Here is a 144179-nt window from a genome sequence, read left to right on the forward strand (position 1 = left end):
TGAAAAACGATGACTCCGGAGCTGTCGAACTTTCTCCAGATGGTCAGAAATGGTCATCTTTTAATGTTTTCTCTTTTGACTATAAATGACTATTACATATGAATTATCACTTTTGAAACTAAAATAAGAGTGTTTAGAGTCATTTTTCTGCCAGAAATTGGTCGAAATAGCAGCTTCTGAGTAGGAGGAAAAGTCTGTAAAAATGGCAATTTTGATCACTGTGGGGCTTTAAAAAGTGGTTATTCAATATCAGGCACAATCCTTTTGACATTTTGCATCATTTTTTCAACATTTGAAAAAATAAATTTTTTGATGAAAAACGATGACCCCGGACCTGTCGCACTTTCTCCAGATGGTCACAAATGGTCATCTTTTAATGTTTTCTCTTTTGACTGTAAATGACTATTAAATATGAATTATCACTTTTGGAACTAAAATAAGAGTGTTTAGAGTCATTTTTCTGCCAGAAATTGGTCGAAATAGGATCTTCTGAGTAGGAGGAAAAGTCTGTAAAAATGGCAATTTTGGTCACTGTGGGGCTTTAAAAAGTGGTTATTCAATATCAGGCACAATCCTTTTGACATTTTGCATCATTTTTTCAACATTTGAAAAAATAAATTTTTTGATGAAAAACGATGACCCCGGACCTGTCGCACTTTCTCCAGATGGTCACAAATGGTCATCTTTTAATGTTTTCTCTTTTGACTGTAAATGACTATTAAATATGTATTACCACTTTTGAAACTAAAATAAGAGTGTTTAGAGTCATTTTTCTGCCAGAAATTGGTCGAAATAGCAGCTTCTGAGTAGGAGGAAAAGTCTGTAAAAATGGCAATTTTGATCACTGTGGGGCTTTAAAAAGTGGTTATTCAATATCAGGCACAATCCTTTTGACATTTTGCATCATTTTTTCAACATTTGAAAAAATAAATTTTTTGATGAAAAACGATGACCCCGGACCTGTCGCACTTTCTCCAGATGGTCACAAATGGTCATCTTTTAATGTTTTCTCTTTTGACTGTAAATGACTATTAAATATGAATTATCACTTTTGGAACTAAAATAAGAGTGTTTAGAGTCATTTTTCTGCCAGAAATTGGTCGAAATAGGATCTTCTGAGTAGGAGGAAAAGTCTGTAAAAATGGCAATTTTGGTCACTGTGGGGCTTTAAAAAGTGGTTATTCAATATCAGGCACAATCCTTTTGACATTTTGCATCATTTTTTCAACATTTGAAAAAATAAATTTTTTGATGAAAAACGATGACCCCGGACCTGTCGCACTTTCTCCAGATGGTCACAAATGGTCATCTTTTAATGTTTTCTCTTTTGACTGTAAATGACTATTAAATATGTATTACCACTTTTGAAACTAAAATAAGAGTGTTTAGAGTCATTTTTCTGCCAGAAATTGGTCGAAATAGAAGCTTCTGAGTAGGAGGAAAAGTCTGTAAAAATGGCAATTTTGATCACTGTGGGGCTTTAAAAAACTTGGTTGTTCAACATCAGGCACAATCCTTTTGGCATTTTGCATCATTTTTTCAACATTTGAAAAAATACATTTTCTGTTGAAAAACGATGAACCCGGACCTGTCGAACTTTCTCCAGATGGTCAGAAATGGTCATCTTTTAATGTTTTCTCTTTTGACTATAAATGACTATTAAATATGAATTATCACTTTTGGAACTGAAATAAGAGTGTTTAGAGTCATTTTTCTGCCAGAAATTGGTCGAAATAGCAGCTTCTGAGTAGGAGGAAAAGTCTGTAAAAATGGCAATTTTGATCACTGTGGGGCTTTAAAAAGTGGTTATTCAATATCAGGCACAATCCTTTTGACATTTTGCATCATTTTTTCAACATTTGAAAAAATAAATTTTTTGATGAAAAACGATGACCCCGGACCTGTCGCACTTTCTCCAGATGGTCACAAATGGTCATCTTTTAATGTTTTCTCTTTTGACTGTAAATGACTATTAAATATGAATTATCACTTTTGGAACTAAAATAAGAGTGTTTAGAGTCATTTTTTTGCCAGAAATTGGTCGAAATAGGATCTTCTGAGTAGGAGGAAAAGTCTATAAAAATGGCAATTTTGGTCACTGTGGGGCTTTAAAAAGTGGTTATTCAATATCAGGCACAATCCTTTTGACATTTTGCATAATTTTTTCAACATTTGAAAAAATAAATTTTTTGATGAAAAACGATGACCCCGGACCTGTCGCACTTTCTCCAGATGGTCACAAATGGTCATCTTTTAATGTTTTCTCTTTTGACTGTAAATGACTATTAAATATGTATTACCACTTTTGAAACTAAAATAAGAGTGTTTAGAGTCATTTTTCTGCCAGAAATTGGTCGAAATAGAAGCTTCTGAGTAGGAGGAAAAGTCTGTAAAAATAGCAATTTTGATCACTGTGGGGCTTTAAAAAACTTGGTTGTTCAACATCAGGCACAATCCTTTTGGCATTTTGCATCATTTTTTCAACATTTGAAAAAATACATTTTCTGTTGAAAAACGATGAACCCGGACCTGTCGAACTTTCTCCAGATGGTCAGAAATGGTCATCTTTTAATGTTTTCTCTTTTGACTATAAATGACTATTAAATATGAATTATCACTTTTGGAACTGAAATAAGAGTGTTTAGAGTCATTTTTCTGCCAGAAATTGGTAGAAATAGAAGCTTCTGAGTAGGTGGAAAAGTCTGTAAAAATAGCAGTTTTGGTCACTGTGGGGCTTTAAAAAGTGGTTATTCAACATCAGGCACAATCCTTTTGACATTTTGCATCATTTTTTCAACATTTGAAAAAATACATTTTTTTATGAAAAACGATGACCCCGGACCTGTCGAACTTTCTCCAGATGGTCAGAAATTGTCATATTTTATTGTTTTCTCTTTTGACTTTAAATGACAATTAAATGTGAATTATCATGTTTGGAACTAAAATTAGTGTGATTAGAGTCATTTTTCTGCCAGAAATTGGTCGAAATAGAAGCTTCTGAGTAGAAAGAAAAGTCTGTAAAAATGGCAATTTTGGTCACTGTGGGGCTCTAAAAAGTGGTTATTCAACATGAGGCACAATCCAATTGACAGTTTGAATAATTTTTTCTACAGTTGAAAACATTTATTTTTTGATGAAAAAAGATGACCCCGGACCTGTCGAACTTTCTCCACATAGTCAGAAATGGTCATTTTTTATTGTTTTCTCTTTTGCCTGTAAATGACTATTACATGTGAATTATCATTTTTGGAACTAAAATGAGTATGATTAGAGTCATTTTTATGCCAGAAATTGGTCGAAATAGAAGCTTCTGAGTAGGAAGAAAAGTCTTTAAAAATGGCAATTTTGGTCACTGTGGGGCTCTAAAAAGTGGTTATTCACCATCAGGCACAATACTTTTGACATTTTGCATCATTTTTTCAACATTTGAAAAAATACATTTTTTGATGAAAAACAGTAACCCCGGACCTGTCGAACTTTCTCCAGATGGTCAGAAATGGTCATCTTTTAATGTTTTCTCTTTTGACTGTAAATGACTATTAAATATGAATTATCACTTTTGGAACTAAAATAAGAGTGTTTAGAGTCATTTTTCTGCCAGAAATTGGTCGAAATAGGATCTTCTGAGTAGGAGGAAAAGTCTGTAAAAATTGCAATTTTGGTCACTGTGGGGCTTTAAAAAGTGGTTATTCAATATCAGGCACAATCCTTTTGACATTTTGCATCATTTTTTCAACATTTGAAAAAATTAATTTTTTGATGAAAAACGATGACCCCGGACCTGTCGCACTTTCTCCAGATGGTCACAAATGGTCATCTTTTATTGTTTTCTCTTTTGACTGTAAATGACTATTAAATATATTAAATATGTATTACGACTTTTGAAACTAAAATAAGAGTGTTTAGTGTCATTTTTCTGCCAGAAATTGGTCGAAATAGAAGCTTCTGAGTAGGAGGAAAAGTCTGTAAAAATGGCAATTTTGATCACTGTGGGGCTTTAAAAAACTTGGTTGTTCAACATCAGGCACAATCCTTTTGACATTTTGCATCCATTTTTTCAACATTTGAAAAAATAAATTTTCTGTTGAAAAACGATGAACCCGGACCTGTCGAACTTTCTCCAGATGGTCAGAAATGGTCATCTTTTAATGTTTTCTCTTTTGACTATAAATGACTATTACATATGAATTATCACTTTTGAAACTAAAATAAGAGTGTTTAGAGTCATTTTTCTGCCAGAAATTGGTCGAAATAGCAGCTTCTGAATAGGAGGAAAAGTCTGTAAAAATGGCAAATTTGATCACTGTGGGGCTTTAAAAAACTTGGTTGTTCAACATCAGGCACAATCCTTTTGACATTTTGCATCATTTTTTCAACATTTGAAAAAATAAATTTTTTGGTGAAAAACGATGATCTGTCGAACTTTCTCCAGATGGTCAGAAATGGTCATCTTTTAATGTTTTCTCTCTTGACTATAAATGACTAATAAATATGAATTATCACTTTTGGAACTAAAATAAGAGTGTTTAGAGTCATTTTTCTGCCAGAAATTGGTCGAAATAGAAGCTTCTGAGTAGGAGGAAAAGTCTGTAAAAATGACAATTTTTGTCTCTGTGGGGCTTTAAAAAGTGGTTATTCAACATGAGGCACAATCCATTTGACATTTTGAATCATTTTTTCAACATTTAAAAAAATAACTTTTTTGATGAAAAACGATGACCCCGGACTTGTCAAACTTTCTCCAGATGGTCAGAAATGGTCATGTTTTAATGTTTTCTCTTTTGACTGTAAATGACTTTTAAATGTGAATTATCACTTTTGGAACTAAAATAAGTGTGTTTAGAGTCATTTTTCTGCCAGAAATTGGTCGAACTAGAAGCTTCTGAGTAGGAGGAAAAGTCTGGAAAAATGGAAATTTTGGTCACTGTGCTGCTTTAAAAAGTGGTTATTCAACATCAGGCACAATCCTTTTGACATTTTAAATCATTTTTTCAACATTTGAAAAAATTAATTTTTTGTTGAAAAACGATGACCCCGGACCTGTCGAACTTTCTCCAGATGGTCACAAATGGTCATCTTTTAATGTTTTCTCTTTTGACTGTAAATGACTATTGAATATGAATTATCACTTTTGGAACTAAAATAAGAGTGTTTAGAGTCATTTTTCTGCCAGAAATTGGTCGAAATAGAATCTTCTGAGTAGGAGGGAACGTCTGTAAAAATGGCAATTTTGGTCACTGTGGGGCTTTAAAAAGTGGTTATTCAACATGAGGCACAATCCTTTTGACATTTTGCATCATTATTTCAAAATTTGAAAAAATTAATTTTTTGTTGAAAAACGATGACCCCGGACCTGTCGAACTTTTTCCAGATGGTCAGAATTGTTCATTTTTTAATGTTTTCTCTTTTGACTGTAAATGACTATTAAATATGAATTACCACTTTTGGAACTAAAATAAGTGTTTTTAGAGTCATTTTTCTGTCAGAAATTGTCGAAATAGAAGCTTCTGAGTAGGAGGAAAAGTCTGTAAAAATGGCAATTTTGGTCACTGTGGGGCTTTAAAAAGTGGTTATTCAACATCAGGCACAATCCTTTTGACATTTTGCATCATTTTTTCAACATTTAAAAAAATAAGTTTTTTGATGAAAAACGATGACCCCGGACCTGTCGCACTTTCTCCAGATGGTCACAAATGGTCATCTTTTAATGTTTTCTCTTTTGACTGTAAATGACTATTAAATATGAATTACGACTTTTGAAACTAAAATAAGAGTGTTTAGTGTCATTTTTCTGCCAGAAATTGGTCGAAATAGCAGCTTCTGAGTAGGAGGAAAAGTCTGTAAAAATGGCAATTTTGATCACTGTGGGGCTTTAAAAAACTTGGTTGTTCAACATCAGGCACAATCCTTTTGACATTTTGCATCATTTTTTCAACATTTGAAAAAATACATTTTTTGGTGAAAAACGATGACCCCGGACCTGTCGAACTTTCTCCAGATGGTCACAAATGGTCATCTTTTAATCTTTTATCTTTTGACTGTAAATGACTATTAAATATGAATTATCACTTTTGGAACTAAAATAAGAGTGTTTAGAGTCATTTTTCTGCCAGAAATTGGTCGAAATAGAAGCTTCTGAGTAGGAGGAAAAGTCGGTAAAAATGGCACTTTTGGTCACTGTGGGGCTTTAAAGAAAAGTGGTTATTCAACATGAGGCACAATCCAATTGACAGTTTGAATAATTTTTTTTACAGTTGAAAACATTTATTTTTTGATGAAAAACGATGACCCCGGACCTGTCGAACTTTCTCCACATTGTCAGAAATGGTCATTTTTTATTGTTTTCTCTTTTGCCTGTAAATGACTATTAATTGTAAATTAACTTGTTTTGAACTAAAATGAGTGTGTTTAGAGTCATTTTTCTGCCAGAAATTGGTCGAAATAGAAGCTTCTGAGTAGGAGGAAAAGACGGTAAAAATGGCAATTTTGGTCACTGTGGGGCTTTAAAAAGTGGTTATTCAACATCAGGCACAATCCTTTTGACATTTTGCATAATTTTTTCAACATTTGAAAAAAGTAATTTTTTGTTGAAAAACGATGACCCCGGACCTGTCGAACTTTCTCCAGATTGTCAGAAATTGTCATATTTTATTGTTTTCTCTTTTGACTTTAAATGACAATTAAATGTGAATTATCATGTTTGGAACTAAAATTAGTGTGATTAGAGTCATTTTTCTGCCAGAAATTAGTCGAAATAGAAGCTTCTGAGTAGAAAGAAAAATCTGTAAAAATGGCAATTTTGGTCACTGTGGAGCTCTAAAAAGTGGTTATTCAACATGAGGCACAATCCAATTGACAGTTTGAATACTTTTTTCTACAGTTGAAAACATTCATTTTTTGATGAAAAACGATGACTCCGGAGCTGTCGAACTTTCTCCAGATGGTCACAAATGGTCATCTTTTAATGTTTTCTCTTTTGACTATAAATGACTATTACATATGAATTATCACTTTTGGAACTAAAATAAGAGTGTTTAGAGTCATTTTTCTGCCAGAAATTGGTCGAAATAGGATCTTCTGAGTAGGAGGAAAAGTCTGTAAAAATGGCAATTTTGGTCACTGTGGGGCTTTAAAAAGTGGTTATTCAATATCAGGCACAATCCTTTTGACATTTTGCATCATTTTTTCAACATTTGAAAAAATAAATTTTTTGATGAAAAACGATGACCCCGGACCTGTCGCACTTTCTCCAGATGGTCACAAATGGTCATCTTTTAATGTTTTCTCTTTTGACTGTAAATGACTATTAAATATGTATTACCACTTTTGAAACTAAAATAAGAGTGTTTAGAGTCATTTTTCTGCCAGAAATTGGTCGAAATAGAAGCTTCTGAGTAGAAGGTAAAGTCTGTAAAAATGGCAATTTTGATCACTGTGGGGCTTTAAAAAACTTGGTTGTTCAACATCAGGCACAATCCTTTTGGCATTTTGCATCATTTTTTCAACATTTGAAAAAATAGATTTTCTGTTGAAAAACGATGAACCCGGACCTGTCGAACTTTCTCCAGATGGTCAGAAATGGTCATCTTTTAATGTTTTCTCTTTTGACTATAAATGACTATTAAATATGAATTATCACTTTTGGAACTGAAATAAGAGTGTTTAGAGTCATTTTTCTGCCAGAAATTGGTAGAAATAGAAGCTTCTGAGTAGGTGGAAAAGTCTGTAAAAATGGCAGTTTTGGTCACTGTGGGGCTTTAAAAAGTGGTTATTCAACATCAGGCACAATCCTTTTGACATTTTGCATCATTTTTTCAACATTTGAAAAAATACATTTTTTTATGAAAAACGATGACCCCGGACCTGTCGAACTTTCTCCAGATGGTCAGAAATTGTCATATTTTATTGTTTTCTCTTTTGACTTTAAATGACAATTAAATGTGAATTATCATGTTTGGAACTAAAATTAGTGTGATTAGAGTCATTTTTCTGCCAGAAATTGGTCGAAATAGAAGCTTCTGAGTAGAAAGAAAAGTCTGTAAAAATGGCAATTTTGGTCACTGTGGGGCTCTAAAAAGTGGTTATTCAACATGAGGCACAATCCAATTGACAGTTTGAATAATTTTTTCTACAGTTGAAAACATTTATTTTTTGATGAAAAAAGATGACCCCGGACTTGTCGAACTTTCTCCACATAGTCAGAAATGGTCATTTTTTATTGTTTTCTCTTTTGCCTGTAAATGACTATTACATGTGAATTATCTTGTTTGGACCTAAAATTAGTGTGTTTAGAGTCATTTTTATGCCAGAAATTGGTCGAAATAGAAGCTTCTGAGTAGGTGGAAAAGACTGTAAAAATGGCAATTTTGGTCACTGTGGCACTTTAAAAAGGGGTTATTCAACATCAGGCACAATCCTATTGACAGTTTGAATAATTTTTTCTACAGTTGAAAACATTTATTTTTTGATGAAAAAAGATGACCCCGGACCTGTCGCACTTTCTCCAGATGGTCACAAATGGTCATCTTTTAATGTTTTCTCTTTTGACTGTAAATGACTATTAAATATGAATTATCACTTTTGGAACTAAAATAAGAGTGTTTAGAGTCATTTTTCTGCCAGAAATTGGTCAAAATAGGATCTTCTGAGTAGGAGGAAAAGTCTGTAAAAATGGCAATTTTGGTCACTGTGGGGCTTTAAAAAGTGGTTATTCAATATCAGGCACAATCCTTTTGACATTTTGCATCATTTTTTCAACATTTGAAAAAATAAATTTTTTGATGAAAAACGATGACCCCGGACCTGTCGCACTTTCTCCAGATGGTCACAAATGGTCATCTTTTAATGTTTTCTCTTTTGACTGTAAATGACTATTAAATATGTATTACCACTTTTGAAACTAAAATAAGAGTGTTTAGAGTCATTTTTCTGCCAGAAATTGGTCGAAATAGAAGCTTCTGAGTAGGAGGAAAAGTCTGTAAAAATGGCAATTTTGATCACTGTGGGGCTTTAAAAAACTTGGTTGTTCAACATCAGGCACAATCCTTTTGGCATTTTGCATCATTTTTTCAACATTTGAAAAAATACATTTTCTGTTGAAAAACGATGAACCCGGACCTGTCGAACTTTCTCCAGATGGTCAGAAATGGTCATCTTTTAATGTTTTCTCTTTTGACTATAAATGACTATTAAATATGAATTATCACTTTTGGAACTGAAATAAGAGTGTTTAGAGTCATTTTTCTGCCAGAAATTGGTCGAAATAGCAGCTTCTGAGTAGGAGGAAAAGTCTGTAAAAATGGCAATTTTGATCACTGTGGGGCTTTAAAAAGTGGTTATTCAATATCAGGCACAATCCTTTTGACATTTTGCATCATTTTTTCAACATTTGAAAAAATAAATTTTTTGATGAAAAACGATGACCCCGGACCTGTCGCACTTTCTCCAGATGGTCACAAATGGTCATCTTTTAATGTTTTCTCTTTTGACTGTAAATGACTATTAAATATGAATTATCACTTTTGGAACTAAAATAAGAGTGTTTAGAGTCATTTTTTTGCCAGAAATTGGTCGAAATAGGATCTTCTGAGTAGGAGGAAAAGTCTATAAAAATGGCAATTTTGGTCACTGTGGGGCTTTAAAAAGTGGTTATTCAATATCAGGCACAATCCTTTTGACATTTTGCATAATTTTTTCAACATTTGAAAAAATAAATTTTTTGATGAAAAACGATGACCCCGGACCTGTCGCACTTTCTCCAGATGGTCACAAATGGTCATCTTTTAATGTTTTCTCTTTTGACTGTAAATGACTATTAAATATGTATTACCACTTTTGAAACTAAAATAAGAGTGTTTAGAGTCATTTTTCTGCCAGAAATTGGTCGAAATAGAAGCTTCTGAGTAGGAGGAAAAGTCTGTAAAAATAGCAATTTTGATCACTGTGGGGCTTTAAAAAACTTGGTTGTTCAACATCAGGCACAATCCTTTTGGCATTTTGCATCATTTTTTCAACATTTGAAAAAATACATTTTCTGTTGAAAAACGATGAACCTGGACCTGTCGAACTTTCTCCAGATGGTCAGAAATGGTCATCTTTTAATGTTTTCTCTTTTGACTATAAATGACTATTAAATATGAATTATCACTTTTGGAACTGAAATAAGAGTGTTTAGAGTCATTTTTCTGCCAGAAATTGGTAGAAATAGAAGCTTCTGAGTAGGTGGAAAAGTCTGTAAAAATAGCAGTTTTGGTCACTGTGGGGCTTTAAAAAGTGGTTATTCAACATCAGGCACAATCCTTTTGACATTTTGCATCATTTTTTCAACATTTGAAAAAATACATTTTTTTATGAAAAACGATGACCCCGGACCTGTCGAACTTTCTCCAGATGGTCAGAAATTGTCATATTTTATTGTTTTCTCTTTTGACTTTAAATGACAATTAAATGTGAATTATCATGTTTGGAACTAAAATTAGTGTGATTAGAGTCATTTTTCTGCCAGAAATTGGTCGAAATAGAAGCTTCTGAGTAAAAAGAAAAGTCTGTAAAAATGGCAATTTTGGTCACTGTGGGGCTCTAAAAAGTGGTTATTCAACATGAGGCACAATCCAATTGACAGTTTGAATAATTTTTTCTACAGTTGAAAACATTTATTTTTTGATGAAAAAAGATGACCCCGGACCTGTCGAACTTTCTCCACATAGTCAGAAATGGTCATTTTTTATTGTTTTCTCTTTTGCCTGTAAATGACTATTACATGTGAATTATCATTTTTGGAACTAAAATGAGTATGATTAGAGTCATTTTTATGCCAGAAATTGGTCGAAATAGAAGCTTCTGAGTAGGAAGAAAAGTCTTTAAAAATGGCAATTTTGGTCACTGTGGGGCTCTAAAAAGTGGTTATTCACCATCAGGCACAATACTTTTGACATTTTGCATCATTTTTTCAACATTTGAAAAAATACATTTTTTGATGAAAAACAGTAACCCCGGACCTGTTGAACTTTCTCCAGATGGTCAGAAATGGTCATCTTTTAATGTTTTCTCTTTTGACTGTAAATGACTATTAAATATGAATTATCACTTTTGGAACTAAAATAAGAGTGTTTAGAGTCATTTTTCTGCCAGAAATTGGTCGAAATAGGATCTTCTGAGTAGGAGGAAAAGTCTGTAAAAATTGCAATTTTGGTCACTGTGGGGCTTTAAAAAGTGGTTATTCAATATCAGGCACAATCCTTTTGACATTTTGCATCATTTTTTCAACATTTGAAAAAATTAATTTTTTGATGAAAAACGATGACCCCGGACCTGTCGCACTTTCTCCAGATGGTCACAAATGGTCATCTTTTATTGTTTTCTCTTTTGACTGTAAATGACTATTAAATATATTAAATATGTATTACGACTTTTGAAACTAAAATAAGAGTGTTTAGTGTCATTTTTCTGCCAGAAATTGGTCGAAATAGAAGCTTCTGAGTAGGAGGAAAAGTCTGTAAAAATGGCAATTTTGATCACTGTGGGGCTTTAAAAAACTTGGTTGTTCAACATCAGGCACAATCCTTTTGACATTTTGCATCAATTTTTTCAACATTTGAAAAAATAAATTTTCTGTTGAAAAACGATGAACCCGGACCTGTCGAACTTTCTCCAGATGGTCAGAAATGGTCATCTTTTAATGTTTTCTCTTTTGACTATAAATGACTATTACATATGAATTATCACTTTTGAAACTAAAATAAGAGTGTTTAGAGTCATTTTTCTGCCAGAAATTGGTCGAAATAGCAGCTTCTGAGTAGGAGGAAAAGTCTGTAAAAATGGCAAATTTGATCACTGTGGGGCTTTAAAAAACTTGGTTGTTCAACATCAGGCACAATCCTTTTGACATTTTGCATCATTTTTTCAACATTTGAAAAAATAAATTTTTTGGTGAAAAACGATGATCTGTCGAACTTTCTCCAGATGGTCAGAAATGGTCATCTTTTAATGTTTTCTCTTTTGACTATAAATGACTAATAAATATGAATTATCACTTTTGGAACTAAAATAAGAGTGTTTAGAGTCATTTTTCTGCCAGAAATTGGTCGAAATAGAAGCTTCTGAGTAGGAGGAAAAGTCTGTAAAAATGACAATTTTTGTCTCTGTGGGGCTTTAAAAAGTGGTTATTCAACATGAGGCACAATCCATTTGACATTTTGAATCATTTTTTCAACATTTAAAAAAATAACTTTTTTGATGAAAAACGATGACCCCGGACTTGTCAAACTTTCTCCAGATGGTCAGAAATGGTCATGTTTTAATGTTTTCTCTTTTGACTGTAAATGACTTTTAAATGTGAATTATCACTTTTGGAACTAAAATAAGTGTGTTTAGAGTCATTTTTCTGCCAGAAATTGGTCGAACTAGAAGCTTCTGAGTAGGAGGAAAAGTCTGGAAAAATGGAAATTTTGGTCACTGTGCTGCTTTAAAAAGTGGTTATTCAACATCAGGCACAATCCTTTTGACATTTTAAATCATTTTTTCAACATTTGAAAAAATTAATTTTTTGTTGAAAAACGATGACCCCGGACCTGTCGAACTTTCTCCAGATGGTCACAAATGGTCATCTTTTAATGTTTTCTCTTTTGACTGTAAATGACTATTGAATATGAATTATCACTTTTGGAACTAAAATAAGAGTGTTTAGAGTCATTTTTCTGCCAGAAATTGGTCGAAATAGAATCTTCTGAGTAGGAGGGAACGTCTGTAAAAATGGCAATTTTGGTCACTGTGGGGCTTTAAAAAGTGGTTATTCAACATGAGGCACAATCCTTTTGACATTTTGCATCATTATTTCAAAATTTGAAAAAATTAATTTTTTGTTGAAAAACGATGACCCCGGACCTGTCGAACTTTTTCCAGATGGTCAGAATTGTTCATTTTTTAATGTTTTCTCTTTTGACTGTAAATGACTATTAAATATGAATTACCACTTTTGGAACTAAAATAAGTGTTTTTAGAGTCATTTTTCTGTCAGAAATTGTCGAAATAGAAGCTTCTGAGTAGGAGGAAAAGTCTGTAAAAATGGCAATTTTGGTCACTGTGGGGCTTTAAAAAGTGGTTATTCAACATCAGGCACAATCCTTTTGACATTTTGCATCATTTTTTCAACATTTAAAAAAATAAGTTTTTTGATGAAAAACGATGACCCCGGACCTGTCGCACTTTCTCCAGATGGTCACAAATGGTCATCTTTTAATGTTTTCTCTTTTGACTGTAAATGACTATTAAATATGAATTACGACTTTTGAAACTAAAATAAGAGTGTTTAGTGTCATTTTTCTGCCAGAAATTGGTCGAAATAGCAGCTTCTGAGTAGGAGGAAAAGTCTGTAAAAATGGCAATTTTGATCACTGTGGGGCTTTAAAAAACTTGGTTGTTCAACATCAGGCACAATCCTTTTGACATTTTGCATCATTTTTTCAACATTTGAAAAAATACATTTTTTGGTGAAAAACGATGACCCCGGACCTGTCGAACTTTCTCCAGATGGTCACAAATGGTCATCTTTTAATCTTTTATCTTTTGACTGTAAATGACTATTAAATATGAATTATCACTTTTGGAACTAAAATAAGAGTGTTTAGAGTCATTTTTCTGCCAGAAATTGGTCGAAATAGAAGCTTCTGAGTAGGAGGAAAAGTCGGTAAAAATGGCACTTTTGGTCACTGTGGGGCTTTAAAGAAAAGTGGTTATTCAACATGAGGCACAATCCAATTGACAGTTTGAATAATTTTTTTTACAGTTGAAAACATTTATTTTTTGATGAAAAACGATGACCCCGGACCTGTCGAACTTTCTCCACATTGTCAGAAATGGTCATTTTTTATTGTTTTCTCTTTTGCCTGTAAATGACTATTAATTGTAAATTAACTTGTTTTGAACTAAAATGAGTGTGTTTAGAGTCATTTTTCTGCCAGAAATTGGTCGAAATAGAAGCTTCTGAGTAGGAGGAAAAGACGGTAAAAATGGCAATTTTGGTCACTGTGGGGCTTTAAAAAGTGGTTATTCAACATCAGGCACAATCCTTTTGACATTTTGCATAATTTTTTCAACATTTGAAAAAAGTAATTTTTTGTTGAAAAACGATGACCCCGGACCTGTCGAACTTTCTCCAGATTGTCAGAAATTGTCATATTTTATTGTTTTCTCTTTTGACTTTAAATGACAATTAAATGTGAATTATCATGTTTGGAACTAAAATTAGTGTGATTAGAGTCATTTTTCTGCCAGAAATTAGTCGAAATAGAAGCTTCTGAGTAGAAAGAAAAATCTGTAAAAATGGCAATTTTGGTCACTGTGGAGCTCTAAAAAGTGGTTATTCAACATGAGGCACAATCCAATTGACAGTTTGAATACTTTTTTCTACAGTTGAAAACATTCATTTTTTGATGAAAAACGATGACTCCGGAGCTGTCGAACTTTCTCCAGATGGTCACAAATGGTCATCTTTTAATGTTTTCTCTTTTGACTATAAATGACTATTAAATATGAATTATCACTTTTGGAACTGAAATAAGAGTGTTTAGAGTCATTTTTCTGCCAGAAATTGGTAGAAATAGAAGCTTCTGAGTAGGTGGAAAAGTCTGTAAAAATGGCAGTTTTGGTCACTGTGGGGCTTTAAAAAGTGGTTATTCAACATCAGGCACAATCCTTTTGACATTTTGCATCATTTTTTCAACATTTGAAAAAATACATTTTTTTATGAAAAACGATGACCCCGGACCTGTCGAACTTTCTCCAGATGGTCAGAAATTGTCATATTTTATTGTTTTCTCTTTTGACTTTAAATGACAATTAAATGTGAATTATCATGTTTGGAACTAAAGTTAGTGTGATTAGAGTCATTTTTCTGCCAGAAATTGGTCGAAATAGAAGCTTCTGAGTAGAAAGAAAAGTCTGTAAAAATGGCAATTTTGGTCACTGTGGGGCTCTAAAAAGTGGTTATTCAACATGAGGCACAATCCAATTGACAGTTTGAATAATTTTTTCTACAGTTGAAAACATTTATTTTTTGATGAAAAAAGATGACCCCGGACTTGTCGAACTTTCTCCACATAGTCAGAAATGGTAATTTTTTATTGTTTTCTCTTTTGCCTGTAAATGACTATTACATGTGAATTATCTTGTTTGGACCTAAAATTAGTGTGTTTAGAGTCATTTTTATGCCAGAAATTGGTCGAAATAGAAGCTTCTGAGTAGGTGGAAAAGACTGTAAAAATGGCAATTTTGGTCACTGTGGCACTTTAAAAAGGGGTTATTCAACATCAGGCACAATCCTATTGACAGTTTGAATAATTTTTTCTACAGTTGAAAACATTTATTTTTTGATGAAAAAAGATGACCCCGGACCTGTCGAACTTTCTCCAGATGGTCAGAAATTGTAATTGTTTATTGTTTTCTCTTTTGACTGTAAATGACAATTAAATGTGAATTATCATTTTTGGAACTAAAATGAGTATGATTAGAGTCATTTTTATGCCAGAAATTGGTCGAAATAGAAGCTTCTGAGTAGGAAGAAAAGTCTTTAAAAATTGCAATTTTGGTCACTGTGGGGCTCTAAAAAGTGGTTATTCACCATCAGGCACAATACTTTTGACATTTTGCATCATTTTTTCAACATTTGAAAAAATACATTTTTTGATGAAAAACAGTAACCCCGGACCTGTCGAACTTTCTCCAGATGGTCAGAAATGGTCATCTTTTAATGTTTTCTCTTTTGACTGTAAATGACTATTAAATATGAATTATCACTTTTGGAACTAAAATAAGAGTGTTTAGAGTCATTTTTCTGCCAGAAATTGGTCGAAATAGGATCTTCTGAGTAGGAGGAAAAGTCTGTAAAAATTGCAATTTTGGTCACTGTGGGGCTTTAAAAAGTGGTTATTCAATATCAGGCACAATCCTTTTGACATTTTGCATCATTTTTTCAACATTTGAAAAAATAAATTTTTTGATGAAAAACGATGACCCCGGACCTGTCGCACTTTCTCCAGATGGTCACAAATGGTCATCTTTTATTGTTTTATCTTTTGACTGTAAATGACTATTAAATATATTAAATATGTATTACGACTTTTGAAACTAAAATAAGAGTGTTTAGTGTCATTTTTCTGCCAGAAATTGGTCGAAATAGAAGCTTCTGAGTAGGAGGAAAAGTCTGTAAAAATGGCAATTTTGATCACTGTGGGGCTTTAAAAAACTTGGTTGTTCAACATCAGGCACAATCCTTTTGACATTTTGCATCAATTTTTTCAACATTTGAAAAAATAAATTTTCTGTTGAAAAACGATGAACCCGGACCTGTCGAACTTTCTCCAGATGGTCAGAAATGGTCATCTTTTAATGTTTTCTCTTTTGACTATAAATGACTATTACATATGAATTATCACTTTTGAAACTAAAATAAGAGTGTTTAGAGTCATTTTTCTGCCAGAAATTGGTCGAAATAGCAGCTTCTGAGTAGGAGGAAAAGTCTGTAAAAATGGCAAATTTGATCACTGTGGAGCTTTAAAAAACTTGGTTGTTCAACATCAGGCACAATCCTTTTGACATTTTGCATCATTTTTTCAACATTTGAAAAAATAATTTTTTGGGTGAAAAACGATGATCTGTCGAACTTTCTCCAGATGGTCAGAAATGGTCATCTTTTAATGTTTTCTCTTTTGACTATAAATGACTATTAAATATGAATTATCACTTTTGGAACTAAAATAAGAGTGTTAGAGTCATTTTTCTGCCAGAAATTGGTCGAAATAGAAGCTTCTGAGTAGGAGGAAAAGTCTGGAAAAATGGAAATTTTGGTCACTGTGCTGCTTTAAAAAGTGGTTATTCAACATCAGGCACAATCCTTTTGACATTTTAAATCATTTTTTCAACATTTGAAAAAATTAATTTTTTGTTGAAAAACGATGACCCCGGACCTGTCGAACTTTCTCCAGATGGTCACAAATGGTCATCTTTTAATGTTTTCTCTTTTGACTGTAAATGACTATTGAATATGAATTATCACTTTTGGAACTAAAATAAGAGTGTTTAGAGTCATTTTTCTGCCAGAAATTGGTCGAAATAGAATCTTCTGAGTCGGAGGGAACGTCTGTAAAAATGGCAATTTTGGTCACTGTGGGGCTTTAAAAAGTGGTTATTCAACATGAGGCACAATTGTTCCTTTTGACATTTTGCATCATTATTTCAAAATTTGAAAAAATTAATTTTTTGTTGAAAAACGATGACCCCGGACCTGTCGAACTTTTTCCAGATGGTCAGAATTGTTCATTTTTTAATGTTTTCTCTTTTGACTGTAAATGACTATTAAATATGAATTACCACTTTTGGAACTAAAATAAGTGTTTTTAGAGTCATTTTTCTGTCAGAAATTGTCGAAATAGAAGCTTCTGAGTAGGAGGAAAAGTCTGTAAAAATGGCAATTTTGGTCACTGTGGGGCTTTAAAAAGTGGTTATTCAACATCAGGCACAATCCTTTTGACATTTTGCATCATTTTTTCAACATTTAAAAAAATAAGTTTTTTGATGAAAAACGATGACCCCGGACCTGTCGCACTTTCTCCAGATGGTCACAAATGGTCATCTTTTAATGTTTTCTCTTTTGACTGTAAATGACTATTAAATATGAATTACGACTTTTGAAACTAAAATAAGAGTGTTTAGTGTCATTTTTCTGCCAGAAATTGGTCGAAATAGCAGCTTCTGAGTAGGAGGAAAAGTCTGTTAAAATGGCAATTTTGATCACTGTGGGGCTTTAAAAAACTTGGTTGTTCAACATCAGGCACAATCCTTTTGACATTTTGCATAATTTTTTCAACATTTGAAAAAATACATTTTTTGGTGAAAAACGATGACCCCGGACCTGTCGAACTTTCTCCAGATGGTCACAAATGGTCATCTTTTAATCTTTTATCTTTTGACTGTAAATGACTATTAAATATGAATTATCACTTTTGGAACTAAAATAAGAGTGTTTAGAGTCATTTTTCTGCCAGAAATTGGTCGAAATAGAAGCTTCTGAGTAGGAGGAAAAGTCGGTAAAAATGGCACTGTTGGTCACTGTGGAGCTTTAAAAAGTGGTTATTCAACATGAGGCACAATCCAATTGACAGTTTGAATAATTTTTTCTACAGTTGAAAACATTTATTTTTTGATGAAAAACGATGACCCCGGACCTGTCGAACTTTCTCCACATTGTCAGAAATGGTCATTTTTTATTGTTTTCTCTTTTGCCTGTAAATGACTATTAAATGTAAATTATCTTGTTTTGAACTAAAATGAGTGTGTTTAGAGTCATTTTTCTGCCAGAAATTGGTCGAAATAGAAGCTTCTGAGTAGGAGGAAAAGACGGTAAAAATTGCAATTTTGGTCACTGTGAGGCTTTAAAAAGTGGTTATTCAATATCAGGCACAATCCTTTTGACATTTTGCATCATTTTTTCAACATTTGAAAAAATAATTTTTTTGATGAAAAACGATGACCCCGGACCTGTCGCACTTTCTCCAGATGGTCACAAATGGTCATCTTTTAATGTTTTCTCTTTTGACTGTAAATGACTATTAAATATGAATTATCACTTTTGGAACTAAAATAAGAGTGTTTAGAGTCATTTTTCTGCCAGAAATTGGTAGAAATAGAAGCTTCTGAGTAGGTGGAAAAGTCTGTAAAAATGGCAGTTTTGGTCACTGTGGGGCTTTAAAAAGTGGTTATTCAACATCAGGCACAATCCTTTTGACATTTTGCATCATTTTTTCAACATTTGAAAAAATACTTTTTTTTAATGAAAAACGATGACCCCGGACCTGTCGAACTTTCTCCAGATGGTCAGAAATTGTCATATTTTATTGTTTTCTCTTTTGACTTTAAATGACAATTAAATGTGAATTATCATGTTTGGAACTAAAATTAGTGTGATTAGAATCATTTTTCTGCCAGAAATTAGTCGAAATAGAAGCTTCTGAGTAGAAAGAAAAATCTGTAAAAATGGCAATTTTGGTCACTGTGGAGCTCTAAAAAGTGGTTATTCGACATGAGGCACAATCCAATTGACAGTTTGAATACTTTTTTCTACAGTTGAAAACATTCATTTTTTGATGAAAAACGATGACTCCGGAGCTGTCGAACTTTCTCCAGATGGTCAGAAATGGTCATCTTTTAATGTTTCTCTTTTGACTATAAATGACTATTACATATGAATTATCACTTTTGAAACTAAAATAAGAGTGTTTAGAGTCATTTTTCTGCCAGAAATTGGTCGAAATAGCAGCTTCTGAGTAGGAGGAAAAGTCTGTAAAAATGGCAATTTTGATCACTGTGGGGCTTTAAAAAGTGGTTATTCAATATCAGGCACAATCCTTTTGACATTTTGCATAATTTTTTCAACATTTGAAAAAATAAATTTTTTGATGAAAAACGATGACCCCGGACCTGTCGCACTTTCTCCAGATGGTCACAAATGGTCATCTTTTAATGTTTTCTCTTTTGACTGTAAATGACTATTAAATATGAATTATCACTTTTGGAACTAAAATAAGAGTGTTTAGAGTCATTTTTCTGCCAGAAATTGGTCGAAATAGGATCTTCTGAGTAGGAGGAAAAGTCTGTAAAAATGGCAATTTTGGTCACTGTGGGGCTTTAAAAAGTGGTTATTCAATATCAGGCACAATCCTTTTGACATTTTGCATCATTTTTTCAACATTTGAAAAAATAAATTTTTTGATGAAAAACGATGACCCCGGACCTGTCGCACTTTCTCCAGATGGTCACAAATGGTCATCTTTTAATGTTTTCTCTTTTGACTGTAAATGACTATTAAATATGTATTACCACTTTTGAAACTAAAATAAGAGTGTTTAGAGTCATTTTTCTGCCAGAAATTGGTCGAAATAGAAGCTTCTGAGTAGGAGGAAAAGTCTGTAAAAATGACAATTTTTGTCTCTGTGGGGCTTTAAAAAGTGGTTATTCAACATGAGGCACAATCCATTTGACATTTTGAATCATTTTTTCAACATTTAAAAAAATAACTTTTTTGATGAAAAACGATGACCCCGGACTTGTCAAACTTTCTCCAGATGGTCAGAAATGGTCATGTTTTAATGTTTTCTCTTTTGACTGTAAATGACTTTTAAATGTGAATTATCACTTTTGGAACTAAAATAAGTGTGTTTAGAGTCATTTTTCTGCCAGAAATTGGTCGAACTAGAAGCTTCTGAGTAGGAGGAAAAGTCTGGAAAAATGGAAATTTTGGTCACTGTGCTGCTTTAAAAAGTGGTTATTCAACATCAGGCACAATCCTTTTGACATTTTAAATCATTTTTTCAACATTTGAAAAAATTAATTTTTTGTTGAAAAACGATGACCCCGGACCTGTCGAACTTTCTCCAGATGGTCACAAATGGTCATCTTTTAATGTTTTCTCTTTTGACTGTAAATGACTATTGAATATGAATTATCACTTTTGGAACTAAAATAAGAGTGTTTAGAGTCATTTTTCTGCCAGAAATTGGTCGAAATAGAATCTTCTGAGTAGGAGGGAACGTCTGTAAAAATGGCAATTTTGGTCACTGTGGGGCTTTAAAAAGTGGTTATTCAACATGAGGCACAATCCTTTTGACATTTTGCATCATTATTTCAAAATTTGAAAAAATTAATTTTTTGTTGAAAAACGATGACCCCGGACCTGTCGAACTTTTTCCAGATGGTCAGAATTGTTCATTTTTTAATGTTTTCTCTTTTGACTGTAAATGACTATTAAATATGAATTACCACTTTTGGAACTAAAATAAGTGTTTTTAGAGTCATTTTTCTGTCAGAAATTGTCGAAATAGAAGCTTCTGAGTAGGAGGAAAAGTCTGTAAAAATGGCAATTTTGGTCACTGTGGGGCTTTAAAAAGTGGTTATTCAACATCAGGCACAATCCTTTTGACATTTTGCATCATTTTTTCAACATTTAAAAAAATAAGTTTTTTGATGAAAAACGATGACCCCGGACCTGTCGCACTTTCTCCAGATGGTCACAAATGGTCATCTTTTAATGTTTTCTCTTTGACTGTAAATGACTATTAAATATGAATTACGACTTTTGAAACTAAAATAAGAGTGTTTAGTGTCATTTTTCTGCCAGAAATTGGTCGAAATAGCAGCTTCTGAGTAGGAGGAAAAGTCTGTAAAAATGGCAATTTTGATCACTGTGGGGCTTTAAAAAACTTGGTTGTTCAACATCAGGCACAATCCTTTTGACATTTTGCATCATTTTTTCAACATTTGAAAAAATACATTTTTTGGTGAAAAACGATGACCCCGGACCTGTCGAACTTTCTCCAGATGGTCACAAATGGTCATCTTTTAATCTTTTATCTTTTGACTGTAAATGACTATTAAATATGAATTATCACTTTTGGAACTAAAATAAGAGTGTTTAGAGTCATTTTTCTGCCAGAAATTGGTCGAAATAGAAGCTTCTGAGTAGGAGGAAAAGTCGGTAAAAATGGCACTTTTGGTCACTGTGGGGCTTTAAAAAGTGGTTATTCAACATGAGGCACAATCCAATTGACAGTTTGAATAATTTTTTCTACAGTTGAAAACATTTATTTTTTGATGAAAAACGATGACCCCGGACCTGTCGAACTTTCTCCACATTGTCAGAAATGGTCATTTTTTATTGTTTTCTCTTTTGCCTGTAAATGACTATTAAATGTAAATTATCTTGTTTTGAACTAAAATGAGTGTGTTTAGAGTCATTTTTCTGCCAGAAATTGGTCGAAATAGAAGCTTCTGAGTAGGAGGAAAAGACGGTAAAAATGGCAATTTTGGTCACTGTGGGGCTTTAAAAAGTGGTTATTCAATATCAGGCACAATCCTTTTGACATTTTGCATCATTTTTTCAACATTTGAAAAAATAATTTTTTTGATGAAAAACGATGACCCCGGACCTGTCGCACTTTCTCCAGATGGTCACAAATGGTCATCTTTTAATGTTTTCTCTTTTGACTGTAAATGACTATTAAATATGAATTATCACTTTTGGAACTAAAATAAGAGTGTTTAGAGTCATTTTTCTGCCAGAAATTGGTAGAAATAGAAGCTTCTGAGTAGGTGGAAAAGTCTGTAAAAATGGCAGTTTTGGTCACTGTGGGGCTTTAAAAAGTGGTTATTCAACATCAGGCACAATCCTTTTGACATTTTGCATCATTTTTTCAACATTTGAAAAAATACTTTTTTTTAATGAAAAACGATGACCCCGGACCTGTCGAACTTTCTCCAGATGGTCAGAAATTGTCATATTTTATTGTTTTCTCTTTTGACTTTAAATGACAATTAAATGTGAATTATCATGTTTGGAACTAAAATTAGTGTGATTAGAGTCATTTTTCTGCCAGAAATTAGTCGAAATAGAAGCTTCTGAGTAGAAAGAAAAATCTGTAAAAATGGCAATTTTGGTCACTGTGGAGCTCTAAAAAGTGGTTATTCGACATGAGGCACAATCCAATTGACAGTTTGAATACTTTTTTCTACAGTTGAAAACATTCATTTTTTGATGAAAAACGATGACTCCGGAGCTGTCGAACTTTCTCCAGATGGTCAGAAATGGTCATCTTTTAATGTTTCTCTTTTGACTATAAATGACTATTACATATGAATTATCACTTTTGAAACTAAAATAAGAGTGTTTAGAGTCATTTTTCTGCCAGAAATTGGTCGAAATAGCAGCTTCTGAGTAGGAGGAAAAGTCTGTAAAAATGGCAATTTTGATCACTGTGGGGCTTTAAAAAGTGGTTATTCAATATCAGGCACAATCCTTTTGACATTTTGCATCATTTTTTCAACATTTGAAAAAATAAATTTTTTGATGAAAAACGATGACCCCGGACCTGTCGCACTTTCTCCAGATGGTCACAAATGGTCATCTTTTAATGTTTTCTCTTTTGACTGTAAATGACTATTAAATATGAATTACCACTTTTGGAACTAAAATAAGTGTTTTTAGAGTCATTTTTCTGTCAGAAATTGTCGAAATAGAAGCTTCTGAGTAGGAGGAAAAGTCTGTAAAAATGGCAATTTTGGTCACTGTGCTGCTTTAAAAAGTGGTTATTCAACATCAGGCACAATCCTTTTGACATTTTAAATCATTTTTTCAACATTTGAAAAAATTAATTTTTTGTTGAAAAACGATGACCCCGGACCTGTCGAACTTTCTCCAGATGGTCACAAATGGTCATCTTTTAATGTTTTCTCTTTTGACTGTAAATGACTATTGAATATGAATTATCACTTTTGGAACTAAAATAAGAGTGTTTAGAGTCATTTTTCTGCCAGAAATTGGTCGAAATAGAATCTTCTGAGTCGGAGGGAACGTCTGTAAAAATGGCAATTTTGGTCACTGTGGGGCTTTAAAAAGTGGTTATTCAACATGAGGCACAATTGTTCCTTTTGACATTTTGCATCATTATTTCAAAATTTGAAAAAATTAATTTTTTGTTGAAAAACGATGACCCCGGACCTGTCGAACTTTTTCCAGATGGTCAGAATTGTTCATTTTTTAATGTTTTCTCTTTTGACTGTAAATGACTATTAAATATGAATTACCACTTTTGGAACTAAAATAAGTGTTTTTAGAGTCATTTTTCTGTCAGAAATTGTCGAAATAGAAGCTTCTGAGTAGGAGGAAAAGTCTGTAAAAATGGCAATTTTGGTCACTGTGGGGCTTTAAAAAGTGGTTATTCAACATCAGGCACAATCCTTTTGACATTTTGCATCATTTTTTCAACATTTAAAAAAATAAGTTTTTTGATGAAAAACGATGACCCCGGACCTGTCGCACTTTCTCCAGATGGTCACAAATGGTCATCTTTTAATGTTTTCTCTTTTGACTGTAAATGACTATTAAATATGAATTACGACTTTTGAAACTAAAATAAGAGTGTTTAGTGTCATTTTTCTGCCAGAAATTGGTCGAAATAGCAGCTTCTGAGTAGGAGGAAAAGTCTGTAAAAATGGCAATTTTGATCACTGTGGGGCTTTAAAAAACTTGGTTGTTCAACATCAGGCACAATCCTTTTGACATTTTGCATAATTTTTTCAACATTTGAAAAAATACATTTTTTGGTGAAAAACGATGACCCCGGACCTGTCGAACTTTCTCCAGATGGTCACAAATGGTCATCTTTTAATCTTTTATCTTTTGACTGTAAATGACTATTAAATATGAATTATCACTTTTGGAACTAAAATAAGAGTGTTTAGAGTCATTTTTCTGCCAGAAATTGGTCGAAATAGAAGCTTCTGAGTAGGTGGAAAAGTCTGTAAAAATGGCACTTTTGGTCACTGTGGGGCTTTAAAAAGTGGTTATTCAACATCAGGCACAATCCTTTTGACATTTTGCATCATTTTTTCAACATTTGAAAAAATACTTTTTTTTAATGAAAAACGATGACCCCGGACCTGTCGAACTTTCTCCAGATGGTCAGAAATTGTCATATTTTATTGTTTTCTCTTTTGACTTTAAATGACAATTAAATGTGAATTATCATGTTTGGAACTAAAATTAGTGTGATTAGAATCATTTTTCTGCCAGAAATTAGTCGAAATAGAAGCTTCTGAGTAGAAAGAAAAATCTGTAAAAATGGCAATTTTGGTCACTGTGGAGCTCTAAAAAGTGGTTATTCGACATGAGGCACAATCCAATTGACAGTTTGAATACTTTTTTCTACAGTTGAAAACATTCATTTTTTGATGAAAAACGATGACTCCGGAGCTGTCGAACTTTCTCCAGATGGTCAGAAATGGTCATCTTTTAATGTTTCTCTTTTGACTATAAATGACTATTACATATGAATTATCACTTTTGAAACTAAAATAAGAGTGTTTAGAGTCATTTTTCTGCCAGAAATTGGTCGAAATAGCAGCTTCTGAGTAGGAGGAAAAGTCTGTAAAAATGGCAATTTTGATCACTGTGGGGCTTTAAAAAGTGGTTATTCAATATCAGGCACAATCCTTTTGACATTTTGCATAATTTTTTCAACATTTGAAAAAATAAATTTTTTGATGAAAAACGATGACCCCGGACCTGTCGCACTTTCTCCAGATGGTCACAAATGGTCATCTTTTAATGTTTTCTCTTTTGACTGTAAATGACTATTAAATATGAATTATCACTTTTGGAACTAAAATAAGAGTGTTTAGAGTCATTTTTCTGCCAGAAATTGGTCGAAATAGGATCTTCTGAGTAGGAGGAAAAGTCTGTAAAAATGGCAATTTTGGTCACTGTGGGGCTTTAAAAAGTGGTTATTCAATATCAGGCACAATCCTTTTGACATTTTGCATCATTTTTTCAACATTTGAAAAAATAAATTTTTTGATGAAAAACGATGACCCCGGACCTGTCGCACTTTCTCCAGATGGTCACAAATGGTCATCTTTTAATGTTTTCTCTTTTGACTGTAAATGACTATTAAATATGTATTACCACTTTTGAAACTAAAATAAGAGTGTTTAGAGTCATTTTTCTGCCAGAAATTGGTCGAAATAGAAGCTTCTGAGTAGGAGGAAAAGTCTGTAAAAATGACAATTTTTGTCTCTGTGGGGCTTTAAAAAGTGGTTATTCAACATGAGGCACAATCCATTTGACATTTTGAATCATTTTTTCAACATTTAAAAAAATAACTTTTTTGATGAAAAACGATGACCCCGGACTTGTCAAACTTTCTCCAGATGGTCAGAAATGGTCATGTTTTAATGTTTTCTCTTTTGACTGTAAATGACTTTTAAATGTGAATTATCACTTTTGGAACTAAAATAAGTGTGTTTAGAGTCATTTTTCTGCCAGAAATTGGTCGAACTAGAAGCTTCTGAGTAGGAGGAAAAGTCTGGAAAAATGGAAATTTTGGTCACTGTGCTGCTTTAAAAAGTGGTTATTCAACATCAGGCACAATCCTTTTGACATTTTAAATCATTTTTTCAACATTTGAAAAAATTAATTTTTTGTTGAAAAACGATGACCCCGGACCTGTCGAACTTTCTCCAGATGGTCACAAATGGTCATCTTTTAATGTTTTCTCTTTTGACTGTAAATGACTATTGAATATGAATTATCACTTTTGGAACTAAAATAAGAGTGTTTAGAGTCATTTTTCTGCCAGAAATTGGTCGAAATAGAATCTTCTGAGTAGGAGGGAACGTCTGTAAAAATGGCAATTTTGGTCACTGTGGGGCTTTAAAAAGTGGTTATTCAACATGAGGCACAATCCTTTTGACATTTTGCATCATTATTTCAAAATTTGAAAAAATTAATTTTTTGTTGAAAAACGATGACCCCGGACCTGTCGAACTTTTTCCAGATGGTCAGAATTGTTCATTTTTTAATGTTTTCTCTTTTGACTGTAAATGACTATTAAATATGAATTACCACTTTTGGAACTAAAATAAGTGTTTTTAGAGTCATTTTTCTGTCAGAAATTGTCGAAATAGAAGCTTCTGAGTAGGAGGAAAAGTCTGTAAAAATGGCAATTTTGGTCACTGTGGGGCTTTAAAAACTGGTTATTCAACATCAGGCACAATCCTTTTGACATTTTGCATCATTTTTTCAACATTTAAAAAAATAAGTTTTTTGATGAAAAACGATGACCCCGGACCTGTCGCACTTTCTCCAGATGGTCACAAATGGTCATCTTTTAATGTTTTCTCTTTTGACTGTAAATGACTATTAAATATGAATTACGACTTTTGAAACTAAAATAAGAGTGTTTAGTGTCATTTTTCTGCCAGAAATTGGTCGAAATAGCAGCTTCTGAGTAGGAGGAAAAGTCTGTAAAAATGGCAATTTTGATCACTGTGGGGCTTTAAAAAACTTGGTTGTTCAACATCAGGCACAATCCTTTTGACATTTTGCATCATTTTTTCAACATTTGAAAAAATACATTTTTTGGTGAAAAACGATGACCCCGGACCTGTCGAACTTTCTCCAGATGGTCACAAATGGTCATCTTTTAATCTTTTATCTTTTGACTGTAAATGACTATTAAATATGAATTATCACTTTTGGAACTAAAATAAGAGTGTTTAGAGTCATTTTTCTGCCAGAAATTGGTCGAAATAGAAGCTTCTGAGTAGGAGGAAAAGTCGGTAAAAATGGCACTTTTGGTCACTGTGGGGCTTTAAAAAGTGGTTATTCAACATGAGGCACAATCCAATTGACAGTTTGAATAATTTTTTCTACAGTTGAAAACATTTATTTTTTGATGAAAAACGATGACCCCGGACCTGTCGAACTTTCTCCACATTGTCAGAAATGGTCATTTTTTATTGTTTTCTCTTTTGCCTGTAAATGACTATTAAATGTAAATTATCTTGTTTTGAACTAAAATGAGTGTGTTTAGAGTCATTTTTCTGCCAGAAATTGGTCGAAATAGAAGCTTCTGAGTAGGAGGAAAAGACGGTAAAAATGGCAATTTTGGTCACTGTGGGGCTTTAAAAAGTGGTTATTCAATATCAGGCACAATCCTTTTGACATTTTGCATCATTTTTTCAACATTTGAAAAAATAATTTTTTTGATGAAAAACGATGACCCCGGACCTGTCGCACTTTCTCCAGATGGTCACAAATGGTCATCTTTTAATGTTTTCTCTTTTGACTGTAAATGACTATTAAATATGAATTATCACTTTTGGAACTAAAATAAGAGTGTTTAGAGTCATTTTTCTGCCAGAAATTGGTAGAAATAGAAGCTTCTGAGTAGGTGGAAAAGTCTGTAAAAATGGCAGTTTTGGTCACTGTGGGGCTTTAAAAAGTGGTTATTCAACATCAGGCACAATCCTTTTGACATTTTGCATCATTTTTTCAACATTTGAAAAAATTACTTTTTTTTAATGAAAAACGATGACCCCGGACCTGTCGAACTTTCTCCAGATGGTCAGAAATTGTCATATTTTATTGTTTTCTCTTTTGACTTTAAATGACAATTAAATGTGAATTATCATGTTTGGAACTAAAATTAGTGTGATTAGAGTCATTTTTCTGCCAGAAATTAGTCGAAATAGAAGCTTCTGAGTAGAAAGAAAAATCTGTAAAAATGGCAATTTTGGTCACTGTGGAGCTCTAAAAAGTGGTTATTCGACATGAGGCACAATCCAATTGACAGTTTGAATACTTTTTTCTACAGTTGAAAACATTCATTTTTTGATGAAAAACGATGACTCCGGAGCTGTCGAACTTTCTCCAGATGGTCAGAAATGGTCATCTTTTAATGTTTCTCTTTTGACTATAAATGACTATTACATATGAATTATCACTTTTGAAACTAAAATAAGAGTGTTTAGAGTCATTTTTCTGCCAGAAATTGGTCGAAATAGCAGCTTCTGAGTAGGAGGAAAAGTCTGTAAAAATGGCAATTTTGATCACTGTGGGGCTTTAAAAAGTGGTTATTCAATATCAGGCACAATTCTTTTGACATTTTGCATCATTTTTTCAACATTTGAAAAAATAAATTTTTTGATGAAAAACGATGACCCCGGACCTGTCGCACTTTCTCCAGATGGTCACAAATGGTCATCTTTTAATGTTTTCTCTTTTGACTGTAAATGACTATTAAATATGAATTACCACTTTTGGAACTAAAATAAGTGTTTTTAGAGTCATTTTTCTGTCAGAAATTGTCGAAATAGAAGCTTCTGAGTAGGAGGAAAAGTCTGTAAAAATGGCAATTTTGGTCACTGTGGGGCTTTAAAAAGTGGTTATTCAACATCAGGCACAATCCTTTTGACATTTTGCATCATTTTTTCAACATTTAAAAAAATAAGTTTTTTGATGAAAAACGATGACCCCGGACCTGTCGCACTTTCTCCAGATGGTCACAAATGGTCATCTTTTAATGTTTTCTCTTTTGACTGTAAATGACTATTAAATATGAATTACGACTTTTGAAACTAAAATAAGAGTGTTTAGTGTCATTTTTCTGCCAGAAATTGGTCGAAATAGCAGCTTCTGAGTAGGAGGAAAAGTCTGTAAAAATGGCAATTTTGATCACTGTGGGGCTTTAAAAAACTTGGTTGTTCAACATCAGGCACAATCCTTTTGACATTTTGCATCATTTTTTCAACATTTGAAAAAATACATTTTTTGGTGAAAAACGATGACCCCGGACCTGTCGAACTTTCTCCAGATGGTCACAAATGGTCATCTTTTAATCTTTTATCTTTTGACTGTAAATGACTATTAAATATGAATTATCACTTTTGGAACTAAAATAAGAGTGTTTAGAGTCATTTTTCTGCCAGAAATTGGTCGAAAAAGAAGCTTCTGAGTAGGAGGAAAAGTCGGTAAAAATGGCACTTTTGGTCACTGTGGGGCTTTAAAGAAAAGTGGTTATTCAACATGAGGCACAATCCAATTGACAGTTTGAATAATTTTTTTTACAGTTGAAAACATTTATTTTTTGATGAAAAACGATGACCCCGGACCTGTCGAACTTTCTCCACATTGTCAGAAATGGTCATTTTTTATTGTTTTCTCTTTTGCCTGTAAATGACTATTAATTGTAAATTAACTTGTTTTGAACTAAAATGAGTGTGTTTAGAGTCATTTTTCTGCCAGAAATTGGTCGAAATAGAAGCTTCTGAGTAGGAGGAAAAGACGGTAAAAATGGCAATTTTGGTCACTGTGGGGCTTTAAAAAGTGGTTATTCAACATCAGGCACAATCCTTTTGACATTTTGCATAATTTTTTCAACATTTGAAAAAAGTAATTTTTTGTTGAAAAACGATGACCCCGGACCTGTCGAACTTTCTCCAGATGATCAGAAATTGTCAGTTTTTATTGTTTTCTCTTTTGACAGTAAATGACAATTAAATGTGAATTATCATGTTTGGAACTAAAATGAGTGTGTTTAGAGTCATTTTTCTGTCAGAAATTGGTCGAAATAGAAGCTTCTGAGTAGGAGGAAAAGTCTGTAAAAATGGCAGTTTTGGTCACTGTGGGGCTTTAAAAAGTGGTTATTCAACATCAGGCACAATCCTTTTGACATTTTGCATCATTTTTTCAACATTTGAAAAAATACTTTTTTTTAATGAAAAACGATGACCCCGGACCTGTCGAACTTTCTCCAGATTGTCAGAAATTGTCATATTTTATTGTTTTCTCTTTTGACTTTAAATGACAATTAAATGTGAATTATCATGTTTGGAACTAAAATTAGTGTGATTAGAGTCATTTTTCTGCCAGAAATTAGTCGAAATAGAAGCTTCTGAGTAGAAAGAAAAATCTGTAAAAATGGCAATTTTGGTCACTGTGGCACTTTAAAAAGGGGTTATTCAACATCAGGCACAATCCTATTGACAGTTTGAATAATTTTTTCTACAGTTGAAAACATTTATTTTTTGATGAAAAAAGATGACCCCGGACCTGTCGAACTTTCTCCAGATGGTCAGAAATTGTAATTGTTTATTGTTTTCTCTTTTGACTGTAAATGACAATTAAATGTGAATTATCATTTTTGGAACTAAAATGAGTATGATTAGAGTCATTTTTATGCCAGAAATTGGTCGAAATAGAAGCTTCTGAGTAGGAAGAAAAGTCTTTAAAAATGGCAATTTTGGTCACTGTGGGGCTCTAAAAAGTGGTTATTCACCATCAGGCACAATACTTTTGACATTTTGCATCATTTTTTCAACATTTGAAAAAATACATTTTTTGATGAAAAACAGTAACCCCGGACCTGTCGAACTTTCTCCAGATGGTCAGAAATGGTCATCTTTTAATGTTTTCTCTTTTGACTGTAAATGACTATTAAATATGAATTATCACTTTTGGAACTAAAATAAGAGTGTTTAGAGTCATTTTTCTGCCAGAAATTGGTCGAAATAGGATCTTCTGAGTAGGAGGAAAAGTCTGTAAAAATTGCAATTTTGGTCACTGTGGGGCTTTAAAAAGTGGTTATTCAATATCAGGCACAATCCTTTTGACATTTTGCATCATTTTTTCAACATTTGAAAAAATAAATTTTTTGATGAAAAACGATGACCCCGGACCTGTCGCACTTTCTCCAGATGGTCACAAATGGTCATCTTTTATTGTTTTATCTTTTGACTGTAAATGACTATTAAATATGTATTACGACTTTTGAAACTAAAATAAGAGTGTTTAGTGTCATTTTTCTGCCAGAAATTGGTCGAAATAGAAGCTTCTGAGTAGGAGGAAAAGTCTGTAAAAATGGCAATTTTGATCACTGTGGGGCTTTAAAAAACTTGGTTGTTCAACATCAGGCACAATCCTTTTGACATTTTGCATCAATTTTTTCAACATTTGAAAAAATAAATTTTCTGTTGAAAAACGATGAACCCGGACCTGTCGAACTTTCTCCAGATGGTCAGAAATGGTCATCTTTTAATGTTTTCTCTTTTGACTATAAATGACTATTACATATGAATTATCACTTTTGAAACTAAAATAAGAGTGTTTAGAGTCATTTTTCTGCCAGAAATTGGTCGAAATAGCAGCTTCTGAGTAGGAGGAAAAGTCTGTAAAAATGGCAAATTTGATCACTGTGGAGCTTTAAAAAACTTGGTTGTTCAACATCAGGCACAATCCTTTTGACATTTTGCATCATTTTTTCAACATTTGAAAAAATAATTTTTTTGGTGAAAAACGATGATCTGTCGAACTTTCTCCAGATGGTCAGAAATGGTCATCTTTTAATGTTTTCTCTTTTGACTATAAATGACTATTAAATATGAATTATCACTTTTGGAACTAAAATAAGAGTGTTTAGAGTCATTTTTCTGCCAGAAATTGGTCGAAATAGAAGCTTCTGAGTAGGAGGAAAAGTCTGGAAAAATGGAAATTTTGGTCACTGTGCTGCTTTAAAAAGTGGTTATTCAACATCAGGCACAATCCTTTTGACATTTTAAATCATTTTTTCAACATTTGAAAAAATTAATTTTTTGTTGAAAAACGATGACCCCGGACCTGTCGAACTTTCTCCAGATGGTCACAAATGGTCATCTTTTAATGTTTTCTCTTTTGACTGTAAATGACTATTGAATATGAATTATCACTTTTGGAACTAAAATAAGAGTGTTTAGAGTCATTTTTCTGCCAGAAATTGGTCGAAATAGAATCTTCTGAGTCGGAGGGAACGTCTGTAAAAATGGCAATTTTGGTCACTGTGGGGCTTTAAAAAGTGGTTATTCAACATGAGGCACAATCCTTTTGACATTTTGCATCATTATTTCAAAATTTGAAAAAATTAATTTTTTGTTGAAAAACGATGACCCCGGACCTGTCGAACTTTTTCCAGATGGTCAGAATTGTTCATTTTTTAATGTTTTCTCTTTTGACTGTAAATGACTATTAAATATGAATTACCACTTTTGGAACTAAAATAAGTGTTTTTAGAGTCATTTTTCTGTCAGAAATTGTCGAAATAGAAGCTTCTGAGTAGGAGGAAAAGTCTGTAAAAATGGCAATTTTGGTCACTGTGGGGCTTTTAAAAGTGGTTATTCAACATCAGGCACAATCCTTTTGACATTTTGCATCATTTTTTCAACATTTAAAAAAATAAGTTTTTTGATGAAAAACGATGACCCCGGACCTGTCGCACTTTCTCCAGATGGTCACAAATGGTCATCTTTTAATGTTTTCTCTTTTGACTGTAAATGACTATTAAATATGAATTACGACTTTTGAAACTAAAATAAGAGTGTTTAGTGTCATTTTTCTGCCAGAAATTGGTCGAAATAGCAGCTTCTGAGTAGGAGGAAAAGTCTGTAAAAATGGCAATTTTGATCACTGTGGGGCTTTAAACAACTTGGTTGTTCAACATCAGGCACAATCCTTTTGACATTTTGCATAATTTTTTCAACATTTGAAAAAATACATTTTTTGGTGAAAAACGATGACCCCGGACCTGTCGAACTTTCTCCAGATGGTCACAAATGGTCATCTTTTAATCTTTTATCTTTTGACTGTAAATGACTATTAAATATGAATTATCACTTTTGGAACTAAAATAAGAGTGTTTAGAGTCATTTTTCTGCCAGAAATTGGTCGAAATAGAAGCTTCTGAGTAGGAGGAAAAGTCGGTAAAAATGGCACTTTTGGTCACTGTGGGGCTTTAAAAAGTGGTTATTCAACATGAGGCACAATCCAATTGACAGTTTGAATAATTTTTTCTACAGTTGAAAACATTTATTTTTTGATGAAAAACGATGACCCCGGACCTGTCGAACTTTCTCCACATTGTCAGAAATGGTCATTTTTTATTGTTTTCTCTTTTGCCTGTAAATGACTATTAAATGTAAATTATCTTGTTTTGAACTAAAATGAGTGTGTTTAGAGTTATTTTTCTGCCAGAAATTGGTCGAAATAGAAGCTTCTGAGTAGGAGGAAAAGACGGTAAAAATTGCAATTTTGGTCACTGTGGGGCTTTAAAAAGTGGTTATTCAATATCAGGCACAATCCTTTTGACATTTTGCATCATTTTTTCAACATTTGAAAAAATAATTTTTTTGATGAAAAACGATGACCCCGGACCTGTCGCACTTTCTCCAGATGGTCACAAATGGTCATCTTTTAATGTTTTCTCTTTTGACTGTAAATGACTATTAAATATGAATTATCACTTTTGGAACTAAAATAAGAGTGTTTAGAGTCATTTTTCTGCCAGAAATTGGTAGAAATAGAAGCTTCTGAGTAGGTGGAAAAGTCTGTAAAAATGGCAGTTTTGGTCACTGTGGGGCTTTAAAAAGTGGTTATTCAACATCAGGCACAATCCTTTTGACATTTTGCATCATTTTTTCAACATTTGAAAAAATACATTTTTTTATGAAAAACGATGACCCCGGACCTGTCGAACTTTCTCCAGATGGTCAGAAATTGTCATATTTTATTGTTTTCTCTTTTGACTTTAAATGACAATTAAATGTGAATTATCATGTTTGGAACTAAAATTAGTGTGATTAGAGTCATTTTTCTGCCAGAAATTAGTCGAAATAGAAGCTTCTGAGTAGAAAGAAAAATCTGTAAAAATGGCAATTTTGGTCACTGTGGAGCTCTAAAAAGTGGTTATTCGACATGAGGCACAATCCAATTGACAGTTTGAATACTTTTTTCTACAGTTGAAAACATTCATTTTTTGATGAAAAACGATGACTCCGGAGCTGTCGAACTTTCTCCAGATGGTCAGAAATGGTCATCTTTTAATGTTTCTCTTTTGACTATAAATGACTATTACATATGAATTATCACTTTTGAAACTAAAATAAGAGTGTTTAGAGTCATTTTTCTGCCAGAAATTGGTCGAAATAGCAGCTTCTGAGTAGGAGGAAAAGTCTGTAAAAATGGCAATTTTGATCACTGTGGGGCTTTAAAAAGTGGTTATTCAATATCAGGCACAATCCTTTTGACATTTTGCATCATTTTTTCAACATTTGAAAAAATAAATTTTTTGATGAAAAACGATGACCCCGGACCTGTCGCACTTTCTCCAGATGGTCACAAATGGTCATCTTTTAATGTTTTCTCTTTTGACTGTAAATGACTATTAAATATGAATTATCACTTTTGGAACTAAAATAAGAGTGTTTAGAGTCATTTTTCTGCCAGAAATTGGTCGAAATAGGATCTTCTGAGTAGGAGGAAAAGTCTGTAAAAATGGCAATTTTGGTCACTGTGGGGCTTTAAAAAGTGGTTATTCAATATCAGGCACAATCCTTTTGACATTTTGCATCATTTTTTCAACATTTGAAAAAATAAATTTTTTGATGAAAAACGATGACCCCGGACCTGTCGCACTTTCTCCAGATGGTCACAAATGGTCATCTTTTAATGTTTTCTCTTTTGACTGTAAATGACTATTAAATATGTATTACCACTTTTGAAACTAAAATAAGAGTGTTTAGAGTCATTTTTCTGCCAGAAATTGGTCGAAATAGAAGCTTCTGAGTAGGAGGAAAAGTCTGTAAAAATGACAATTTTTGTCTCTGTGGGGCTTTAAAAAGTGGTTATTCAACATGAGGCACAATCCATTTGACATTTTGAATCATTTTTTCAACATTTAAAAAAATAACTTTTTTGATGAAAAACGATGACCCCGGACTTGTCAAACTTTCTCCAGATGGTCAGAAATGGTCATGTTTTAATGTTTTCTCTTTTGACTGTAAATGACTTTTAAATGTGAATTATCACTTTTGGAACTAAAATAAGTGTGTTTAGAGTCATTTTTCTGCCAGAAATTGGTCGAACTAGAAGCTTCTGAGTAGGAGGAAAAGTCTGGAAAAATGGAAATTTTGGTCACTGTGCTGCTTTAAAAAGTGGTTATTCAACATCAGGCACAATCCTTTTGACATTTTAAATCATTTTTTCAACATTTGAAAAAATTAATTTTTTGTTGAAAAACGATGACCCCGGACCTGTCGAACTTTCTCCAGATGGTCACAAATGGTCATCTTTTAATGTTTTCTCTTTTGACTGTAAATGACTATTGAATATGAATTATCACTTTTGGAACTAAAATAAGAGTGTTTAGAGTCATTTTTCTGCCAGAAATTGGTCGAAATAGAATCTTCTGAGTAGGAGGGAACGTCTGTAAAAATGGCAATTTTGGTCACTGTGGGGCTTTAAAAAGTGGTTATTCAACATGAGGCACAATCCTTTTGACATTTTGCATCATTATTTCAAAATTTGAAAAAATTAATTTTTTGTTGAAAAACGATGACCCCGGACCTGTCGAACTTTTTCCAGATGGTCAGAATTGTTCATTTTTTAATGTTTTCTCTTTTGACTGTAAATGACTATTAAATATGAATTACCACTTTTGGAACTAAAATAAGTGTTTTTAGAGTCATTTTTCTGTCAGAAATTGTCGAAATAGAAGCTTCTGAGTAGGAGGAAAAGTCTGTAAAAATGGCAATTTTGGTCACTGTGGGGCTTTAAAAAGTGGTTATTCAACATCAGGCACAATCCTTTTGACATTTTGCATCATTTTTTCAACATTTAAAAAAATAAGTTTTTTGATGAAAAACGATGACCCCGGACCTGTCGCACTTTCTCCAGATGGTCACAAATGGTCATCTTTTAATGTTTTCTCTTTTGACTGTAAATGACTATTAAATATGAATTACGACTTTTGAAACTAAAATAAGAGTGTTTAGTGTCATTTTTCTGCCAGAAATTGGTCGAAATAGCAGCTTCTGAGTAGGAGGAAAAGTCTGTAAAAATGGCAATTTTGATCACTGTGGGGCTTTAAAAAACTTGGTTGTTCAACATCAGGCACAATCCTTTTGACATTTTGCATCATTTTTTCAACATTTGAAAAAATACATTTTTTGGTGAAAAACGATGACCCCGGACCTGTCGAACTTTCTCCAGATGGTCACAAATGGTCATCTTTTAATGTTTTCTCTTTTGACTGTAAATGACTATTAAATATGAATTATCACTTTTGGAACTAAAATAAGAGTGTTTAGAGTCATTTTTCTGCCAGAAATTGGTAGAAATAGAAGCTTCTGAGTAGGTGGAAAAGTCTGTAAAAATGGCAGTTTTGGTCACTGTGGGGCTTTAAAAAGTGGTTATTCAACATCAGGCACAATCCTTTTGACATTTTGCATCATTTTTTCAACATTTGAAAAAATACTTTTTTTTAATGAAAAACGATGACCCCGGACCTGTCGAACTTTCTCCAGATGGTCAGAAATTGTCATATTTTATTGTTTTCTCTTTTGACTTTAAATGACAATTAAATGTGAATTATCATGTTTGGAACTAAAATTAGTGTGATTAGAGTCATTTTTCTGCCAGAAATTAGTCGAAATAGAAGCTTCTGAGTAGAAAGAAAAATCTGTAAAAATGGCAATATTGGTCACTGTGGAGCTCTAAAAAGTGGTTATTCGACATGAGGCACAATCCAATTGACAGTTTGAATACTTTTTTCTACAGTTGAAAACATTCATTTTTTGATGAAAAACGATGACTCCGGAGCTGTCGAACTTTCTCCAGATGGTCAGAAATGGTCATCTTTTAATGTTTCTCTTTTGACTATAAATGACTATTACATATGAATTATCACTTTTGAAACTAAAATAAGAGTGTTTAGAGTCATTTTTCTGTCAGAAATTGTCGAAATTTCTGAGTAGGAGGAAAAGTCTGTAAAAATGGCAATTTTGGTCACTGTGGGGCTTTAAAAAGTGGTTATTCAACATCAGGCACAATCCTTTTGACATTTTGCATCATTTTTTCAACATTTAAAAAAATAAGTTTTTTGATGAAAAACGATGACCCCGGACCTGTCGCACTTTCTCCAGATGGTCACAAATGGTCATCTTTTAATGTTTTCTCTTTTGACTGTAAATGACTATTAAATATGAATTACGACTTTTGAAACTAAAATAAGAGTGTTTAGTGTCATTTTTCTGCCAGAAATTGGTCGAAATAGCAGCTTCTGAGTAGGAGGAAAAGTCTGTAAAAATGGCAATTTTGATCACTGTGGGGCTTTAAAAAACTTGGTTGTTCAACATCAGGCACAATCCTTTTGACATTTTGCATCATTTTTTCAACATTTGAAAAAATACATTTTTGGGTGAAAAACGATGACCCCGGACCTGTCGAACTTTCTCCAGATGGTCACAAATGGTCATCTTTTAATCTTTTATCTTTTGACTGTAAATGACTATTAAATATGAATTATCACTTTTGGAACTAAAATAAGAGTGTTTAGAGTCATTTTTCTGCCAGAAATTGGTCGAAATAGAAGCTTCTGAGTAGGAGGAAAAGTCGGTAAAAATGGCACTTTTGGTCACTGTGGGGCTTTCAAGAAAAGTGGTTATTCAACATGAGGCACAATCCAATTGACAGTTTGAATAATTTTTTTTACAGTTGAAAACATTTATTTTTTGATGAAAAACGATGACCCCGGACCTGTCGAACTTTCTCCACATTGTCAGAAATGGTCATTTTTTATTGTTTTCTCTTTTGCCTGTAAATGACTATTAATTGTAAATTAACTTGTTTTGAACTAAAATGAGTGTGTTTAGAGTCATTTTTCTGCCAGAAATTGGTCGAAATAGAAGCTTCTGAGTAGGAGGAAAAGACGGTAAAAATGGCAATTTTGGTCACTGTGGGGCTTTAAAAAGTGGTTATTCAACATCAGGCACAATCCTTTTGACATTTTGCATAATTTTTTCAACATTTGAAAAAAGTAATTTTTTGTTGAAAAACGATGACCCCGGACCTGTCGAACTTTCTCCAGATGATCAGAAATTGTCCGTTTTTATTGTTTTCTCTTTTGACAGTAAATGACAATTAAATGTGAATTATCATGTTTGGAACTAAAATGAGTGTGTTTAGAGTCATTTTTCTGTCAGAAATTGGTCGAAATAGAAGCTTCTGAGTAGGAGGAAAAGTCTGTAAAAATGGCAGTTTTGGTCACTGTGGGGCTTTAAAAAGTGGTTATTCAACATCAGGCACAATCCTTTTGACATTTTGCATCATTTTTTCAACATTTGAAAAAATACTTTTTTTTAATGAAAAACGATGACCCCGGACCTGTCGAACTTTCTCCAGATTGTCAGAAATTGTCATATTTTATTGTTTTCTCTTTTGACTTTAAATGACAATTAAATGTGAATTATCATGTTTGGAACTAAAATTAGTGTGATTAGAGTCATTTTTCTGCCAGAAATTAGTCGAAATAGAAGCTTCTGAGTAGAAAGAAAAATCTGTAAAAATGGCAATTTTGGTCACTGTGGAGCTCTAAAAAGTGGTTATTCAACATGAGGCACAATCCAATTGACAGTTTGAATACTTTTTTCTACAGTTGAAAACATTCATTTTTTGATGAAAAACGATGACTCCGGAGCTGTCGAACTTTCTCCAGATGGTCACAAATGGTCATCTTTTAATGTTTTCTCTTTTGACTATAAATGACTATTACATATGAATTATCACTTTTGGAACTAAAATAAGAGTGTTTAGAGTCATTTTTCTGCCAGAAATTGGTCGAAATAGGATCTTCTGAGTAGGAGGAAAAGTCTGTAAAAATGGCAATTTTGGTCACTGTGGGGCTTTAAAAAGTGGTTATTCAATATCAGGCACAATCCTTTTGACATTTTGCATCATTTTTTCAACATTTGAAAAAATAAATTTTTTGATGAAAAACGATGACCCCGGACCTGTCGCACTTTCTCCAGATGGTCACAAATGGTCATCTTTTAATGTTTTCTCTTTTGACTGTAAATGACTATTAAATATGTATTACCACTTTTGAAACTAAAATAAGAGTGTTTAGAGTCATTTTTCTGCCAGAAATTGGTCGAAATAGGATCTTCTGAGTAGGAGGAAAAGTCTGTAAAAATTGCAATTTTGGTCACTGTGGGGCTTTAAAAAGTGGTTATTCAATATCAGGCACAATCCTTTTGACATTTTGCATCATTTTTTCAACATTTGAAAAAATAAATTTTTTGATGAAAAACGATGACCCCGGACCTGTCGCACTTTCTCCAGATGGTCACAAATGGTCATCTTTTATTGTTTTATCTTTTGACTGTAAATGACTATTAAATATATTAAATATGTATTACGACTTTTGAAACTAAAATAAGAGTGTTTAGTGTCATTTTTCTGCCAGAAATTGGTCGAAATAGAAGCTTCTGAGTAGGAGGAAAAGTCTGTAAAAATGGCAATTTTGATCACTGTGGGGCTTTAAAAAACTTGGTTGTTCAACATCAGGCACAATCCTTTTGACATTTTGCATCAATTTTTTCAACATTTGAAAAAATAAATTTTCTGTTGAAAAACGATGAACCCGGACCTGTCGAACTTTCTCCAGATGGTCAGAAATGGTCATCTTTTAATGTTTTCTCTTTTGACTATAAATGACTATTACATATGAATTATCACTTTTGAAACTAAAATAAGAGTGTTTAGAGTCATTTTTCTGCCAGAAATTGGTCGAAATAGCAGCTTCTGAGTAGGAGGAAAAGTCTGTAAAAATGGCAAATTTGATCACTGTGGAGCTTTAAAAAACTTGGTTGTTCAACATCAGGCACAATCCTTTTGACATTTTGCATCATTTTTTCAACATTTGAAAAAATAATTTTTTTGGTGAAAAACGATGATCTGTCGAACTTTCTCCAGATGGTCAGAAATGGTCATCTTTTAATGTTTTCTCTTTTGACTATAAATGACTATTAAATATGAATTATCACTTTTGGAACTAAAATAAGAGTGTTTAGAGTCATTTTTCTGCCAGAAATTGGTCGAAATAGAAGCTTCTGAGTAGGAGGAAAAGTCTGGAAAAATGGAAATTTTGGTCACTGTGCTGCTTTAAAAAGTGGTTATTCAACATCAGGCACAATCCTTTTGACATTTTAAATCATTTTTTCAACATTTGAAAAAATTAATTTTTTGTTGAAAAACGATGACCCCGGACCTGTCGAACTTTCTCCAGATGGTCACAAATGGTCATCTTTTAATGTTTTCTCTTTTGACTGTAAATGACTATTGAATATGAATTATCACTTTTGGAACTAAAATAAGAGTGTTTAGAGTCATTTTTCTGCCAGAAATTGGTCGAAATAGAATCTTCTGAGTCGGAGGGAACGTCTGTAAAAATGGCAATTTTGATCACTGTGGGGCTTTAAAAAGTGGTTATTCAACATGAGGCACAATCCTTTTGACATTTTGCATCATTATTTCAAAATTTGAAAAAATTAATTTTTTGTTGAAAAACGATGACCCCGGACCTGTCGAACTTTTTCCAGATGGTCAGAATTGTTCATTTTTTAATGTTTTCTCTTTTGACTGTAAATGACTATTAAATATGAATTACCACTTTTGGAACTAAAATAAGTGTTTTTAGAGTCATTTTTCTGTCAGAAATTGTCGAAATAGAAGCTTCTGAGTAGGAGGAAAAGTCTGTAAAAATGGCAATTTTGGTCACTGTGGGGCTTTAAAAAGTGGTTATTCAACATCAGGCACAATCCTTTTGACATTTTGCATCATTTTTTCAACATTTAAAAAAATAAGTTTTTTGATGAAAAACGATGACCCCGGACCTGTCGCACTTTCTCCAGATGGTCACAAATGGTCATCTTTTAATGTTTTCTCTTTTGACTGTAAATGACTATTAAATATGAATTACGACTTTTGAAACTAAAATAAGAGTGTTTAGTGTCATTTTTCTGCCAGAAATTGGTCGAAATAGCAGCTTCTGAGTAGGAGGAAAAGTCTGTAAAAATGGCAATTTTGATCACTGTGGGGCTTTAAAAAACTTGGTTGTTCAACATCAGGCACAATCCTTTTGACATTTTGCATCATTTTTTCAACATTTGAAAAAATACATTTTTTGGTGAAAAACGATGACCCCGGACCTGTCGAACTTTCTCCAGATGGTCACAAATGGTCATCTTTTAATCTTTTATCTTTTGACTGTAAATGACTATTAAATATGAATTATCACTTTTGGAACTAAAATAAGAGTGTTTAGAGTCATTTTTCTGCCAGAAATTGGTCGAAATAGAAGCTTCTGAGTAGGAGGAAAAGTCGGTAAAAATGGCACTTTTGGTCACTGTGGGGCTTTAAAGAAAAGTGGTTATTCAACATGAGGCACAATCCAATTGACAGTTTGAATAATTTTTTTTACAGTTGAAAACATTTATTTTTTGATGAAAAACGATGACCCCGGACCTGTCGAACTTTCTCCACATTGTCAGAAATGGTCATTTTTTATTGTTTTCTCTTTTGCCTGTAAATGACTATTAATTGTAAATTAACTTGTTTTGAACTAAAATGAGTGTGTTTAGAGTCATTTTTCTGCCAGAAATTGGTCGAAATAGAAGCTTCTGAGTAGGAGGAAAAGACGGTAAAAATGGCAATTTTGGTCACTGTGGGGCTTTAAAAAGTGGTTATTCAACATCAGGCACAATCCTTTTGACATTTTGCATAATTTTTTCAACATTTGAAAAAAGTAATTTTTTGTTGAAAAACGATGACCCCGGACCTGTCGAACTTTCTCCAGATGATCAGAAATTGTCCGTTTTTATTGTTTTCTCTTTTGACAGTAAATGACAATTAAATGTGAATTATCATGTTTGGAACTAAAATGAGTGTGTTTAGAGTCATTTTTCTGTCAGAAATTGGTCGAAATAGAAGCTTCTGAGTAGGAGGAAAAGTCTGTAAAAATGGCAGTTTTGGTCACTGTGGGGCTTTAAAAAGTGGTTATTCAACATCAGGCACAATCCTTTTGACATTTTGCATCATTTTTTCAACATTTGAAAAAATACTTTTTTTTAATGAAAAACGATGAACCCGGACCTGTCGAACTTTCTCCAGATTGTCAGAAATTGTCATATTTTATTGTTTTCTCTTTTGACTTTAAATGACAATTAAATGTGAATTATCATGTTTGGAACTAAAATTAGTGTGATTAGAGTCATTTTTCTGCCAGAAATTAGTCGAAATAGAAGCTTCTGAGTAGAAAGAAAAATCTGTAAAAATGGCAATTTTGGTCACTGTGGAGCTCTAAAAAGTGGTTATTCAACATGAGGCACAATCCAATTGACAGTTTGAATACTTTTTTCTACAGTTGAAAACATTCATTTTTTGATGAAAAACGATGACTCCGGAGCTGTCGAACTTTCTCCAGATGGTCACAAATGGTCATCTTTTAATGTTTTCTCTTTTGACTATAAATGACTATTACATATGAATTATCACTTTTGGAACTAAAATAAGAGTGTTTAGAGTCATTTTTCTGCCAGAAATTGGTCGAAATAGGATCTTCTGAGTAGGAGGAAAAGTCTGTAAAAATGGCAATTTTGGTCACTGTGGGGCTTTAAAAAGTGGTTATTCAATATCAGGCACAATCCTTTTGACATTTTGCATCATTTTTTCAACATTTGAAAAAATAAATTTTTTGATGAAAAACGATGACCCCGGACCTGTCGCACTTTCTCCAGATGGTCACAAATGGTCATCTTTTAATGTTTTCTCTTTTGACTGTAAATGACTATTAAATATGTATTACCACTTTTGAAACTAAAATAAGAGTGTTTAGAGTCATTTTTCTGCCAGAAATTGGTCGAAATAGAAGCTTCTGAGTAGGAGGTAAAGTCTGTTAAAATGGCAATTTTGATCACTGTGGGGCTTTAAAAAACTTGGTTGTTCAACATCAGGCACAATCCTTTTGGCATTTTGCATCATTTTTTCAACATTTGAAAAAATAAATTTTCTGTTGAAAAACGATGAACCCGGACCTGTCGAACTTTCTCCAGATGGTCAGAAATGGTCATCTTTTAATGTTTTCTCTTTTGACTATAAATGACTATTAAATATGAATTATCACTTTTGGAACTGAAATAAGAGTGTTTAGAGTCATTTTTCTGCCAGAAATTGGTAGAAATAGAAGCTTCTGAGTAGGTGGAAAAGTCTGTAAAAATGGCAGTTTTGGTCACTGTGGGGCTTTAAAAAGTGGTTATTCAACATCAGGCACAATCCTTTTGACATTTTGCATCATTTTTTCAACATTTGAAAAAATACATTTTTTTATGAAAAACGATGACCCCGGACCTGTCGAACTTTCTCCAGATGGTCAGAAATTGTCATATTTTATTGTTTTCTCTTTTGACTTTAAATGACAATTAAATGTGAATTATCATGTTTGGAACTCAAATTAGTGTGATTAGAGTCATTTTTCTGCCAGAAATTGGTCGAAATAGAAGCTTCTGAGTAGAAAGAAAAGTCTGTAAAAATGGCAATTTTGGTCACTGTGGGGCTCTAAAAAGTGGTTATTCAACATGAGGCACAATCCAATTGACAGTTTGAATAATTTTTTCTACAGTTGAAAACATTTTTTTTTTGATGAAAAAAGATGACCCCGGACCTGTCGAACTTTCTCCAGATGGTCAGAAATTGTAATTGTTTATTGTTTTCTCTTTTGACTGTAAATGACAATTAAATGTGAATTATCATTTTTGGAACTAAAATGAGTATGATTAGAGTCATTTTTATGCCAGAAATTGGTCGAAATAGAAGCTTCTGAGTAGGAAGAAAAGTCTTTAAAAATGGCAATTTTGGTCACTGTGGGGCTCTAAAAAGTGGTTATTCACCATCAGGCACAATACTTTTGACATTTTGCATCATTTTTTCAACATTTGAAAAAATACATTTTTTGATGAAAAACAGTAACCCCGGACCTGTCGAACTTTCTCCAGATGGTCAGAAATGGTCATCTTTTAATGTTTTCTCTTTTGACTGTAAATGACTATTAAATATGAATTATCACTTTTGGAACTAAAATAAGAGTGTTTAGAGTCATTTTTCTGCCAGAAATTGGTCGAAATAGGATCTTCTGAGTAGGAGGAAAAGTCTGTAAAAATTGCAATTTTGGTCACTGTGGGGCTTTAAAAAGTGGTTATTCAATATCAGGCACAATCCTTTTGACATTTTGCATCATTTTTTCAACATTTGAAAAAATAAATTTTTTGATGAAAAACGATGACCCCGGACCTGTCGCACTTTCTCCAGATGGTCACAAATGGTCATCTTTTATTGTTTTATCTTTTGACTGTAAATGACTATTAAATATATTAAATATGTATTACGACTTTTGAAACTAAAATAAGAGTGTTTAGTGTCATTTTTCTGCCAGAAATTGGTCGAAATAGAAGCTTCTGAGTAGGAGGAAAAGTCTGTAAAAATGGCAATTTTGATCACTGTGGGGCTTTAAAAAACTTGGTTGTTCAACATCAGGCACAATCCTTTTGACATTTTGCATCAATTTTTTCAACATTTGAAAAAATAAATTTTCTGTTGAAAAACGATGAACCCGGACCTGTCGAACTTTCTCCAGATGGTCAGAAATGGTCATCTTTTAATGTTTTCTCTTTTGACTATAAATGACTATTACATATGAATTATCACTTTTGAAACTAAAATAAGAGTGTTTAGAGTCATTTTTCTGCCAGAAATTGGTCGAAATAGCAGCTTCTGAGTAGGAGGAAAAGTCTGTAAAAATGGCAAATTTGATCACTGTGGAGCTTTAAAAAACTTGGTTGTTCAACATCAGGCACAATCCTTTTGACATTTTGCATCATTTTTTCAACATTTGAAAAAATAATTTTTTTGGTGAAAAACGATGATCTGTCGAACTTTCTCCAGATGGTCAGAAATGGTCATCTTTTAATGTTTTCTCTTTTGACTATAAATGACTATTAAATATGAATTATCACTTTTGGAACTAAAATAAGAGTGTTTAGAGTCATTTTTCTGCCAGAAATTGGTCGAAATAGAAGCTTCTGAGTAGGAGGAAAAGTCTGGAAAAATGGAAATTTTGGTCACTGTGCTGCTTTAAAAAGTGGTTATTCAACATCAGGCACAATCCTTTTGACATTTTAAATCATTTTTTCAACATTTGAAAAAATTAATTTTTTGTTGAAAAACGATGACCCCGGACCTGTCGAACTTTCTCCAGATGGTCACAAATGGTCATCTTTTAATGTTTTCTCTTTTGACTGTAAATGACTATTGAATATGAATTATCACTTTTGGAACTAAAATAAGAGTGTTTAGAGTCATTTTTCTGCCAGAAATTGGTCGAAATAGAATCTTCTGAGTCGGAGGGAACGTCTGTAAAAATGGCAATTTTGATCACTGTGGGGCTTTAAAAAGTGGTTATTCAACATGAGGCACAATCCTTTTGACATTTTGCATCATTATTTCAAAATTTGAAAAAATTAATTTTTTGTTGAAAAACGATGACCCCGGACCTGTCGAACTTTTTCCAGATGGTCAGAATTGTTCATTTTTTAATGTTTTCTCTTTTGACTGTAAATGACTATTAAATATGAATTACCACTTTTGGAACTAAAATAAGTGTTTTTAGAGTCATTTTTCTGTCAGAAATTGTCGAAATAGAAGCTTCTGAGTAGGAGGAAAAGTCTGTAAAAATGGCAATTTTGGTCACTGTGGGGCTTTAAAAAGTGGTTATTCAACATCAGGCACAATCCTTTTGACATTTTGCATCATTTTTTCAACATTTAAAAAAATAAGTTTTTTGATGAAAAAGTGTCGCACTTTCTCCAGATGGTCACAAATGGTCATCTTTTAATGTTTTCTCTTTTGACTGTAAATGACTATTAAATATGAATTACGACTTTTGAAACTAAAATAAGAGTGTTTAGTGTCATTTTTCTGCCAGAAATTGGTCGAAATAGCAGCTTCTGAGTAGGAGGAAAAGTCTGTAAAAATGGCAATTTTGATCACTGTGGGGCTTTAAAAAACTTGGTTGTTCAACATCAGGCACAATCCTTTTGACATTTTGCATAATTTTTTCAACATTTGAAAAAATACATTTTTTGGTGAAAAACGATGACCCCGGACCTGTCGAACTTTCTCCAGATGGTCACAAATGGTCATCTTTTAATCTTTTATCTTTTGACTGTAAATGACTATTAAATATGAATTATCACTTTTGGAACTAAAATAAGAGTGTTTAGAGTCATTTTTCTGCCAGAAATTGGTCGAAATAGAAGCTTCTGAGTAGGAGGAAAAGTCGGTAAAAATGGCACTTTTGGTCACTGTGGGGCTTTAAAAAGTGGTTATTCAACATGAGGCACAATCCAATTGACAGTTTGAATAATTTTTTCTACAGTTGAAAACATTTATTTTTTGATGAAAAACGATGACCCCGGACCTGTCGAACTTTCTCCACATTGTCAGAAATGGTCATTTTTTATTGTTTTCTCTTTTGCCTGTAAATGACTATTAAATGTAAATTATCTTGTTTTGAACTAAAATGAGTGTGTTTAGAGTCATTTTTCTGCCAGAAATTGGTCGAAATAGAAGCTTCTGAGTAGGAGGAAAAGACGGTAAACATGGCAATTTTGGTCACTGTGGGGCTTTAAAAAGTGGTTATTCAATATCAGGCACAATCCTTTTGACATTTTGCATCATTTTTTCAACATTTGAAAAAATAATTTTTTTGATGAAAAACGATGACCCCGGACCTGTCGCACTTTCTCCAGATGGTCACAAATGGTCATCTTTTAATGTTTTCTCTTTTGACTGTAAATGACTATTAAATATGAATTATCACTTTTGGAACTAAAATAAGAGTGTTTAGAGTCATTTTTCTGCCAGAAATTGGTAGAAATAGAAGCTTCTGAGTAGGTGGAAAAGTCTGTAAAAATGGCAGTTTTGGTCACTGTGGGGCTTTAAAAAGTGGTTATTCAACATCAGGCACAATCCTTTTGACATTTTGCATCATTTTTTCAACATTTGAAAAAATACTTTTTTTTAATGAAAAACGATGACCCCGGACCTGTCGAACTTTCTCCAGATGGTCAGAAATTGTCATATTTTATTGTTTTCTCTTTTGACTTTAAATGACAATTAAATGTGAATTATCAAGTTTGGAACTAAAATTAGTGTGATTAGAGTCATTTTTCTGCCAGAAATTAGTCGAAATAGAAGCTTCTGAGTAGAAAGAAAAATCTGTAAAAATGGCAATTTTGGTCACTGTGGAGCTCTAAAAAGTGGTTATTCGACATGAGGCACAATCCAATTGACAGTTTGAATACTTTTTTCTACAGTTGAAAACATTCATTTTTTGATGAAAAACGATGACTCCGGAGCTGTCGAACTTTCTCCAGATGGTCAGAAATGGTCATCTTTTAATGTTTCTCTTTTGACTATAAATGACTATTACATATGAATTATCACTTTTGAAACTAAAATAAGAGTGTTTAGAGTCATTTTTCTGCCAGAAATTGGTCGAAATAGCAGCTTCTGAGTAGGAGGAAAAGTCTGTAAAAATGGCAATTTTGGTCACTGTGGGGCTTTAAAAAGTGGTTATTCAATATCAGGCACAATCCTTTTGACATTTTGCATCATTTTTTCAACATTTGAAAAAATAAATTTTTTGATGAAAAACGATGACCCCGGACCTGTCGCACTTTCTCCAGATGGTCACAAATGGTCATCTTTTAATGTTTTCTCTTTTGACTGTAAATGACTATTAAATATGTATTACCACTTTTGAAACTAAAATAAGAGTGTTTAGAGTCATTTTTCTGCCTCAAATTGGTCGAAATAGAAGCTTCTGAGTAGGAGGAAAAGTCTGTAAAAATGGCAATTTTGATCACTGTGGGGCTTTAAAAAACTTGGTTGTTCAACATCAGGCACAATCCTTTTGGCATTTTGCATCATTTTTTCAACATTTGAAAAAATACATTTTCTGTTGAAAAACGATGAACCCGGACCTGTCGAACTTTCTCCAGATGGTCAGAAATGGTCATCTTTTAATGTTTTCTCTTTTGACTATAAATGACTATTAAATATGAATTATCACTTTTGGAACTGAAATAAGAGTGTTTAGAGTCATTTTTCTGCCAGAAATTGGTCGAAATAGGATCTTCTGAGTAGGAGGAAAAGTCTGTAAAAATGGCAATTTTGGTCACTGTGGGGCTTTAAAAAGTGGTTATTCAATATCAGGCACAATCCTTTTGACATTTTGCATAATTTTTTCAACATTTGAAAAAATACATTTTTTTATGAAAAATGATGACCCCGGACCTGTCGCACTTTCTCCAGATGGTCACAAATGGTCATCTTTTAATGTTTTCTCTTTTGACTGTAAATGACTATTAAATATGAATTATCACTTTTGGAACTAAAATAAGAGTGTTTAGAGTCATTTTTCTGCCAGAAATTGGTCGAAATAGGATCTTCTGAGTAGGAGGAAAAGTCTATAAAAATGGCAATTTTGGTCACTGTGGGGCTTTAAAAAGTGGTTATTCAATATCAGGCACAATCCTTTTGACATTTTGCATCATTTTTTCAACATTTGAAAAAATAATTTTTTTGATGAAAAACGATGACCCCGGACCTGTCGCACTTTCTCCAGATGGTCACAAATGGTCATCTTTTAATGTTTTCTCTTTTGACTGTAAATGACTATTAAATATGTATTACCACTTTTGAAACTAAAATAAGAGTGTTTAGAGTCATTTTTCTGCCAGAAATTGGTCGAAATAGAAGCTTCTGAGTAGGAGGAAAAGTCTGTAAAAATGGCAATTTTGATCACTGTGGGGCTTTAAAAAACTTGGTTGTTCAACATCAGGCACAATCCTTTTGGCATTTTGCATCATTTTTTCAACATTTGAAAAAATACATTTTCTGTTGAAAAACGATGAACCCGGACCTGTCGAACTTTCTCCAGATGGTCAGAAATGGTCATCTTTTAATGTTTTCTCTTTTGACTATAAATGACTATTAAATATGAATTATCACTTTTGGAACTGAAATAAGAGTGTTTAGAGTCATTTTTCTGCCAGAAATTGGTCGAAATAGAAGCTTCTGAGTAGGAGGAAAAGTCGGTAAAAATGGCACTTTTGGTCACTGTGGGGCTTTAAAAAGTGGTTATTCAACATGAGGCACAGTCCAATTGACAGTTTGAATAATTTTTTCTACAGTTGAAAACATTTATTTTTTGATGAAAAACGATGACCCCGGACCTGTCGAACTTTCTCCACATTGTCAGAAATGGTCATTTTTTATTGTTTTCTCTTTTGCCTGTAAATGACTATTAAATGTAAATTAACTTGTTTTGAACTAAAATGAGTGTGTTTAGAGTGATTTTTCTGCCAGAAATTGGTCGAAATAGAAGCTTCTGAGTAGGAGGAAAAGACGGTAAAAATGGCAATTTTGGTCACTGTGGGGCTTTAAAAAGTGGTTATTCAACATCAGGCACAATCCTTTTGACATTTTGCATAATTTTTTCAACATTTGAAAAAAGTAATTTTTTGTTGAAAAACGATGACCCCGGACCTGTCGAACTTTCTCCACATTGTCAGAAATGGTCATTTTTTATTGTTTTCTCTTTTGCCTGTAAATGACTATTAATTGTAAATTAACTTGTTTTGAACTAAAATGAGTGTGTTTAGAGTCATTTTTCTGCCAGAAATTGGTCGAAATAGAAGCTTCTGAGTAGGAGGAAAAGACGGTAAAAATGGCAATTTTGGTCACTGTGGGGCTCTAAAAAGTGGTTATTCAACATGAGGCACAATCCAATTGACAGTTTGAATAATTTTTTCTACAGTTGAAAACATTTTTTTTTTGATGAAAAAAGATGACCCCGGACCTGTCGAACTTTCTCCAGATGGTCAGAAATTGTAATTGTTTATTGTTTTCTCTTTTGACTGTAAATGACAATTAAATGTGAATTATCATTTTTGGAACTAAAATGAGTATGATTAGAGTCATTTTTATGCCAGAAATTGGTCGAAATAGAAGCTTCTGAGTAGGAAGAAAAGTCTTTAAAAATGGCAATTTTGGTCACTGTGGGGCTCTAAAAAGTGGTTATTCACCATCAGGCACAATACTTTTGACATTTTGCATCATTTTTTCAACATTTGAAAAAATACATTTTTTGATGAAAAACAGTAACCCCGGACCTGTCGAACTTTCTCCAGATGGTCAGAAATGGTCATCTTTTAATGTTTTCTCTTTTGACTGTAAATGACTATTAAATATGAATTATCACTTTTGGAACTAAAATAAGAGTGTTTAGAGTCATTTTTCTGCCAGAAATTGGTCGAAATAGGATCTTCTGAGTAGGAGGAAAAGTCTGTAAAAATTGCAATTTTGGTCACTGTGGGGCTTTAAAAAGTGGTTATTCAATATCAGGCACAATCCTTTTGACATTTTGCATCATTTTTTCAACATTTGAAAAAATAAATTTTTTGATGAAAAACGATGACCCCGGACCTGTCGCACTTTCTCCAGATGGTCACAAATGGTCATCTTTTATTGTTTTATCTTTTGACTGTAAATGACTATTAAATATATTAAATATGTATTACGACTTTTGAAACTAAAATAAGAGTGTTTAGTGTCATTTTTCTGCCAGAAATTGGTCGAAATAGAAGCTTCTGAGTAGGAGGAAAAGTCTGTAAAAATGGCAATTTTGATCACTGTGGGGCTTTAAAAAACTTGGTTGTTCAACATCAGGCACAATCCTTTTGACATTTTGCATCAATTTTTTCAACATTTGAAAAAATAAATTTTCTGTTGAAAAACGATGAACCCGGACCTGTCGAACTTTCTCCAGATGGTCAGAAATGGTCATCTTTTAATGTTTTCTCTTTTGACTATAAATGACTATTACATATGAATTATCACTTTTGAAACTAAAATAAGAGTGTTTAGAGTCATTTTTCTGCCAGAAATTGGTCGAAATAGCAGCTTCTGAGTAGGAGGAAAAGTCTGTAAAAATGGCAAATTTGATCACTGTGGAGCTTTAAAAAACTTGGTTGTTCAACATCAGGCACAATCCTTTTGACATTTTGCATCATTTTTTCAACATTTGAAAAAATAATTTTTTTGGTGAAAAACGATGATCTGTCGAACTTTCTCCAGATGGTCAGAAATGGTCATCTTTTAATGTTTTCTCTTTTGACTATAAATGACTATTAAATATGAATTATCACTTTTGGAACTAAAATAAGAGTGTTTAGAGTCATTTTTCTGCCAGAAATTGGTCGAAATAGAAGCTTCTGAGTAGGAGGAAAAGTCTGGAAAAATGGAAATTTTGGTCACTGTGCTGCTTTAAAAAGTGGTTATTCAACATCAGGCACAATCCTTTTGACATTTTAAATCATTTTTTCAACATTTGAAAAAATTAATTTTTTGTTGAAAAACGATGACCCCGGACCTGTCGAACTTTCTCCAGATGGTCACAAATGGTCATCTTTTAATGTTTTCTCTTTTGACTGTAAATGACTATTGAATATGAATTATCACTTTTGGAACTAAAATAAGAGTGTTTAGAGTCATTTTTCTGCCAGAAATTGGTCGAAATAGAATCTTCTGAGTCGGAGGGAACGTCTGTAAAAATGGCAATTTTGATCACTGTGGGGCTTTAAAAAGTGGTTATTCAACATGAGGCACAATCCTTTTGACATTTTGCATCATTATTTCAAAATTTGAAAAAATTAATTTTTTGTTGAAAAACGATGACCCCGGACCTGTCGAACTTTTTCCAGATGGTCAGAATTGTTCATTTTTTAATGTTTTCTCTTTTGACTGTAAATGACTATTAAATATGAATTACCACTTTTGGAACTAAAATAAGTGTTTTTAGAGTCATTTTTCTGTCAGAAATTGTCGAAATAGAAGCTTCTGAGTAGGAGGAAAAGTCTGTAAAAATGGCAATTTTGGTCACTGTGGGGCTTTAAAAAGTGGTTATTCAACATCAGGCACAATCCTTTTGACATTTTGCATCATTTTTTCAACATTTAAAAAAATAAGTTTTTTGATGAAAAACGATGACCCCGGACCTGTCGCACTTTCTCCAGATGGTCACAAATGGTCATCTTTTAATGTTTTCTCTTTTGACTGTAAATGACTATTAAATATGAATTACGACTTTTGAAACTAAAATAAGAGTGTTTAGTGTCATTTTTCTGCCAGAAATTGGTCGAAATAGCAGCTTCTGAGTAGGAGGAAAAGTCTGTAAAAATGGCAATTTTGATCACTGTGGGGCTTTAAAAAACTTGGTTGTTCAACATCAGGCACAATCCTTTTGACATTTTGCATCATTTTTTCAACATTTGAAAAAATACATTTTTTGGTGAAAAACGATGACCCCGGACCTGTCGAACTTTCTCCAGATGGTCACAAATGGTCATCTTTTAATCTTTTATCTTTTGACTGTAAATGACTATTAAATATGAATTATCACTTTTGGAACTAAAATAAGAGTGTTTAGAGTCATTTTTCTGCCAGAAATTGGTCGAAATAGAAGCTTCTGAGTAGGAGGAAAAGTCGGTAAAAATGGCACTTTTGGTCACTGTGGGGCTTTAAAGAAAAGTGGTTATTCAACATGAGGCACAATCCAATTGACAGTTTGAATAATTTTTTTTACAGTTGAAAACATTTATTTTTTGATGAAAAACGATGACCCCGGACCTGTCGAACTTTCTCCACATTGTCAGAAATGGTCATTTTTTATTGTTTTCTCTTTTGCCTGTAAATGACTATTAATTGTAAATTAACTTGTTTTGAACTAAAATGAGTGTGTTTAGAGTCATTTTTCTGCCAGAAATTGGTCGAAATAGAAGCTTCTGAGTAGGAGGAAAAGACGGTAAAAATGGCAATTTTGGTCACTGTGGGGCTTTAAAAAGTGGTTATTCAACATCAGGCACAATCCTTTTGACATTTTGCATAATTTTTTCAACATTTGAAAAAAGTAATTTTTTGTTGAAAAACGATGACCCCGGACCTGTCGAACTTTCTCCAGATGATCAGAAATTGTCCGTTTTTATTGTTTTCTCTTTTGACAGTAAATGACAATTAAATGTGAATTATCATGTTTGGAACTAAAATGAGTGTGTTTAGAGTCATTTTTCTGTCAGAAATTGGTCGAAATAGAAGCTTCTGAGTAGGAGGAAAAGTCTGTAAAAATGGCAGTTTTGGTCACTGTGGGGCTTTAAAAAGTGGTTATTCAACATCAGGCACAATCCTTTTGACATTTTGCATCATTTTTTCAACATTTGAAAAAATACTTTTTTTTAATGAAAAACGATGACCCCGGACCTGTCGAACTTTCTCCAGATTGTCAGAAATTGTCATATTTTATTGTTTTCTCTTTTGACTTTAAATGACAATTAAATGTGAATTATCATGTTTGGAACTAAAATTAGTGTGATTAGAGTCATTTTTCTGCCAGAAATTAGTCGAAATAGAAGCTTCTGAGTAGAAAGAAAAATCTGTAAAAATGGCAATTTTGGTCACTGTGGAGCTCTAAAAAGTGGTTATTCAACATGAGGCACAATCCAATTGACAGTTTGAATACTTTTTTCTACAGTTGAAAACATTCATTTTTTGATGAAAAACGATGACTCCGGAGCTGTCGAACTTTCTCCAGATGGTCACAAATGGTCATCTTTTAATGTTTTCTCTTTTGACTATAAATGACTATTACATATGAATTATCACTTTTGGAACTAAAATAAGAGTGTTTAGAGTCATTTTTCTGCCAGAAATTGGTCGAAATAGGATCTTCTGAGTAGGAGGAAAAGTCTGTAAAAATGGCAATTTTGGTCACTGTGGGGCTTTAAAAAGTGGTTATTCAATATCAGGCACAATCCTTTTGACATTTTGCATCATTTTTTCAACATTTGAAAAAATAAATTTTTTGATGAAAAACGATGACCCCGGACCTGTCGCACTTTCTCCAGATGGTCACAAATGGTCATCTTTTAATGTTTTCTCTTTTGACTGTAAATGACTATTAAATATGTATTACCACTTTTGAAACTAAAATAAGAGTGTTTAGAGTCATTTTTCTGCCAGAAATTGGTCGAAATAGAAGCTTCTGAGTAGGAGGTAAAGTCTGTAAAAATGGCAATTTTGATCACTGTGGGGCTTTAAAAAACTTGGTTGTTCAACATCAGGCACAATCCTTTTGGCATTTTGCATCATTTTTTCAACATTTGAAAAAATAAATTTTCTGTTGAAAAACGATGAACCCGGACCTGTCGAACTTTCTCCAGATGGTCAGAAATGGTCATCTTTTAATGTTTTCTCTTTTGACTATAAATGACTATTAAATATGAATTATCACTTTTGGAACTGAAATAAGAGTGTTTAGAGTCATTTTTCTGCCAGAAATTGGTAGAAATAGAAGCTTCTGAGTAGGTGGAAAAGTCTGTAAAAATGGCAGTTTTGGTCACTGTGGGGCTTTAAAAAGTGGTTATTCAACATCAGGCACAATCCTTTTGACATTTTGCATCATTTTTTCAACATTTGAAAAAATACATTTTTTTATGAAAAACGATGACCCCGGACCTGTCGAACTTTCTCCAGATGGTCAGAAATTGTCATATTTTATTGTTTTCTCTTTTGACTTTAAATGACAATTAAATGTGAATTATCATGTTTGGAACTCAAATTAGTGTGATTAGAGTCATTTTTCTGCCAGAAATTGGTCGAAATAGAAGCTTCTGAGTAGAAAGAAAAGTCTGTAAAAATGGCAATTTTGGTCACTGTGGGGCTCTAAAAAGTGGTTATTCAACATGAGGCACAATCCAATTGACAGTTTGAATAATTTTTTCTACAGTTGAAAACATTTTTTTTTTGATGAAAAAAGATGACCCCGGACCTGTCGAACTTTCTCCAGATGGTCAGAAATTGTAATTGTTTATTGTTTTCTCTTTTGACTGTAAATGACAATTAAATGTGAATTATCATTTTTGGAACTAAAATGAGTATGATTAGAGTCATTTTTATGCCAGAAATTGGTCGAAATAGAAGCTTCTGAGTAGGAAGAAAAGTCTTTAAAAATGGCAATTTTGGTCACTGTGGGGCTCTAAAAAGTGGTTATTCACCATCAGGCACAATACTTTTGACATTTTGCATCATTTTTTCAACATTTGAAAAAATACATTTTTTGATGAAAAACAGTAACCCCGGACCTGTCGAACTTTCTCCAGATGGTCAGAAATGGTCATCTTTTAATGTTTTCTCTTTTGACTGTAAATGACTATTAAATATGAATTATCACTTTTGGAACTAAAATAAGAGTGTTTAGAGTCATTTTTCTGCCAGAAATTGGTCGAAATAGGATCTTCTGAGTAGGAGGAAAAGTCTGTAAAAATTGCAATTTTGGTCACTGTGGGGCTTTAAAAAGTGGTTATTCAATATCAGGCACAATCCTTTTGACATTTTGCATCATTTTTTCAACATTTGAAAAAATAAATTTTTTGATGAAAAACGATGACCCCGGACCTGTCGCACTTTCTCCAGATGGTCACAAATGGTCATCTTTTATTGTTTTATCTTTTGACTGTAAATGACTATTAAATATATTAAATATGTATTACGACTTTTGAAACTAAAATAAGAGTGTTTAGTGTCATTTTTCTGCCAGAAATTGGTCGAAATAGAAGCTTCTGAGTAGGAGGAAAAGTCTGTAAAAATGGCAATTTTGATCACTGTGGGGCTTTAAAAAACTTGGTTGTTCAACATCAGGCACAATCCTTTTGACATTTTGCATCAATTTTTTCAACATTTGAAAAAATAAATTTTCTGTTGAAAAACGATGAACCCGGACCTGTCGAACTTTCTCCAGATGGTCAGAAATGGTCATCTTTTAATGTTTTCTCTTTTGACTATAAATGACTATTACATATGAATTATCACTTTTGAAACTAAAATAAGAGTGTTTAGAGTCATTTTTCTGCCAGAAATTGGTCGAAATAGCAGCTTCTGAGTAGGAGGAAAAGTCTGTAAAAATGGCAAATTTGATCACTGTGGAGCTTTAAAAAACTTGGTTGTTCAACATCAGGCACAATCCTTTTGACATTTTGCATCATTTTTTCAACATTTGAAAAAATAATTTTTTTGGTGAAAAACGATGATCTGTCGAACTTTCTCCAGATGGTCAGAAATGGTCATCTTTTAATGTTTTCTCTTTTGACTATAAATGACTATTAAATATGAATTATCACTTTTGGAACTAAAATAAGAGTGTTTAGAGTCATTTTTCTGCCAGAAATTGGTCGAAATAGAAGCTTCTGAGTAGGAGGAAAAGTCTGGAAAAATGGAAATTTTGGTCACTGTGCTGCTTTAAAAAGTGGTTATTCAACATCAGGCACAATCCTTTTGACATTTTAAATCATTTTTTCAACATTTGAAAAAATTAATTTTTTGTTGAAAAACGATGACCCCGGACCTGTCGAACTTTCTCCAGATGGTCACAAATGGTCATCTTTTAATGTTTTCTCTTTTGACTGTAAATGACTATTGAATATGAATTATCACTTTTGGAACTAAAATAAGAGTGTTTAGAGTCATTTTTCTGCCAGAAATTGGTCGAAATAGAATCTTCTGAGTCGGAGGGAACGTCTGTAAAAATGGCAATTTTGATCACTGTGGGGCTTTAAAAAGTGGTTATTCAACATGAGGCACAATCCTTTTGACATTTTGCATCATTATTTCAAAATTTGAAAAAATTAATTTTTTGTTGAAAAACGATGACCCCGGACCTGTCGAACTTTTTCCAGATGGTCAGAATTGTTCATTTTTTAATGTTTTCTCTTTTGACTGTAAATGACTATTAAATATGAATTACCACTTTTGGAACTAAAATAAGTGTTTTTAGAGTCATTTTTCTGTCAGAAATTGTCGAAATAGAAGCTTCTGAGTAGGAGGAAAAGTCTGTAAAAATGGCAATTTTGGTCACTGTGGGGCTTTAAAAAGTGGTTATTCAACATCAGGCACAATCCTTTTGACATTTTGCATCATTTTTTCAACATTTAAAAAAATAAGTTTTTTGATGAAAAAGTGTCGCACTTTCTCCAGATGGTCACAAATGGTCATCTTTTAATGTTTTCTCTTTTGACTGTAAATGACTATTAAATATGAATTACGACTTTTGAAACTAAAATAAGAGTGTTTAGTGTCATTTTTCTGCCAGAAATTGGTCGAAATAGCAGCTTCTGAGTAGGAGGAAAAGTCTGTAAAAATGGCAATTTTGATCACTGTGGGGCTTTAAAAAACTTGGTTGTTCAACATCAGGCACAATCCTTTTGACATTTTGCATAATTTTTTCAACATTTGAAAAAATACATTTTTTGGTGAAAAACGATGACCCCGGACCTGTCGAACTTTCTCCAGATGGTCACAAATGGTCATCTTTTAATCTTTTATCTTTTGACTGTAAATGACTATTAAATATGAATTATCACTTTTGGAACTAAAATAAGAGTGTTTAGAGTCATTTTTCTGCCAGAAATTGGTCGAAATAGAAGCTTCTGAGTAGGAGGAAAAGTCGGTAAAAATGGCACTTTTGGTCACTGTGGGGCTTTAAAAAGTGGTTATTCAACATGAGGCACAATCCAATTGACAGTTTGAATAATTTTTTCTACAGTTGAAAACATTTATTTTTTGATGAAAAACGATGACCCCGGACCTGTCGAACTTTCTCCACATTGTCAGAAATGGTCATTTTTTATTGTTTTCTCTTTTGCCTGTAAATGACTATTAAATGTAAATTATCTTGTTTTGAACTAAAATGAGTGTGTTTAGAGTCATTTTTCTGCCAGAAATTGGTCGAAATAGAAGCTTCTGAGTAGGAGGAAAAGACGGTAAACATGGCAATTTTGGTCACTGTGGGGCTTTAAAAAGTGGTTATTCAATATCAGGCACAATCCTTTTGACATTTTGCATCATTTTTTCAACATTTGAAAAAATAATTTTTTTGATGAAAAACGATGACCCCGGACCTGTCGCACTTTCTCCAGATGGTCACAAATGGTCATCTTTTAATGTTTTCTCTTTTGACTGTAAATGACTATTAAATATGAATTATCACTTTTGGAACTAAAATAAGAGTGTTTAGAGTCATTTTTCTGCCAGAAATTGGTAGAAATAGAAGCTTCTGAGTAGGTGGAAAAGTCTGTAAAAATGGCAGTTTTGGTCACTGTGGGGCTTTAAAAAGTGGTTATTCAACATCAGGCACAATCCTTTTGACATTTTGCATCATTTTTTCAACATTTGAAAAAATACTTTTTTTTAATGAAAAACGATGACCCCGGACCTGTCGAACTTTCTCCAGATGGTCAGAAATTGTCATATTTTATTGTTTTCTCTTTTGACTTTAAATGACAATTAAATGTGAATTATCAAGTTTGGAACTAAAATTAGTGTGATTAGAGTCATTTTTCTGCCAGAAATTAGTCGAAATAGAAGCTTCTGAGTAGAAAGAAAAATCTGTAAAAATGGCAATTTTGGTCACTGTGGAGCTCTAAAAAGTGGTTATTCGACATGAGGCACAATCCAATTGACAGTTTGAATACTTTTTTCTACAGTTGAAAACATTCATTTTTTGATGAAAAACGATGACTCCGGAGCTGTCGAACTTTCTCCAGATGGTCAGAAATGGTCATCTTTTAATGTTTCTCTTTTGACTATAAATGACTATTACATATGAATTATCACTTTTGAAACTAAAATAAGAGTGTTTAGAGTCATTTTTCTGCCAGAAATTGGTCGAAATAGCAGCTTCTGAGTAGGAGGAAAAGTCTGTAAAAATGGCAATTTTGGTCACTGTGGGGCTTTAAAAAGTGGTTATTCAATATCAGGCACAATCCTTTTGACATTTTGCATCATTTTTTCAACATTTGAAAAAATAAATTTTTTGATGAAAAACGATGACCCCGGACCTGTCGCACTTTCTCCAGATGGTCACAAATGGTCATCTTTTAATGTTTTCTCTTTTGACTGTAAATGACTATTAAATATGTATTACCACTTTTGAAACTAAAATAAGAGTGTTTAGAGTCATTTTTCTGCCTCAAATTGGTCGAAATAGAAGCTTCTGAGTAGGAGGAAAAGTCTGTAAAAATGGCAATTTTGATCACTGTGGGGCTTTAAAAAACTTGGTTGTTCAACATCAGGCACAATCCTTTTGGCATTTTGCATCATTTTTTCAACATTTGAAAAAATACATTTTCTGTTGAAAAACGATGAACCCGGACCTGTCGAACTTTCTCCAGATGGTCAGAAATGGTCATCTTTTAATGTTTTCTCTTTTGACTATAAATGACTATTAAATATGAATTATCACTTTTGGAACTGAAATAAGAGTGTTTAGAGTCATTTTTCTGCCAGAAATTGGTCGAAATAGGATCTTCTGAGTAGGAGGAAAAGTCTGTAAAAATGGCAATTTTGGTCACTGTGGGGCTTTAAAAAGTGGTTATTCAATATCAGGCACAATCCTTTTGACATTTTGCATAATTTTTTCAACATTTGAAAAAATACATTTTTTTATGAAAAATGATGACCCCGGACCTGTCGCACTTTCTCCAGATGGTCACAAATGGTCATCTTTTAATGTTTTCTCTTTTGACTGTAAATGACTATTAAATATGAATTATCACTTTTGGAACTAAAATAAGAGTGTTTAGAGTCATTTTTCTGCCAGAAATTGGTCGAAATAGGATCTTCTGAGTAGGAGGAAAAGTCTATAAAAATGGCAATTTTGGTCACTGTGGGGCTTTAAAAAGTGGTTATTCAATATCAGGCACAATCCTTTTGACATTTTGCATCATTTTTTCAACATTTGAAAAAATAATTTTTTTGATGAAAAACGATGACCCCGGACCTGTCGCACTTTCTCCAGATGGTCACAAATGGTCATCTTTTAATGTTTTCTCTTTTGACTGTAAATGACTATTAAATATGTATTACCACTTTTGAAACTAAAATAAGAGTGTTTAGAGTCATTTTTCTGCCAGAAATTGGTCGAAATAGAAGCTTCTGAGTAGGAGGAAAAGTCTGTAAAAATGGCAATTTTGATCACTGTGGGGCTTTAAAAAACTTGGTTGTTCAACATCAGGCACAATCCTTTTGGCATTTTGCATCATTTTTTCAACATTTGAAAAAATACATTTTCTGTTGAAAAACGATGAACCCGGACCTGTCGAACTTTCTCCAGATGGTCAGAAATGGTCATCTTTTAATGTTTTCTCTTTTGACTATAAATGACTATTAAATATGAATTATCACTTTTGGAACTGAAATAAGAGTGTTTAGAGTCATTTTTCTGCCAGAAATTGGTCGAAATAGAAGCTTCTGAGTAGGAGGAAAAGTCGGTAAAAATGGCACTTTTGGTCACTGTGGGGCTTTAAAAAGTGGTTATTCAACATGAGGCACAGTCCAATTGACAGTTTGAATAATTTTTTCTACAGTTGAAAACATTTATTTTTTGATGAAAAACGATGACCCCGGACCTGTCGAACTTTCTCCACATTGTCAGAAATGGTCATTTTTTATTGTTTTCTCTTTTGCCTGTAAATGACTATTAAATGTAAATTAACTTGTTTTGAACTAAAATGAGTGTGTTTAGAGTGATTTTTCTGCCAGAAATTGGTCGAAATAGAAGCTTCTGAGTAGGAGGAAAAGACGGTAAAAATGGCAATTTTGGTCACTGTGGGGCTTTAAAAAGTGGTTATTCAACATCAGGCACAATCCTTTTGACATTTTGCATAATTTTTTCAACATTTGAAAAAAGTAATTTTTTGTTGAAAAACGATGACCCCGGACCTGTCGAACTTTCTCCAGATGATCAGAAATTGTCAGTTTTTATTGTTTTCTCTTTTGACTGTAAATGACAATTAAATGTGAATTATCATGTTTGGAACTAAAATGAGTGTGTTTAGAGTCATTTTTCTGTCAGAAATTGGTCGAAATAGAAGCTTCTGAGTAGGAGGAAAAGTCTGTAAAAATGGCAGTTTTGGTCACTGTGGGGCTTTAAAAAGTGGTTATTCAACATCAGGCACAATCCTTTTGACATTTTGCATCATTTTTTCAACATTTGAAAAAAATACTTTTTTTTAATGAAAAACGATGACCCGGACCTGTCGAACTTTCTCCAGATTGTCAGAAATTGTCATATTTTATTGTTTTCTCTTTTGACTTTAAATGACAATTAAATGTGAATTATCATGTTTGGAACTAAAATTAGTGTGATTAGAGTCATTTTTCTGCCAGAAATTAGTCGAAATAGAAGCTTCTGAGTAGAAAGAAAAATCTGTAAAAATGGCAATTTTGGTCACTGTGGAGCTCTAAAAAGTGGTTATTCAACATGAGGCACAATCCAATTGACAGTTTGAATACTTTTTTCTACAGTTGAAAACATTCATTCTTTGATGAAAAACGATGACTCCGGAGCTGTCGAACTTTCTCCAGATGGTCAGAAATGGTCATCTTTTAATGTTTTCTCTTTTGACTATAAATGACTATTACATATGAATTATCACTTTTGAAACTAAAATAAGAGTGTTTAGAGTCATTTTTCTGCCAGAAATTGGTCGAAATAGCAACTTCTTAGTAGGAGGAAAAGTCTGTGAAAATGGCAATTTTGATCACTGTGGGGCTTTAAAAAGTGGTTATTCAATATCAGGCACAATCCTTTTGACATTTTGCATCATTTTTTCAACATTTGAAAAAATAAATTTTTTGATGAAAAACGATGACCCCGGACCTGTCGCACTTTCTCCAGATGGTCACAAATGGTCATCTTTTAATGTTTTCTCTTTTGACTGTAAATGACTATTAAATATGAATTATCACTTTTGGAACTAAAATAAGAGTGTTTAGAGTCATTTTTCTGCCAGAAATTGGTCGAAATAGGATCTTCTGAGTAGGAGGAAAAGTCTGTAAAAATGGCAATTTTGGTCACTGTGGGGCTTTAAAAAGTGGTTATTCAATATCAGGCACAATCCTTTTGACATTTTGCATCATTTTTTCAACATTTGAAAAAATAATTTTTTTGATGAAAAACGATGACCCCGGACCTGTCGCACTTTCTCCAGATGGTCACAAATGGTCATCTTTTAATGTTTTCTCTTTTGACTGTAAATGACTATTAAATATGTATTACCACTTTTGAAACTAAAATAAGAGTGTTTAGAGTCATTTTTCTGCCAGAAATTGGTCGAAATAGAAGCTTCTGAGTAGGAGGAAAAGTCTGTAAAAATGGCAATTTTGATCACTGTGGGGCTTTAAAAAACTTGGTTGTTCAACATCAGGCACAATCCTTTTGGCATTTTGCATCATTTTTTCAACATTTGAAAAAATACATTTTCTGTTGAAAAACGATGAACCCGGACCTGTCAAACTTTCTCCAGATGGTCAGAAATGGTCATCTTTTAATGTTTTCTATTTTGACTATAAATGACTATTAAATATGAATTATCACTTTTGGAACTGAAATAAGAGTGTTTAGAGTCATTTTTCTGCCAGAAATTGGTAGAAATAGAAGCTTCTGAGTAGGTGTAAAAGTCTGTAAAAATGGCAGTTTTGGTCACTGTGGGGCTTTAAAAAGTGGTTATTCAACATCAGGCACAATCCTTTTGACATTTTGCATCATTTTTTCAACATTTGAAAAAATACATTTTTTTATGAAAAACGATGACCCCGGACCTGTCGAACTTTCTCCAGATGGTCAGAAATTGTCATATTTTATTGTTTTCTCTTTTGACTTTAAATGACAATTAAATGTGAATTATCATGTTTGGAACTAAAATTAGTGTGATTAGAGTCATTTTTCTGCCAGAAATTGGTCGAAATAGAAGCTTCTGAGTAGAAAGAAAAGTCTGTAAAAATGGCAATTTTGGTCACTGTGGGGCTCTAAAAAGTGGTTATTCAACATGAGGCACAATCCAATTGACAGTTTGAATAATTTTTTCTACAGTTGAAAACATTTATTTTTTGATGAAAAAAGATGACCCCGGACCTGTCGAACTTTCTCCACATAGTCAGAAATGGTCATTTTTTATTGTTTTCTCTTTTGCCTGTAAATGACTATTACATGTGAATTATCTTGTTTGGACCTAAAATGAGTGTGTTTAGAGTCATTTTTCTGCCAGAAATTGGTCGAAATAGAAGCTTCTGAGTAGGTGGAAAAGACTGTAAAAATGGCAATTTTGGTCACTGTGGCACTTTAAAAAGTGGTTATTCAACATCAGGCACAATCCTTTTGACATTTTGCATCATTTTTTCAACATTTGAAAAAATAAATTTTTTGATGAAAAACGATGACCCCGGACCTGTCGAACTTTCTCCAGATGGTCAGAAATTGTAATTGTTTATTGTTTTCTCTTTTGACTGTAAATGACAATTAAATGTGAATTATCATTTTTGGAACTAAAATGAGTATGATTAGAGTCATTTTTATGCCAGAAATTGGTTGAAATAGAAGCTTCTGAGTAGGAAGAAAAGTCTTTAAAAATGGCAATTTTGGTCACTGTGGGGCTCTAAAAAGTGGTTATTCACCATCAGGCACAATACTTTTGACATTTTGCATCATTTTTTCAACATTTGAAAAAATACATTTTTTGATGAAAAACAGTAACCCCGGACCTGTCGCACTTTCTCCAGATGGTCACAAATGGTCATCTTTTATTGTTTTCTCTTTTGACTGTAAATGACTTAAATATATTAAATATGTATTACGACTTTTGAAACTAAAATAAGAGTGTTTAGTGTTATTTTTCTGCCAGAAATTGGTCGAAATAGAAGCTTCTGAGTAGGAGGAAAAGTCTGTAAAAATGGCAATTTTGATCACTGTGGGGCTTTAAAAAACTTGGTTGTTCAACATCAGGCACAATCATTTTGACATTTTGCATCATTTTTTCAACATTTGAAAAATTAAATTTTTTGGTGAAAAACGATGATCTGTCGAACTTTCTCCAGATGATCAGAAATGGTCATCTTTTAATGTTTTCTCTTTTGACTATAAATGACTATTAAATATGAATTATCACTTTTGGAACTAAAATAAGAGTGTTTAGAGTCATTTTTCTGCCAGAAATTGGTCGAAATAGAAGCTTCTGAGTAGGAGGAAAAGTCTGTAAAAATGACAATTTTTGTCTCTGTGGGGCTTTAAAAAGTGGTTATTCAACATGAGGCACAATCCATTTGACATTTTGAATCATTTTTTCAACATTTAAAAAAATAACTTTTTTGTTGAAAAACGATGACCCCGGACCTGTCGAACTTTCTCCAGATGGTCACAAATGGTCATCTTTTAATGTTTTCTCTTTTGACTGTTAATGACTATTGAATATGAATTATCACTTTTGGAACTAAAATAAGAGTGTTTAGAGTCATTTTTCTGCCAGAAATTGGTCGAAATAGAATCTTCTGAGTAGGAGGGAACGTCTGTAAAAATGGCAATTTTGGTCACTGTGGGGCTTTAAAATGTGGTTATTCAACATGAGGCACAATCCTTTTGACATTTTGCATCATTATTTCAAAATTTGAAAAAATTAATTTTTTGTTGAAAAACGATGACCCCGGACCTGTCGAACTTTTTCCAGATGGTCAGAATTGTTCATTTTTTAATGTTTTCTCTTTTGACTGTAAATGACTATTAAATATGAATTACCACTTTTGGAACTAAAATAAGTGTTTTTAGAGTCATTTTTCTGTCAGAAATTGTCGAAATAGAAGCTTCTGAGTAGGAGGAAAAGTCTGTAAAAATGGCAATTTTGGTCACTGTGGGGCTTTAAAAAGTGGTTATTCAACATCAGGCACAATCCTTTTGACATTTTGCATCATTTTTTCAACATTTAAAAAAATAAGTTTTTTGATGAAAAACGATGACCCCGGACCTGTCGCACTTTCTCCAGATGGTCACAAATGGTCATCTTTTAATGTTTTCTCTTTTGACTGTAAATGACTATTAAATATGAATTATGACTTTTGAAACTAAAATAAGAGTGTTTAGTGTCATTTTTCTGCCAGAAATTGGTCGAAATAGCAGCTTCTGAGTAGGAGGAAAAGTCTGTAAAAATGGCAATTTTGATCACTGTGGGGCTTTAAAAAACTTGGTTGTTCAACATCAGGCACAATCCTTTTGACATTTTGCATCATTTTTTCAACATTTGAAAAAATAAATTTTTTGGTGAAAAACGATGACCCCGGACCTGTCGAACTTTCTCAAGATGGTCACAAATGGTCATCTTTTAATCTTTTATCTTTTGACTGTAAATGACTATTAAATATGAATTATCACTTTTGGAACTAAAATAAGAGTGTTTAGAGTCATTTTTCTGCCAGAAATTGGTCGAAATAGAAGCTTCTGAGTAGGAGGAAAAGACGGTAAAAATGGCACTTTTGGTCACTGTGGGGCTTTAAAAAGTGGTTATTCAACATGAGGCACAATCCAATTGACAGTTTGAATAATTTTTTCTACAGTTGAAAACATTTATTTTTTGATGAAAAACGATTACCCCGGACCTGTCGAACTTTCTCCACATTGTCAGAAATGGTCATTTTTTATTGTTTTCTCTTTTGCCTGTAAATGACTATTAAATGTAAATTATCTTGTTTTGAACTAAAATGAGTGTGTTTAGAGTCATTTTTCTGCCAGAAATTGGTCGAAATAGAAGCTTCTGAGTAGGAGGAAAAGACGGTAAAAATGGCAATTTTGGTCACTGTGGGGCTTTAAAAAGTGGTTATTCAACATCAGGCACAATCCTTTTGACATTTTGCATAATTTTTTCAACATTTGAAAAAAGTAATTTTTTGTTGAAAAACAATGACCCCGGACCTGTCGAACTTTCTCCAGATGATCAGAAATTGTCAGTTTTTATTGTTTTCTCTTTTGACAGTAAATGACAATTAAATGTGAATTATCATGTTTGGAACTAAAATGAGTGTGTTTAGAGTCATTTTTCTGTCAGAAATTGGTCGAAATAGATGCTTCTGAGTAGGAGGAAAAGTCTGTAAAAATGGCAGTTTTGGTCACTGTGGGGCTTTAAAAAGTGGTTATTCAACATCAGGCACAATCCTTTTGACATTTTGCATCATTTTTTCAACATTTGAAAAAATACTTTTTTTTAATGAAAAACGATGACCCCGGACCTGTCGAACTTTCTCCAGATGGTCAGAAATTGTCATATTTTATTGTTTTCTCTTTTGACTTTAAATGACAATTAAATGTGAATTATCATGTTTGGAACTAAAATTAGTGTGATTAGAGTCATTTTTCTGCCAGAAATTAGTCGAAATAGAAGCTTCTGAGTAGAAAGAAAAATCTGTAAAAATGGCAATTTTGGTCACTGTGGAGCTCTAAAAAGTGGTTATTCAACATGAGGCACAATCCAATTGACAGTTTGAATACTTTTTTCTACAGTTGAAAACATTCATTTTTTGATGAAAAACGATGACTCCGGAGCTGTCGAACTTTCTCCAGATGGTCAGAAATGGTCATCTTTTAATGTTTTCTCTTTTGACTGTAAATGACTATTAAATATGAATTATCACTTATGGAACTAAAATAGGAGTGTTTAGAGTCATTTTTCTGCCAGAAATTGGTCGAAATAGGATCTTCTGAGTAGGAGGAAAAGTCTGTAAAAATGGCAATTTTGGTCACTGTGGGGCTTTAAAAAGTGGTTATTCAATATCAGGCACAATCCTTTTGACATTTTGCATCATTTTTTCAACATTTGAAAAAATAAATTTTTTGATGAAAAACGATGACCCCGGACCTGTCGCACTTTCTCCAGATGGTCACAAATGGTCATCTTTTAATGTTTTCTCTTTTGACTGTAAATGACTATTAAATATGTATTACCACTTTTGAAACTAAAATAAGAGTGTTTAGAGTCATTTTTCTGCCAGAAATTGGTCGAAATAGAAGCTTCTGAGTAGGAGGAAAAGTCTGTAAAAATGGCAATTTTGATCACTGTGGGGCTTTAAAAAACTTGGTTGTTCAACATCAGGCACAATCCTTTTGACATTTTGCATCATTTTTTCAACATTTGAAAAAATACATTTTCTGTTGAAAAACGATGAACCCGGACCTGTCGAACTTTCTCCAGATGGTCAGAAATGGTCATCTTTTAATGTTTTCTCTTTTGACTATAAATGACTATTAAATATGAATTATCATTTTTGGAACTGAAATAAGAGTGTTTAGAGTCATTTTTCTGCCAGAAATTGGTAGAAATAGAAGCTTCTGAGTAGGAGGAAAAGACGGTAAAAATGGCAATTTTGGTCACTGTGGGGCTTTAAAAAGTGGTTATTCAACATCAGGCACAATCCTTTTGACATTTTGCATAATTTTTTCAACATTTGAAAAAATTAATTTTTTGTTGAAAAACGATGACCCCGGACCTGTCGAACTTTCTCCAGATGATCAGAAATTGTCAGTTTTTATTGTTTTCTCTTTTGACAGTAAATGACAATTAAATGTGAATTATCATGTTTGGAACTAAAATGAGTGTGTTTAGAGTCATTTTTCTGCCAGAAATTGGTCGAAATAGAAGCTTCTGAGTAGGTGGAAAAGTCTGTAAAAATGGCAGTTTTGGTCACTGTGGGGCTTTAAAAAGTGGTTATTCAACATCAGGCACAATCCTTTTGACATTTTGCATCATTTTTTCAACATTTGAAAAAATACTTTTTTTTAATGAAAAACGATGACCCCGGACCTGTCGAACTTTCTCCAGATGGTCAGAAATTGTCATATTTTATTGTTTTCTCTTTTGACTTTAAATGACAATTAAATGTGAATTATCATGTTTGGAACTAAAATTAGTGTGATTAGAGTCATTTTTCTGCCAGAAATTGGTCGAAATAGAAGCTTCTGAGTAGAAAGAAAAATCTGTAAAAATGGCAATTTTGGTCACTGTGGAGCTCTAAAAAGTGGTTATTTAACATGAGGCACAATCCAATTGACAGTTTGAATACTTTTTTCTACAGTTGAAAACATTCATTTTTTGATGAAAAACGATGACCCCGGAGCTGTCGAACTTTCTCCAGATGGTCAGAAATGGTCATCTTTTAATGTTTACTCTTTTGACTATAAATGACTATTAAATATGAATTATCACTTTTGGAACTAAAATAAGAGTGTTTAGAGTCATTTTTCTGCCAGAAATTGGTCGAAATAGGATCTTCTGAGTAGGAGGAAAAGTCTGTAAAAATTGCAATTTTGGTCACTGTGGGGCTTTAAAAAGTGGTTATTCAATATCAGGCACAATCCTTTTGACATTTTGCATCATTTTTTCAACATTTGAAAAAATAAATTTTTTGATGAAAAACGATGACCCCGGACCTGTCGCACTTTCTCCAGATGGTCACAAATGGTCATCTTTTAATGTTTTCTCTTTTGACAGTAAATGACTATTAAATATGTCTTACCACTTTTGAAACTAAAATAAGAGTGTTTAGAGTCATTTTTCTGCCAGAAATTGGTCGAAATAGAAGCTTCTGAATAGGAGGAAAAGTGTGTAAAAATGGCAATTTTGATCACTGTGGGGCTTTAAAAAACTTGGTTGTTCAACATCAGGCACAATCCTTTTGACATTTTGCATCATTTTTTCAACATTTGAAAAAATACATTTTCTGTTGAAAAACTATGAACCCGGACCTGTTGAACTTTCTCCAGATGGTCAGTAAATGGTCATTTTTTATTGTTTTCTCTTTTGACTGTAAATGACTATTAAATATGAATTATCACTTTTGGAACTAAAATAAGAGTGTTTAGAGTCATTTTTCTGCCTGAAATTGGTCGAAATAGAAGCTTCTGAGTAGGAGGAAAAGTCTGTAAAAATGGCAATTGTGGTCACTGTGGGGCTTTAAAAAGTGGTTATTCAACATCTGGCACAATACTTTTGACATTTTGCATCATTTTTTCAACATTTGAAAAAATAAATTTTTGGGTGAAAAACAATGACCCCGGACCTGTCGAACATTCTCCAGATGGTCAGAAATGGTAATCTTTTAATAATTTCTCTTTTGACTGTAAATGACTATTAAATATGAATTATCGCTTTTGGAACTAAAATAAGAGTGTTTAGAGTCATTTTTCTGCCTGAAATTGGTCGAAATAGAAGCTTCTGAGTAGGAGGAAAAGTCTGTAAAAATGGCAATTGTGGTCACTGTGGGGCTTTAAAAAGTGGTTATTCAACATCTGGCACAATCCTTTTGACATTTTGCATCATTTTTTCAACATTTGAAAAAATAAATTTTTTGATGAAAAACGATGACCCCGGACCTTTCGAACTTTCTCCAGATGGTCACAAATGGTCATCTTTTAATCTTTTCTCTTTTGACTGTAAATGACTATTAAATATGAATTATCACTTTTGGAACTAAAATAAGAGTGTTTAGAGTCATTTTTCTGCCAGAAATTGGTCGAAATAGAAGCTTCTGAGTAGGAGGAAAAGTCGGTAAAAATGGCAATTTTGGTCACTGTGGGGCTTTAAAAAGTGGTTATTCAACATGAGGCACAATCCAATTGACAGTTTGAATAATTTTTTCTACAGTTGAAAACATTTATTTTTTGATGAAAAACGATGACCGGTCGAACTTTCTTCACATAGTCAGAAATGGTCATTTTTTATTGTTTTCTCTTTTGACTGTAAATGACTATTAAATGTGAATTATCTTGTTTGGAACTAAAATGAGTGTGTTTAGAGTTATTTTTCTGCCAGAAATTGGTCGAAATAGAAGCTTCTGAGTATGTAAAAAAGTCTGTAAAAATTGCAATTTTGATCACTGTGGGGCTTTAAAAAGTGGTTATTCAACATCTGGCACAATCCTTTTGACATTTTGCATCATTTTTTCAACATTTGAAAAAATAATTTTTTTGATGAAAAACGATGACCCCGGCCTGTCGAACTTTCTCCAGATGGTCATCTTTTAATGTTTTCTCTTTTGACTGTAAATGACTATTACATATGAATTATCACTTTTGGAACTAAAATACGAGTGTTTAGAGTCATTTTTCTGCCAGAGATTGGTCGAAATAGAAGCTTCTGAGTAGGAGGAAAAGTCTGTTAAAATGGCAATTTTGGTCACTGTGGGGCTTTAAAAAGTGGTTATTCATCATCAGGCACAATCCTTTTGACATTTTGCATAATTTTTTCAACATTTAAAAAAATAAATTTTTTGTTGAAAAACGGTGACCCCGGACCTGTCGAACTTTCTCCAGATGGTCATAAATGGTCATCTTTTAATGTTTTCTCTTTTGACTATAAATGACTATTAAATATGAATTATCACTTTTGGAACTGAAATAAGAGTGTTTAGAGTCATTTTTCTGCCAGAAATTGGTAGAAATAGAAGCTTCTGAGTAGGAGGAAAGACGGTAAAAATGGCAATTTTGGTCACTGTGGGGCTTTAAAAAGTGGTTATTCAACATCAGGCACAATCCTTTTGACATTTTGCATAATTTTTTCAACATTTGAAAAAATTAATTTTTTGTTGAAAAACGATGACCCCGGACCTGTCGAACTTTCTCCAGATGATCAGAAATTGTCAGTTTTTATTGTTTTCTCTTTTGACAGTAAATGACAATTAAATGTGAATTATCATGTTTGGAACTAAAATGAGTGTGTTTAGAGTCATTTTTCTGCCAGAAATTGGTCGAAATAGAAGCTTCTGAGTAGGTGGAAAAGTCTGTAAAAATGGCAGTTTTGGTCACTGTGGGGCTTTAAAAAGTGGTTATTCAACATCAGGCACAATCCTTTTGACATTTTGCATCATTTTTTCAACATTTGAAAAAATACTTTTTTTTAATGAAAAACGATGACCCAGGACCTGTCGAACTTTCTCCAGATGGTCAGAAATTGTCATATTTTATTGTTTTCTCTTTTGACTTTAAATGACAATTAAATGTGAATTATCATGTTTGGAACTAAAATTAGTGTGATTAGAGTCATTTTTCTGCCAGAAATTAGTCGAAATAGAAGCTTCTGAGTAGAAATAAAAATCTGTAAAAATGGCAATTTTGGTCACTGTGGAGCTCTAAAAAGTGGTTATTCAACATGAGGCACAATCCAATTGACAGTTTGAATACTTTTTTCTACAGTTGAAAACATTCATTTTTTGATGAAAAACGATGACCCCGGAGCTGTCGAACTTTCTCCAGATGGTCAGAAATGGTCATCTTTTAATGTTTACTCTTTTGACTGTAAATGACTATTAAATATGAATTATCACTTTTGGAACTAAAATAAGAGTGTTTAGAGTCATTTTTCTGCCCGAAATTGGTCGAAATAGGATCTTCTGAGTAGGAGGAAAAGTCTGTAAAAATGGCAATTTTGGTCACTGTGGGGCTTTAAAAAGTGGTTATTCAATATCAGGCACAATCCTTTTGACATTTTGCATCATTTTTTCAACATTTGAAAAAATAAATTTTTTGATGAAAAACGATGACCCCGGACCTGTCGCACTTTCTCCAGATGGTCACAAATGGTCATCTTTTAATGTTTTCTCTTTTGACAGTAAATGACTATTAAATATGTATTACAACTTTTGAAACTAAAATAAGAGTGTTTAGAGTCATTTTTCTGCCAGAAATTGGTCGAAATAGAAGCTTCTGGGTAGGAGGAAAAGTCTGTAAAAATGGCAATTTTGATCACTGTGGGGCTTTAAAAAACTTGGTTGTTCAACATCAGGCACAATCCTTTTGACATTTTGCATCATTTTTTCAACATTTGAAAAAATTAATTTTTTGTTGAAAAACGATGACCCCGGACCTGTCGAACTTTCTCCAGATGATCAGAAATTGTCAGTTTTTATTGTTTTCTCTTTTGACAGTAAATGACAATTAAATGTGAATTATCATGTTTGGAACTAAAATGAGTGTGTTTAGAGTCATTTTTCTGCCAGAAATTGGTCGAAATAGAAGCTTCTGAGTAGGTGGAAAAGTCTGTAAAAATGGCAGTTTTGGTCACTGTGGGGCTTTAAAAAGTGGTTATTCAACATCAGGCACAATCCTTTTGACATTTTGCATCATTTTTTCAACATTTGAAAAAATACTTTTTTTTAATAAAAAACGATGACCCAGGACCTGTCGAACTTTCTCCAGATGGTCAGAAATTGTCATATTTTATTGTTTTCTCTTTTGACTTTAAATGACAATTAAATGTGAATTATCATGTTTGGAACTAAAATTAGTGTGATTAGAGTCATTTTTCTGCCAGAAATTAGTCGAAATAGAAGCTTCTGAGTAGAAATAAAAATCTGTAAAAATGGCAATTTTGGTCACTGTGGAGCTCTAAAAAGTGGTTATTCAACATGAGGCACAATCCAATTGACAGTTTGAATACTTTTTTCTACAGTTGAAAACATTCATTTTTTGATGAAAAACGATGACCCCGGAGCTGTCGAACTTTCTCCAGATGGTCAGAAATGGTCATCTTTTAATGTTTACTCTTTTGACTGTAAATGACTATTAAATATGAATTATCACTTTTGGAACTAAAATAAGAGTGTTTAGAGTCATTTTTCTGCCAGAAATTGGTCGAAATAGAAGCTTCTGAGTAGGAGGAAAAGTCGGTAAAAATGGCAATTTTGGTCACTGTGGGGCTTTAAAAAGTGGTTATTCAACATGAGGCACAATCCAATTGACAGTTTGAATAATTTTTTCTACAGTTGAAAACATTTATTTTTTGATGAAAAACGATGACCGGTCGAACTTTCTTCACATAGTCAGAAATGGTCATTTTTTATTGTTTTCTCTTTTGACTGTAAATGACTATTAAATGTGAATTATCTTGTTTGGAACTAAAATGAGTGTGTTTAGAGTTATTTTTCTGCCAGAAATTGGTCGAAATAGAAGCTTCTGAGTATGTAAAAAAGTCTGTAAAAATTGCAATTTTGATCACTGTGGGGCTTTAAAAAGTGGTTATTCAACATCTGGCACAATCCTTTTGACATTTTGCATCATTTTTTCAACATTTGAAAAAATAAATTTTTTGATGAAAAACGATGACCCCGGCCTGTCGAACTTTCTCCAGATGGTCAGAAATGGTCATCTTTTAATGTTTTCTCTTTTGACTGTAAATGACTATTACATATGAATTATCACTTTTGGAACTAAAATACGAGTGTTTAGAGTCATTTTTCTGCCAGAGATTGGTCGAAATAGAAGCTTCTGAGTAGGAGGAAAAGTCTGTTAAAATGGCAATTTTGGTCACTGTGGGGCTTTAAAAAGTGGTTATTCATCATCAGGCACAATCCTTTTGACATTTTGCATAATTTTTTCAACATTTAAAAAAATAAATTTTTTGTTGAAAAACGGTGACCCCGGACCTGTCGAACTTTCTCCAGATGGTCATAAATGGTCATCTTTTAATGTTTTCTCTTTTGACTATAAATGACTATTAAATATGAATTATCACTTTTGGAACTGAAATAAGAGTGTTTAGAGTCATTTTTCTGCCAGAAATTGGTAGAAATAGAAGCTTCTGAGTAGGAGGAAAGACGGTAAAAATGGCAATTTTGGTCACTGTGGGGCTTTAAAAAGTGGTTATTCAACATCAGGCACAATCCTTTTGACATTTTAACATAATTTTTTCAACATTTGAAAAAAATAATTTTTTGTTGAAAAACGATGACCCCGGACCTGTCGAACTTTCTCCAGATGATCAGAAATTGTCAGTTTTTATTGTTTTCTCTTTTGACAGTAAATGACAATTAAATGTGAATTATCATGTTTGGAACTAAAATGAGTGTGTTTAGAGTCATTTTTCTGCCAGAAATTGGTCGAAATAGAAGCTTCTGAGTAGGTGGAAAAGTCTGTAAAAATGGCAGTTTTGGTCACTGTGGGGCTTTAAAAAGTGGTTATTCAACATCAGGCACAATCCTTTTGACATTTTGCATCATTTTTTCAACATTTGAAAAAATACTTTTTTTTAATGAAAAACGATGACCCAGGACCTGTCGAACTTTCTCCAGATGGTCAGAAATTGTCATATTTTATTGTTTTCTCTTTTGACTTTAAATGACAATTAAATGTGAATTATCATGTTTGGAACTAAAATTAGTGTGATTAGAGTCATTTTTCTGCCAGAAATTAGTCGAAATAGAAGCTTCTGAGTAGAAATAAAAATCTGTAAAAATGGCAATTTTGGTCACTGTGGAGCTCTAAAAAGTGGTTATTCAACATGAGGCACAATCCAATTGACAGTTTGAATACTTTTTTCTACAGTTGAAAACATTCATTTTTTGATGAAAAACGATGACCCCGGAGCTGTCGAACTTTCTCCAGATGGTCAGAAATGGTCATCTTTTAATGTTTACTCTTTTGACTGTAAATGACTATTAAATATGAATTATCACTTTTGGAACTAAAATAAGAGTGTTTAGAGTCATTTTTCTGCCAGAAATTGGTCGAAATAGGATCTTCTGAGTAGGAGGAAAAGTCTGTAAAAATGGCAATTTTGGTCACTGTGGGGCTTTAAAAAGTGGTTATTCAATATCAGGCACAATCCTTTTGACATTTTGCATCATTTTTTCAACATTTGAAAAAATAAATTTTTTGATGAAAAACGATGACCCCGGACCTGTCGCACTTTCTCCAGATGGTCACAAATGGTCATCTTTTAATGTTTTCTCTTTTGACAGTAAATGACTATTAAATATGTATTACAACTTTTGAAACTAAAATAAGAGTGTTTAGAGTCATTTTTCTGCCAGAAATTGGTCGAAATAGAAGCTTCTGGGTAGGAGGAAAAGTCTGTAAAAATGGCAATTTTGATCACTGTGGGGCTTTAAAAAACTTGGTTGTTCAACATCAGGCACAATCCTTTTGACATTTTGCATCATTTTTTCAACATTTGAAAAAATTAATTTTTTGTTGAAAAACGATGACCCCGGACCTGTCGAACTTTCTCCAGATGATCAGAAATTGTCAGTTTTTATTGTTTTCTCTTTTGACAGTAAATGACAATTAAATGTGAATTATCATGTTTGGAACTAAAATGAGTGTGTTTAGAGTAATTTTTCTGCCAGAAATTGGTCGAAATAGAAGCTTCTGAGTAGGTGGAAAAGTCTGTAAAAATGGCAGTTTTGGTCACTGTGGGGCTTTAAAAAGTGGTTATTCAACATCAGGCACAATCCTTTTGACATTTTGCATCATTTTTTCAACATTTGAAAAAATACTTTTTTTTAATAAAAAACGATGACCCAGGACCTGTCGAACTTTCTCCAGATGGTCAGAAATTGTCATATTTTATTGTTTTCTCTTTTGACTTTAAATGACAATTAAATGTGAATTATCATGTTTGGAACTAAAATTAGTGTGATTAGAGTCATTTTTCTGCCAGAAATTAGTCGAAATAGAAGCTTCTGAGTAGAAATAAAAATCTGTAAAAATGGCAATTTTGGTCACTGTGGAGCTCTAAAAAGTGGTTATTCAACATGAGGCACAATCCAATTGACAGTTTGAATACTTTTTTCTACAGTTGAAAACATTCATTTTTTGATGAAAAACGATGACCCCGGAGCTGTCGAACTTTCTCCAGATGGTCAGAAATGGTCATCTTTTAATGTTTACTCTTTTGACTGTAAATGACTATTAAATATGAATTATCACTTTTGGAACTAAAATAAGAATGTTTAGAGTCATTTTTCTGCCAGAAATTGGTCGAAATAGGATCTTCTGAGTAGGAGGAAAAGTCTGTAAAAATGGCAATTTTGGTCACTGTGGGGCTTTAAAAAGTGGTTATTCAATATCAGGCACAATCCTTTTGACATTTTGCATCATTTTTTCAACATTTGAAAAAATAAATTTTTTGATGAAAAACGATGACCCCGGACCTGTCGCACTTTCTCCAGATGGTCACAAATGGTCATCTTTTAATGTTTTCTCTTTTGACAGTAAATGACTATTAAATATGTATTACAACTTTTGAAACTAAAATATGAGTGTTTAGAGTCATTTTTCTGCCAGAAATTGGTCGAAATAGGATCTTCTGAGTAGGAGGAAAAGTCTGTAAAAATGGCAATTTTGATCACTGTGGAGCTCTAAAAAGTGGTTATTCAACACGAGGCACAATCCAATTGACAGTTTGAATACTTGTTTCTACAGTGGAAAATATTCATTTTTTGATGAAAAACGATGACCCCGGACCTGTCGAACTTTCTCCACATAGTCAGAAATGGTCATTTTTTATTGTTTTCTCTTTTGCCTGTAAATGACTATTACATGTGAATTATCTTGTTTGGACCTAAAATGAGTGTGTTTAGAGTCATTTTTCTGCCAGAAATTGGTCGAAATAGAAGCTTCTGAGTAGGTGGAAAAGACTGTAAAAATGGCAATTTTGGTCACTGTGGGGCTTTAAAAAGTGGTTATTCAACATCAGGCACACTCCTTTTGACATTTTGCATCATTTTTTCAACATTTGAAAAAATAAATTTTTTGATGAAAAACGATGACCCCGGACCTGTCGAACTTTCTCCAGATGGTCACAAATGGTCATCTTTTAATCTTTTCTCTTTTGACTGTAAATCACTATTAAATATGAATTATCACTTTTGGAACTAAAATAAGAGTGTTTAGAGTAATTTTTCTGCCAGAAATTGGTCGAAATAGAAGCTTCTGAGTAGGAGGAAAAGTCGGTAAAAATGGCAATGTTGGTCACTGTGGGGCTTTAAAAAGTGGTTATTCAACATGAGGCACAATCCAATTGAGAGTTTGAATAATTTTTTCTACAGTTGAAAACATTTATTTTTTGATGAAAAACGATGACCTGTCAAACTTTCTTCACATAGTCAGAAATGGTCATTTTTTATTGTTTTCTCTTTTAGAAGCTTCTGAGTATGTAAAAAAGTCTGTAAAAATTGCAATTTTGATCACTGTGGGGCTTTAAAAAATTGGTTGTTCAACATCAGGCACAATCCTTTTGACATTTTGCATCATTTTTTCAACATTTGAAAAAATAAATTTTTGGGTGAAAAACAATGACCCCGGACCTGTCGAACTTTCTCCAGATGGTCAGAAATGGTAATCTTTTAATGTTTTCTCTTTTGACTGTAAATGACTATTAAATATGAATTATCACTTTTGGAAGTAAAATAAGAGGGGCAGATTTATGTTAACTGGCGCATCCCCAGGGATGCGCCAGTTAATGTGCGCCACAGTGCACCACAGCTCCGCCACCCATGGTGCGCCGCATTTATAATGCAGCGCACCATGGGGCAAAAACGGCACAGATGCGTGACGCATCTGTGCCGTAAAGGTGACGCATTGCTGGAATTGCGTCGCAAGCGCGACGCAGCTCCAGCAAGGCTCGGGGGTGCCCCATCTTAACAATGCTGCGTCAAGACCTACGCCTGCTTCAAGCAGGCGCAGGCTTTTGACGCAGCATTGGCCTGAAAGTGACTGAGTGAAATCTTATAGATTTCACTCAGCCACTTTTGCGAGGCGCACCTGCCCCGGAACGCCCACCCTGCGCCGGAACGCCCACAAGCGGCGCAGGGCTTTACAACGTGACGCATCTGCCTAGATGCGTCACGTTGTAAATCGTTCGTAGGGATGCGCCACGTTTACGCCGCCTTGCGTGACGCAACAGCGGCGTAAACGTGGCGCAAGTGCCTCATAAATCTGCCCCAGAGTGTTTAGAGTCATTTTTCTGCCTGAAATTGGTCGAAATAGAAGCTTCTGAGTAGGAGGAAAAGTCTGTAAAAATGGCAATTGTGGTCAATGTGGGGCTTTAAAAAGTGGTTATTCAACATCTGGCACAATCCTTTTCACATTTTGCATCATTTTTTCAACATTTGAAAAAATAAATTTTTTGATGAAAAACGATGACCCCGGACCTGTCGAACTTTCTCCAGATGGTCAGAAATGGTCATCTTTTAATGTTTTCTCTTTTGACTGTAAATGACTATTACATATGAATTATCACTTTTGGAACTAAAATACGAGTGTTTAGAGTCATTTTTCTGCCAGAGATTGGTCGAAATAGAAGCTTCTGAATAGGAGGAAAAGTCTATAAAAATGGCAATGTTGGTCACTGTGGGGCTTTAAAAAGTGGTTATTCAACATGAGGCACAATCCAATTGACAGTTTGAATAATTTTTTCTACAGTTGAAAAAATACATTTTTTGATGAAAAACGATGACCCCAGACCTGTCGAACTTTCTCCAGATGGTCAGAAATTGTCATTTTTTATTGTTTTCTCTTTTGCCTGTAAATGACTATTAAATGTGAATTATCTTGTTTGGAACTAAAATGAGTGTGTTTACAGTCATTTTTCTGCCAGAAATTGGTCGAAATAGAAGCTTCTGAGTAGGTGAAAAAGTCTGTAAAAATGGCAATTTTGGTCACTGTGGGGCTTTAAAAAGTGGTTATTCAACATCAGGCACAATCCCTTTGACATTTTGCATCATTTTTTCAACATTTGAAAAAATACATTTTTTGATGAAAAACGATGACCCCAGACCTGTCTTACTTTCTCCAGATGGTCAGAAATGGTCATCTTTTAATGTTTTCTCTTTTGACTGTAAATGACTATTAAATATGAATGATCACTTTTGGAACTAAAATAAGTGTTTAGAGTCATTTTTCTGCCAGAAATTGGTCGAAATAGGATCTTCTGAGTAGGAGGAAAAGTCTGTAAAAATGGCAATTTTGGTCACTGTGGGGCTTTAAAAAGTGGTTATTCAATATCAGGCACAATCCTTTTGACATTTTGCATAATTTTTTCAACATTTGAAAAAATAAATTTTTTGATGAAAAATGATGACCCCGGACCTGTCACACTTTCTCCAGATGGTCACAAATGGTCATCTTTTAATGTTTTCTCTTTTGACTGTAAATGACTATTAAATATGTATTACCACTTTTGAACCTAAAATAAGAGTGTTTAGAGTCATTTTTCTGCCAGAAATTGGTCGAAATAGAAGCTTCTGAGTAGGAGAAAAAGTCTGTATACATGGCAATTTTGATCACTGTGGGGCTTTAAAAAACTTGGTTGTTCAACATCAGGCACAATCCTTTTGACATTTTGCATCATTTTTTCAACATTTGAAAAAATAAATTTTCTGTTGAAAAACGATGAACCCAGACCTGTCGAACTTTCTCCAGATGGTCAGAAATGGTCATCTTTTAATGTTTTCTCTTTTGACTATAAATGACTATTAAATATGAGTTATCACTTTTAGAACTGAAATAAGAGTGTTTAGAGTCATTTTTCTGCCAGAAATTGGTAGAAATAGAAGCTTCTGAGTAGGAGGAAAAGACGGTAAAAATTGCAATTTTGGTCACTGTGGGGCTTTAAAAAGTGGTTATTCAACATGAGGCACAATCCAATTGACAGTTTGAATACTTGTTTCTACAGTTGAAAACATTCATTTTTTGATGAAAAACGATGACCCCGGACCTGTCGAACTTTCTCCACATAGTCAGAAATGGTCATTTTTTATTGTTTTCTCTTTTGACTGTAAATGACTATTAAATGTGAATTATCTTGTTTGGAACTAAAATGAGTGTGTTTAGAGTTATTTTTCTGCCAGAAATTGGTCGAAATAGAAGCTTCTGAGTATGTAAAAAAGTCTGTAAAAATTGCAATTTTGATCACTGTGGGGCTTTAAAAAGTGGTTATTCAACATCTGGCACAATCCTTTTGACATTTTGCATCATTTTTTCAACATTTGAAAAAATAAATTTTTTGATGAAAAACGATGACCCAGGACCTGTCGAACTTTCTCCAGATGGTCAGAAATGGTCATCTTTTAATGTTTTCTCTTATGACTGTAAATGACTATTACATATGAATTATCACATTTGGAACTAAAATACGAGTGTTTAGAGTCATTTTTCTGCCAGAGATTGGTCGAAATAGAAGCTTCTGAGTAGGAGGAAAAGTCTGTTAAAATGGAAATTTTGGTCACTGTGGGGCTTTAAAAAGTGGTTATTCAACATCAGGCACAATCCTTTTGACATTTTGCATAATTTTTTCAACATTTGAAAAAATACATTTTTTGTTGAAAAACGATGACCCCGGACCTGTCGAACTTTCTCCAGATGATCAGAAATTGTCAGTTTTTATTGTTTTCTCTTTTGACAGTAAATGACAATTAAATGTGAATTATCATGTTTGGAACTAAAATGAGTGTGTTTAGAGTCATTTTTCTGCTAGAAATTGGTCGAAATAGAAGCTTCTGAGTAGGTGGAAAAGTCTGTAAAAATGGCAGTTTTGGTCACAGTGGGGCTTTAAAAAGTGGTTATTCAACATCAGGCACAATCCTTTTGACATTTTGCATCATTTTTTCAACATTTGAAAAAATACTTTTTTTTAATGAAAAACGATGACCCCGGACCTGTCGAACTTTCTCTAGATGGTCAGAAATTGTCATATTTTATTGTTTTCTCTTTTGACTTTAAATGACAATTAAATGTGAATTATCATGTTTGGAACTAAAATTAGTGTGATTAGAGTCATTTTTCTGCCAGAAATTGGTCGAAATAGAAGCTTCTGAGTAGAAAGAAAAATCTGTAAAAATGGCAATTTTGGTCACTGTGGAGCTCTAAAAAGTGGTTATTCAACATGAGGCACAATCCAATTGACAGTTTGAATACTTGTTTCTACAGTTGAAAATATTCATTTTTTGATGAAAAACGATGACCCCGGACCTGTCGAACTTTCTCCACATAGTCAGAAATGGTCATTTTTTATTGTTTTCTCTTTTGCCTGTAAATGACTATTACATGTGAATTATCTTGTTTGGGCCTAAAATGAATGTGTTTAGAGTCATTTTTCTGCCAGAAATTGGTCGAAATAGAAGCTTCTGAGTAGGTGGAAAAGACTGTAAAAATGGCAATTTTGGTCACTGTGGGGCTTTAAAAAGTGGTTATTCAACATCAGGCACACTCCTTTTGACATTTTGCATCATTTTTTCAACATTTGAAAAAATAAATTTTTTGATGAAAAACAATGACCCCGGACCTGTCGAACTTTCTCCAGATGGTCACAAATGGTCATCTTTTAATGTTTTCTCTTTTGACTGTAAATGACTATTACATATGAATTATCACTTTTGGAACTAAAATACGAGTGTTTAGAGTCATTTTTCTGCCAGAGATTGGTCGAAATAGAAGCTTCTGAGTAGGAGGAAAAGTCTATAAAAATGGCAATGTTGGTCACTGTGGGGCTTTAAAAAGTGGTTATTCAACATGAGGCACAATCCAATTGACAGTTTGAATAATTTTTTCTACAGTTGAAAACATTTATTTTTTGATGAAAAACGATGACCCCGGACCTGTCGAACTTTCTCCAGATGGTCAGAAATTGTCATTTTTTATTGTTTTCTCTTTTGCCTGTAAATGACTATTAAATGTGAATTATCTTGTTTGGAACTAAAATGAGTGTGTTTACAGTCATTTTTCTGCCAGAAATTGGTCGAAATAGAAGCTTCTGAGTAGGTGAAAAAGTCTGTAAAAATGGCAATTTTGGTCACTGTGGGGCTTTAAAAAGTGGTTATTCAACATCAGGCACAATCCCTTTGACATTTTGCATCATTTTTTCAACATTTGAAAAAATACATTTTTTGATGAAAAACGATGACCCCAGACCTGTCTTACTTTCTCCAGATGGTCAGAAATGGTCATCTTTTAATGTTTTCTCTTTTGACTGTAAATGACTATTAAATATGAATGATCACTTTTGGAACTAAAATAAGTGTTTAGAGTCATTTTTCTGCCAGAAATTGGTCGAAATAGGATCTTCTGAGTAGGAGGAAAAGTCTGTAAAAATGGCAATTTTGGTCACTGTGGGGCTTTAAAAAACTTGGTTGTTCAACATCAGGCACAATCCTTTTGACATTTTGCATCATTTTTTCAACATTTGAAAAAATACATTTTCTGTTGAAAAACGATGAACCCAGACCTGTCGAACTTTCTCCAGATGGTCAGAAATGGTCATCTTTTAATGTTTTCTCTTTTGACTATAAATGACTATTAAATATGAGTTATCACTTTTAGAACTGAAATAAGAGTGTTTAGAGTCATTTTTCTGCCAGAAATTGGTAGAAATAGAAGCTTCTGAGTAGGAGGAAAAGACGGTAAAAATTGCAATTTTGGTCACTGTGGGGCTTTCAAAAGTGGTTATTCAACATCAGGCACAATCCTTTTGACATTTTGCATCATTTTTTCAACATCTGAAAAAAAAAATTTTTTGATGAAAAACGATGACCCCGGACCAGTTGAACTTTCTCCAGATGGTCAGAAATGGTCATCTTTTAATGTTTTCTCTTTTGACTGTAAATGACTATTAAATATGAATTATCACTTTTGGAACTAAAATAAGAGTGTTTAGAGTCATTTTTCTGCCAGAAATTGGTCGAAATAGAAGCTTCTGAGTAGGAGGAAAAGTCTGTAAAAATGTCAATTTTGGTCACTGTGGGGCTTTAAAAAGTGGTTATTCAACATGAGGCACAATCCAATTGACAGTTTGAGTAATTTTTTCTACAGTTGAAAACATATATTTTTTTATGGAAAATGATGACCCAGGACCTGTTGAACTTTCTCCAGATGGTCAGAAATGGTCATTTTTTAATGTTTTCTCTTTTGACTGTAAATGACTATTAAATGTGAATTATCTTGTTTGGAACTAAAATGAGTGTATTTAGCGTCATTTTTCTGTCAGAAATTGGTCGAAATAGAAGCTTCTGAGTAGGTGAAAAAGTCTGTAAAAATGGCAATTTTGGTCACTGTGGGGCTTTAAAAAGTGGTTATTCAACATCAGGCACAATTCATTTGACATTTTGAATCATTTTTTCAACATGTGAAAAAATATTTTCTTTGATGAAAAATGGTGACCCCGGACCAGTCGAACTTTCTCCAGATGGTCAGAAATGGTCATCTTTTAATGTTTTCTCTTTTGACTGTAAATGACTATTAAATATGAATTATCACTTTTGGAACTAAAATAAGAGTGTTTAGAGTCATTTTCCTGACAGAAATTGGTCGAAATAAAATCTTCTGAGTAGGAGGAAAAGTCTGTAAAAATCGCAATTTTGGTCACTGTGGGGCTTTAAAAAGTGGTTGTTCAACATCAGGCACAATCCTTTTGACATTTTGCATCATTTTTTCAACATTTGAAAAAATTATTTTTTTGATGAAAAACGATGACCCCGGACCTGTCGAACTTTCTCCAGATGGTCAGAAATGGTCATGTTTTAATGTTTTCTCTCTTGACTGTAAATGACTATTAAATGAGAGTTATCATATTTGGAACTAAAGTGAGTGTGTTTAGATTCATTTTTCTGCCAGAAATTGGTCGAAATAGAAGCTTCTGAGTAGCTGGAAAAGTCTGTAAAAATGGCAATTTTGGTCACTGTGGGGCTTTAAAAAGTGGTTATTCAACATGAGGCACAATCCAATTGACAGTTTGAACAATTTTTTCTACAGTTGAAAACATTTATTTTTTGATGAAAAACAAACTTTCTCCAGATGGTCAGAAATTGTCATTTTTTATTGTTTTCTCTCTTGACTGTAAATGACTATTAAATGTGAATTATCATATTTGGAACTAAAATGAGTGTGTTTAGATTCATTTTTCAGCCACAAATTGGTCGAAATAGAAGCTTTTGAGTAGGTGGAAAAGTCTGTAAAAATGGCAATCTTGGTCACTGTGGGGCTTTAAAAAGTGGTTATTCAACATCAGGCACAATCCTTTTGACATTTTGCATAATTTTTTCAACATTTGAAAAAATACATTTTTTGTTGAAAAACGATGACCCCCGTACCTGTCGAACTTTCTCCAGATGGTCAGAAATGGTCAAGTTTTAACACCTTGACTGCTACAGCAATTCCCGCTGGGTGCTGACTAGTCAGATTTATCATTGTTCACGACAAGGTAAGCTCGTCATAAGCACACGACCAGTGTACTGCATGACGAGCTGAGCTCGTCATGAGCAGCGAAGGGGTTAATGTTTTCTCTTTTGACTGTAAATGACAATTAAGTGTGAATTATGTTTGAACCTAAAATGAGTGTGTTTAGAGTCAGAGTAGGAGGAAAAGTCTGTAAAAATGGCAATTTTGGTCACTGTGGGGCTTTAAAAAGTGGTTATTCACCATCAGGCACAATCCTTTTGACATTTTGCATCATTTTTTCAACTTTGAAAAAATACATTTTTTGATGAAAACCGATGACCCCGGACCTGTCGAACTTTCTCCAGATGGTCAGAAATGGTCATCTTTTAATGTTTTCTCTTTTGACTGTAAATGACTATTAAATATGAATTATCACTTTTGGAACTAAAATAACAGAGTTTAGAGTCATTTTTCTGCCAGAAATTGGTCGAAATAGAAGCTTCTGAGTAGGAGGAAAAGTCTGTAAAAATGGCAATTTTGGTCACTGTGGGGCTTTAAAAAGTGGTTATTCAACATGAGGCACAATCCAATTGACAGTTTGAGTAATTTTTTCTACAGTTGAAAACATATATTTTTTGATGAAAAATGATGACCCCGGACCTGTCGAATTTTCTCCACATAGTCAGAAATGGTTATTTTTTATTGTTTTCTCTTTTGACTGTAAATGACTATTAAATGTGAATGATCTTGTTTGGAACTAAAATGAGTGTATTTAGAGTCATTTTTCTCCCAGAAATTGGTCGAAATAGAAGCTTCTGAGTAGGTAAAAAAGTCTAAAAATGGCAATTTTGGTCACTGTGGGGCTTTAAAAAGTGGTTATTCAACATCAGGCACAATCCATTTGACATTTTGAATCATTTTTTCAACATATGAAAAAATAATTTTTTTGATGAAAAACGATGACCCCGGACCTGTCGAACTTTCTCTAGATGGTCAGAAATAGTCATGTTTTAATGTTTTCTCTTTTGACTGTAAATGACAATTAAATGTGAATTATCGTGTTTGGAACTAAAATGAGTGTGTTTAGAGTCATTTTTCTGCCAGAAATTGGTCGAAATAGAAGATTCCGAGTAGGAGGAAAAGTCTGTAAAAATGGCAATTTTGGTCACTGTGGGGATTTAAAAAGTGATTATTCACCATCAGGCACAACCCTTTCGACATTTTGCATCATTTTTGCAACATTTGAAAAAATACATTTTTTGAAGAAAAACGATGACCCCGGACCTGTCGAACTTTCTCCAGTTGGTCAGAAATGGTCATCTTTTAATGTTTTCTCTTTTGACTGTAAATGACTATTAAATATGAATTATCACTTTGGGAACTAAAATAGGAGTGTTTAGAGTAATTTTTCTGCCAGAAATTGGTCGAAATAGAAGCATCTGAGTAGGTGGAAAAGTCTGTAAAAATGGCAATTTTGGTCACTGTGGGGCTTTAAAAAGTGGTTATTCAACATCAGGCACAATTCATTTGACATTTTGAATCATTTTTTCAACATTTGAAAAAATAATTTTTTTAATGAAAAACGATGACCCCGGACCTGTCGAACTTTCTCCAGATGGTCAGAAATGGTCATGTTTTAATGTTTTCTCTCTTGACTGTAAATTACTATTAAATGTGAATTATCATATTTGGAACTAAAATGAGTGCGTTTAGAGTAATTTTTCTGCCAGAAATTGGTCGAAATAAAGCTTTGAGTAGCTGGAAAAGTCTGTAAAAATGGCAATTTTGGTCACTGTGGGGCTTTAAAAAGTGGTTATTCAACATCAGTTACAATCCTTTTGACATTTTGCATAATTTTTTCAACATTTGAAAAAATAATTTTTTGTTGAAAAACGATGACCCCGGACCTGTCGTACTTTCTCCAGATGGTCAGAAATGTTCATTTTTTAATGTTTTCTCTTTTGACTGTAAATTACTATTAAATATGAATTACCACTTTTGGAACTAAAATAAGTGTTTAGAGTCATTTTTCTGCCAGAAATTGGTCGAAATAGAAGCTTCTGAGTATGCAAAAAAGTCTATAAAAATGGCAATTTTGGTCACTGTGGTGCTTTAAAAAGTGGTTATTCAACATCAGGCACAATCCATTTGACATTTTGAATCATTTTTTCAACATTTGAAAAATCATTTTTTTGATGAAAAACGATGAACCCGTACCTGTCGAACTTTCTCCAGATGGTCAGAAATGGTCAAGTTTTAACACCTTGACTGCCACAGCAATTCCCGCTGGGTGCTGACTAGTCAGATTTATCATTGTTCACGACAAGGTAAGCTCGTCATAAGCACACGACCAGTGTACTGCATGACGAGCTGAGCTCGTCATGAGCAGCGAAGGGGTTAATGTTTTCTCTTTTGACTGTAAATGACAATTAAGTGTGAATTATGTTTGGAACTAAAATGAGTGTGTTTAGAGTCAGAGTAGGAGGAAAAGTCTGTAAAAATGGCAATTTTGGTCACTGTGGGGCTTTAAAAAGTGGTTATTCACCATCAGGCACAATCCTTTTGACATTTTGCATCATTTTTTCAACATTTGAAAAAATACATTTTTTGATGAAAAACGATGACCCCGGACCTGTCGAACTTTCTCCAGATGGTCAGAAATGGTCATCTTTTAATGTTTTCTCTTTTGACTGTAAATGACTATTAAATATGAATTATCACTTTTGGAACTAAAATAACAGAGTTTAGAGTCATTTTTCTGCCAGAAATTGGTCGAAATAGAAGCTTCTGAGTAGGAGGAAAAGTCTGTAAAAATGGCAATTTTGGTCACTGTGGGGCTTTAAAAAGTGGTTATTCAACATGAGGCACAATCCAATTGACAGTTTGAGTAATTTTTTCTACAGTTGAAAAGATATATTTTTTGATGAAAAATGATGACCCCGGACCTGTCGAATTTTCTCCACATAGTCAGAAATGGTTATTTTTTATTGTTTTCTCTTTTGACTGTAAATGACTATTAAATGTGAATGATCTTGTTTGGAACTAAAATGAGTGTATTTAGAGTCATTTTTCTCCCAGAAATTAGTCGAAATAGAAGCTTCTGAGTAGGTAAAAAAGTCTAAAAATGGCAATTTTGGTCACTGTGGGGCTTTAAAAAGTGGTTATTCAACATCAGGCACAATTCATTTGACATTTTGAATCATTTTTTCAACATTTGAAAAAATAATTATTTGGTTGAAAAACAATCACCCCGGACCTGTCGTACTTTCTCCAGATGGTCAGAAATGTTCATTTTTTAAGGTTTTCTCTTTTGACTGTAAATGACTATTAAATATGAATTACCACTTTTGGAACTAAAATAAGTGTGTTTAGAGTCATTTTTCTGCCAGAAATAGAAGCTTCTGAGTAGGAGGAAAAGTCTGTAAAAATGGCAATTTTGGTCACTGTGGGGCTGTAAAAAGTGGTTATTCAACATCAGGCACAATCCTTTTGAAATTTTGCATAATTTTTTCAACATCTGAAAAAATAAATTTTTTGATGAAAAACAATCACACCGGACCTGTCGTACTTTCTCCAGATGGTCAGAAATGGTCATCTTTTAATGTTTTCTCTTTTGACTGTAAATGACTATTAAATATGAATTATCACTTTTGGAACTAAAATATGAGTGTTTAGAGTCATTTTTCTGCCAGAAATTGGTCGAAATAGAATCTTCTGAGTAGGAGGAAAAGTCTGTAAAAATGGCAATTTTGGTCACTGAGCGGCTTCAAAAAGTGGTTATTCAACATGAGGCACAATCCAATTGACAGTTTGAATAATTTTTTCTACAGTTGAAAAAATTTATATTTTGATGAACAACGATGACCCCGGACCTGTCGAACTTTCTCCACATAGTAAGTAATGGCCATTTTTTATTGTTTTCTCTTTTGACTGTAAATGACTATTAAATCTGAATTATCTTGTTTGGAACTAAAATGAGTGTGTTTAGAGTTATTTTTCTGCCAGAAATTGGCCGAAATAGAAGCTTCTGTATATGTAAAAAAGTCTGTAAAAATGGCAATTTTGGTCACTGTGGGGCTTTAAAAAGTGGTTATTCAACATCAGGCACAATCCTTTTGACATTTTGCATAATTTTTTCAACATTTGAAAAAATAATTTTTTTGATGAATAACGATGACCCAGTACCTGTTGAACTTTCTCCACATAGTCAGAAATGGTCATGTTTTATTGTTTTCTCTTTTGACTGTAAATTACTATTAAATGTGAATTATCTTGTTTGGAACTAAAATGAGTCTATTTAGAGTCATTTTTCTCCTAGAAATTGGTCGAAATAGAAGCTTCTGAGTAGGAGGAAAAGTCTGTAAAAATGGCAATTTTGGTCACTGTGGGGCTTTAAAAAGTGATTATTCAACATCAGTCACAATCCTTTTGACATTTTGCATCATTTTTTCAACATTTGAAAAAATAATTTTTTGGTTGAAAAACGATGACCCCGGACCTGTCGTACTTTCTCCAGATGGTCAGAAATGTTCATTTTTTAAGGTTTTCTCTTTTGACTTAAATGACTATTAAATATGAATTACCACTTTTGGAACTAAAATAAGTGTGTTTAGAGTCATTTTTCTGCCAGAAATTGGTCGAAATAGAAGCTTCTGAGTAGGCGGAAAAGTCTGTAAAAATGGCAATTTTGGTCACTATGGGGCTTTAAAAAGTGGTTATTCAACATCAGGCACAATCCTTTTGACATTTTGCATCATTTTTTCAACATCTGAAAAAATAAATTTTTGGAAGAAAAACGATGACCCCGGACCAGTCGAACTTTCTCCAGATGGTCAGAAATGGTCATCTTTTAATGTTTTCTCTTTTGACTGTAAATGACTATTAAATATGAATAATCACTTTTGGAACTAAAATAAGAGTGTTTAGAGTCATTTTTCTGTCAGAAATTGGTCGAAATAGAAGCTTCTGAGTAGGTGTAAAAGTCTGTAAAAATGGCAATTTTGGTCACTGTGGGGCTTTAAAAAGTGGTTATTCAACATCAGGCACAATTCATTTGACATTTTGAATCATTTTTTCAACATTTGAAAAATAATTTTTTTGATGAAAAACGATGACCCCGGACCTGTCGAACTTTCTCCAGATGGTCAGAAATGGTCATGTTTTAATGTTTTCTCTCTTGACTGTAAATGACTATTAAATGTGAATTATCATATTTGGAACTAAAATGAGTGCGTTTAGAGTAATTTTTCTGCCAGAAATTGGTCGAAATAGAAGCTTCTGAGTAGGTGGAAAAGTCTGTAAAAATGGCAATTTTGGTCACTGTGGGGCTTTAAAAAGTGGTTATTCAACATCAGTCACAATCCTTTTGACATTTTGCATGATTTTTTCAACATTTGAAAAAAAAAATTTTGGGTTGAAAAACGATCACCCCGGACCTGTCGTACTTTCTCCAGATGGTCAGAAATGTTCATTTTTTAAAGTTTTCTCTTTTGACTGTAAATGACTATTAAATATGAATTACCACTTTTGGAACTAAAATAAGAGTGTAATGACTGTAAATGACTATTAAATATGAATTACCACTTTTGGAACTAAAATAAGAGTGTTTAGAGTCATTTTTCTGCCAGAAATTGGTCGAAATAGAAGCTTCTGAGTAGGAGGAAAAGTCTGTAAAAATGACAATTTTGGTCACTGTGGGGCTTTAAAAAGTGGTTATTCAACATGAGGCAAAATCCAATTGACAGTTTGAGTAATTTTTTCTACAGTTGAAAACATATATTTTTTGATGAAAAATGATGACCCCGGACCTGTCGTACTTTCTCCAGATGGTCAGAAATGGTCATGTTTTAATGTTTTCTCTCTTGACTGTAAATGACTATTAAATGTGAATTATCATATTTGGAACTAAAATGAGTGTGTTTAGAGTAATTTTTCTGCCAGAAATTGGTCGAAATAGAAGCTTCTGAGTAGGTGGAAAAGTCTGTAAAAATGGCAATTTTGGTCACTGTGGGGCTTTAAAAAGTGGTTATTCAACATCAGTCACAATCCTTTTGACGTTTTGAATCATTTTTTCAACATTTGAAAAAATAATTTTTTTGATGAAGAACGATGACCCCGGACCTGTCGAACTTTCTCCAGATGGTCAGAAATGGTCATGTTTTAATGTTTTCTCTTTTGACAGTAAATGACTATTAAATATGAATTATCACTTTTGGAACTAAAATAAGTGTGTTTAGAGTCATTTTTCTGCCAGAAATTGGTCGAAATAGAAGCTTCTGAGTAGGAGGAAAAGTCTGTAAAAATGGCAATTTTGGTCACTGTGGGGCTTTAAAAAGTGGTTATTCAACTTCAGGCACAATTCATTTGACATTTTGAATCATTTTTTCAACATTTGAAAAAATAATTTTTTTGATGAAAAACAAAGACCCCGGACCTGTCGAACTTTCTCCAGATGGTCAGAAATGGTCATGTTTTAATGTTTTCTCTCTTGACTGTAAATGACTATTAAATGTGAATTATCATATTTGGAACTAAAATGAGTGCGTTTAGAGTATATTTTCTGCCAGAAATTGGTCGAAATAGAAGCTTCTGAGTAGGTGGAAAAGTCTGTAAAAATGGCAATTTTGGACACTGTGGGGCTTTAAAAAGTGGTTATTCAACATCAGTCACAATCCTTTTGACATTTTGCATAATTTTTTCAACATTTGAAAAAAAAAATTTTGGTTGAAAAACGATGACGCCGGACCTGTCGTACTTTCTCCAGATGGTCAGAAATGTTAATTTTTTAAGGTTTTCTCTTTTGACTGTAAATGACTATTAAATATGAATTATCACTTTTGGAACTAAAATAAGAGTGTTTAGAGTCATTTTTCTGCCAGAAATTGGTCGAAATAGAAGCTTCTGAGTAGGAGGAAAAGTCTGTAAAAATGACAATTTTGGTCACTGTGGGGCTTTAAAAAGTGGTTATTCAACATGAGGCACAATCCAATTGACAGTTTGAGTAATTTTTTCTACAGTTGAAAACATATATTTTTTGATGAAAAATGATGACCCCGGACCAGTCGAACTTTCTCCAGATGGTCAGAAATGGTCATCTTTTAATGTTTTCTCTTTTGACAGTAAATGACTATTAAATATGAATTATCACTTTTGGAACTAAAATAAGAGTGTTTAGAGTCATTTTTCTGTCAGAAATTGGTCGAAATAGAAGCTTCTGAGTAGGTGGAAAAGTCTGTAAAAATGGCAATTTTGGTCACTGTGGGGCTTTAAAAAGTGGTTATTCAACATCAGGCACAATTCATTTGACATTTTGCATCATTTTTTCAACAGTTGAAAAAATAATTTTTTTGATGAAAAACGATGACCCCGGACCTGTCGTACTTTCTCCAGATGGTCAGAAATTTTCATTTTTTAAGGTTTTCTCTTTTGACTTAAATGACTATTAAATATGAAGTACCACTTTTGGAACTAAAATAAGTGTGTTTAGAGTCATTTTTCTGCCAGAAATTGGTCGAAATAGAAGCTTCTGAGTAGGTGGAAAAGTCTGTAAAAATGGCAATTTTGGTCACTGTTGGGCTTTAAAAAGTGGTTATTCAACATCAGGCACAATCCTTTTGACATTTTGCATCATTTTTTCAACATCTGAAAAAATAAATTTTTTGATGAAAAACGATGACCCCGGACCAGTCGAACTTTCTCCAGATGGTCAGAAATGGTCATCTTTTAATGTTTTCTCTTTTGACTGTAAATGACTATTAAATATGAAGTATCACTTTTGGAACTAAAATAAGAGTGTTTAGAGTCATTTTTCTGTCAGAAATTGGTCGAAATAGAAGCTTCTGAGTAGGTGAAAAAGTCTGTAAAAATGGCAATTTTGGTCACTGTGGAGCTTTAAAAAGTGGTTATTCAACATCAGGCACAATTCATTTGACATTTTGAATCATGTTTTCAACATTTGAAAAAAAATGTTTTTTTGATGAAAAACGATGACCCCGGACCTGTCGAACTTTCTCCAGATGGTCAGAAATGGTCATGTTTTAATGTTTTCTCTCTTGACTCTAAATGACTATTAAATGTGAATTATCTTGTTTGGAACTAAAATGAGTGTATTTAGAGTCATTTTTCTCCCAGAAATTGGTCGAAATAGAAGCTTCTGAGTAGGAAAAGAAGTCTGTAAAAATGGCAATTTTGGTCACTGTGGGGCTTTATAAAGTGGTTATTCAACATCAGTCACAATCCTTTTGACATTTTGCATCATTTTTTTCAACATTTGAAAAAATAATTTTTTTGATGAAAAACGATGACCCTGGACCAGTCGAACTTTCTCCAGATGGTCAGAAATGGTCATCTTTTAATGTTTTCTCTTTTGACTGTAAATGATTATTAAATATGAATGATCACTTTTGGAACTAAAATATGAGTGTTTAGAGTCATTTTTCTGCCAGAAATTGGTCGAAATAGAATCTTCTGAGTAGGAGGAAAAGTCTGTAAAAATGGCAATTTTGGTCACTGAGCGGCTTCAAAAAGTGGTTATTCAACATGAGGCACAATCCAATTGACAGTTTGAATAATTTTTTCTACAGTTGAAAAAATTTATATTTTGATGAACAACGATGACCCCGGACCTGTCGAACTTTCTCCACATAGTAAGTAATGGCCATTTTTTATTGTTTTCTCTTTTGACTGTAAATGACTATTAAATCTGAATTATCTTGTTTGGAACTAAAATGAGTGTGTTTAGAGTTATTTTTCTGCCAGAAATTGGTCGAAATAGAAGCTTCTGTGTATGTAAAAAAGTCTGTAAAAATGGCAATTTTGGTCACTGTGGGGCTTTAAAAAGTGGTTATTCAACATCAGGCACAATCCTTTTGACATTTTGCATCATTTTTTCCACATTTGAAAAAATAATTTTTTTGATGAATAACGATGACCCAGGGCCTGTTGAACTTTCTCCACATAGTCAGAAATGGTCATGTTTTATTGTTTTCTCTTTTGACTGTAAATGACTATTAAATGTGAATTATCTTGTTTGGAACTAAAATGAGTGTATTTAGAGTCATTTTTCTCCCAGAAATTGGTCGAAATAGAAGCTTCTGAGTAGGTAAAAAAGTCTGGAAAATGGCAATTTTGGTCACTGTGGGGCTTTAAAAAGTGGTTATTCAACATCAGTCACAATCCTTTTGACATTTTGCATAATTTTTTCAACATTTGAAAAAAATAATTTTTTGGTTGAAAAACGATGACCCCGGACCTGTCGTACTTTCTCCAGATGGTCAGAAATTTTCATTTTTTAAGGTTTTCTCTTTTGACTTAAATGACTATTAAATATGAATTACCACTTTTGGAACTAAAATAAGTGTGTTTAGAGTCATTTTTCTGCCAGAAATTGGTCGAAATAGAAGCTTCTGAGTAGGCGGAAAAGTCTGTAAAAATGGCAATTTTGGTCACTGTGGGGCTTTAAAAAGTGGTTATTCAACATCAGGCACAATCCTTTTGACATTTTGCATCATTTTTTCAACATCTGAAAAAATAAATTTTTTGATGAAAAACGATGACCCCGGACCAGTCAAACTTTCTCCAGATGGTCAGAAATGGTCATCTTTTAATGTTTTCTCTTTTGACTGTAAATGACTATTAAATATGAATTATCACTTTTGGAACTAAAATAAGAGTGTTTAGAGTCATTTTTCTGTCAGAAATTGGTCGAAATAGAAGCTTCTGAGTAGGTGTAAAAGTCTGTAAAAATGGCAATTTTGGTCACTGTGGGGCTTTAAAAAGTGGTTATTCAACATCAGGCACAATTCATTTGACATTTTGAATCATTTTTTCAACATTTGAAAAATAATTTTTTTGATGAAAAACGATGACCCCGGACCTGTCGAACTTTCTCCAGATGGTCAGAAATGGTCATGTTTTAATGTTTTCTCTCTTGACTGTAAATGACTATTAAATGTGAATTATCATATTTGGAACTAAAATGAGTGCGTTTAGAGTAATTTTTCTGCCAGAAATTGGTCGAAATAGAAGCTTCTGAGTAGGTGGAAAAGTCTGTAAAAATGGCAATTTTGGTCACTGTGGGGCTTTAAAAAGTGGTTATTCAACATGAGGCACAATTCATTTGACATTTTGAATCATTTTTTCAACATTTGAAAAAATAATTTTTTGGTTGAAAAACGATCACCCCGGACCTGTCGTACTTTCTCCAGATGGTCAGAAATGTTCATTTTTTAAGGTTTTCTCTTTTGACTGTAAATGACTATTAAATATGAATTACCACTTTTGGAACTAAAATAAGTGTGTTTAGAGTCATTTTTCTGCCAGAAATAGAAGCTTCTGAGTAGGAGGAAAAGTCTGTAAAAATGGCAATTTTGGTCACTGTGGGGCTTTAAAAAGTGGTTATTCAACATCAGGCACAATCCTTTTGAAATTTTGCATAATTTTTTCAACATCTGAAAAAATAAATTTTTTGATGAAAAACGATCACCCCAGACCTGTTGTACTTTCTCCAGATGGTCAGAAATGGTCATCTTTTAATGTTTTCTCTTTTGACTGTAAATGACTATTAAATATGAATTATCATATTTGGAACTAAAATGAGTGCGTTTAGAGTAATTTTTCTGCCAGAAATTGGTCGAAATAGAAGCTTCTGAGTAGGTGGAAAAGTCTGTAAAAATGGCAATTTTGGTCACTGTGGGGCTTTAAAAAGTGGTTATTCAACATCAGTCACAATCCTTTTGACGTTTTGAATCATTTTTTCAACATTTGAAAAAATAATTTTTTTGATGAAGAACGATGACCCCGGACCTGTCGAACTTTCTCCAGATGGTCAGAAATGGTCATGTTTTAATGTTTTCTCTTTTGACAGTAAATGACTATTAAATATGAATTATCACTTTTGGAACTAAAATAAGTGTGTTTAGAGTCATTTTTCTGCCAGAAATTGGTCGAAATAGAAGCTTCTGAGTAGGAGGAAAAGTCTGTAAAAATGGCAATTTTGGTCACTGTGGGGCTTTAAAAAGTGGTTATTCAACTTCAGGCACAATTCATTTGACATTTTGAATCATTTTTTCAACATTTGAAAAAATAATTTTTTTGATGAAAAACAAAGACCCCGGACCTGTCGAACTTTCTCCAGATGGTCAGAAATGGTCATGTTTTAATGTTTTCTCTCTTGACTGTAAATGACTATTAAATGTGAATTATCATATTTGGAACTAAAATGAGTGCGTTTAGAGTATATTTTCTGCCAGAAATTGGTCGAAATAGAAGCTTCTGAGTAGGTGGAAAAGTCTGTAAAAATGGCAATTTTGGTCACTGTGGGGCTTTAAAAAGTGGTTATTCAACATGAGGCACAATCCAATTGACAGTTTGAGTAATTTTTTCTACAGTTGAAAACATATATTTTTTGATGAAAAATGATGACCCCGGACCAGTCGAACTTTCTCCAGATGGTCAGAAATGGTCATCTTTTAATGTTTTCTCTTTTGACAGTAAATGACTATTAAATATGAATTATCACTTTTGGAACTAAAATAAGAGTGTTTAAGTCATTTTTCTGTCAGAAATTGGTCGAAATAGAAGCTTCTGAGTAGGTGGAAAAGTCTGTAAAAATGGCAATTTTGGTCACTGTGGGGCTTTAAAAAGTGGTTATTCAACATCAGGCACAATTCATTTGACATTTTGCATCATTTTTTCAACAGTTGAAAAAATAATTTTTTTGATGAAAAACGATGACCCCGGACCTGTCGTACTTTCTCCAGATGGTCAGAAATTTTCATTTTTTAAGGTTTTCTCTTTTGACTTAAATGACTATTAAATATGAAGTACCACTTTTGGAACTAAAATAAGTGTGTTTAGAGTCATTTTTCTGCCAGAAATTGGTCGAAATAGAAGCTTCTGAGTAGGTGGAAAAGTCTGTAAAAATGGCAATTTTGGTCACTGTGGGGCTTTAAAAAGTGGTTATTCAACATCAGGCACAATCCTTTTGACATTTTGCATCATTTTTTCAACATCTGAAAAAATAAATTTTTTGATGAAAAACGATGACCCCGGACCAGTCGAACTTTCTCCAGATGGTCAGAAATGGTCATCTTTTAATGTTTTCTCTTTTGACTGTAAATGACTATTAAATATGAATGATCACTTTTGGAACTAAAATAAGAGTGTTTAGAGTCATTTTTCTGTCAGAAATTGGTCGAAATAGAAGCTTCTGAGTAGGTGAAAAAGTCTGTAAAAATGGCAATTTTGGTCACTGTGGAGCTTTAAAAAGTGGTTATTCAACATCAGGCACAATTCATTTGACATTTTGAATCATGTTTTCAACATTTGAAAAAAAATGTTTTTTTGATGAAAAACGATGACCCCGGACCTGTCGTACTTTCTCCAGATGGTCAGAAATGTTCATTTTTTAAAGTTTTCTCTTTTGACAGTAAATGACTATTAAATATGAATTATCACTTTTGGAACTAAAATAAGTGTGTTTAGAGTCATTTTTCTGCCAGAAATTGGTCGAAATAGAAGCTTCTGAGTAGGAGGAAAAGTCTGTAAAAATGGCAATTTTGGTCACTGTGGGGCTTTAAAAAGTGGTTATTCAACATCAGTCACAATCCTTTTGACATTTTGCATCATTTTTTCAACATTTGAAAAAATAATTTTTGGGTTGAAAAACGATGACCCCGGACCAGTCGAACTTTCTCCAGATGGTCAGAAATGGTCATCTTTTAATGTTTTCTCTTTTGACTGTAAATGACTATTAAATATGAATTATCACTTTTGGAACTAAAATAAGAGTGTTTAGAGTCATTTTTCTGTCAGAAATTGGTCGAAATAGAAGCTTCTGAGTAGGTGTAAAAGTCTGTAAAAATGGCAATTTTGGTCACTGTGGGGTTTAAAAAGTGGTTATTCAACATCAGGCACAATTCATTTGACATTTTGAATCATTTTTTCAACATTTGAAAAATAATTTTTTTGATGAAAAACGATGACCCCGGACCTGTCGAACTTTCTCCAGATGGTCAGAAATGGTCATGTTTTAATGTTTTCTCTCTTGACTGTAAATGACTATTAAATGTGAATTATCATATTTGGAACTAAAATGAGTGCGTTTAGAGTAATTTTTCTGCCAGAAATTGGTCGAAATAGAAGCTTCTGAGTAGGTGGAAAAGTCTGTAAAAATGGCAATTTTGGTCACTGTGGGGCTTTAAAAAGTGGTTATTCAACATGAGGCACAATTCATTTGACATTTTGAATCATTTTTTCAACATTTGAAAAAATAATTTTTTGGTTGAAAAACGATCACCCCGGACCTGTCGTACTTTCTCCAGATGGTCAGAAATGTTCATTTTTTAAGGTTTTCTCTTTTGACTGTAAATGACTATTAAATATGAATTACCACTTTTGGAACTAAAATAAGTGTGTTTAGAGTCATTTTTCTGCCAGAAATAGAAGCTTCTGAGTAGGAGGAAAAGTCTGTAAAAATGGCAATTTTGGTCACTGTGGGGCTTTAAAAAGTGGTTATTCAACATCAGGCACAATCCTTTTGAAATTTTGCATAATTTTTTCAACATCTGAAAAAATAAATTTTTTGATGAAAAACGATCACCCCAGACCTGTTGTACTTTCTCCAGATGGTCAGAAAAGGTCATCTTTTAATGTTTTCTCTTTTGACTGTAAATGACTATTAAATATGAATTATCACTTTTGGAACTAAAATAAGAGTGTTTAGAGTCATTTTTCTGCCAGAAATTGGTCGAAATAGAAGCTTCTGCGTAGGAGGAAAAGTCTGTAAAAATGACAATTTTGGTCACTGTGGGGCTTTAAAAAGTGGTTATTCAACATCAGGCACAATCCTTTAGAAATTTTGCATAATTTTTTCAACATCTGAAAAAATAAATTTTTTGATGAAAAACGATGACCCCGGACCAGTCGAACTTTCTCCAGATGGTCAGAAATGGTCATCTTTTAATGTTTTCTCTTTTGACTGTAAATGATTATTAAATATGAATGATCACTTTTGGAACTAAAATATGAGTGTTCAGAGTCATTTTTCTGCCAGAAATTGGTCGAAATAGAATCTTCTGAGTAGGAGGAAAAGTCTGTAAAAATGGCAATTTTGGTCACTGAGCGGCTTCAAAAAGTGGTTATTCAACATGAGGCACAATCCAATTGAAAGTTTGAATAATTTTTTCTACAGTTGAAAAAATTTATATTTTGATGAACAACGATGACCCCGGACCTGTCGAACTTTCTCCACATAGTAAGTAATGGCCATTTTTTATTGTGTTCTCTTTTGACTGTAAATGACTATTAAATCTGAATTATCTTGTTTGGAACTAAAATGAGTGTGTTTAGAGTTATTTTTCTGCCAGAAATTGGTCGAAATAGAAGCTTCTGTGTATGTAAAAAAGTCTGTAAAAATGGCAATTTTGGTCACTGTGGGGCTTTAAAAAGTGGTTATTCAACATCAGGCACAATCCTTTTGACATTTTGCATCATTTTTTCCACATTTGAAAAAATAGTTTTTTTGATGAATAACGATGACCCAGGACCTGTTGAACTTTCTCCACATAGTCAGAAATGGTCATGTTTTATTGTTTTCTCTTTTGACTGTAAATGACTATTAAATGTGAATTATCTTGTTTGGAACTAAAATGAGTGTATTTAGAGTCATTTTTCTCCCAGAAATTGGTCGAAATAGAAGCTTCTGAGTAGGTAAAAAAGTCTGTAAAATGGCAATTTTGGTCACTGTGGGGCTTTAAAAAGTGGTTATTCAACATCAGTCACAATCCTTTTGACATTTTGCATAATTTTTTCAACATTTGAAAAAAATAATTTTTTGGTTGAAAAACGATGACCCCGGACCTGTCGTACTTTCTCCAGATGGTCAGAAATTTTCATTTTTTAAGGTTTTCTCTTTTGACTTAAATGACTATTAAATATGAAGTACCACTTTTGGAACTAAAATAAGTGTGTTTAGAGTCATTTTTCTGCCAGAAATTGGTCGAAATAGAAGCTTCTGAGTAGGTGGAAAAGTCTGTAAAAATGGCAATTTTGGTCACTGTGGGGCTTTAAAAAGTGGTTATTCAACATCAGGCACAATCCTTTTGACATTTTGCATCATTTTTTCAACATCTGAAAAAATAAATTTTTTGATGAAAAACGATGACCCCGGACCAGTCGAACTTTCTCCAGATGGTCAGAAATGGTCATCTTTTAATGTTTTCTCTTTTGACTGTAAATGACTATTAAATATGAATTATCACTTTTGGAACTAAAATAAGAGTGTTTAGAGTAATTTTTCTGTCAGAAATTGGTCGAAATAGAAGCTTCTGAGTAGGTGGAAAAGTCTGTAAAAATGGCAATTTTGGTCACTGTGGGGCTTTAAAAAGTGGTTATTCAACATCAGTCACAATCCTTTTGACATTTTGCATCATTTTTTCAACATTTGAAAAAATAATTTTTGGGTTGAAAAACGATCACCCCGGACCTGTCGTACTTTCTCCAGATGGTCAGAAATGTTCATTTTTTAAAGTTTTCTCTTTTGACAGTAAATGACTATTAAATATGAATTATCACTTTTGGAACTAAAATAAGTGTGTTTAGAGTCATTTTTCTGCCAGAAATTGGTCGAAATAGAAGCTTCTGAGTAGGAGGAAAAGTCTGTAAAAATGGCAATTTTGGTCACTGTGGGGCTTTAAAAAGTGGTTATTCAACTTCAGGCACAATTCATTTGACATTTTGAATCATTTTTTCAACATTTGAAAAAATAATTTTTTTGATGAAAAACAAAGACCCCGGACCTGTCGAACTTTCTCCAGATGGTCAGAAATGGTCATGTTTTAATGTTTTCTCTCTTGACTGTAAATGACTATTAAATGTGAATTATCATATTTGGAACTAAAATGAGTGCGTTTAGAGTATATTTTCTGCCAGAAATTGGTCGAAATAGAAGCTTCTGAGTAGGTGGAAAAGTCTGTAAAAATTGCAATTTTGGACACTGTGGGGCTTTAAAAAGTGGTTATTCAACATCAGTCACAATCCTTTTGACATTTTGCATCATTTTTTCAACATTTGAAAAAAAAAATTTTGGTTGAAAAACGATGACGCCGGACCTGTCGTACTTTCTCCAGATGGTCAGAAATGTTCATTTTTTAAGGTTTTCTCTTTTGACTGTAAATGACTATTAAATATGAATTACCACTTTTGGAACTAAAATAAGAGTGTTTAGAGTCATTTTTCTGCCAGAAATTGGTCGAAATAGAAGCTTCTGAGTAGGAGGAAAAGTCTGTAAAAATTACAATTTTGGTCACTGTGGGGCTTTAAAAAGTGGTTATTCAACATGAGGCACAATCCAATTGACAGTTTGAGTAATTTTTTCTACAGTTGAAAACATATATTTTTTGATGAAAAATGATGACCCCGGACCAGTCGAACTTTCTCCAGATGGTCAGAAATGGTCATCTTTTAATGTTTTCTCTTTTGACAGTAAATGACTATTAAATATGAATTATCACTTTTGGAACTAAAATAAGAGTGTTTAGAGTCATTTTTCTGTCAGAAATTGGTCGAAATAGAAGCTTCTGAGTAGGTGGAAAAGTCTGTAAAAATGGCAATTTTGGTCACTGTGGGGCTTTAAAAAGCGGTTATTCAACATCAGGCACAATCCTTTTGACATTTTGCATCATTTTTTCAACATTTGAAAAAATAAATTTTTTGTTGAAAAACGATGACCCCGGACCAGTCGAACTTTCTCCAGATGGTCAGAAATGGTCATCTTTTAATGTTTTCTCTTTTGACAGTAAATGACTATTAAATGTGAATTATCTTGTTTGGAACTAAAATGCGTGTATTTAGAGTCATTTTTCTCCCAGAAATTGGTCGAAATAGAAGCTTCTGAGTAGGTAAAAAAAGTCTGTAAAAATGGCAATTTTGGTCACTGTGGGGCTTTAAAAAGTGGTTATTCAACATCAGTCACTATCCATTTGATATTTTGAATCATTTTTTCAAGATATGAAAAAATAATTTTTTTGATGAAAAACGATGACCCCGGACCTGTCGAACTTTCTCCAGATGGTCAGAAATGGTCATCTTTTAATGTTTTCTCTTTTGACTGTAAATGACTATTAAATATGAATTATCACTTTTGGAACTAAAATAAGAGTGTTTAGAGTCATTTTTCTGTCAGAAATTGGTCGAAATAGAAGCTTCTGAGTAGGTAAAAAAGTCTGTAAAAATGGCAATTTTGGTCACTGTGGAGCTTTAAAAAGTGGTTATTCAACATCAGGCACAATTCATTTGACATTTTGAATCATGTTTTCAACATTTGAAAAAAAAAGTTTTTTTGATGAAAAACGATGACCCCGGACCTGTCGAACTTTCTCCAGATGGTCAGAAATGGTCATGTTTTAATGTTTTCTCTCTTGACTCTAAATGACTATTAAATGTGAATTATCTTGTTTGGAACTAAAATGCGTGTATTTAGAGTCATTTTTCTCCCAGAAATTGGTCGAAATAGAAGCTTCTGAGTAGGTAAAAAAAGTCTGTAAAAATGGCAATTTTGGTCACTGTGGGGCTTTATAAAGTGGTTATTCAACATCAGTCACAATCCTTTTGACATTTTGCATCATTTTTTTCAACATTTGAAAAAATAATTTTTTCGATGAAAAACGATGACCCCGGACCAGTCGAACTTTCTCCAGATGGTCAGAAATGGTCATCTTTTAATGTTTTCTCTTTTGACTGTAAATGATTATTAAATATGAATGATCACTTTTGGAACTAAAATATGAGTGTTTAGAGTCATTTTTCTGCCAGAAATTGGTCGAAATAGAATCTTCTGAGTAGGAGGAAAAGTCTGTAAAAATGGCAATTTTGGTCACTGAGCGGCTTCAAAAAGTGGTTATTCAACATGAGGCACAATCCAATTGACAGTTTGAATAATTTTTTCTACAGTTGAAAAAATTTATATTTTGATGAACAACGATGACCCCGGACCTGTCGAACTTTCTCCACATAGTAAGTAATGGCCATTTTTTATTGTTTTCTCTTTTGACTGTAAATGACTATTAAATCTGAATTATCTTGTTTGGAACTAAAATGAGTGTGTTTAGAGTTATTTTTCTGCCAGAAATTGGTCGAAATAGAAGCTTCTGTGTATGTAAAAAAGTCTGTAAAAATGGCAATTTTGGTCACTGTGGGGCTTTAAAAAGTGGTTATTCAACATCAGGCACAATCCTTTTGACATTTTGCATCATTTTTTCCACATTTGAAAAAATAATTTTTTTGATGAATAACGATGACCCAGGACCTGTTGAACTTTCTCCACATAGTCAGAAATGGTCATGTTTTATTGTTTTCTCTTTTGACTGTAAATGACTATTAAATGTGAATTATCTTGTTTGGAACTAAAATGAGTGTATTTAGAGTCATTTTTCTCCCAGAAATTGGTCGAAATAGAAGCTTCTGAGTAGGTGGAAAAGTCTGTAAAAATGGCAATTTTGGTCACTGTGGGGCTTTAAAAAGTGGTTATTCAACTTCAGGCACAATTCATTTGACATTTTGAATCATTTTTTTCAACATTTGAAAAAATACTTTTTTTGATGAAAAACAAAGACCCCGGACCTGTCGAACTTTCTCCAGATGGTCAGAAATGGTCATGTTTTAATGTTTTCTCTTTTGACAGTAAATGACTATTAAATATGAATTATCACTTTTGGAACTAAAATAAGTGTGTTTAGAGTCATTTTTCTGCCAGAAATTCGTCGAAATAGAAGCTTCTGAGTAGGAGGAAAAGTCTGTAAAAATGGCAATTTTGGTCACTGTGGGGCTTTAAAAAGTGGTTATTCAACTTCAGGCACAATTCATTTGACATTTTGAATCATTTTTTCAACATTTGAAAAAATACTTTTTTTGATGAAAAACAAAGACCCCGGACCTGTCGAACTTTCTCCAGATGGTCAGAAATGGTCATGTTTTAATGTTTTCTCTCTTGACTGTAAATGACTATTAAATGTGAATTATCATATTTGGAACTAAAATGAGTGCGTTTAGAGTAATTTTTCTGCCAGAAATTGGTCGAAATAGAAGCTTCTGAGTAGGTGGAAAAGTTTGTAAAAATGGCAATTTTGGACACTGTGGGGCTTTAAAAAGTGGTTATTCAACATCAGTCACAATCCTTTTGACATTTTGCATCATTTTTTCAACATTTGAAAAAAAAATTTTGGTTGAAAAACGATGACGCCGGACCTGTCGTACTTTCTCCAGATGGTCAGAAATGTTCATTTTTTAAGGTTTTCTCTTTTGACTGTAAATGACTATTAAATATGAATTACCACTTTTGGAACTAAAATAAGAGTGTTTAGAGTCATTTTTCTGCCAGAAATTGGTCGAAATAAAAGCTTCTGAGTAGGAGGAAAAGTCTGTAAAAATGACAATTTTGGTCACTGTGGGGCTTTAAAAAGTGGTTATTCAACATGAGGCACAATCCAATTGACAGTTTGAGTAATTTTTTCTACAGTTGAAAACATATATTTTTTGATGAAAAATGATGACCCCGGACCAGTCGAACTTTCTCCAGATGGTCAGAAATGGTCATCTTTTAATGTTTTCTCTTTTGACAGTAAATGACTATTAAATATGAATTATCACTTTTGGAACTAAAATAAGAGTGTTCAGAGTCATTTTTCTGTCAGAAATTGGTCGAAATAGAAGCTTCTGAGTAGGTGGAAAAGTCTGTAAAAATGGCAATTTTGGTCACTGTGGGGCTTTAAAAAGTGGTTATTCAACATCAGGCACAATTCATTTGACATTTTGCATCATTTTTTCAACAGTTGAAAAAATAATTTTTTTGATGAAAAACGATGACCCCGGACCTGTCGTACTTTCTCCAGATGGTCAGAAATGGTCATGTTTTAATGTTTTCTCTCTTGACTGTAAATGACTATTAAATGTGAATTATCATATTTGGAACTAAAATGAGTGCGTTTAGAGTAATTTTTCTGCCAGAAATTGGTCGAAATAGAAGCTTCTGAGTAGGTGGAAAAGTCTGTAAAAATGGCAATTTTGGTCACTGTGGGGCTTTAAAAAGCGGTTATTCAACATCAGGCACAATCCTTTTGACATTTTGCATCATTTTTTCAACATTTGAAAAAATAAATTTTTTGTTGAAAAACGATGACCCCGGACCTGTCGAACTTTCTGCAGATGGTCAGAAATGGTCATCTTTTAATGTTTTCTCTTTTGACTGAAAATGACTAATACATATGAATTATCACTTTTGGAACTAAAATAAGAGTGTTTAGAGTCATTTTTCTGCCAGAAATTGGTTGAAATAGAAGCTTCTGAGTAGGAGGAAAAGTCTGTAAAAAAGACAATTTTGGTCACTGTGGGGCTTTAAAAAGTGGTTATTCAACATGAGGCACAATCCAATTGACAGTTTGAGTAATTTTTTCTACAGTTGAAAACATATATTTTTTGATGAAAAATGATGACCCAGGACCTGTTGAACTTTCTCCACATAGTCAGAAATGGTCATTTTTTATTGTTTTCTCTTTTGACTGTAAATGACTATTAAATGTGAATTATCTTGTTTGGAACTAAAATGAGTGTATTTAGAGTCATTTTTCTCCCAGAAATTGGTCGAAATAGAAGCTTCTGAGTAGGTAAAAAAAGTCTGTAAAAATGGCAATTTTGGTCACTGTGGGGCTTTAAAAAGTGGTTATTCAACATCAGTCACTATCCATTTGATATTTTGAATCATTTTTTCAAGATATGAAAAAATAATTTTTTTGATGAAAAACGATGACCCCGGACCTGTCGAACTTTCTCCAGATGGTCAGAAATGGTCCTCTTTTAATGTTTTCTCTCTTGACTGTAAATGACTATTAAATATGAATTATCACTTTTGGAACTAAAATAAGAGTGTTTAGAGTCATTTTTCTGTCAGAAATTGGTCGAAATAGAAGCTTCTGAGTAGGTGAAAAAGTCTGTAAAAATGGCAATTTTGGTCACTGTGGAGCTTTAAAAAGTGGTTAGTCAACATCAGGCACAATTCATTTGACATTTTGAATCATGTTTTCAACATTTGAAAAAAAATGTTTTTTTGATGAAAAACGATGACCCCGGACCTGTCGAACTTTCTCCATATGGTCAGAAATGGTCATCTTTTAATGTTTTCTCTTTTGACTGTAAATGATTATTAAATATGAATGATCACTTTTGGAACTAAAATATGAGTGTTTAGAGTCATTTTTCTGCCAGAAATTGGTCGAAATAGAATCTTCTGAGTAGGAGGAAAAGTCTGTAAAAATGGCAATTTTGGTCACTGAGCGGCTTCAAAAAGTGGTTATTCAACATGAGGCACAATCCAATTGACAGTTTGAATAATTTTTTCTACAGTTGAAAAAATTTATATTTTGATGAACAACGATGACCCCGGACCTGTCGAACTTTCTCCACATAGTAAGTAATGGCCATTTTTTATTGTTTTCTCTTTTGACTGTAAATGACTATTAAATCTGAATTATCTTGTTTGGAACTAAAATGAGTGTGTTTAGAGTTATTTTTCTGCCAGAAATTGGTCGAAATAGAAGCTTCTGTGTATGTAAAAAAGTCTGTAAAAATGGCAATTTTGGTCACTGTGGGGCTTTAAAAAGTGGTTATTCAACATCAGGCACAATCCTTTTGATATTTTGCATCATTTTTTCCACATTTGAAAAAATAATTTTTTTGATGAATAACGATGACCCAGGACCTGTTGAACTTTCTCCACATAGTCAGAAATGGTCATGTTTTATTGTTTTCTCTTTTGACTGTAAATGACTATTAAATATGAATTACCACTTTTGGAACTAAAATAAGTGTGTTTAGAGTCATTTTTCTGCCAGAAATTGGTCGAAATAGAAGCTTATGAGTAGGCGGAAAAGTCTGTAAAAATTGCAATTTTGGTCACTGTGGGGCTTTAAAAAGTGGTTATTCAACATCAGGCACAATTCATTTGACATTTTGTATCATTTTTTCAACATTTGAAAAATAATTTTTTTGATGAAAAACGATGACCCCGGACCTGTCGAACTTTCTCCAGATGGTCAGAAATGGTCATCTTTTAATGTTTTCTCTTTTGACTGAAAATGACTAATAAATATGAATTATCACTTTTGGAACTAAAATAAGAGTGTAATGACTGTAAATGACTATTAAATATGAATTACCACTTTTGGAACTAAAATAAGAGTGTTTAGAGTCATTTTTCTGCCAGAAATTGGTCGAAATAGAAGCTTCTGAGTAGGAGGAAAAGTCTGTAAAAATGACAATTTTGGTCACTGTGGGGCTTTAAAAAGTGGTTATTCAACATGAGGCACAATCCAATTGACAGTTTGAGTAATTTTTTCTACAGTTGAAAACATATATTTTTTGATGAAAAATGATGACCCCGGACCTGTCGTACTTTCTCCAGATGGTCAGAAATGGTCATGTTTTAATGTTTTCTCTCTTGACTGTAAATGACTATTAAATGTGAATTATCATATTTGGAACTAAAATGAGTGCGTTTAGAGTAATTTTTCTGCCAGAAATTGGTCGAAATAGAAGCTTCTGAGTAGGTGGAAAAGTCTGTAAACATGGCAATTTTGGTCACTGTGGGGCTTTAAAAAGTGGTTATTCAACATCAGTCACAATCCTTTTGACGTTTTGAATCATTTTTTCAACATTTGAAAAAATAATTTTTTTGATGAAGAACGATGACCCCGGACCTGTCGAACTTTCTCCAGATGGTCAGAAATGGTCATGTTTTAATGTTTTCTCTTTTGACAGTAAATGACTATTAAATATGAATTATCACTTTTGGAACTAAAATAAGTGTGTTTAGAGTCATTTTTCTACCAGAAATTGGTCGAAATAGAAGCTTCTGAGTAGGAGGAAAAGTCTGTAAAAATGGCAATTTTGGTCACTGTGGGGCTTTAAAAAGTGGTTATTCAACTTCAGGCACAATTCATTTGACATTTTGAATCATTTTTTCAACATTTGAAAAAATAATTTTTTTGATGAAAAACAAAGACCCCGGACCTGTCGAACTTTCTCCAGATGGTCAGAAATGGTCATGTTTTAATGTTTTCTCTCTTGACTGTAAATGACTATTAAATGTGAATTATCATATTTGGAACTAAAATGAGTGCGTTTAGAGTAATTTTTCTGCCAGAAATTGGTCGAAATAGAAGCTTCTGAGTAGGTGGAAAAGTCTGTAAAAATGGCAATTTTGGACACTGTGGGGCTTTAAAAAGTGGTTATTCAACATCAGTCACAATCCTTTTGACATTTTGCATCAATTTTTCAACATTTGGAAAAAAAAATTTTGGTTGAAAAACGATGACCCCGGACCTGTCGTACTTTCTCCAGATGGTCAGAAATGTTCATTTTTTAAGGTTTTCTCTTTTGACTGTAAATGACTATTAAATATGAATTACCACTTTTGGAACTAAAATAAGAGTGTTTAGAGTCATTTTTCTGCCAGAAATTGGTCGAAATAGAAGCTTCTGAGTAGGAGGAAAAGTCTGTAAAAATGACAATTTTGGTCACTATGGGGCTTTAAAAAGTGGTTATTCAACATGAGGCACAATCCAATTGACAGTTTGAGTAATTTTTTCTACAGTTGAAAACATATATTTTTTGATGAAAAATGATGACCCCGGACCAGTCGAACTTTCTCCAGATGGTCAGAAATGGTCATCTTTTAATGTTTTCTCTTTTGACAGTAAATGACTATTAAATATGAATTATCACTTTTGGAACTAAAATAAGAGTGTTTAGAGTCATTTTTCTGTCAGAAATTGGTCGAAATAGAAGCTTCTGAGTAGGTGAAAAAGTCTGTAAAAATGGCAATTTTGTTCACTGTGGGGCTTTAAAAAGTGGTTATTCAACATCAGGCACAATTCATTTGACATTTTGAATCATTTTTTCAACATTTGAAAAAAAAAAAAATTTTGATGAAAAACGATGACCCCGGACCTGTCGAACTTTCTCCAGATGGTCAGAAATGGTCATGTTTTAATGTTTTCTCTCTTGACTCTAAATGACTATTAAATGTGAATTATCTTGTTTGGAACTAAAATGAGTGTATTTAGAGTCATTTTTCTCCCAGAAATTGGTCGAAATAGAAGTTTCTGAGTAGGAAAAAAAGTCTGTAAAAATGGCAATTTTGGTCACTGTGGGGCTTTATAAAGTGGTTATTCAACATCAGTCACAATCCTTTTGACATTTTGCATCATTTTTTTCAACATTTGAAAAAATAATTTTTTTGATGAAAAACGATGACCCCGGACCTGTCGAACTTTCTCCAGATGGTCAGAAATGGTCATGTTTTAATGTTTTCTCTTTTGACTGTAAATGACTATTAAATATGAATTACCACTTTTGGAACTAAAATAAGTGTGTTTAGAGTAATTTTTCTGCCAGAAATTGGTCGAAATTGAAGCTTCTGAGTAGGAGGAAAAGTCTGTAAAAATGGCAATTTTGGTCACTGTGGGGCTTTAAAAAGTGGTTATTCAACATCAGGCACAATCCTTTTGACATTTTGCATCATTTTTTCAACATTTGAAAAAAAATGTTTTTTTGATGAAAAACGATGACCCCGGACCTGTCGAACTTTCTCCAGATGGTCAGAAATGGTCATGTTTTAATGTTTTCTCTCTTGACTGTAAATGACTATTAAATGTGAATTATAATATTTGGAACTAAAATGAGTGCGTTTAGAGTAATTTTTCTGCCAGAAATTGCTCGAAATAGAAGCTTCTGAGTAGGTGGAAAAGTCTGTAAAAATGGCAATTTTGGTCACTGTGGGGCTTTAAAAAGTGGTTATTCAACATCAGTCACAATCCTTTTGACATTTTGCATCATTTTTTCAACATTTGAAAAAATAATTTTTGGGTTGAAAAACGATGACCCCGGCCGGACCAGTCGAACTTTCTCCAGATGGTCAGAAGTGGTCATCTTTTAATGTTTTCTCTTTTGACTGTAAATGACTATTAAATATGAATTATCACTTTTGGAACTAAAATAAGAGTGTTTAGAGTCATTTTTCTGCCAGAAATTGGTCGACATAGAAGCTTCTGAGTAGGAGGAAAAGTCTGTAAAAATGACAATTTTGGTCACTGTGGGGCTTTAAAAAGTGGTTATTCAACATGAGGCACAATACATTTGACATTTTGAATCATTTTTTCAACATTTGAAAAAATAATTTTTTTGATGAAAAACGATGACACCGGACATGTCGAACTTTCTCCAGATGGTGAGAAGTGGTCATCTTTTAATGTTTTCTCTTTTGACTGTAAATGACTATTAAATATGAATTATCACTTTTGGAACTAAAATAAGAGTGTTTAGAGTCATTTTTCTGCCAGAAATTGGTCGAAATAGAAGCTTCTGAGTAGGTGGAAAAGTCTGTAAAAATGGCAATTTTGGACACTGTGGGGCTTTAAAAAGTGGTTATTCAACATCAGTCACAATCCTTTTGACATTTTGCATCAATTTTTCAACATTTGGAAAAAAAAATTTTGGTTGAAAAACGATGACCCCGGACCTGTCGTACTTTCTCCAGATGGTCAGAAATGTTCATTTTTTAAGGTTTTCTCTTTTGACTGTAAATGACTATTAAATTTGAATTACCACTTTTGGAACTAAAATAAGAGTGTTTAGAGTCATTTTTCTGCCAGAAATTGGTCGAAATAGAAGCTTCTGAGTAGGAGGAAAAGTCTGTAAAAATGACAATTTTGGTCACTATGGGGCTTTAAAAAGTGGTTATTCAACATGAGGCACAATCCAATTGACAGTTTGAGTAATTTTTTCTACAGTTGAAAACATATATTTTTTGATGAAAAATGATGACCCCGGACCAGTCGAACTTTCTCCAGATGGTCAGAAATGGTCATCTTTTAATGTTTTCTCTTTTGACAGTAAATGACTATTAAATATGAATTATCACTTTTGGAACTAAAATAAGAGTGTTTAGAGTCATTTTTCTGTCAGAAATTGGTCGAAATAGAAGCTTCTGAGTAGGTGGAAAAGTCTGTAAAAATGGCAATTTTGGTCACTGTGGGGCTTTAAAAAGTGGTTATTCAACATCAGGCACAATTCATTTGACATTTTGCATCATTTTTTCAACAGTTGAAAAAATAATTTTTTTGATGAAAAACGATGACCCCGGACCTGTCGTACTTTCTCCAGATGGTCAGAAATGGTCATGTTTTAATGTTTTCTCTCTTGACTGTAAATGACTATTAAATGTGAATTATCATATTTGGAACTAAAATGAGTGCGTTTAGAGTAATTTTTCTGCCAGAAATTGGTCAAAATAGAAGCTTCTGAGTAGGTGGAAAAGTCTGTAAAAATGGCAATTTTGGTCACTGTGGGGCTTTATAAAGTGGTTATTCAACATCAGTCACAATCCTTTTGACATTTTGCATCATTTTTTTCAACATTTGAAAAAATAATTTTTTTGATGAAAAACGATGACCCCTGACCTGTCGAACTTTCTCCAGATGGTCAGAAATGGTCATGTTTTAATGTTTTCTCTCTTGACTGTAAATGACTATTAAATGTGAATTATAATATTTGGAACTAAAATGAGTGCGTTTAGAGTAATTTTTCTGCCAGAAATTGCTCGAAATAGAAGCTTCTGAGTAGGTGGAAAAGTCTGTAAAAATGGCAATTTTGGTCACTGTGGGGCTTTAAAAAGTGGTTATTCAACATCAGTCACAATCCTTTTGACATTTTGCATAATTTTTTCAACATTTGAAAAAATAATTTTTGGGTTGAAAAACGATGACCCCGGACCTGTCGTACTTTCTCCAGATGGTCAGAAATGTTCATTTTTTAATGTTTTCTCTTTTGACTGTAAATGACTATTAAATATGAATTACCACTTTTGGAACTAAAATAAGTGTGTTTAGAGTAATTTTTCTGCCAGAAATTGGTCGAAATTGAAGCTTCTGAGTAGGAGGAAAAGTCTGTAAAAATGGCAATTTTGGTCACTGTGGGGCTTTAAAAAGTGGTTATTCAACATCAGGCACAATCCTTTTGACATTTTGCATCATTTTTTCAACATCTGAAAAAATAAATTTTTTGATGAAAAACGATGACCCCGGCCGGACCAGTCGAACTTTCTCCAGATGGTCAGAAGTGGTCATGTTTTAATGTTTTCTCTCTTGACTGTAAATGACTATTAAATGTGAATTATAATATTTGGAACTAAAATGAGTGCGTTTAGAGTAATTTTTCTGCCAGAAATTGCTCGAAATAGAAGCTTCTGAGTAGGTGGAAAAGTCTGTAAAAATGGCAATTTTGGTCACTGTGGGGCTTTAAAAAGTGGTTATTCAACATCAGTCACAATCCTTTTGACATTTTGCATCATTTTTTCAACATTTGAAAAAATAATTTTTGGGTTGAAAAACGATGACCCCGGACCTGTCGTACTTTCTCCAGATGGTCAGAAATGTTCATTTTTTAATGTTTTCTCTTTTGACTGTAAATGACTATTAAATATGAATTACCACTTTTGGAACTAAAATAAGTGTGTTTAGAGTCATTTTTCTGCCAGAAATTGGTCGAAATTGAAGCTTCTGAGTAGGAGGAAAAGTCTGTAAAAATGGCAATTTTGGTCACTGTGGGGCTTTAAAAAGTGGTTATTCAACATCAGGCACAATCCTTTTGACATTTTGCATCATTTTTTCAACATCTGAAAAAATAAATTTTTTGATGAAAAATGATGACCCCGGCCGGACCAGTCGAACTTTCTCCAGATGGTCAGAAGTGGTCATCTTTTAATGTTTTCTCTTTTGACTGTAAATGACTATTAAATATGAATTATCACTTTTGGAACTAAAATAAGAGTGTTTAGAGTCATTTTTCTGCCAGAAATTGGTCGACATAGAAGCTTCTGAGTAGGAGGAAAAGTCTGTAAAAATGACAATTTTGGTCACTGTGGGGCTTTAAAAAGTGGTTATTCAACATGAGGCACAATACATTTGACATTTTGAATCATTTTTTCAACATTTAAAAAAATAATTTTTTTGATGAAAAACGATGACACCGGACATGTCGAACTTTCTCCAGATGGTGAGAAGTGGTCATCTTTTAATGTTTTCTCTTTTGACTGTAAATGACTATTAAATATGAATTATCACTTTTGGAACTAAAATAAGAGTGTTTAGAGTCATTTTTCTGCCAGAAATTGGTCGAAATAGAAGCTTCTGAGTAGGAGGAAAAGTCTGTAAAAATGACAATTTTGGTCACTGTGGGGCTTTAAAAAGTGGTTATTCAACATGAGGCACAATACATTTGACATTTTGAATCATTTTTTCAACATTTGAAAAAATAATTTTGAATAAACATGTCGAACTTTCTCCAGATGGTCAGAAATGGTCATGTTTTAATGTTTTGTCTTTTGACTGTAAATGACTATTAAATGTGAATTATCACATTTGGAACTAAAATAAGAGTGTTTAGAGTCATTTTCCCGACAGAAATTGGTCGAAATAGAATCTTCTGTGTAGGAGGAAAAGTCTGTAAAAATGGCAATTTTGGTCACTGTGGGGCTTTAAAAAGTGGTTATTCAACATGAGGCACAATCCATTTGTCATTTTGAATCATTTTTTCAACATTTGAAAAAATTATTTTTTTGATGAAAAACGATGACCCCGGACCTGTCAAACTTTCTCCAGATGGTCAGAAATGATCATGTTTTAATGTTTTCTCTCTTGACTGTAAATGACTATTAAATGTGAATTATCATATTTGGAACTAAAATGAGTGTGTTTAGATTCATTTTTCTGCCAGAAATTGGTCGAAATAGAATCTTCTGAGTAGGAGGAAAAGTCTGTAAAAATGGCAATTTTGGTCACTGTGAGGCTTTAAAAAGTGGTTATTCAACATCAGGCACAATCCTTTTGACATTTTGCATCATTTTTTCAACAGTTGAAAAAATACATTTTTTGTTGAAAAACGATGACCCCGGACCTGTCGAACTTTCTCCAGATGGACAGAAATGGTCATCTTTTAATGTTTTCTCTTTTGACTGTAAATGACTATTAAATATGAATTATCACTTTGGAACTAAAATAAGAGTGTTTAGAGTCATTTTTCTGCCAGAAATTGGTCGAAATAGAAGCTTCTGAGTAGGAGGAAAAGTCTGTAAAAATGGCAATTTTGGTCACTGTGGGGCTTTAAAAGTGGTTATCAACATGAGGCACAATCCAATTGACAGTTTGAGTAATTTTTGTACAGTTGAAAACATATATTTTTTGATGAAAAATGATGACCCAGGACCTGTCGAACTTTCTCCACATAGTCAGAAATGGCAATTTTTTATTGTTTTCTCTCTTGACTGTAAATTACTATTAAATGTGAATTATCATATTTGAAACTAAAATGAGTGCGTTTAGAGTAATTTTTCTGCCAGAAATTGGTCGAAATAGAATCTTCTGAGTAGGAGGAAAAGTCTGTAAAAATGACAATTTTGGTCACTGTGGGGCTTTAAAAAGTGGTTATTCAACATCAGTCACAATCCTTTTGACATTTTGAATCATTTTTTCAACATTTGAAAAAAAAAAATTTGGGTTAAAAAACGATGACCCCGGACCTGTCGTACTTTCTCCAGATGGTCAGAAATGTTCATTTTTTAAGGTTTTCTCTTTTGACTGTAAATGACTATTAAATATGAATTACCACTTTTGGAACTAAAATAAGTGTGTTTAGAGTCATTTTTCTGCCAGAAATTGGTCGAAATAGAATCTTCTGAGTAGGAAGAAAAGTCTATAAAAATGACAATTTTGGTCATTGTGGGGTTTTAAAAAGTGGTTATTCAACATGAGGCACAATCCAATTGACAGTTTGAGTAATTATTTCTACAGTTGAAAACATATATTTTTTGATGAAAAATGATGACCCCGGACCAGTCGAACTTTCTCCAGATGGTCAGAAATGGTCATGTTTTAATGTTTTCTCTCTTGACTGTAAATGACTATTAAATGTGAATTATCATATTTGGAACTAAAATCAATGCGTTTAGAGTAATTTTTCTGCCAGAAATTGGTCGAAATAGAAGCTTCTGAGTAGGTGGAAAAGTCTATAAAAATGGCAATTTTGGTCACTGTGGGGCTTTAAAAAGTGGTTATTCAACATGAGGCACAATACATTTGACATTTTTAATCATTTTTTCAACATTTGAAAAAATAATTTTGAATAAACATGTCGAACTTTCTCCAGATGGTCAGAAATGGTCATGTTTTAATGTTTTGTCTTTTGACTGTAAATGACTATTAAATGTGAATTATCACATTTGGAACTAAAATAAGAGTGTTTAGAGTCATTTTCCCGACAGAAATTGGTCGAAATAGAATCTTCTGTGTAGGAGGAAAAGTCTGTAAAAATGGCAATTTTGGTCACTGTGGGGCTTTAAAAAGTGGTTATTCAACATCAGGCACAATCCTTTTGACATTTTGCATCATTTTTTCAACATTTGAAAAAATTATTTTTTTGATGAAAAACGATGACCCCGGACCTGTCAAACTTTCTCCAGATGGTCAGAAATGATCATGTTTTAATGTTTTCTCTCTTGACTGTAAATGACTATTAAATGTGAATTATCATATTTGGTACTAAAATGAGTGTGTTTAGATTCATTTTTCTGCCAGAAATTGGTCGAAATAGAAGCTTCTGAGTAGGAGGAAAAGTCTGTAAAAATGGCAATTTTGGTCACTGTGGGGCTTTAAAAGTGGTTATCAACATGAGGCACAATCCAATTGACAGTTTGAGTAATTTTTGTACAGTTGAAAACATATATTTTTTGATGAAAAATGATGACCCAGGACCTGTCGAACTTTCTCCACATAGTCAGAAATGGCAATTTTTTATTGTTTTCTCTCTTGACTGTAAATTACTATTAAATGTGAATTATCATATTTGAAACTAAAATGAGTGCGTTTAGAGTAATTTTTCTGCCAGAAATTGGTCGAAATAGAATCTTCTGAGTAGGAGGAAAAGTCTGTAAAAATGACAATTTTGGTCACTGTGGGGCTTTAAAAAGTGGTTATTCAACATCAGTCACAATCCTTTTGACATTTTGAATCATTTTTTCAACATTTGAAAAAAAAAAATTTGGGTTAAAAAACGATGACCCCGGACCTGTCGTACTTTCTCCAGATGGTCAGAAATGTTCATTTTTTAAGGTTTTCTCTTTTGACTGTAAATGACTATTAAATATGAATTACCACTTTTGGAACTAAAATAAGTGTGTTTAGAGTCATTTTTCTGCCAGAAATTGGTCGAAATAGAAGCTTCTGAGTAGGTGGAAAAGTCTGTAAAAATGACAATTTTGGTAACTGTGGGGCTTTAAAAAGTGGTTATTCAACATCAGTCACAATCCTTTTGACATTTTGAATCATTTTTTCAACATTTGAAAAAAAAAATTTTGGTTGAAAAACGATGACCTGTCGTACTTTCTCCAGATGGTCCGAAATGTTCATTTTTTAAGGTTTTCTCTTTTGACTGTAAATGACTATTAAATATGAATTACCACTTTTGGAACTAAAATTAGTGTTTAGAGTCATTTTTCTGCCAGAAATTGGTCGAAATAGAAGCTTCTGAGTAGGAGGAAAAGTCTGTAAAAATGGCAATTTTGGTCACTGGGGCTTTAAAAAGTGGTTATTCAACTTCAGGCACAATTCATTTGACATTTTGAATCATTTTTTCAACATTTGAAAAAATAATTTTTTTGATGAAAAACGATGACCCCGGACCTGTCGAACTTTCTCCAGATGGTCAGAAATGGTCATGTTTTAAGGTTTTCTCTCTTGACTGTAAATGACTATTAAATATGAATTACCACTTTTGGAACTAAAATGAGTGTGTTTAGAGTCATTTTTCTGCCAGAAATTGGTCGAAATAGAAGCTTCTGAGTAGGAGGAAAAGTCTGTAAAAATGGCAATTTTGGTCACTGTGGGGCTTTAAAAAGTGGTTATTCAACATCAGGCACAATCCTTTTGACATTTTGCATCATTTTTTCAACATCTGAAAAAATAAATTTTTTGATGAAAAACGATGACCCCGGACCAGTCGAACTTTCTCCAGATGGTCAGAAATGGTCATCTTTTAATGTTTTCTCTTTTGACTGTAAATGACTATTAAATATGAATTATCACTTTTGGAACTAAAATAAGAGTGTTTAGAGTCATTTTTCTGCCAGAAATTGGTCGAAATAGAAGCTTCTGAGTAGGAGGAAAAGTCTGTAAAAATGACAATTTTGGTCACTGTGGGGCTTTAAAAAGTGGTTATTCAACATGAGGCACAATCCAATCGACAGTTTGAGTAATTTTTTCTACAGTTGAAAACATATATTTTTTGATGAAAAATGATGACCCAGGACCTGTTGAACTTTCTCCACATAGTCAGAAATGGTCATGTTTTAATGTTTTCTCTTTTGACTGTAAATGACTATTAAATATGAATTACCACTTTTGGAACTAAAATTAGTGTGTTTAGAGTCATTTTTCTGCCAGAAATTGGTCGAAATAGAAGCTTCTGAGTAGGAGGAAAAGTCTGTAAAAATGGCAATTTTGGTCACTGTGGGGCTTTAAAAAGTGGTTATTCAACTTCAGGCACAATTCATTTGACATTTTGAATCATTTTTTCAACATTTGAAAAAATAATTTTTTTGATGAAAAACGATGACCCCGGACCTGTCGAACTTTCTCCAGATGGTCAGAAATGGTCATGTTTTAAGGTTTTCTCTCTTGACTGTAAATGACTATTAAATATGAATTACCACTTTTGGAACTAAAATGAGTGTGTTTAGAGTCATTTTTCTGCCAGAAATTGGTCGAAATAGAAGCTTCTGAGTAGGAGGAAAAGTCTGTAAAAATGGCAATTTTGGTCACTGTGGGGCTTTAAAAAGTGGTTATTCAACATCAGGCACAATCCTTTTGACATTTTGCATCATTTTTTCAACATCTGAAAAAATAAATTTTTTGATGAAAAACGATGACCCCGGACCAGTCGAACTTTCTCCAGATGGTCAGAAATGGTCATCTTTTAATGTTTTCTCTTTTGACTGTAAATGACTATTAAATATGAATTATCACTTTTGGAACTAAAATAAGAGTGTTTAGAGTCATTTTTCTGCCAGAAATTGGTCGAAATAGAAGCTTCTGAGTAGGAGGAAAAGTCTGTAAAAATGACAATTTTGGTCACTGTGGGGCTTTAAAAAGTGGTTATTCAACATGAGGCACAATCCAATCGACAGTTTGAGTAATTTTTTCTACAGTTGAAAACATATATTTTTTGATGAAAAATGATGACCCAGGACCTGTTGAACTTTCTCCACATAGTCAGAAATGGTCATGTTTTAATGTTTTCTCTTTTGACTGTAAATGACTATTAAATATGAATTACCACTTTTGGAACTAAAATTAGTGTGTTTAGAGTCATTTTTCTGCCAGAAATTGGTCGAAATAGAAGCTTCTGAGTAGGAGGAAAAGTCTGTAAAAATGGCAATTTTGGTCACTGTGGGGCTTTAAAAAGTGGTTATTCAACTTCAGGCACAATTCATTTGACATTTTGAATCATTTTTTCAACATTTGAAAAAATAATTTTTTTGATGAAAAACGATGACCCCGGACCTGTCGAACTTTCTCCAGATGGTCAGAAATGGTCATGTTTTAATGTTTTCTCTCTTGACTGTAAATGACTATTAAATGTGAATTATCATATTTGGAACTAAAATGAGTGTGTTAAGAGTAATTTTTCTGCCAGAAATTGGTCGAAATAGAAGCTTCTGAGTAGGTGGAAAAGTCTGTAAAAATTGCAATTTTGGTCACTGTGGGGCTTTAAAAAGTGGTTATTCAGCATCAGGCACAATCCTTTTGACATTTTGCATCATTTTTTCAACATCTGAAAAAATAAATTTTTTGATGAAAAACGATGACCCCGGACCAGTCGAACTTTCTCCAGATGGTCAGAAATGGTCATCTTTTAATGTTGTCTCTTTTGACTGTAAATGACTATTAAATATGAATTATCACTTTTGGAACTAAAATAAGAGTGTTTAGAGTAATTTTTCTGCCAGAAATTGGTCGAAATAGAAGCTTCTGAGTAGGTGGAAAAGTGTAAAAATGGCAATTTTAGTCACTGTGGGGCTTTAAAAAGTGGTTATTCAACATGAGGCACAATCCAATTGACAGTTTGAGTAATTTTTTCTACAGTTGAAAACATATATTTTTTGGTTGAAAAATGATGACCCCGGACCAGTCGAACTTTCTCCAGATGGTCAGAAATGGTCATCTTTTAATGTTTTCTCTTTTGACTGTAAATGACTATTAAATATGAATTATCACTTTGGAACTAAAATAAGAGTGTTTAGAGTCATTTTTCTGCCAGAAATTGGTCGAAATAGAAGATTCTGAGTAGGTGGAAAAGTCTGTAAAAATGGCAATCTTGGTCACTGTGGGGCTTTAAAAAGCGGTTATTGAACATCAGGCACAATCCTTTTGACATTTTGCATAATTTTTTCAACATTTGAAAAAATACATTTTTTGTTGAAAAACGATGACCCCGGACCTGTCGAACTTTCTCCAGATGGACAGAAATGGTCATCTTTTAATGTTTTCTCTTTTGACTGTAAATGACTATTAAATATGAATTATCACTTTGGAACTAAAATAAGAGTGTTTAAGTCATTTTTCTGCCAGAAATTGGTCGAAATAGAAGCTTCTGAGTAGGAGGAAAAGTCTGTAAAAATGGCATTTTGGTCACTGAGGGGCTTCAAAAAGTGGTTATTCAACATGAGGCACAATCCAATTGACAGTTTAAATAATTTTTTTCTACAGTTGAAAAATTTTATTTTTTGATGAAAAACGATGACCCCGGACCTGTCGAACTTTCTCCACATAGTCAGAAATGGCCATTTTTTATTGTTTTCTCTTTTGACTGTAAATGACTATTAAATGTGAATTATCTTGTTTGGAACTAAAATGAGTGTGTTTAGAGTTATTTTTCTGCCAGAAATTGGTCGAAATAGAAGCTTCTGAGTAGGTGGAAAAGTCTGTAAAAATGGCAATTTTGGTCACTGAGGGGCTTCAAAAAGTGGTTATTCAACATGAGGCACAATCCAATTGACAGTTTGAATAATTTTTTCTACAACAGTTGAAAAAATTTATTTTTTGATGAAAAACGATGACCCCGGACCTGTCGAACTTTCTCCACATAGTCAGAAATGGCCATTTTTTTATTGTTTTCTCTTTTGACTGTAAATGACTATTAAATGTGAATTATCTTGTTTGGAACTAAAATGAGTGTGTTTAGAGTTATTTTTCTGCCAGAAATTGGTCGAAATAGAAGCTCCTGAGTAGGAGCAAAAGTCTGTAAAAATGGCAATTTTGGTCACTGTGGGGCTTTAAAAAGTGGTTATTCACCATCAGGCACAATCCTTTTGACATTTTGCATCATTTTTTCAACATTTGAAAAAATACATTTTTTGATGAAAAACGATGACCCCGGACCTGTCGAACTTTCTCCAGATGGTCAGAAATGGTCATCTTTTAATGTTTTCTCTTTTGACTGTAAATGACTATTAAATATGAATTATCACTTTTGGAACTGAAATAAGAGTGTTTAGAGTCATTTTTTCTGACAGAAATTGGTCAAAATAGAAGCTTCTGAGTAGGTGGAAAAAATGGTCATGGTTTAACACCTTGACTGCTACAGCAATTCCCGCTGGGTGCTGACTAGTCAGATTTATCATTGTTCATGACAAGGTCAGCTCGTCATAAGCACACGACCAGTGTACTGCATGACGAGCTGAGCTCGTCATGGGCAGCAAAGGGGTTAATGTTTTCTCTTTTGACTGTAAATGACAATTAAATGTGAATTATGTTTGGAACTAAAATGAGTGTGTTTAGAGTCATTTTTCTGCCAGAAATTGGTCGAAATAGAAGCTTCTGAGTAGGAGGAAAAGTCTGTAAAAATGGCAATTGTGGTCACTTTGGGGCTTTAAAAAGTGGTTATTCACCATCAGGCACAATCTATTTGACATTTGAATCATTTTTTCAACATTTAAAAAAATCATTTTTTGGTTGAAAAACAATGACTCCGGACCTGTCGAACTTTCTCCAGATGGTCAGAAATGCTCTTGTTTTAACACCTTGACTGCTACAGCAATTCCCGCTGGGTGCTGACTAGTCAGATTTATCATTGTTCATGACAAGGTCAGCTCGTCATAAGCACACGACCAGTGTACTGCATGACGAGCTGAGCTCGTCATGGGCAGCAAAGGGGTTAATGTTTTCTCTTTTGACTGTAAATGACAATTAAATGTGAATTATGTTTGGAACTAAAATGAGTGTGTTTAGAGTCATTTTTCTGCCAGAAATTGGTCGAAATAGAAGCTTCTGAGTAGGAGGAAAAGTCTGTAAAAATGGCAATTTTGGTCACTGTGGGGCTTTAAAAAGTGGTTATTCACCATCAGGCACAATCCTTTTGACATTTTGCATCATTTTTTCAACATTTGAAAAAATACATTTTTTGATGAAAAACGATGACCCCGGGACCTGTCGAACTTTCTCCAGATGGTCAGAAATGGTCATCTTCTAATGTTTTCTCTTTTGTCTGTAAATTACTATTAAATATGAATTATCACTTTTGGAACTAAAATAAGAGTGTTTCGAGTAATTTTTCTGCCAGAAATTGGTCGAAATAGAAGCTTCTGAGTAGGAGGAAAAGTCTGTAAAAATTGCAATTTTGGTCACTGTGGGGCTTTAAAAAGTGGTTATTCAACATCAATCACAATCCTTTTGACATTTTGCATCATTTTTTCAACATTTGAAAAAATAATTTTTTGGTTGAAAAACGATGACCCCGGACCTGTCGTACTTTCTCCAGATGGTCAGAAATGTTCATTTTTTAATGTTTTCTCTTTTGACTGTATATGGCTATTAAATATGAATTACCACTTTTGGAACTAAAATAAGTGTGTTTAGAGTCATTTTTCTGCCAGAAATTTGTCAAAATAGAAGCTTCTGAGTAGGAGGAAAAGTCTGTAAAAATGGCAATTTTGGTCACTGTGGGGCTTTAAAAAGTGGTTATTCAACATCAGGCACAATCCTTTTGACATTTTGCATCATTTTTTCAACATCTGAAAAAATAATTATTTTGATGAAAAACGATGACCCCGGACCTGTCGAACTTTCTCCAGATGGTCAGAAATGGTCATGTTTTAATGTTTTCTCTCTTGACTTTAAATGACTATTAAATGTGAATTATCATATTTGGAACTGAAATGAGTGCGTTTAGAGTAATTTTTCTGCCAGAAATTGGTCGAAATAGAAGCTTCTGAGTAGGTGGAAAAGTCTATAAAAATGGCAATTTTGGTCACTGTGGGGCTTTAAAAAGTGGTTATTCAACATCAGTCACAATCATTTTGACATTTTGCATCATTTTTTCAACATTTGAAAAAATAATTTTTGGGTTGAAAAACGATGACCCCGGACCAGTCAAACTTTCTCCAGATGGTCAGAAATGGTCATCTTTTAATGTTTTCTCTTTTGACTGTAAATGACTATTAAATATGAATTACCACTTTTGGAACTAAAATAAGTGTGTTTAGAGTAATTTTTCTGCCAGAAATTGGTCGAAATAGAAGCTTCTGAGTAGGTGGAAAAGTCTGTAAAAATGGCAATTTTAGTCACTGTGGGGCTTTAAAAAGTGGTTATTCAACATGAGGCACAATCCAATTGACAGTTTGAGTAATTTTTTCTACAGTTGAAAACATATATTTTTTGGTTGAAAAATGATGACCCCGGACCAGTCGAACTTTCTCCAGATGGTCAGAAATGGTCATCTTTTAATGTTTTCTCTTTGGACTTTAAAGGACTATTAAATATGAATTATCACTTTTGGAACTAAAATATGAGTGTTTAGAGTCATTTTTCTGCCAGAAATTGGTCAAAATAGAATCTTCTGAGTAGAAGGAAAAGTCTGTAAAAATGGCAATTTTGGTCACTGATGGGCTTCGAAAAGTGGTTATTCAACATGAGGCACAATCCAATTGACAGTTTGATTAATTTTTTCTACAGTTGAAAAAATAATTTTTTTGATGAAAACGATGACCCCGGACATGTCAAACTTTCTCCAGATGGTCAGAAATGGTCATGTTTTAATGTTTTCTCTCTTGACTGTAAATGACTATTAAATGTGAATTACCATATTTGGAACTAAAATGAGTGTGTTTAGATTCATTTTTCTGCCAGAAATTGGTCGAAATAGAAGATTCTGAGTAGGTGGAAAAGTCTGTAAAAATGGCAATCTTGGTCACTGTGGGGCTTTAAAAAGCGGTTATTGAACATCAGGCACAATCCTTTTGACATTTTGCATAATTTTTTCAACATTTGAAAAAATACATTTTTTGTTGAAAAACGATAACCCCGGACCTGTCGAACTTTCTCCAGATGGACAGAAATGGTCATCTTTTAATGTTTTCTCTTTTGACTGTAAATGACTATTAAATATGAATTATCACTTTGGAACTAAAATAAGAGTGTTTAGAGTCATTTTTCTGCCAGAAATTGGTCGAAATAGAAGCTTCTGAGTAGGAGGAAAAGTCTGTAAAAATGGCATTTTGGTCACTGAGGGGCTTCAAAAAGTGGTTATTCAACATGAGGCACAATCCAATTGACAGTTTAAATAATTTTTTCTACAGTTGAAAAAATTTATTTTTTGATGAAAAACGATGACCCCGGACCTGTCGAACTTTCTCCACATAGTCAGAAATGGCCATTTTTTATTGTTTTCTCTTTTGACTGTAAATGACTATTAAATGTGAATTATCTTGTTTGGAACTAAAATGAGTGTGTTTAGAGTTATTTTTCTGCCAGAAATTGGTCGAAATAGAAGCTCCTGAGTAGGAGGAAAAGTCTGTAAAAATGGCAATTTTGGTCACTGTGGGGCTTTAAAAAGTGGTTATTCACCATCAGGCACAATCCTTTTGACATTTTGCATCATTTTTTCAACATTTGAAAAAATACATTTTTTGATGAAAAACGATGACCCCGGATCTGTCGAACTTTCTCCAGATGGTCAGAAATGGTCATCTTTTAATGTTTTCTCTTTTGACTGTAAATGACTATTAAATATGAATTATCACTTTTGGAACTAAAATATGAGTGTTTAGAGTCATTTTTCTGCCAGAAATTGGTCAAAATAGAATCTTCTGAGTAGGAGGAAAAGTCTGTAAAAATGGCAATTTTGGTCACTGAGGGGATTCAAAAAGTGGTTATTCAACATGAGGCACAATCCAATTGACAGTTTGAATAATTTTTTCTACAGTTGAAAAAATAATTTTTTTGATGAAAAACTATGACCCCGGACCTGTCGAACTTTCTCCAGATGGTCAGAAATGGTCATGTTTTAATGTTTTCTCTTTTGACTGTAAATGACTATTAAATGTGAATTATCTTGTTTGGAACTAAAATGAGTGTGTTTAGAGTTATTTTTCTGCCAGAAATTGGTCGAAATAGAAGCTTCTGAGTATGTAAAAAATTCTGTAAAAATGGCAATTTTAGTCACTGTGGGGCTTTAAAAAGTGGTTATTTAACATCAGGCACAATCCTTTTGACATTTTGCATCATTTTTTCAACATTTGAAAAAATAAATTTTTTGATGAAAAACGATGACCCCGGACATGTCGAACTTTCTCCAGATGGACAGAAATGGTCATCTTTTAATGTTTTCGCTTTTGACTGTAATTGACTATTAAATATGAATTATCACTTTGGAACTAAAATAAGAGTGTTTAGAGTCATTTTTCTGCCAGAAATTGGTCGAAATAGAAGCTTCTGAGTAGGACGAAAAGTCTGTAAAAATGGCAATTTTGGTCACTGATGGGCTTCAAAAAGTGGTTATTCAACATGAGGCACAATCCAATTGACAGTTTGAATAATTTTTTCTACAGTTGAAAACATTTATTTTTTGATGAAAAACGATGACCCCGGACCTGTCGAACATTCTCCAGGCGGTCAGAAATGCTCTTGTTTTAACACCTTGACTGCTAAAGCAATTCCCGCTGGGTGCTGACTAGTCAGATTTATCATTGTTCATGACAAGGTCAGCTCGTCATAAGCACACGACCAGTGTACTGCATGACGAGCTGAGCTCGTCATGGGCAACAAAGGGGTTAATGTTTTCTCTTTTGACTGTAAATGACAATTAAATGTGAATTATGTTTGGAACTAAAATGAGTGTGTTTAGAGTCATTTTTCTGCCAAAAATTGGTCGAAATAGAATCTTCTGAGTAGGAGGAAAAGTCTGTAAAAATGGCAATTTTGGTCACTGTGGGGCTTTAAAAAGTGGTTATTCACCATCAGGCACAATCTATTTGACATTTTGAATCATTTTTTCAACATTTGAAAAAATCATTTTTTGGTTGAAAAACGATGACCCCGGACCTGTCGAACTTTCTCCAGACGGTCAGAAATGCTCTTGTTTTAACACCTTGACTGCTACAGCAATTCCCGCTGGGTGCTTACTAGTCAGATTTATCATTGTTCATGACAAGGTCAGCTCGTCATAAGCACACGACCAGTGTACTGCATGACGTCATGGGCAGCAAAGGGGTTAATGTTTTCTCTTTTGACTGTAAATGACAATTAAAAGTGAATTATGTTTGGAACTAAAATGAGTGTGTTTCGAGTCATTTTTCTGCCAGAAATTGGTAGAAATAGAAGCTTCTGAGTAGGAGGAAAAGTCTGTAAAAATGGCAATTTTGGTCACTGTGGGGCTTTAAAAAGTGGTTATTCACCATCAGGCACAATCCTTTTGACATTTTGCATCATTTTTTCAACATTTGAAAAAATATATTTTTTGATGAAAAACGATGACCCCGGACCTGTCGAACTTTCTCCAGATGGTCAGAAATGGTCATCTTTTAATGTTTTCTCTTTTGACTGTAAATGACTATTAAATTGAATTATCACATTTGGAACTAAAATAAGAGTGTTTCGAGTCATTTTTCTGCCAGAAATTGGTCGAAATAGAAGCTTCTGAGTAGGTGGAAAAAATGGTCATGGTTTAACACCTTGACTGCTACAGCAATTCCCGCTGGGTGCTGACTAGTCAGATTTATCATTGTTCATGACAAGGTCAGCTCGTCATAAGCACACGACCAGTGTACTGCATGACGAGCTGAGCTCGTCATGGGCAGCAAAGGGGTTAATGTTTTCTCTTTTGACTGTAAATGACAATTAAAAGTGAATTATGTTTGAAACTAAAATGAGTGTGTTTAGAGTAATTTTTCTGCCAGAAATTGGTCGAAATAGAATCTTCTGAGTAGGAGGAAAAGTCTGTAAAAATGACAATTTTGGTCACTGTGGGGCTTTAAAAAGTGGTTATTCAACATCAGGCACAATCCTTTTGACATTTTGCATCATTTTTTCAACATTTGAAAAAATAATTTTTTTGATGAAAAACGATGACCCCGGACCTGTCGAACTTTCTCCAGATGGTCAGAAATGGTCATGTTTTAATGTTTTCTCTCTTGACTGTAAATGACTATTAAATGTGAATTATCATATTTGGAACTAAAATGAGTGTGTTTAGATTCATTTTTCTGCCAGAAATTGGTCGAAATAGAAGCTTCTGAGTAGGAGGAAAAGTCTGTAAAAATGACAATTTTGGTCACTGTGGGGCTTTAAAAAGTGGTTATTCAACATGAGGCACAATCCATTTGTCATTTTGAATCATTTTTTCAACATTTGAAAAAATAAATTTTTTGTTGAAAAACGATGACCCCGGACCTGTCGAACTTTCTCCAGATGGACAGAAATGGTCATCTTTTAATGTTTTCTCTTTTGACTATAAATGACTATTAAATATGAATTATCACTTTGGAACTAAAATAAGAGTGTTTAGAGTCATTTTTCTGCCAGAAATTGGTCGAAATAGAATCTTCTGAGTAGGAGGAAAAGTCTGTAAAAATGGCAATTTTGGTCACTGTGGGGCTTTAAAAAGTGGTTATTCAACATCAGGCACAATCCTTTTGACATTTTGCATCATTTTTTCAACAGTTGAAAAAATACATTTTTTGTTGAAAAACGATGACCCTGGACCTGTCGAACTTTCTCCAGATGGACAGAAATGGTCATCTTTTAATGTTTTCTCTTTTGACTGTAAATGACTATTAAATATGAATTATCACTTTGGAACTAAAATAAGAGTGTTTAGAGTCATTTTTCTGCCAGAAATTGGTCGAAATAGAAGCTTCTGAGTAGAAGGAAAAGTCTGTAAAAATGGCAATTTTGGTCACTGTGGGGCTTTAAAAGTGGTTATCAACATGAGGCACAATCCAATTGACAGTTTGAGTAATTTTTGTACAGTTGAAAACATATATTTTTTGATGAAAAATGATGACCCAGGACCTGTCGAACTTTCTCCACATAGTCAGAAATGGTCATTTTTTATTGTTTTCTCTTTTGACTGTAAATGACTATTAAATGTGAATTATCTTGTTTGGAACTAAAATGAATGTATTTAGAGTCATTTTTCTCCCAGAAATTGGTCGAAATAGAAGCTACTGAGTAGGTAAAAAAGTCTGTAAAAATGGCAATTTTAGTCACTGAGGGGCTTCAAAAATTGGTTATTCAACATGAGGCACAATCCAATTGACAGTTTGAGAATTTTTTTCTACAGTTGAAAACATATATTTTTTGATGAAAAACGATGACCCCGGACCTGTCGAACTTTCTCCACATAGTCAGAAATGGTCATTTTTTATTGTTTTCTCTTTTGACTGTAAATGAATATTAAATGTGAATTATCTTGTTTGGAACTAAAATGAGTGTATTTAGAGTCATTTTTCTCCCAGAAATTGGTCGAAATAGAAGCTTCTAAGTAGGTAAAAAAGTCTGTAAAAATTGCAATTTTGGTCACTGTGGGGCTTTAAAAAGTGGTTATTCAACATCAGGCACAATCCATTTGACATTTTTAATCATTTTTTCAACATATGAAAAAATAATTTTTTTGATGAAAAACGATGACCCCGGACCTGTCGAGCTTTCTCAAGATGCTCAGAAATGGTCTTCTTTTAATGTTTTTTCTTTTGACTGTAAATGACAATTAAATGTGAATTATGTTTGGAACTAAAATGAGTGTGTTGAGAGTCATTTTTCTGCCAGAAATTGGTCGAAATAGAAGCTTCTGAGTAGGAGGAAAAGTCTGTAAAAATGGTAATTTTGGTCACTGTGGGGCTTTAAAAAGTGGTTATTCACCATCAGGCACAATCTATTTGACATTTTGAATCATTTTTTCAACATTTGAAAAAATCATTTTTTGGTTGAAAAACGATGACCCCGGACCTGTCGAACTTTCTCAAGACGGTCAGAAATGCTCTTGTTTTAACACCTTGACTGCTACAGCAATTCCCGCTGGGTGCTGACTAGTCAGATTTATCATTGTTCATGACAAGGTCAGCTCGTCATAAGCACACGACCAGTGTACTGCATGACGTCATGGGCAGAAAAGGGGTTAATGTTTTCTCTTTTGACTGTAAATGACAATTAAAAGTGAATTATGTTTGGAACTAAAATGAGTGTGTTTAGAGTCATTTTTCTGCCAGAAATTGGTCGAAATAGAAGCTTCTGAGTAAATGTAAATGTAAATGTAGTATATTTGTAAAGCGCACAGCTGCCCCAGCAACGGGGCGTCCCGGCGCTGTATAACTCTGGGGAACCCGTCCTGGCTTTCCCTGTGGGATGGTCCCTTGCTGGGAGTCCCCAAGGTGGAGCCAGGCATCCCCGGAATTGGTGAGGCCGTTGTGGAGATTAGGCAAGCTAATGCCCAGAGTTGCCGAGTGGAACCCCTGATTAGAGTAAGCACCGAAGCGAGAATTATCGAGTCCGCTGACCCAAGTCCACGACCCTGCCGCGTCGGGAATTGAACCCTGGTCCCAGGCTGACTTCTGCTCTCAGGCCTGCCGCCTCTAACCAGTGAGCCACACTACTCCACAGTAGGTAAAAAAGTCTGTAAAAATGGCAATTTTAGTCACTGAGGGGCTTCAAAAAGTGGTTATTCAACATGAGGCACAATCCAATGGACAGTTTGATAATTTTTTTCTACAGTTGAAAACATATATTTTTTGATGAAAAACGATGACCCCGGACCTGTCGAACTTTCTCCACATAGTCAGAAATGGTCATTTTTTATTGTTTTCTCTTTTGACTGTAAATGAATATTAAATGTGAATTATCTTGTTTGGAACTAAAATGAGTGTATTTAGAGTCATTTTTCTCCCAGAAATTGGTCGAAATAGAAGCTTCTAAGTAGGTAAAAAAGTCTGTAAAAATTGCAATTTTGGTCACTGTGGGGCTTTAAAAAGTGGTTATTCAACATCAGGCACAATCCATTTGACATTTTTAATCATTTTTTCAACATATGAAAAAATAATTTTTTTGATGAAAAACGATGACCCCGGACCTGTCGAACTTTCTCAAGATGCTCAGAAATGGTCTTATTTTAATGTTTTTTCTTTTGACTGTAAATGACAATTAAATGTGAATTATGTTTGGAACTAAAATGAGTGTGTTTAGAGTCATTTTTCTGCCAGAAATTGGTCGAAATAGAATCTTCTGAGTAGGAGGAAAAGTCTGTAAAAATGGCAATTTTGGTCACTGTGGGGCTTTAAAAAGTGGTTATTCAACATCAGGCACAATCCTTTTGACATTTTGCATCATTTTTTCAACATTTGAAAAAATAATTTTTTTGATGAAAAACGATGACCCCGGACCTGTCGAACTTTCTCCAGATGGTCAGAAATGGTCATGTTTTAATGTTTTCTCTCTTGACTGTAAATGACTATTAAATGTGAATTATCATATTTGGAACTAAAATGAGTGTGTTTAGATTCATTTTTCTGCCAGAAATTGGTCGAAATAGAAGCTTCTGAGTAGGAGGAAAAGTCTGTAAAAATGACAATTTTGGTCACTGTGGGGCTTTAAAAAGTGGTTATTCAACATGAGGCACAATCCATTTGTCATTTTGAATCATTTTTTCAACATTTGAAAAAATAAATTTTTTGTTGAAAAACGATGACCCCAGACCTGTCGAACTTTCTCCAGATGGACAGAAATGGTCATCTTTTAATGTTTTCTCTTTTGACTGTAAATGACTATTAAATATGAATTATCACTTTGGAACTAAAATAAGAGTGTTTAGAGTCATTTTTCTGCCAGAAATTGGTCGAAATAGAATCTTCTGAGTAGGAGGAAAAGTCTGTAAAAATGGCAATTTTGGTCACTGTGGGGCTTCAAAAAGTGGTTATTCAACATCAGGCACAATCCTTTTGACATTTTGCATCATTTTTTCAACAGTTGAAAAAATACATTTTTTGTTGAAAAACGATGACCCTGGACCTGTCGAACTTTCTCCAGATGGACAGAAATGGTCATCTTTTAATGTTTTCTCTTTTGACTGTAAATGACTATTAAATATGAATTATCACTTTGGAACTAAAATAAGAGTGTTTAGAGTCATTTTTCTGCCAGAAATTGGTCGAAATAGAAGCTTCTGAGTAGAAGGAAAAGTCTGTAAAAATGGCAATTTTGGTCACTGTGGGGCTTTAAAAGTGGTTATCAACATGAGGCACAATCCAATTGACAGTTTGAGTAATTTTTGTACAGTTGAAAACATATATTTTTTGATGAAAAATGATGACCCAGGACCTGTCGAACTTTCTCCACATAGTCAGAAATGGTCATTTTTTATTGTTTTCTCTTTTGACTGTAAATGACTATTAAATGTGAATTATCTTGTTTGGAACTAAAATGAATGTATTTAGAGTCATTTTTCTCCCAGAAATTGGTCGAAATAGAAGCTACTGAGTAGGTAAAAAAGTCTGTAAAAATGGCAATTTTAGTCACTGAGGGGCTTCAAAAATTGGTTATTCAACATGAGGCACAATCCAATTGACAGTTTGAGAATTTTTTTCTACAGTTGAAAACATATATTTTTTGATGAAAAACGATGACCCCGGACCTGTCGAACTTTCTCCACATAGTCAGAAATGGTCATTTTTTATTGTTTTCTCTTTTGACTGTAAATGAATATTAAATGTGAATTATCTTGTTTGGAACTAAAATGAGTGTATTTAGAGTCATTTTTCTCCCAGAAATTGGTCGAAATAGAAGCTTCTAAGTAGGTAAAAAAGTCTGTAAAAATTGCAATTTTGGTCACTGTGGGGCTTTAAAAAGTGGTTATTCAACATCAGGCACAATCCATTTGACATTTTTAATCATTTTTTCAACATATGAAAAAATAATTTTTTTGATGAAAAACGATGACCCCGGACCTGTCGAGCTTTCTCAAGATGCTCAGAAATGGTCTTCTTTTAATGTTTTTTCTTTTGACTGTAAATGACAATTAAATGTGAATTATGTTTGGAACTAAAATGAGTGTGTTGAGAGTCATTTTTCTGCCAGAAATTGGTCGAAATAGAAGCTTCTGAGTAGGAGGAAAAGTCTGTAAAAATGGTAATTTTGGTCACTGTGGGGCTTTAAAAAGTGGTTATTCACCATCAGGCACAATCTATTTGACATTATGAATCATTTTTTCAACATTTGAAAAAATCATTTTTTGGTTGAAAAACGATGACCCCGGACCTGTCGAACTTTCTCAAGACGGTCAGAAATGCTCTTGTTTTAACACCTTGACTGCTACAGCAATTCCCGCTGGGTGCTGACTAGTCAGATTTATCATTGTTCATGACAAGGTCAGCTCGTCATAAGCACACGACCAGTGTACTGCATGACGTCATGGGCAGCAAAGGGGTTAATGTTTACTCTTTTGACTGTAAATGACAATTAAAAGTGAATTATGTTTGGAACTAAAATGAGTGTGTTTAGAGTCATTTTTCTGCCAGAAATTGGTCGAAATAGAAGCTTCTGAGTAGGAGGAAAAGTCTGTAAAAATGGCAATTTTGGTCACTGTGGGGCTTTAAAAAGTGGTTATTCACCATCAGGCACAATCCTTTTCACATTTTGCATCATTTTTTCAACATTTGAAAAAATACATTTTTTGATGAAAAACGATGACCCCGGACCTGTCGCACTTTCTCCAGATGGTCAGAAATGGTCATCTTTTAATGTTTTCTCTTTTGACTGTAAATGACTATTAAATATGAATTATCACTTTTGGAACTAAAATAAGAGTGTTTCGAGTCATTTTTCTGCCAGAAATTGGTCAAAATAGAAGCTTCTGAGTAGGTGGAAAAGTCTGTAAAAATGGCAATTTTGGTCACAGTGGGGCTTTAAAAAGTGGTTATTCAACATCAATCACAATCCTTTTGACATTTTGCATCATTTTTTCAACATCAGAAAAAATAATTTTTTGGTTGAAAAACGATGACCCCGGACCTGTCGTACTTTCTCCAGATGGTCAGAAATGTTCATTTTTTAATGTTTTCTCTTTTGACTGTATATGACTATTAAATATGAATTACCACTTTTGGAACTAAAATAAGTGTGTTTAGAGTCATTTTTCTGCCAGAAATTGGTCGAAATAGAAGCTTCTGAGTAGGAGGAAAAGTCTGTAAAAATGGCAATTTTGGTCACTGCGGGGCTTTAAAAAGTGGTTATTCACCATCAGGCACAATCCTTTTGACATTTTGCATCATTCTTTCAACATTTGAAAAAATACATTTTTTGATGAAAAACGATGACCCCGGACCTGTCGAACTTTCTCCAGATGGTCAGAAATGGTCATCTTTTAATGTTTTCTCTTTTGACTGTAAATGACTATTAAATATGAATTATCACTTTTGGAACTAAAATAAGAGTGTTTCGAGTCATTTTTCTGCCAGAAATTGGTTGAAATAGAAGCTTCTGAGTAGGTGGAAAAAATGGTCATGGTTTAACACCTTGACTGCTACAGCAATTCCCGCTGGGTGCTGACTAGTCAGATTTATCATTGTTCATGACAAGATCAGCTTGTCATAAGCACACGGCCAGTGTACTGCATGACGAGCTGAGCTCGTCATGGGCAGCAAAGGGGTTAATGTTTTCTCTTTTGACTGTAAATGACAATTAAATGTGAATTATGTTTGGAACTAAAATGAGTGTGTTTAGAGTCATTTTTCTGCCAGAAATTGGTCGAAATAGAAGCTTCTGAGTAGGAGGAAAAGTCTGTAAAAATGGCAATTTTGGTCACTGTGGAGCTTTAAAAATTGGTTATTCACCATCAGGCACAATCTATTTGACATTTTGAATCATTTTTTCAACATTTGAAAAAATCATTTTTTGGTTGAAAAACGATGACCCCGGACCTGTCGAACTTTCTCCAGACGGTCAGAAATGCTCTTGTTTTAACACCTTGACTGCTACAGCAATTCCGGCTGGGTGCTGACTAGTCAGATTTATCATTGTTCATGAAAAGGTCAGCTCGTCATAAGCACACGGCCAGTGTACTGCATGGGCAGCAAAGGGGTTAATGTTTTCTCTTTTGACTGTAAATGACAATTAAAAGTGAATTATGTTTGAAACTAAAATGAGTGTGTTTAGAGTAATTTTTCTGCCAGAAATTGGTCGAAATAGAATCTTCTGAGTAGGAGGAAAAGTCTGTAAAAATGACAATTTTGGTCACTGTGGGGCTTTAAAAAGTGGTTATTCAACATCAGGCACAATCCTTTTGACATTTTGCATCATTTTTTCAACATTTGAAAAAATACTTTTTTTGATGAAAAACGATGACCCCGGACCTGTCGAACTTTCTCCAGATGGACAGAAATGGTCATCTTTTAATGTTTTCTCTTTTGACTGTAAATGACTATTAAATATGAATTATCACTTTGGAACTAAAATGAATGTATTTAGAGTCATTTTTCTCCCAGAAATTGGTCGAAATAGAAGCTTCTGAGTAGGAGGAAAAGTCTGTAAAAATAGAATTTTGGTCACTGAGGGGCTTCAAAAAGTGGTTATTCAACATGAGGCACAATCCAATTGACAGTTTGAATAATTCTTTCTACAGTTGAAAACATTTATTTTTTGACGAAAAACGATGACCCCGGACCTATCGAACTTTCTCCACATAGTCAGAAATGGTCATTTTTTATTGTTTTCTCTTTTGACTGTAAATGACTATTAAATGTGAAATATCTTGTTTGGAACTAAAATGAGTGTGTTTAGAGTTATTTTTCTGCCAGAAATTGGTCGAAATAGAAGCTTCTGAGTATGTAAAAAAGTCTGTAAAAATGGCAGTTTTGGTCACTGTGGGGCTTTAAAAAGTGGTTATTCAACATCAGGCACAATCCATTTGACATTTTGAATCATTTTTTCAACATTTGAAAAAATCATTATTTTGATGAAAAACGATGACCCCGGACCTGTCGAACTTTCTCCAGATGGTCAGAAATGGTCATCTTTTAATGTTTTCTCTTTTGACTGTAAATGACTATTAAATATGAATTATCACTTTTTGAACTAAAATAAGAGTGTTTAAAGTCATTTTTCTGCCAGAAATTGGTCGAAATAGAAGCTTCTGAGTAGGAGGAAAAGCCTGTAAAAATAGAATTTTGGTCACTGAGGGGCTTCAAAAAGTGGTTATTCAACATGAGGCACAATCCAATTGTCATTTTGAATCATTTTTTCAACATTTGAAAAAATAAATTTTTTGTTGAAAAACGATGACCCCGGACCTGTCGAACTTTCTCCAGATGGACAGAAATGGTCATCTTTTAATGTTTTCTCTTTTGACTGTAAATGACTATTAAATATGAATTATCACTTTGGAACTAAAATAAGAGTGTTTAGAGTCATTTTTCTGCCAGAAATTGGTCGAAATAGAATCTTCTGAGTAGGAGGAAAAGTCTGTAAAAATGGCAATTTTGGTCACTGTGGGGCTTTAAAAAGTGGTTATTCAACATCAGGCACAATCCTTTTGACATTTTGCATCATTTTTTCAACATTTGAAAAAATAATTTTTTTGATGAAAAACGATGATTCCGGACCTGTCGAACTTTCTCCAGATGGTCAGAAATGGTCATGTTTTAATGTTTTCTCTCTTGACTGTAAATGACTATTAAATGTGAATTATCATATTTGGAACTAAAATGAGTGTGTTTAGATTCATTTTTCTGCCAGAAATTGGTCGAAATAGAAGCTTCTGAGTAGGAGGAAAAGTCTGTAAAAATGACAATTTTGGTCACTGTGGGGCTTTAAAAAGTGGTTATTCAACATGAGGCACAATCCATTTGTCATTTTGAATCATTTTTTCAACATTTGAAAAAATAAATTTTTTGTTGAAAAACGATGACCCCGGACCTGTCGAACTTTCTCCAGATGGACAGAAATGGTCATCTTTTAATGTTTTCTCTTTTGACTGTAAATGACTATTAAATATGAATTATCACTTTGGAACTAAAATAAGAGTGTTTAGAGTCATTTTTCTGCCAGAAATTGGTCGAAATAGAAGCTTCTGAGTAGAAAGAAATGTCTCTAAAAATGGCAATTTTGGTCACTGTGGGGCTTAAAAAGTGGTTATTCAACATCAGGCACAATCCATTTGACATTTTGAATCATTTTTTCAACATTTGAAAAAGTATTTTTTTTAATGAAAAACGATGACCCCGGACCTGTCAAACTTTCTCCAGATGGTCAGAAATGGTTATTTTTTAATGTTTTCTCTTTTGACTGTAAGAAATTATTAAATGTGAATGATCACTTTTGGAACTAAAATAAGTGTGTTTAGAGCCATTTTTCTGCCAGAATTTGGTCAAATAGAAGCTTCTGAGTAGGAGGAAATATCTGTAAAAATGGCAATTGTGGTTACTGTAGGGCTTAAAAAGTAGTTATTCAACATCAGGCACAATCCATTTGACATTTTGCATCATTTTTTCAACATTTGAAAAAATATTTTTTTTAATGAAAAACGAACTGTCGAACTTTCTCCAGATGGTCAGAAATGGTCATTTTGTAATGTTTTCTCTTTTGACTGTAAACAATTCTTAAATTTGAAAGACCACTTTTGGAACTAAAATAAGTGTGTTTAGAGTCATTTTTCTGCCAGAAATTGGTCAAATAGAAGCTTCTGTGTAGGAGGAAAAGTCTGTAAAAATGGCAATTTTGGTCACTGTGGGGCAAAAGTGGTTATTCAACAGGAGGCCCAATCCTTTTGACATTTTGCATCATTTTTTCAACATTTGGAAAAATATTTTTTTTGATGATAAACGATGACCCCGGAACTGTCGAACTTTCTCCAGATGGTCAGAAATGGTCCTTTTTTAATGTTATCTCTTTTGCCTGTAAATGACTATTAAATGTGAATTATCACTTTTGGAACTAAAATGAGTGTGTTTAGAGTCATTTTTCTGCCAGAAATTGGTCAAATAGAAGCTTCTGAGTAGGAGGAAATGTCTGTAAAAATGGCAATTTTGGTCACTGTGGGGCTTAAAAAGTGGTTATTCAACATCAGGCACAATCCATTTGACATTTTGCATCATTTTTTCAACATTTGAAAAAATATTTTTTTTATGAAAAATGATGACCCCGGACCTGTCGAACTTTCTCCAGATGGTCAGAAATGGTCATTTTTTAATGTTTTCTCTTTTGCCTGTATATGGCTATTAAATATGAATTATAACTTTTGGAACTAAAATGAGTGCGTTTGGAGTCATTTTTCTGCCAAAAATCGGCCGAAATAGAAGCTTCTGAGTAGGAGGAAAAGTCTGTAAAAATGGCAATTTTGGTCACTGTGGGGCTTTAAAAAGTGGTTATTCAACATGAGGCACAATCCATTTGACATTTTGAATTACTTTTTCAACATTTGAAAAAATATTTTTTTGATGAAAAACGATGACCCCGGACCTGTCGAACTTTCTCCAGATGGTCAGAAATGGTCATTTTTTAATGTTTTCTCTTTTGACTGTAAAAAATTCTTAAATCTGAAAGATCACTTTTGGAACTAAAATAAGTGTGTTTGGAGTAATTTTTCTGCCAGAAATTGGTCAAAATAGAAGCTTTGGAGTAGGAGGAAAAGTCTGTAAAAATGACAATTTTGGTCACTGTGGGGCTTTAAAAAGTGGTTATTTAACATCAGGCGCAATCCATTTGACATTTTGAATCATTTTTTCAACATTTGAAAAAGTATTTTTTTTGATGAAAAACGATGACCCCGGACCTGTCGAACTTTCTCCAGATGGTCAGAAATGGTCATTTTTTAATGTTTTCTCTTTTGACTGTAAACAATTATTAAATGTGAATGATCACTTTTGGAACTAAAATAAGTGTGTTTAGAGTCATTTTTCTGCCAGAAATTGGTCAAATAGAAGCTTCTGAGTAGGAGGAAATGTCTGTAAAAATTGCAATTTTGGTCACTGTGGGGCTTAAAAAGTGGTTATTCAACATCAGGCACAACCCATTTGACATTTTGAATCATTTTTTCAACATTTGAAAAAATATTTTTTTTTATGAAAAACGATGACCCCGGAACTGTCGAACTTTCTCTAGATGGTCAGAAATGGTCATTTTTTAATGTTTTCTCTTTTGCCTGTATATGGCTATTAAATATGAATTATAACTTTTGGAACTAAAATGAGTGCGTTTGGAGTCATTTTTCTGCCAAAAATCGGCCGAAATAGAAGCTTCTGAGTAGGAGGAAAAGTCTGTAAAAATGGCAATTTTGGTCACTGTGGGGCTTTAAAAAGTGGTTATTCAACATGAGGCACAATCCATTTGACATTTTGAATTACTTTTTCAACATTTGAAAAAATATTTTTTTGATGAAAAACGATGACCCCGGACCTGTCGAACTTTCTCCAGATGGTCAGAAATGGTCATTTTTTAATGTTTTCTCTTTTGACTGTAAAAAATTCTTAAATCTGAAAGATCACTTTTGGAACTAAAATAAGTGTGTTTGGAGTAATTTTTCTGCCAGAAATTGGTCAAAATAGAAGCTTTGGAGTAGGAGGAAAAGTCTGTAAAAATGACAATTTTGGTCACTGTGGGGCTTTAAAAAGTGGTTATTTAACATCAGGCACAATCCATTTGACATTTTGAATCATTTTTTCAACATTTGAAAAAGTATTTTTTTTGATGAAAAACGATGACCCCGGACCTGTCGAACTTTCTCCAGATGGTCAGAAATGGTCATTTTTTAATGTTTTCTCTTTTGACTGTAAACAATTATTAAATGTGAATGATCACTTTTGGAACTAAAATAAGTGTGTTTAGAGTCATTTTTCTGCCAGAAATTGGTCAAATAGAAGCTTCTGAGTAGGAGGAAATGTCTGTAAAAATGGCAATTTTGGTCACTGTGGGGCTTAAAAAGTGGTTATTCAACATCAGGCACAACCCATTTGACATTTTGAATCATTTTTTCAACATTTGAAAAAATATTTTTTTTTATGAAAAACGATGACCCCGGAACTGTCGAACTTTCTCTAGATGGTCAGAAATGGTCATTTTTTAATGTTTTCTCTTTTGCCTGTAAATGACTATTAAATGTGAATTATCACTTTTGGATCTAAAATGAGTGTGTTTGTAGTCATTTTTCTGCCAGAAATTCGGTCAAAACACAAGCTTCTGAGTAGAAGGAAAAGTCTGTAAAAATGGCAATTTTGGTCACTGTGGGGCTTTAAAAAGTGGTTATTCAACTTCAGACACAATCCTTTTGACATGTTGCATCATTTTTTCAACATTTGAAAAAATATTTTTTTTATGAAAAACGATGACCCCGGAACTGTCGAACTTTCTCCAGATGGTCAGAAATGGTCATTTTTTAATGTTTTCTCTTTTGACTGTAAACAATTATTAAATGTGAATGATCACTTTTGGAACTAACATAAGTGTGTTTAGAGCCATTTTTCTGCCAGAAGTTTGTCAAATAGAAGCTTCTGAGTAGGAAGAAATGTCTCTAAAAATGGCAATTTTGGTCACTGTGGGGCTTAAAAAGTGGTTATTCAACATCAGGCACAATCCATTTGACATTTTGAATCATTTTTTCAACATTTGAAAAAGTATTTTTTTTATGAAAAACGATGACCCCGGACCTGTCAAACTTTCTCCAGATGGTCAGAAATGGTCATTTTTTAATGTTTTCTCTTTTGACTGTAAAAAATTATTAAATGTGAATGATCACTTTTGGAACTAAAATACGTGTGTTTAGAGCCATTTTTCTGCCAGAATTTGGTCAAATAGAAGCTTCTGAGTAGGAGGAAATATCTGTAAAAATGGCAATTTTGGTTACAGTAGGGCTTAAAAAGTAGTTATTCAACATCAGGCACAATCCATTTGACATTTTGCATCATTTGTTCAACATTTGAAAAAATATTTTTTTTTATGAAAAACGAACTGTCGAACTTTCTCCAGATGGTCAGAAATGGTCATTTTGTAATGTTTTCTCTTTTGACTGTAAACAATTCTTAAATTTGAAAGACCACTTTTGGAACTAAAATAAGTGTGTTTAGAGTCATTTTTCTGCCAGAAATTGGTCAAATAGAAGCTTCTGTGTAAGAGGAAAAGTCTGTAAAAATGGCAATTTTGGTCACTGTGGGGCAAAAGTGGTAATTCAACAGGAGGCCCAATCCTTTTGACATTTTGCATCATTTTTTCAACATTTGAAAAAATATTTTTTTTAATGAAAAATGATGACACCGGACATGTCGAACTTTCTCCAGATGGTCAGAAATGGTCCTTTTTTAATGTTATCTCTTTTGCCTGTAAATGACTATTAAATGTGAATTATCACTTTTGGAACTAAAATGAGTGTGTTTAGAGTCATTTTTCTGCCAGAAATTGGTCAAATAGAAGCTTCTGAGTAGGAGGAAATGTCTGTAAAAATGGCAATTTTGGTCACTGTGGGGCTTAAAAAGTGGTTATTCAACATCAGGCACAATCCATTTGACATTTTGCATAATTTTTTCAACATTTGAAAAAATATTTTTTTAATGAAAAATGATGACACCGGACATGTCGAACTTTCTCCAGATGGTCAGAAATGGTCATGTTTTAATGTTTTGTCTTTTGACTGTAAATGACTATTAAATGTGAATTATCACATTTGGAACTAAAATAAGAGTGTTTAGAGTCATTTTCCTGACAGAAATTGGTCGAAATAGAATCTTCTGAGTAGGAGGAAAAGTCTGTAAAAATGGCAATTGTGGTCACTGTGGGGCTTTAAAAAGCGGTTACTCAACATCAGGCACAATCCTTTTGACATTTTGCATCATTTTTTCAACATTTGAAAAAATACATTTTTTGATGAAAAACGATGACCCCGGACCTGTCGAACTTTCTCCAGATGGACAGAAATGGTCATCTTTTAATGTTTTCTCTTTTGACTGTAAATGACTATTAAAAGTGAATTATGTTTGAAACTAAAATGAGTGTGTTTAGAGTAATTTTTCTGCCAGAAATTGGTCGAAATAGAATCTTCTGAGTAGGAGGAAAAGTCTGTAAAAATGGCAATTTTGGGCACTGTGGGGCTTTAAAAGTGGTTATCAACATGAGGCACAATCCAATTGACAGTTTGAGTAATTTTTGTACAGTTGAAAACATATATTTTTTGATGAAAAATGATGACCCAGGACCTGTCGAACTTTCTCCACATAGTCAGAAATGGTCATTTTTTATTGTTTTCTCTTTTGACTGTAAATGACTATTAAATGTGAATTATCTTGTTTGGAAGTAAAATGAATGTATTTAGAGTGATTTTTCTCCCAGAAATTGGTCGAAATAGAAGCTTCTGAGTAGGTAAAAAAGTCTGTAAAAATGGCAATTTTAGTCACTGAGGGGCTTCAAAAAGTGGTTATTCAACATGAGGCACAATCCAATTGACAGTTTGAGAATTTTTTTCTACAGTTGAAAACATATATTTTTTGATGAAAAACGATGACCCCGGACCTGTCGAACTTTCTCCACATAGTCAGAAATGGTCATTTTTTATTGTTTTCTCTTTTGACTGTAAATGAATATTAAATGTGAATTATCTTGTTTGGAACTAAAATGAGTGTATTTAGAGTCATTTTTCTCCCAGAAATTGGTCGAAATAGAAGCTTCTAAGTAGGTAAAAAAGTCTGTAAAAATTGCAATTTTGGTCACTGTGGGGCTTTAAAAAGTGGTTATTCAACATCAGGCACAATCCATTTGACATTTTTAATCATTTTTTCAACATATGAAAAAATAATTTTTTTGATGAAAAACGATGACCCCGGACTTGTCGAACTTTCTCAAGATGCTCAGAAATGGTCATCTTTTAATGTTTTTTCTTTTGACTGTAAATGACTATTACATATGAATTATCACTTTTGGAACTAAAATAAGAGTGTTTAGAGTCATTTTTCTACCAGAAATTTGTCAAATAGAAGCTTCTGAGTGGGAGGAAATGTCTGTAAAAATGGCAATTTTGGTCACTGTGGGGCTTAAAAAGTGGTTATTCAACATCAGACACAACCCATTTGACATTTTGAATCATTTTTTCAACATTTGAAAAAATATTTTTTTTGATGAAAAACGATGACCCCGGAACTGTCGAACTTTCTCCAGATGGTCAGAAATGGTCATTTTTTAATGTTTTCTCCTTTGCCTGTATATTACTATTAAATGTGAATTATCACTTTTGGAAATAAAATGAGTGTGTTTGGAGTCATTTTTCTGCCAGAAATTGGTCGAAATAGAAGCTTCTGAGTAGGAGGAAAAGTCTGTAAAAATGGCAATTTTGGTCACTGTGGGGCTTAAAAAGTGGTTATTCAACATCAGGCACAACTCATTTGACATTTTGAATCATTTTTTCAACATTTGAAAAAAAAAAATTGGGGGATGAAAAACGATGACACCGGACTTGTCAAACTTTCTCCAGATGGTCAGAAATCGTCATTTTTTAATGTTTTCTCTTTTGCCTGTATATGACTATTAAATGTGAATTATCACTTTTGGAACTAAAATAAGTGTGTTTAGAGTCATTTTTCTGCCAGAAATTGGTCAAAATAGAAGCTTTGGAGTAGGAGGAAAAGTCTGTAAAAATGACAATTTTGGTCACTGTGGGTCTTTAAAAAGTGGTTATTTAACATCAGTCACAATCCATTTGACATTTTGAATCATTTTTTCAACATTTGAAAAAGTATTTTTTTTGATGAAAAACGATGACCCCGGACCTGTCAAACTTTCTCCAGATGGTCAGAAATAGTCATTTTTTAATGTTTTCTCTTTTGACAGTAAATGACTATTAAATGGGAATTATCACTTTTGGAACTAAAATGAGTGTGTTTGGAGCCATTTTTCTGCCAGAAATTGGTCAAATAGAAGCTTCTAAGTAGGAGGAAATGTCTGTAAAAATGGCAATTTTGGTCACTGTGGGGCTTAAAAAGTGGTTATTCAACATCAGGCACAACCCATTTGACATTTTGAATCATTTTTTCAACATTTGAAAAAATATTTTTTTGGGATGAAAAACGATGACCCCGGAACTGTCGAACTTTCTCCAGATGGTCAGAAATGGTCATTTTTTAATGTTTTCTCTTTTGACTGTAAAACATTCTTAAATCTGAAAGATCACTTTTGGAACTAAAATAAGTGTGTTTAGAGTCATTTTTCTGCCAGAAATTGGTAAAATAGAAGCTTCTGAGTAGGAGGAAATGTCTGTAAAAATGGCAATTTTGGTCACTGTGGGGCAAAAGTGGTTATTCAACAGGAGGCCCAATCCTTTTGACATTTTGCATCATTTTTTCAACATTTGGAAAAATATTTTTTTTGATGATAAACGATGACCCCGGAACTGTCGAACTTTCTCCAGATGGTCAGAAATGGTCCTTTTTTAATGTTATCTCTTTTGCCTGTAAATGACTATTAAATGTGAATTATCACTTTTGGAACTAAAATGAGTGTGTTTAGAGTCATTTTTCTGCCAGAAATTGGTCAAATAGAAGCTTCTGAGTAGGAGGAAATGTCTGTAAAAATGGCAATTTTGGTCACTGTGGGGCTTAAAAAGTGGTTATTCAACATCAGGCACAATCCATTTGACATTTTGCATCATTTTTTCAACATTTGAAAAAATATTTTTTTTATGAAAAATGATGACCCCGGACCTGTCGAACTTTCTCCAGATGGTCAGAAATGGTCATTTTTTAATGTTTTCTCTTTTGCCTGTATATGGCTATTAAATATGAATTATAACTTTTGGAACTAAAATGAGTGCGTTTGGAGTCATTTTTCTGCCAAAAATCGGCCGAAATAGAAGCTTCTGAGTAGGAGGAAAAGTCTGTAAAAATGGCAATTTTGGTCACTGTGGGGCTTTAAAAAGTGGTTATTCAACATGAGGCACAATCCATTTGACATTTTGAATTACTTTTTCAACATTTGAAAAAATATTTTTTTGATGAAAAACGATGACCCCGGACCTGTCGACCTTTCTCCAGATGGTCAGAAATGGTCATGTTTTAATGTTTTCTCTCTTGACTGTAAATGACTATTAAATGTGAATTATCATATTTGGAACTAAAATGAGTGTGTTTAGATTCATTTTTCTGCCAGAAATTGGTCGAAATAGAAGCTTCTGAGTAGGAGGAAAAGTCTGTAAAAATGACAATTTTGGTCACTGTGGGGCTTTAAAAAGTGGTTATTCAACATGAGGCACAATCCATTTGTCATTTTGAATCATTTTTTCAACATTTGAAAAAATAAATTTTTTGTTGAAAAACGATGACCCCGGACCTGTCGAACTTTCTCCAGATGGACAGAAATGGTCATCTTTTAATGTTTTCTCTTTTGACTGTAAATGACTATTAAATATGAATTATCACTTTGGAACTAAAATAAGAGTGTTTAGAGTCATTTTTCTGCCAGAAATTGGTCGAAATAGAATCTTCTGAGTAGGAGGAAAAGTCTGTAAAAATGGCAATTTTGGTCACTGTGGGGCTTCAAAAAGTGGTTATTCAACATCAGGCACAATCCTTTTGACATTTTGCATCATTTTTTCAACAGTTGAAAAAATACATTTTTTGTTGAAAAACGATGACCCTGGACCTGTCGAACTTTCTCCAGATGGACAGAAATGGTCATCTTTTAATGTTTTCTCTTTTGACTGTAAATGACTATTAAATATGAATTATCACTTTGGAACTAAAATAAGAGTGTTTAGAGTCATTTTTCTGCCAGAAATTGGTCGAAATAGAAGCTTCTGAGTAGAAGGAAAAGTCTGTAAAAATGGCAATTTTGGTCACTGTGGGGCTTTAAAAGTGGTTATCAACATGAGGCACAATCCAATTGACAGTTTGAGTAATTTTTGTACAGTTGAAAACATATATTTTTTGATGAAAAATGATGACCCAGGACCTGTCGAACTTTCTCCACATAGTCAGAAATGGTCATTTTTTATTGTTTTCTCTTTTGACTGTAAATGACTATTAAATGTGAATTATCTTGTTTGGAACTAAAATGAATGTATTTAGAGTCATTTTTCTCCCAGAAATTGGTCGAAATAGAAGCTACTGAGTAGGTAAAAAAGTCTGTAAAAATGGCAATTTTAGTCACTGAGGGGCTTCAAAAATTGGTTATTCAACATGAGGCACAATCCAATTGACAGTTTGAGAATTTTTTTCTACAGTTGAAAACATATATTTTTTGATGAAAAACGATGACCCCGGACCTGTCGAACTTTCTCCACATAGTCAGAAATGGTCATTTTTTATTGTTTTCTCTTTTGACTGTAAATGAATATTAAATGTGAATTATCTTGTTTGGAACTAAAATGAGTGTATTTAGAGTCATTTTTCTCCCAGAAATTGGTCGAAATAGAAGCTTCTAAGTAGGTAAAAAAGTCTGTAAAAATTGCAATTTTGGTCACTGTGGGGCTTTAAAAAGTGGTTATTCAACATCAGGCACAATCCATTTGACATTTTTAATCATTTTTTCAACATATGAAAAAATAATTTTTTTGATGAAAAACGATGACCCCGGACCTGTCGAGCTTTCTCAAGATGCTCAGAAATGGTCTTCTTTTAATGTTTTTTCTTTTGACTGTAAATGACAA

The sequence above is a fragment of the Lissotriton helveticus genome, chromosome 3_1 (genome assembly GCF_964261635.1).
Source record: "Lissotriton helveticus chromosome 3_1, aLisHel1.1, whole genome shotgun sequence".
NCBI classification, from domain to species: domain Eukaryota; kingdom Metazoa; phylum Chordata; class Amphibia; order Caudata; family Salamandridae; genus Lissotriton; species Lissotriton helveticus.